At 41.5% G+C, this 121,896-nt stretch overlaps 11 protein-coding genes across 15 annotated transcripts in view; 4 read left to right on the plus strand and 7 right to left on the minus strand.

Moving 5' to 3' along the window:
- The window catches only part of LOC139452553 (F-box/LRR-repeat protein 2-like), a 21,905-nt gene extending 16,638 nt beyond the window's left edge, over window positions 1–5,267 (minus strand). Inside the window, exons 1-2 of one of the 3 annotated variants that reach the window (XM_071234070.1) lie at window positions 5,234–5,267; window positions 1,502–1,908 (exon numbers count right to left, since the gene is read on the minus strand). In XM_071234070.1, coding sequence (XP_071090171.1) covers window positions 1,502–1,802 — 301 coding nt within the window. In that variant the 5' untranslated portion in view covers window positions 1,803–1,908; window positions 5,234–5,267. The other 2 variants (XM_071234072.1, XM_071234071.1) reach the window with 2 other exon arrangements.
- Window positions 5,268–9,961: 4,694 nt separating this feature from the next.
- On the minus strand, window positions 9,962–14,755 carry LOC139452596 (galactosylceramide sulfotransferase-like). 2 transcript variants are annotated; one of them, XM_071234122.1, is made up of 2 exons: window positions 14,607–14,755; window positions 9,962–11,824 (listed from the first exon to the last, which is right to left on the minus strand). In XM_071234122.1, exons 1-2 carry the CDS (start codon window positions 14,666–14,668, stop codon window positions 10,705–10,707), a joined length of 1,182 nt encoding a protein of 393 aa, XP_071090223.1. In that variant the 5' UTR covers window positions 14,669–14,755; the 3' UTR covers window positions 9,962–10,704. The 2 variants fall into 2 exon arrangements, with proteins under 2 accessions (XP_071090223.1, XP_071090224.1); XM_071234123.1 differs by lacking the exon at window positions 14,607–14,755 and adding an exon at window positions 13,134–13,245.
- Window positions 14,756–16,786: 2,031 nt separating this feature from the next.
- Window positions 16,787–17,688, plus strand: LOC139452005 (DNA-directed RNA polymerase II subunit RPB1-like). Its single transcript, XM_071233284.1, has 2 exons — window positions 16,787–16,870; window positions 17,080–17,688. Exons 1-2 carry the CDS (start codon window positions 16,787–16,789, stop codon window positions 17,686–17,688), a joined length of 693 nt encoding a protein of 230 aa, XP_071089385.1.
- Window positions 17,689–25,698: 8,010 nt separating this feature from the next.
- Window positions 25,699–42,036, minus strand: LOC139452579 (uncharacterized). Its single transcript, XM_071234101.1, has 3 exons — window positions 41,895–42,036; window positions 37,514–37,870; window positions 25,699–29,552 (listed from the first exon to the last, which is right to left on the minus strand). Exons 2-3 carry the CDS (start codon window positions 37,716–37,718, stop codon window positions 28,990–28,992), a joined length of 768 nt encoding a protein of 255 aa, XP_071090202.1. The 5' UTR covers window positions 37,719–37,870; window positions 41,895–42,036; the 3' UTR covers window positions 25,699–28,989.
- Window positions 42,037–43,403: 1,367 nt separating this feature from the next.
- LOC139453180 (uncharacterized) lies at window positions 43,404–54,416 on the plus strand. Its single transcript, XM_071234810.1, has 4 exons — window positions 43,404–43,559; window positions 45,489–45,663; window positions 46,733–46,914; window positions 54,155–54,416. The coding sequence occupies exons 1-4, from the start codon at window positions 43,404–43,406 to the stop codon at window positions 54,338–54,340; spliced, it is 699 nt and encodes a 232-aa protein (XP_071090911.1). The 3' UTR covers window positions 54,341–54,416.
- A 5,207-nt stretch (window positions 54,417–59,623) lies between these two features.
- LOC139452954 (HIG1 domain family member 2A, mitochondrial-like) lies at window positions 59,624–64,303 on the minus strand. Its single transcript, XM_071234576.1, has 2 exons — window positions 64,101–64,303; window positions 59,624–61,965 (listed from the first exon to the last, which is right to left on the minus strand). The coding sequence occupies exons 1-2, from the start codon at window positions 64,252–64,254 to the stop codon at window positions 61,787–61,789; spliced, it is 333 nt and encodes a 110-aa protein (XP_071090677.1). The 5' UTR covers window positions 64,255–64,303; the 3' UTR covers window positions 59,624–61,786.
- Window positions 64,304–64,720: 417 nt separating this feature from the next.
- LOC139452405 (nucleolar protein 16-like) lies at window positions 64,721–99,663 on the plus strand. Of its 2 annotated transcripts, none has more exons than XM_071233874.1 (8): window positions 64,721–64,870; window positions 65,549–65,657; window positions 65,977–66,058; window positions 71,958–72,064; window positions 72,995–73,109; window positions 94,095–94,250; window positions 95,948–96,054; window positions 97,255–99,663. In XM_071233874.1, exons 1-8 carry the CDS (start codon window positions 64,770–64,772, stop codon window positions 97,531–97,533), a joined length of 1,056 nt encoding a protein of 351 aa, XP_071089975.1. In that variant the 5' UTR covers window positions 64,721–64,769; the 3' UTR covers window positions 97,534–99,663. The 2 variants fall into 2 exon arrangements, with proteins under 2 accessions (XP_071089975.1, XP_071089976.1); XM_071233875.1 differs by having other exon boundaries at window positions 96,721–97,321.
- On the minus strand, window positions 77,132–89,927 carry LOC139452936 (sperm microtubule associated protein 2-like). Its single transcript, XM_071234554.1, has 8 exons — window positions 89,885–89,927; window positions 89,712–89,756; window positions 84,681–84,711; window positions 84,109–84,171; window positions 83,372–83,509; window positions 80,629–80,766; window positions 78,754–79,009; window positions 77,132–77,425 (listed from the first exon to the last, which is right to left on the minus strand). Exons 1-8 carry the CDS (start codon window positions 89,925–89,927, stop codon window positions 77,132–77,134), a joined length of 1,008 nt encoding a protein of 335 aa, XP_071090655.1.
- A 6,699-nt stretch (window positions 99,664–106,362) lies between the features above and the next one.
- On the minus strand, window positions 106,363–108,435 carry LOC139452006 (fucolectin-like). Its single transcript, XM_071233285.1, has 4 exons — window positions 108,384–108,435; window positions 107,611–107,844; window positions 107,098–107,328; window positions 106,363–106,589 (listed from the first exon to the last, which is right to left on the minus strand). Exons 1-4 carry the CDS (start codon window positions 108,433–108,435, stop codon window positions 106,363–106,365), a joined length of 744 nt encoding a protein of 247 aa, XP_071089386.1.
- A 4,723-nt stretch (window positions 108,436–113,158) lies between these two features.
- On the plus strand, window positions 113,159–116,154 carry LOC139452636 (beta-1,4-galactosyltransferase galt-1-like). The gene has a single exon (XM_071234174.1). It carries the CDS (start codon window positions 114,406–114,408, stop codon window positions 115,816–115,818), a length of 1,413 nt encoding a protein of 470 aa, XP_071090275.1. The 5' UTR covers window positions 113,159–114,405; the 3' UTR covers window positions 115,819–116,154.
- Window positions 116,155–119,926: 3,772 nt separating this feature from the next.
- LOC139452291 (kielin/chordin-like protein) lies at window positions 119,927–121,140 on the minus strand. Its single transcript, XM_071233708.1, has 2 exons — window positions 120,877–121,140; window positions 119,927–120,106 (listed from the first exon to the last, which is right to left on the minus strand). The coding sequence occupies exons 1-2, from the start codon at window positions 121,138–121,140 to the stop codon at window positions 119,927–119,929; spliced, it is 444 nt and encodes a 147-aa protein (XP_071089809.1).
- Window positions 121,141–121,896: the final 756 nt, after the last annotated feature.

Genomic DNA, 121,896 nt, shown 5'->3' on the forward strand with positions numbered 1-121,896 from the left:
CGCTTATTAGAGTGGAGCACTTATTACGTCGAATACTGTATGTACATGGCAGCACAGCAAGAGAGGAATTGTCAGTTGAGTTACCAAAAAACATTGATCAAAGGATAAACCGCTAATACCTTGATTGATTAATCACTGTTGTCTTGCACACTGGCAGGTGTAGATGGTTAATCACTGTTATCTTGCACATTGGCAGACATAATACTCTCAAATCTGGGTGTGAAGTGTAAAAACAACATACTTTGTTCAAAGGATAAGCCGATAATACGTTGATTGATTGCTAATTTTTATACATATTGATATCATACATATGACTTGGTTGTAATTACAATATCTGCATTTTGATTACATTCATTTACTGAGTGAGTGAGTTGGGTTTAACGCCGCTTTTAACAGTATTCCAGTCATATCGCGGCGTGTCAGCTTAATGTGGGAGGAAAGCCCGAAGTGATGCAGGTCTCAGACGTTTACCACTTCGGTGAAACCAACGAGCACGGGTATGGTGCTGACAAACCTAGAAACATAATCAGGGCGAACCGGGATTCGAACCCACAATCATAGGTTTCTGGCGTGCCAAGGGACGCAACTCTGCACAGCGAATCGCGGCGCCTCAGACGACTGGGCCACCCGTGCCCCCACATTCATTTACTGTAGCATTGAACAGTCATTCTTGTTCCTCTGCATTTTCGTTGGGAACTTTTTTATGCGAGACAGACAACACTATCATTGTTTTCACAAGCTTGTCTTTTCATTTGTGTATGTGTTATGTTCAATGTTTAAAATAAAATTAACTTCAGTAATTTATAAAATGTCTACATATTTCAATCATTTTATAAAGAGACTGAAAAATCTGACCATTTACTTAACACATTGAATAAAAAAATATTAAGATGTTCAAAAGGGCATAAAACATCACATTAGACTAAGAAGCGTGGATTAGATACAAAAAAATGTAAAAATATGTTTTAACTTTCATTTTCTTTTTATCCTATCATTTCAGTCACTAGGTGATGAAATTAAACATAAAAAAGTTTGGAATTTGTAATCATAATAACATCAATGGACAAATATTTCAGTCAATTTGAAAAATAACTGAATATTCAGGCGTTTAATGAATTGCCTCAGGGAACATTTCAGTCATTTTACACTTTGACTATAACATATACATACGATAAAATGAGCTATGCTCTGGGTGAAATATTTAGTTCCGTTACAAGTCAAAATAGTGTAAACAAAAATCACACGATACCAAGCAAATGACTTCATCACCATTACCAATGCTACCCCAAAAGATACCTATATTTCCTTATTATTTCCACGACAAAACTGTGTTTCATTTTGTTGATCAATGTGACGCCTTTATACTATAAAAAAAAGTGACAAACATGCTACTATTGCCGCAGCTAAGGTAACTAACTAGTCGAGATTTCCATCCATTGTGTCATGAGCTCAACAATAAACATTTTTCTGCCCATTACCATGGTAACCAGGCAGGACTTACCTGACACATTCTCACATCTGTGGATGGTGAGGACCTCCAGCTGACACCGGGCGCGAGACAGTGATATAAGGCACTCGTTGTCTATCTGACTACACTTGTATAGCTTGATATAACGTAAGTTCTCACAAAACAAATTACTGGCAATGAATGGTCGGTAATGCTGATAAAACATGTCATGGTTGGCCAGTCGTTCAATGAGGATCTCTTTGTACAAAGTGGGTAAGTTGTGCTGTAAGTTTGGGATGTGTTCCAGGCTGTGCTGGACACAGTGGAGGCACATGTCCTTCAGCGCCTTAACCATTTTCACAGTCCATGTGCTACAGGCAGCTGCCTCCTTCCATTGCAATGCATGGATGTATCCTCATCGTGTCCAGCATGACTGCACTGAGTGGAATGTTTCGACGTTTCTAAAAACGGGAGAAACGAATGAAAATTAAATGTCTTCTAAAACAGCAGGAGCAAGTTGGTTGGTTGGTTTGTTGTTTAACGCCGCACTCAGCGATATCCCAGCTACATGACGGCGGTCTGTAAATAATCGAGTCTGGACCAGACAATCCAGTGATTGATATCATGAGCATCGATCAGCGCAATTGGGATGGATGACATGCATCAACCAAGTCAGCAAGCCTGACCACCCAATCCTGTTAGACGCCTTTTACGACAAGCATAGTCGCCTTTTACGGCAAGCATGGCTTGCTGACCTATTCTACCCCGGATCTTCACGGGTTGCAGGAGCAAGTTTGCAGGATATTACATGCCTTTCTAGCTAATGCTTTCTTTATTAACCTGAAAACATGAGACTATACATAAATGTTTGAAAATTATTTTTTGTGTTAACGAACAATAGAAAAGATAATAAAACCCAGATAAAAACCCAAATCTCTTTCCTGAAACTGGATAAATCTAGGCTTGCAGTTGCAAATATAACATACTGTCAGTGTCATAACAACTTAAAGTAGTCCCATGCAACAGATTTGACTGTGCATATATGGACTAGGCACAGCTTACCTTAAAGTTCCATATGACACTAACTTTTGGATTTTATGATTTTATTATATTTTGGTTAATAAAGTAAAATTTCCACAGAATGTTTGTAAAACTTTTGCGTAGCTACGCGGAGACTCCCAGCATGGCATGTATCAGTTGTCACATAGCATATCGAAGCAAACTGTTGCAGTGCTATGTTACTGTGAATCAATTCTACCGTGTTCAAATTGCAGATACCTCCCACTGTTGTGAATTGCTTATCAAAACCAATACAAACATGCAAAAAAGCATACCTTTAATATTAATAGCAAGACAAAGCTAAGTTTAATTTCCTTCATTAATGTTCCAAATTATTTTTCAAATTTCTCTTTTCATCCTAGCTGTGGCATCACATGAACACAAACCAGGAGTGGCAAAGCCGTTTCATGTTCATGACACAAACTGCACTTCACTCAACATGATAAACTACTAAATTAAATTAGTTAAAGAAATTATATAAATATCACTTTTGACTGGCCACCACATCTAAAAATACAAAGAAATAAATCAACTGCAGCATGTTATTTGCTGAGGAAACATTTTCCTTATTTAATTTATTTAACTGGTGTATATGTTCCTTATTTAGAAAATATCTGTTTCAGGTTTAACTGATCTACAAGTGGTGAAACATGGAAGTTGGGTGCGTTGTGATTTGATTTACAAAACCACCATCACCATGACATAGGGGTCTACTGTCTCCCAGACCTTAGAGAATATATTGAAAAAGGATCCCACTCAAGTCTAGAATGATTTGGCAAGTCTAGATTACCTCAGTTCAAGGAAATTAAGGATTGTTCCTGGATTTTTATTTTTATTATATTTTTAAATAAGTAAACTTTATTTCTTGGACTAAATGTCAGTCTAATAGGGGATGGATTCAAATCTCAGAAACCCCACGGGGTAAACATGGAGAGCAGCATATTCCTACATAGTTCTCCCCTGCTAGAATGTCTCTGCATATATTGAGAGCAAACAACAACACAAAACAATCTGGCTGGACTTCCTTGTAATTGTTTGTCTGTTGTTTAACACCATACTCAGCAATATTCCATGCAGCTATATGACGTCTGTTAGTCGACTCTTACAACAAAGATGGCTGTCTGAGTACCATTTCAAACCCATATCTTCATGAAAGAGATTCACATGGCCTGTCATCTGATGTAGTAGATCCAGTTTCACTTTCAATACCAAATTCGACGTAATAAGCGCCCAGGGCGCTCTCAAAATATTTTTAATATTATTTTGGTGAAAAAAACAGAGTTGAAAGATAAATTTCGGGGTCTGTGCTGACAGCCTGAAATGTTTATATACGACAGATACATTTTTCCAGAATTTAAATGCCAATAATTAAGGGTGCATATAACACACGAGTGCGTATTATACATGAATAAATAAGTCTTTTATACACTGACCGATCGGAAGGGGTGCTAATTGGTATTGTTCACTAGCCAATATATTAGAAAATATTGCCATGGGCGCTTATTAGAGCTGGGCGCATATTCTGTCGAATACAGTATCCCAATTTTAATATAAATTTACCTGTCACTTTCAGATTCCCATAGACAAAAGAAAACAGACACTTCATGATTCCATTCCATTTCAATATCGACATGAAGGCATTGCATGGTTATAACACAACACGGAAACGAAATTCTGTGAATTCCCCTCAGTAAGTGCAACAATATATACTAGGGCTGGGACGAGTCCAAATTTACTACCTGGGTACCAACCACCCTATTACCCGACCCTACCTGGGTACCCATTGTAGATATTTAGAGAGAGGTACAAACTGTCCGATTTGGAAACGTTTGATCATAGCCCTGGCAAAATGTATTTAGATACACATGTAAAACAATCTGGTCATGCATACACTGAAGTTTACTGCATGAAGTTTTATCTTTATTCAAACATACAAAAGTCAGAAGGAATGGATGCATTGTCAGAAAGAAATGGGAACATAGGCCTAGTGTCTTGTAGTGTACGTGACCATAGAGTTTGATATAAGTTTTGGTATTAAACAAAATATCACATGACTAACCATGGGTAACCTGTGGGTATCAGAGTTCTACTCAGGACCCACCCGACCCAAGTAGCCGAGTTACCTGTCCCAGCCCTAATATACATACATATTGCACAATATGTTCATTGGGCCCTTTACCTTGAAATAGACAAACATATACATCGCTGAAATAGAAGTAATTCTATAAAGGAACACTCAAGTGTCCTAATTTCAGTCGAGGGCTGAGAAAGTGATGAGAATGGCATGTTGGTCATTCATAAATAAAGGCTGTACTTGGCCTAGCTGGAGAATAACTTGGAAAATGCTACCAAGGGATACACATTTTGGAACGATGCCATATGTAAATGAGGTGAGGCCCACGAACTGTTATCCCATTCACACGATTTCATTCCTTGACAATGACGTAGGGTCTAACATGTCTAAATTGTCGTATGTCACTGTGACACCGACTACACATACATATCGCCTTCTGCAGGACCTATTCAGTTTCAACTCCTCAAGTTACAGCTGTAAACATGGCTAACTAAACCTGCCTACGTACCGATACAAGATGCTCAGGAATGGAACATCAGTACATAGAGACAACGGTGAGACGATTTTCCAAACGTTTTCCTGTACATATATTGTTCCAAAGTCAATCGAACGACAGCTATGTCCCTTTTGATTGAATGTGAAGGTACACTTACCGAACTTACTGTTAGCCGGAAGTTGACAGGTGCTTGTCTGCTTGAGGCATGCGCTGAACTGAGATTTATACATATAACCGACGCGAATATGTTACTAAAAATAGTAATCTAAAAATAGCAACATAGGCATTTCCCAAGGAATGTTGGTCACTTCTCGGGCGCTGGCATTGTTGCTCTACGGTAAATGAAAGCACTTGCCATGTGTAACCCCAGACTTCTATGGTTATATGTTTGTATATGTGCTGTCATTAGACCTCTGAGGTGTATGTATATGGTGCGTGCGCGCGTGCGTGTATAACTTCCATTACCACTGAGATACGATACGAGTGAGTGAGTGAGTGAGTGAGTATGGTTTTACGCCGCTTTTAGCAATATTCCAGCAATATCACGGCGGGGGACACCACAAATGGGCTTCACACATTGTACACATGTCGGGAATCGAACCCGGGTCTTCGGCGTGACGAGCGAATGATACGATACGAGCGCCTGCATGTGTGTGGGAGCGGTTTTGTGTGGTGGTGACTGATCACATCTTTCTTCCAGACGCCCACGGTGGGTAAAAACTGTGTCAGAAATTTGAAACACCCATGCTTTGTAAATGAACTGCATATGTCTGCATTCTGCAAGTTAGCTCAGCCTGAAAAAATATTTTATTCAATTTTAGTGTTTAACTACACAAACAGTTAGCTAGGCTACCACAAAGCTTATATTTAAGAACCGAGTTTAGTATTATTATACAACCGTGTTCTATATTTACCAGGTAATTAAGTCCGTTGAAGCAATTAAAACGTATTAAACCTTAATTCCTGGCTGTTTTTTCTTACCTTCGAATCAGTCAAATGAATAATTAAGATATTAAGTCGTACTTAAGACAATATGTTATTCATTTATTCATTCATCTATATTTATTCATGTATGTATGTATGTATGTATGTATGTATGTATGTATGTATGTATGTATGTATGTATGTATTCATACTATGGGCTGAGTGACTCAACACGGACCTAATATAATACTAATTAGAAATGTTTTAGTTGTTCTGTTGTTATTTCTTGTCAAATCACGGAATTGTATAACTTTTTTTACTAACATTCTCAAAGAGGCTGTACATTATGTTGATATCTTATATATGAAATAAACGACCCGTGGTCGTTGTTTATCGTACAATAAACCATTGCACCCCTCATGGTTTGTTCTCCCTGCAGTACTTTATTTTACTATTACAACGAGTGAGGCATATCACTCGCGTAGAAGAGGTGCAAGGTATACGACAACACAAGAGTTGAGTGAATAAAACAATCAGTGTATTAGACAGCCACAGAACGATTTGTGACTGTCTGTCGTCATTATTTATACATACTCTAGCTTTTACTGATTACGCTGACGATAAAGTTGTTATTGTGTACTTTAGTGGCGCTGTCACGACACAATTATATAAGTTATATAAGCGGATCAAGTTGTTTATGAGTTAGGTTTAGTAAGAATTATAGCTTACCAGTTGCAAGTATGCCGCGAATGTATAGATGATACATGTGATTTGATAAGGGTGGACGATAAACATCTGTAGATACAGATAAAGGTATTACTATAGACACCTCACGTTTGCTTGCCTAACTCTGTCTGACCTGCATAATAATTGATACTGGTCCTGCTCGATGTGCGTGATTGGTTTGAGCCTATTCAGGTTAGAGATACTGCAACCTGGTCTATAAGTTGTAATATTTCATTATTTGACAATTTTCAATTCTTAATATGTGGCATGTGACGTGATAAAATATTTGTGAAACTTTGTCCATTTTCCCCATGTTAATAGTATCCCCATGTTCATTTAAAATTTCGTCCCAAAAATCCATAAACAAAATCGAACCATAGATATTTACATTATAAGAGATGGGGAAAGTGAAATTGCTGGCAGTGTCTCTACAGGTTTCACAGAGACATCTGGCAACATATACCATGGTGGTTGATGAGAACATATGCACGAAATGGTCTCTTAAAAGAGAGTTAAAAAACCAAGCTGTACAGAGTGGTGAGGAAAACGACAAACGTAAAGTGCCTTACCTTGAGTTGGTTGGTTGGTGGGTTTGTTGTTTAACGCCGCACTCAGCAATATTCCAGCTATATGAGGGCGGTCTGTAAATAATCGAGTCTGGACATGACAATCAAGTGATTGATATCATGAGCATCGATCCACGCAATTGGGAGCGATGACATGCACCAACCAAGTCAGCGAGCCTGACCACCCGATCCCGTTAGTCGCCTTTTACGACAAGAATAGTCACCTCTTACGGCAAGCGTGGGTTGCTGAAGACCTATTCTACTCCGGATCTTCACGGGTCTTCCACGAGATACATGGGTGATGGCATACCAACATATATTACTGAGCAAGAATACAACCTACTATTTGGTGATTGATGATTTGCGAGGTTCCCTGGTGCTTGTATCTTGTACTGAGGGATACAATTAGTAAGTTGGGCGATTGAAATGAAAAAAAACCTAAACATCTTGGACTATTTGTTGTTTCCAATTATGTAGTACAGGGCTGTTGATATCTGTTAATACCTGTGACGACGAAATGTCCTGATGTCAAAACCCAAAAGGAAGGTAAAATTGAGAAGAGTCTGAAATGTAAGGACAGTTACCATGGTATGATCCAAGGTAAATTCTGTTGACTGTTTTGCTGCAAGAGGGTAAAATGGGGTGGTTGTAGGATCATCATACTGGAATCGTGGAAGCGGGACGTCAGCCTTTACCCTCGTGGGCTGAAGGAGCAATGAGGAGGGATGGTGTACGTGTAGATTGGTCTTTGTCGCTGAAAGGTGTACAGGTGTATATAAAAGAGAGTCAACACTTAGCAAAGATTACCATCGGGAGACTTGGGTCGCTACCGATGTCCACTGTACCCGTTACCTAAAATAAAAATACCTGAAATTATGCATTATCTAATGTGGAGACCAAATAGAACAGCCGATAGGATGGGGGTTGAAATTGAAATTTCTTGAAATTACCTTTCCTGGTGAAGCGTTCATGAATTCCTTGCTTGGAGTCGTCAGTGACTTTTTCAGTGGGCTCCCATGAGGGTTCTTAGTAACCAACCCACTTCACTCAGTAGTAACGTTTACCCTGTTGCCTTCGTTGACGCAGCAGCTTTTCAACTGGGTAGTACCGCATTCGATGTAATAAGCGCCCCGCTCTAATAAGCGCCCACGGCAATATTTGCTAATTATGATAAATTGGCTAATGAACAATCCCAATTAGCACCCCTTCCGATTGATCAATGTACACAAGACTTATTTTTGCGCGCATAATACGCACTTGTGTGTTATATGCACACTTAATTATGGGCAATTAAATTCTTGAAAAATATATCTGTCGTACATAAACATTTCAGGCTGTCAGCATAAACCACGAAATTTATCTTTCAACTCTGTTTTTTTTCCACCAAAATAATATTCTAATAAGAGCCCCCCATTTCCAATTTTGAGAGCGCCCTGGGCGCTTATTACGTCGAATACGGTACTTGTCAACTACTTTGGGTATCTGTTGCCCCGTGGTCCGAGGAAGTGTGGGATTGTTGACCGTTGTTTCAGAGCTGTTCCTCTGATTGTGACGTGGTCCTGTCATCTTTCAGGCCATCTTGCTGATTGTCACTTACCTTGGGTACCTGCATCCTCCTGTCCATCCCAGGCCAATACCACTTTAGTCTGAGAGCACCATATACTCTGTCAGCGCCATGGTGACTACCGCCTGCTTGAGAATCATGGTATAAGAGAAAAGCATCACTTCGGAGGCTCTTGGAAAGCGCTAACGGTTCATCAGTTGCCTCCATCTTGCGAGCAAGAGGCTGATAGAAATAGCAAAGTATTTACCATTACATTTGCATACTCATGAGCAGTATTTTGGATCCCCTTCCCCTGGTTGACATCTTGTGATAGGGAACCACCTTCAAGGAAATTGATAGTGCCTTTGAAATCAGGACACTGTCATGTAAGAATAATAGCTTACCAGTTGCTAGTATGCCACGAATGTATAGGTGCTACATGCGACTAGATAAGAGTGGATGATAAACAGCTGTAGATGCAGACAGATGTTTTGACATTTTTTTTTGCCTAACTCTATCTGACCAGCACAATGAGAGATACTGGTCCTGAACGATGTGCGTTATCGGTGTGACTCTTGGCAGGTTGAAGATACTGCAACCTCGTCTATTAGTTGTAATATTCCCTTATTTGATCATTTCTAATTCTCAATAGAAGGCATTTACGTGATGAAATATTTGTAAAACTTTGTCCATTTTCCCCGTGTTAATAATACGATAAAAACTCCGTCTATTTCTTGAATAATCTAGTCTCTTCCAGACATAGCAAAGGTTGCATATATAGGAACGATCCACGTATTCGGGGTATTAGTGACGTCATTATTTGTGTCTCCAAAGGTTTCTGCCCTTGAAACAAGCGTTTATTCTCACCCAGCTGTATAACTGTGGAATGTTTGGTGCAATAGTAACCTGCCCTTACCATTGAAAATGTGACATTTGTAAAATAAATTGTAACACAAATGCCCATGAAATGTATTTTGCTGGTACCTCAGTGTTACCACCTAAATCGCGTCATTGACGACGTTTAAGTGGAAGTATGAACCCCTCCAAATAGGTCATATGGAGCTTCAAGACGTCAAACAAGAAATATATGACAAAGAGAGACATTGTTATAATAGCATTTATTGTACAGGCCCTCATGATCAAACCATGCGAGTCTTGCTGGAAAGGTACATACCTCATTATGTAATATTAAAAGAGGAGATTCTCGCGTCACAATAGATTAAAAAGCAATCGCTACAGCTGAGCGCTTATTTGTCGGCAAAACGCACAAGTAAAGCACACACGGTGTGTGAACATTGATATACAGCGTCTGAGGAGTCATCATAGTCTGTGCGACGCTGTTACGTAACATTCAGGACAACAGGTGTTTCGAACCAGATGAGCTTGTTCAGTTCTCGTAGGACTCGTCGTATATATACATACACGTGATATAGGTGCCATACTAAAAAGAGGACGAAGAAGTCTCTGGTAGTCATTCAAGACCATTTACTGGCAGTTGTTATTTCGTCGTCAAAGGCAAATGCAAGGCATGGCACAGTGTCAACACACGGACAGCACGTGGTTACATAAAAGAGTAAGAATCGGTTGCTTAAAAATTCGAATCGTTGAAAGGACAACGAAATGGCAGATAAACGAAATTACATGCACGTAGATCTCAAATTAATTGTCCTCCTTTTCTTTTACATACCGAGGACAGGAGTTGACCAGTTCCCAGTGATTGGGTGCCCGAATCTCAGATTAGATCCGGTTATGAATCTTGATCTGTAAAATACCATTTTCGTGCTGAACCCTTGCGACCGGGCTTCTCACCACACCACGCCGAGACCGTGATATAGCAGGGATATCGGTCAAATGAGCGTTAAATGCAACTCACTCTGCAATATACCTCCCTCTCACTAAGTTAATGAGGGGTACTGCATTCATTTGCATGAGGTCACAATCTTTTCTGCTGACAGTAAAATTTTCGTTCCACGTTGTCTTAGGTAGAAACAGTTCTTCTTTCTTTGTCGCTGTACAAAAATGTTCCATTTTCACTCTTAAATCTTTAAAGGTGTCCAGTTCCTCGTAAAATAATTTGTTCTTTTGATCTAGCTTTTTTAGAAGAATGTTTAAAAACCGTTTATACAGAATATGGTCCAGCCTTGCCCACTGTTTGTGTCGCTCCCTGTCTTCTCTTGTAAATGTCAGTGTGTTCCGTCTTTCCCCGTACTTGCGCGGGATATACAACATATCTTTTAACGTCCACCCAAGTAGCTGTTTCAGCATCAACATAGATTCGTCAAAGTATTCTACGACTATTACAAAGTCCAGTTCTGACACTAATTGATCAACATAGTCATACATGTAGGAAGTGTTCTTATATTCTTTGAACGGGTAACCGAAATCGAAGGTCATCCGATTGTTTGTGTACGAAGAAAGGGCGTGGCCAGGCTCATATCTTAATGGATCTTGCAGGTATGTTGACACCGGGTTATCCCCTGAAATCTTTTTCAGATATGATAAATGTCTGTAATAATGAAACGCTGATAGGAATTGTTGGAACGGTTCCCTCACTATACCGATATACCGCGTGTCGGCCGGGAAATATGGCGCAATGGACGTCTTCCGGTATACAACATGGCAGCAGAGGATGTCATACAGTCCGCTGGGGGAGTAGTGAAGAAACTGACTTTGATGTAGGTACGTAGATTGGCTAAATACATTTAATGTCTTCGGAACCATGACGTTCAAGTTACGCGAGATTCCAAATCTCATAAATATGTTCATAACGGTAGAGCTTGCTGCTTTGTGAACTTTCAAGAACACCACGTGATGGACTTCCGGTACAGTGACGTCATTCATGACTTCGTTAGCGATTGGTGGTTCAATATGAGTTTTTGATTGGGCACCCTTTTCACTCCTCTTCATGCGCATGCGCATGAGCACGGCGACGATGAGGCTGATACTGACGACGTACAGCAGCAACGTCCGTAGTCGCCGCCTCCGTAATCTGAAAAGGGATGAAAACAAAAGTCTACTAAGTCCATCGATTGATCAATCGTTGAAATTGATAGTATGACCGGAATACAAATACCATGCGTGTGGGTGTATCAGCTGGTCACATATAAAAGCAACGTCCTTGTGTTCCTAATCTGAGCTGACACACGATGAGGACCATTGTAACATACTTTCTGGTATTAACATGCAAATTATATATTATCTACCTGAGCTGGTATATGATGTCGACTATACCACCATCCCTGAGTTAGTATAAGATGTCGACTATTCCGTCATCCTAGTATATATCATATGATATATACTCGAGTTAGTAAAAGATGTCGACTATATACCGTCATCCCTGTGTGTCTTATATGTTCTGTACCTAAGTTGTCAGATGATGTCGAACATAGTAATATCCTAGTATATCCCATTCACATATACACTCTGAATGATAGGCCCATATATACATTCCAATAAAACAATCCTTAATGACCCATACACGTAAATCAATAAAACACTGATCCTTAATGGCAGACCCATACACGCATACAAATACAACACTGATTCTAAATGGCATACCAACACACGTATACCAATACAACATTGATTCTAAATGGCAGACCCATAAACGCATACCATTAAAACCCTGACCCCAAATGAGAGACTCACAAAATTATACCAATAAAATACCGATCCTAAATGTTTGTTTATGTGTTTGTTGTTTAACGCCGCATAGCTATATGGCGTCGGTCTGTAAAATAATCGAGTCTGGACATGACAATCCAGTGATTGACATCATGAGCACCGATCCACGCAATTAGGATCGATGACAAGCATGAACCAAGTCAGCGAGCCTGACCATCCGATCCCGTTAGTCACCTTTTACGGCAAGCATGGGTTGCTGAAGACCTATTCAACCCCGAAATCTTCACGGGTCCCGATCCTAAATGACAGACTCACACACGTATGTATACCAATAAAACACTGATGCTTAATGGTAGACAGCATACCTATACCAATAACAAACTAGCCCTATATGAGAGACCCTCATAATAAAACACTTCGTTTAAACATCTGTAACAGGTTGCGTGTTACACCAGAACACTCTAAACAGTCGTATTTCCTACCAGAACACGTTACATAATATCGTTATATTACGCATGAAGACAAAAGCAAGGTGTACTTATTGTAATACCTGAGCACCATAGTAGGTGCCTATCACATAGCGCCAGGCGCCAAGAATCACAACAACACGAGACACACCCCACACCTACATAGCTGTATATTCCTTTAAACCTTTTAACAGAACGTGTTCTTACCTGAACAATATCATGATAGACCCACAGCCTGCAGCAGCACCTAGACACGGTGGCTGTACAAAACAGCCTTTGAAACTTCATCTCCTTCCATTACCTCATAGTTCAATTTCATGGCAAGTTTACCTGTTGGCGCAGTGCCGCGTTGCAGTTGTCGGTGTAAATAATATCGTTCACCTCAGTCAGAAACATTCATCTGAAGCAACTGAGAAGAGAACCCTGCAGTTGTCATTGATTCCCATTGGCAACAGCAGGTACGCTGAGTCGCAGTTGCGCGTTGCTCTAGGCAATGGTGTGTTGTAAAATCAACAGGCAGTTTGCACAAACATCTGTGCGTGGATCTGAAGGGTCTATGCTACATAATCAAAGATTGTTCCCAAAGATTGTTAATAACAAAGCAGTCCATCAATAGTGTCCATTCTCCTACACTGGCGATTTTGTCCTTTGTCCTGTACTAACGATTTTTTTTCCATTGGCCTGTACTGACGATTTTGTCCGTTTCATTAATGTAATTAACAATATATAACCTAAAGAGTAATATGTAATTTATCTAATGTTCCAAGTATCAGGTTTGTTAGGTAATAATCATTTGGCTAGGGGTGAAAAACAAGATTTTTGTTCCCACATTTTCCTGTATACCTTAAACTTTTTCTATTGCATAAAGGAGGAATCTGTACGCAATTTTCATTGGGTAGTAAGCTTGCATGTGTGTGCGTGAATTTTCATGGAGTCAAAATTGCATAAATTGAAGGAAAAATGCATAATTTGACAATATTGGCTGTAACATTTTTATTAAGTCATTAAACTATCCAAATTATGTCTTTGATTACAGGTAATATGTTTGGTTATCTGAATTTGGCACACATTTTGTTTCATTTAACTGTTATTCGAATTCTCAGTGGAAACATTGGTAAAAATCATATTTTTTTACTTCATTTTCAAATCTTGTGAGTAGATAAAACACTAATTTTATTGAATTGTGACAATAAAACCACTATAACTGGGTATTAAAATCTGCCTTAACCATTGTACTATCCTACACAGAAAACAAAATGAAAATATATTACCTAGGGGCTGAGATATTGTATACAATGTTACCCCGCCCCCCAAAAAACAATTTTGACAAAAATTGCTTATTGAGATATGGTAGTAGATTTTGTTGATGTAGCACACACTTGCAAGCTTACTACCCAATGTAAATTGTGTACAAATACCTCCTTTATGCAATAGAAAAGGTTTAAGGTATACAGGGAAATGTGGGAACGAAAATCTAAACTAAGCCTCTTTTCTGCTGGTGGCCAACTGACTATAATATATGGGTACAATGTTATATTATTCTTGACGTGCAGTATGCTAATTTGAACTGTTTGCAATTGCCAAGGTGCGGTGTCATATTGAACTGCTTTGACTGACAGTGTAAGTTCGTTCTATTATTTATCATTCTGAAAACTGATAATTATTGTAAAGTGCTCTTACCGATATTCCATGGAATGCAGATCTTGAATTAACGGTGAATTTGAGTGGAAGTTTGCCGCCATTGTGTCCAGTCCTCTTGATGCTTAGCGTTCCAGTGTCACGTACCTCGATATGTTCGCCCCATATAGATCGACAAACAGCCGGGGCAAAAAGGCTACATTCAGTTATCCTGTAGTGTATGATGACAAGGGCTCGATATACATCGCATGCAGTTTAATTCATTACTAACAATACTGCGAGATTGATTATACACATGAACACCTACACACAATGAAGCAGGTTGCCGTGTCTATGCTGGCGGCTGAAGAGGTGCTCTTAACTAGAGTGCTTTGTTATCTAACTGCAATTTATTCAAATATACAGTACTACTTTTATCACACGACATCAAAACATGAAAATATTTATCAAATATCTAGCACCAATAAATACTGGGCATTTAATGATAAAAAAAAAAGAACAGTATTCGTTGTTAAGGGCTCCAGTTTACCCAAGGTGCAGATTCTCAAAGATTTCACAATATCTGAATGCCTTCCTATATGTATAGCTAATTCCACAACCAAGTAACACCCAAGTAAATATTTTTACTATCTCTTTTAGAAGTGCAGTTACAGTGAAAACTGATTTCGTCCCCAAAGTCTGTGAAAATGATTGGCTAAGGTTATCACTGAACGCTCATTCCACGCACTTCTTTAATCCCCAAATCAATCTTACATTGTACGTGGTAACCTTAATACGGTGGCTCATAAAGGACATGGAGTCTGTTTTTCAATATTTTGATATTTCACTTACTTTTATCGTAACCTGATTGATCACATAGTTGTATGACAAATCGTGTTAATTTGCAAAAGGTTACGATAACAGTAAGTGATTTTTCAAAATATTGAAAAACAGACTCCATGTCCCTTATGGGCCACCGTACCTTAGGGTATTAAAACACCATCCTGCACTCTTCAATTTGTTTATTCAACGCCTGACTGTGGGTAGATCGACAATACTTGCTTCAAAATACTTTCTTCCACATGTGACGTATCAGTGACAAAAATGATGTCCAATGCAATTCCTTATTTTGCCTCGTCCTACATGTTTGGGTGAATAACTGACTTTGCATGTGTTTGTGGCGGGTGCCCCGATGGGGCAGGATGCGATCACCTTTTCGTGAACTCCTGGGCCCACTTGCACAAAGCGATCTTAGCGCTGAGATGATCGTAACTCCCATACTTTAATATAGACTTACGATAATCTTAGCGCTAAGATGGCTTTGTGCAAGTTGGCCTTGGCACCATAACTGTTTGATAGTGTTACAGAAATACATGCTTATGATGTTGTCAGAATCGTTCAACTAACATATTCATATGTTTACGGAAATGGAATTGCCGCCTTTATTGATGCAGGCCTATTGAAGATTGGTTTTGTTATAGTGCAAACCCCATCCTGGTGTGAACCCACCATGATCCCACCTCATCCTGGTGTGGACCCACCATGATCCCACCTCATCCTGGTGTGAACCCACCTCATCCTCGTGTAAACCCACCACGATCTCACCTCATGCCAGTGTGATTAAACCTCATCCTGGTGTGAACCAACCTTATCCGTATGTGAAACCTCGCAAACCTCATCCTGGTGTGATCCCACCTCATCCTGGTTTGAACCCACCTCATACTGGTGTGATCCCAGCTCATCCTGGTTTGAACCCACCTCATCCTGGTTTGAACCCACCATAATCTCACCTCATGCAAGTATTATTAAACCTCATCCAGGTGTGAACCTACCTCATCCTGGTTTGAACCCACCTCATCCTGGTGTGATCCCACCTCATCCTGGTTTGAACCCACCTCATACTGGTGTGATCCCAGCTCATCCTGGTTTGAACCCACCATAATCTCACCTCATGCAAGTATGATTAAACCTCATCCAGGTGTGAACCTACCTCATCCTGGTGTGATCCCACCTCATCCTGGTTTGAACCCACCTCATCCTGGTGTGATCCCACCTCATCCTGGTTTGAACCCACCTCATACTGGTGTGATCCCACCTCATCCTGGTTTGAACCCACCTCATACTGGTGTGATCCCACCTCATCCTGGTTTGAACCCACCTCATCCTGGTGTGATCCCACCTCATCCTGGTTTGAACCCACCTCATCCTGGTTTGAACCCACCATAATCTCACCTCATGCCAGTATGATTAAACCCCATCCCAGTGTGAACCCACCTCATCCCAGTGTGAACCCACCTCATCCCAATGTGAACCCACCTCATCCCAATGTGAACCCATCTCATCCCATTGTGAACTCAACTCATCCCAATGTGAACCCACCCCATCCCAGTGTGAACCCATCTCATCCAAGTGTGAACTCAACTCATCCTGGTGTGAACCCACCTCATCCTGGTTTGAACCCACCTCATCCTGGCGTGATCGGGCATGATCCTGATGTGAACCCACCTCAAACCAGTGTGATTCAACCTCATCCCAGTGTGATCCCAGATCATCCCAGTGTGATCCAACTTCATCCCTGTGTGATCCAACCTCATCTCAGTGTGATCCAACTTCATCTCAGTGTGATCCAACCTCATCTCAGTGTGATCCAACCTCATCCCAGTGTGATCCAACCTCATCCCAGTGTGATCCAACCTCATCTCAGTGTGATCCAACCTCAACCCAGTGTGATCCCACCTCATCCCAGTGTGATCCAACCTCATCCCAGTGTGATCCCACCTCATCCCAGTGTGATCCAACCTCATCTCAGTGGGATCCAACCTCATCTCTGTGTGATCCCACCACATCCCTGTGTGATCCAACCTCATCCCTGCGTGATCCCACCTCATCCCAGTGTGATAGCACCTCATACCAGTGTGATCCGACCTCATCCCTGTGTGATCCAACCTCATCTCTGTCTGATCCCACTTCATCCCAGTGTGATCAAACCTCATCTCAGTGTGATCCAACCTCATCCCAGTGTGATCCAACATCATCTCAGTGTGATCCAACCTCATCCCAGTGTGATCCAACATCATCTCTGTGTGATCCAACCTCATCCCAGTGTGATCCAACATCATCTCAGTGTGATCCAACATCATCCTAGTGTGATCCAATATCATCCCTGTGTGATCCAACCTCATCCCAGTGTGATCCAACCTCATCCCAGTGTGATCCAACCTCATCCCAGTGTGATCCCACCTCATCTCAGTGTGATCCAACCTCATCCCAGTGTGATCCAACCTCATCTCAGTGTGATCCAACCTCAACCCAGTGTGATCCCACCTCATCCCTGTGTGATCCCACCTCATCCCAGTGTGATCCAACATCATCTCAGTGTGATCCAGCCTCATCCCAGTGTGATCCAACATCATCTCTGTGTGATCCAACCTCATCCCAGTGTGATCCAACATCATCTCTGTGTGATCCAACCTCATCCCAGTGTGATCCAACCTCATCCCAGTGTGATCCAACATCATCTCAGTGTGATCCAACCTCATCACAGTGTGATCCAACCTCATCCCAGTGTGATCCAACCTCATCCCAGTGTGATGCCACCTCATCCCAGTGTGATCCAACCTCATCCCAGTGTGATCCAACCTCATCCCAGTGTGATGCCACCTCATCCCAGTGTGATGCCACCTCATCCCTGTGTGTTCCAACCTCATCCCAGTGTGATCCAACCTCATCCCAGTGTGATGCCACCTTATCCCTGTGTGTTCCAACCTCATCCCAGTGTGATCCAACCTCATCCCAGTGTGATCCCACCTCATCCCTGTGTGATCCCACCTCATCCCTGTGTGATCCAACCTCATCCCAGTGTGATCCAACATCATCTCAGTGTGATCCAACCTCATCCCTGTGTGATCCAACCTCATCCCAGTGTGATCCCACCTCATCCCAGTGTGATGCCACCTCATCCCTGTGTGATCCAACCTCATCCCAGTGTGATCCCACCTCATCCCAGTGTGATGCCACCTCATCCCAGTGTGATCCAACCTCATCCCAGTGTGATCCCACCTCATCCCTGTGTGATCCCACCTTATCCCTGTGTTCCGACCTCTTCTCAGTGTGATCCCACATCATCCCAATGTGATCCAACCTCATCCCTGTGTGATCCCACCTCATCCCTGTGTGATCCCACCTCATCCCTGTGTGATCCCACCTCATCCCAGTGTGATCCCACCTCTTCTCAGTGTGATCCAACCTCATCCCTGTGTGATCCAACCTCATCCCTGTGTGATCCAATATCATCCCAGTGTGATTCAACCTCATCTCAATGTGATCCAACCTCATCCCTGTGTGATCCCACCTCATCCAAGTGTGATATCCCACATAATCCCAGTGTGATCCAACCTCATCTCAGTGTGATCCAACCTCATCCCAGTGTGATGCCACCTCATCCCAGTGTGATGCCACCTTATCCCTGTGTGTTCCAACCTCATCCCAGTGTGATCCAACCTCATCCCAGTGTGATGCCACCTCATCCCAGTGTGATCCAACCTCATCCCAGTGTGATGCCACCTCATCCCAGTGTGTTCCAACCTCATCCCAGTGTGATCCAACCTGATCCCAGTGTGATGCCACCTCATCCCAGTGTGATGCCACCTCATCCCAGTGTGATCCAACCTCATCCCAGTGTGATCCAACCTCATCCCAGTGTGATGCCACCTCATCCCAGTGTGATGCCACCTCATCCCTGTGTGATGCCACCTCATCCCTGTGTGATCCAACCTCATCCCAGTGTGATCCCACCTCATCCCTGTGTGTTCCAACCTCATCCCAGTGTGATGCCACCTCATCCCAGTGTGATGCCACCTCATCCCTGTGTGATGCCACCTCATCCCTGTGTGATCCAACCTCATCCCAGTGTGATCCAACCTCATCCCAGTGTGATCCAACCTCATCCCAGTGTGATCCCACCTCATCCCTGTGTGATGCCACCTCATCCCTGTGTGTTCCAACCTCATCCCAGTGTGATCCCACCTCATCCCTGTGTGATGCCACCTCATCCCTGTGTGTTCCAACCTCATCCCAGTGTGATCCCACCTCATCCCAGTGTGATGCCACCTCATCCCTGTGTGTTCCAACCTCATCCCAGTGTGATCCAACCTCATCCCAGTGTGATGCCACCTCATCCCAGTGTGATGCCACCTTATCCCTGTGTGTTCCAACCTCATCCCAGTGTGATCCAACCTCATCCCAGTGTGATGCCACCTCATCCCAGTGTGATCCAACCTCATCCCAGTGTGATGCCACCTCATCCCTGTGTGTTCCAACCTCATCTCAGTGTGATCCAACCTCATCCCTGTGTGATCCAACCTCATCCCAGTGTGATCCCACCTCATCCCTGTGTGATGCCACCTCATCCCTGTGTGATCCAACCTCATCCCAGTGTGATCCCACCTCATCCCTGTGTGATGCCACCTCATCCCTGTGTGATGCCACCTCATCCCTGTGTGTTCCAACCTCATCCCAGTGTGATCCAACCTCATCCCAGTGTGATCCCACCTCATCCCTGTGTGATGCCACCTCATCCCTGTGTGATCCAACCTCATCCCAGTGTGATCCCACCTCATCCCAGTGTGATCCAACCTCATCCCAGTGTGATGCCACCTCATCCCTGTGTGATCCAACCTCATCCCAGTGTGATCCAACCTCATCCCAGTGTGATCCAACCTCATCCCAGTGTGATCCAACCTCATCTCAGTGTGATCCAACCTCAACCCAGTGTGATCCCACCTCATCCCAGTGTGATCCAACCTCATCCCAGTGTGATCCCACCTCATCCCAGTGTGATCCAACCTCATCTCAGTGGGATCCAACCTCATCTCTGTGTGATCCCACCACATCCCTGTGTGATCCAACCTCATCCCTGCGTGATCCCACCTCATCCCAGTGTGATAGCACCTCATACCAGTGTGATCCGACCTCATCCCTGTGTGATCCAACCTCATCTCTGTCTGATCCCACTTCATCCCAGTGTGATCAAACCTCATCTCAGTGTGATCCAACCTCATCCCAGTGTGATCCAACATCATCTCAGTGTGATCCAACCTCATCCCAGTGTGATCCAACATCATCTCTGTGTGATCCAACCTCATCCCAGTGTGATCCAACATCATCTCAGTGTGATCCAACATCATCCTAGTGTGATCCAATATCATCCCTGTGTGATCCAACCTCATCCCAGTGTGATCCAACCTCATCCCAGTGTGATCCAACCTCATCCCAGTGTGATCCCACCTCATCTCAGTGTGATCCAACCTCATCCCAGTGTGATCCAACCTCATCTCAGTGTGATCCAACCTCAACCCAGTGTGATCCCACCTCATCCCTGTGTGATCCCACCTCATCCCAGTGTGATCCAACATCATCTCAGTGTGATCCAACCTCATCCCAGTGTGATCCAACATCATCTCTGTGTGATCCAACCTCATCCCAGTGTGATCCAACATCATCTCTGTGTGATCCAACCTCATCCAAGTGTGATCCAACCTCATCCCAGTGTGATCCAACATCATCTCAGTGTGATCCAACCTCATCACAGTGTGATCCAACCTCATCCCAGTGTGATCCAACCTCATCCCAGTGTGATGCCACCTCATCCCAGTGTGATCCAACCTCATCTCAGTGTGATCCAACCTCATCCCAGTGTGATGCCACCTCATCCCAGTGTGATGCCACCTTATCCCTGTGTGTTCCAACCTCATCCCAGTGTGATCCAACCTCATCCCAGTGTGATGCCACCTTATCCCTGTGTGTTCCAACCTCATCCCAGTGTGATCCAACCTCATCCCAGTGTGATCCCACCTCATCCCTGTGTGATCCCACCTCATCCCTGTGTGATCCAACCTCATCCCAGTGTGATCCAACATCATCTCAGTGTGATCCAACCTCATCCCTGTGTGATCCAACCTCATCCCAGTGTGATCCCACCTCATCCCAGTGTGATGCCACCTCATCCCTGTGTGATCCAACCTCATCCCAGTGTGATCCCACCTCATCCCAGTGTGATGCCACCTCATCCCAGTGTGATCCAACCTCATCCCTGTGTGATCCCACCTTATCCCTGTGTTCCGACCTCTTCTCAGTGTGATCCCACATCATCCCAATGTGATCCAACCTCATCCCTGTGTGATCCCACCTCATCCCTGTGTGATCCCACCTCATCCCTGTGTGATCCCACCTCATCCCAGTGTGATCCCACCTCTTCTCAGTGTGATCCAACCTCATCCCTGTGTGATCCAACCTCATCCCTGTGTGATCCAATATCATCCCAGTGTGATTCAACCTCATCTCAATGTGATCCAACCTCATCCCTGTGTGATCCCACCTCATCCAAGTGTGATATCCCACATAATCCCAGTGTGATCCAACCTCATCTCAGTGTGATCCAACCTCATCCCAGTGTGATGCCACCTCATCCCAGTGTGATGCCACCTTATCCCTGTGTGTTCCAACCTCATCCCAGTGTGATCCAACCTCATCCCAGTGTGATGCCACCTCATCCCAGTGTGATCCAACCTCATCCCAGTGTGATGCCACCTCATCCCAGTGTGTTCCAACCTCATCCCAGTGTGATCCAACCTGATCCCAGTGTGATGCCACCTCATCCCAGTGTGATGCCACCTCATCCCAGTGTGATCCAACCTCATCCCAGTGTGATCCAACCTCATCCCAGTGTGATCCAACCTCATCCCAGTGTGATGCCACCTCATCCCTGTGTGATGCCACCTCATCCCTGTGTGATCCAACCTCATCCCAGTGTGATCCCACCTCATCCCTGTGTGTTCCAACCTCATCCCAGTGTGATGCCACCTCATCCCAGTGTGATGCCACCTCATCCCTGTGTGATGCCACCTCATCCCTGTGTGATCCAACCTCATCCCAGTGTGATCCAACCTCATCCCAGTGTGATCCAACCTCATCCCAGTGTGATCCCACCTCATCCCTGTGTGATGCCACCTCATCCCTGTGTGTTCCAACCTCATCCCAGTGTGATCCAACCTCATCCCTGTGTGATGCCACCTCATCCCTGTGTGTTCCAACCTCATCCCAGTGTGATCCCACCTCATCCCAGTGTGATGCCACCTCATCCCTGTGTGTTCCAACCTCATCCCAGTGTGATCCAACCTCATCCCAGTGTGATGCCACCTCATCCCAGTGTGATGCCACCTTATCCCTGTGTGTTCCAACCTCATCCCAGTGTGATCCAACCTCATCCCAGTGTGATGCCACCTCATCCCAGTGTGATCCAACCTCATCCCAGTGTGATGCCACCTCATCCCTGTGTGTTCCAACCTCATCTCAGTGTGATCCAACCTCATCCCTGTGTGATCCAACCTCATCCCAGTGTGATCCCACCTCATCCCTGTGTGATGCCACCTCATCCCTGTGTGATCCAACCTCATCCCAGTGTGATCCCACCTCATCCCTGTGTGATGCCACCTCATCCCTGTGTGATGCCACCTCATCCCTGTGTGTTCCAACCTCATCCCAGTGTGATCCAACCTCATCCCAGTGTGATCCCACCTCATCCCTGTGTGATGCCACCTCATCCCTGTGTGATCCAACCTCATCCCAGTGTGATCCCACCTCATCCCAGTGTGATCCAACCTCATCCCAGTGTGATGCCACCTCATCCCTGTGTGATCCAACCTCATCCCAGTGTGATGCCACCTCATCCCAGTGTGATCCAACCTCATCCCAGTGTGATGCCACCTCATCCCTGTGTGATCCAACCTCATCCCAGTGTGATCCCACCTCATCCCAGTGTGATCCAACCTCATCCCAGTGTGATCCCACCTCATCCCTGTGTGATGCCACCTCATCCCTGTGTGATCCAACCTCATCCCAGTGTGATCCCACCTCATCCCAGTGTGATCCAACCTCATCCCAGTGTGATCCAACATCATCTCAGTGTGATCCAACCTCATCCCAGTGTGATCCCACCTCATCCCTGTGTGTTCCAACCTCATCCCAGTGTGATCCAACCTCATCCCAGTGTGATGCCACCTCATCCCAGTGTGATCCAACCTCATCCCAGTGTGATCCAACCTCATCCCAGTGTGATGCCACCTCATCCCAGTGTGATGCCACCTTATCCCTGTGTGTTCCAACCTCATCCCAGTGTGATCCCACCTCATCCCTGTGTGTTCCAACCTCATCCCAGTGTGATCCAACCTCATCCCAGTGTGATGCCACCTCATCCCAGTGTGATCCAACCTCATCCCAGTGTGATCCAACCTCATCCCAGTGTGATGCCACCTCATCCCAGTGTGATCCCACCTCATCCCTGTGTGATCCAACCTCATCCCAGTGTGATCCAACCTCATCCCAGTGTGATCCAACCTCATCCCAGTGTGATCCCACCTCATCCCTGTGTGATCCAACCTCATCCCAGTGTGATCCCACCTCATCCCTGTGTGTTCCAACCTCATCCCAGTGTGATCCAACCTCATCCCAGTGTGATGCCACCTCATCCCAGTGTGATCCAACCTCATCCCAGTGTGATCCCACCTCATCCCTGTGTGTTCCAACCTCATCCCAGTGTGATCCCACCTCATCCCAGTGTGATCCCACCTCATCCCAGTGTGATGCCACCTTATCCCTGTGTGATCCAACCTCATCCCAGTGTGATCCCACCTCATCCCTGTGTGATCCCACCTCATCCCAGTGTGATCCCACCTCATCCCAGTGTGATGCCACCTTATCCCTGTGTGATCCAACCTCATCCCAGTGTGATCCAACCTCATCCCAGTGTGATCCAACCTCATCCCAGTGTGATGCCACCTCATCCCAGTGTGTTCCAACCTCATCCCAGTGTGATGCCACCTTATCCCTGTGTGTTCCAACCTCATCCCAGTGTGATCCAACCTCATCCCAGTGTGATGCCACCTCATCCCAGTGTGATCCAACCTCATCCCAGTGTGATGCCACCTCATCCCTGTGTGATCCAACCTCATCCCAGTGTGATCCCACCTCATCCCAGTGTGATGCCACCTCATCCCAGTGTGATCCAACCTCATCCCAGTGTGATCCCACCTCATCCCTGTGTGATCCCACCTTATCCCTGTGTTCCGACCTCTTCTCAGTGTGATCCCACATCATCCCAATGTGATCCAACCTCATCCCAGTGTGATGCCACCTCATCCCTGTGTGATCCAACCTCATCCCAGTGTGATCCCACCTCATCCCAGTGTGATGCCACCTCATCCCAGTGTGATCCAACCTCATCCCAGTGTGATCCCACCTCATCCCTGTGTGATCCCACCTTATCCCTGTGTTCCGACCTCTTCTCAGTGTGATCCCACCTCATCCCAGTGTGATGCCACCTCATCCCTGTGTGATCTTACCTCATCCCAGTGTGATCCCACCTCATCCCTGTGTGATCCCACCTTATCCCTGTGTTCCGACCTCTTCTCAGTGTGATCCCACATCATCCCAATGTGATCCAACCTCATCCCTGTGTGATCCCACCTCATCCCTGTGTGATCTTACCTCATCCCTGTGTGATCCCACCTCATCCCTGTGTGATCCCACCTCATCCCAGTGTGATCCCACCTCTTCTCAGTGTGATCCAACCTCATCCCTGTGTGATCCAACCTCATCCCTGTGTGATCCAATATCATCCCAGTGTGATTCAACCTCATCTCAATGTGATCCAACCTCATCCCTGTGTGATCCCACCTCATCCAAGTGTGATATCCCACATAATCCCAGTGTGATCCAACCTCATCTCAGTGTGATCCAACCTCATCCCAGTGTGATCCAACCTCATCCCAGCGTGATCCAACCCCATCCCAGTGTCATTCAACCTCATCCCAGTGTGATCGAACCTCATTTCAGTGTGATCCAACCTCATCTCAGTGTGATTCAACCTCATCCCAGTGTGATCCAACCTCATCTCTGTGTGATCCAACCTCATCCCAGTGTGATTCAACCTCATCCCAGTGTGATCCAACCTCATCCCAGTGTGATCCAACCTCATCCCAGTGTGATTCAACCTCATCCCAGTGTGATCCAACCTCATTTCAGTTTGATCCCACATCATACCATCTAAATACATTCCCCCAGCATGAAATGATGTTACAACTCGTTTACAACACTCGATTTATTAATAATTTTGTGCATCAGTTCTCTACATAACATCTTGATACTGACCAGACTAGATAAATTCACTGCTCACCAAAAATGAGATTACAATATATAGATGGGATATTCTCTCTTCGTGACCAACTCGTCCCATTTTGGGACAAGCCTTGTATGTTACTGAAACATGCGAATGATGACAATGATATTCTCTGTGTAGAAGTTTGGAACAAATAATTTCCACACTTAAAAATACACAAACAACAAAGTAATCGTATTAAACCAATTATTTCCACTGGTACGTTAATGCTGGTAATAATCGTGTCTTGCAAAGGAAACAATCAATTAAGAACAGCTGCACAGTGATAATTTCTTCCCAACAGAAAATCTGCCCATCCTGAGATGAGGTGTCATATGTGTTAGTGAGTGAGTGAGTGAGTGAGTGAGTTGGGTTTAACACCGCTTTCAACAGTATTCCAGTTATATTGCGGCGTGTCACCTTAATGTGGGAGGAAAGCCCGAAGTGATGCAGGTCTCAGATGTTTACCACTTCAGTGAAACCCATGAGCACGGGTATGGTGCTGACAAACCTAGAAACATAATCAGGGCAAACCAGGATTCGAACAAACAATCATAGGTTTCTGGCGTGCCCAAGGGACGCAACTCTGCACAGCGAATGGCGGCACCTTAGACGACTGGGTCACCCGTGCCGCCTACAGATGTTAACATGGGAGGATAACAATCCTTTCTCGAAACTCCCAGTACCTCAGCAAGCTGATTAGGGGTGGAGAGGTGTAAGGGTTCACAAAAAATTCAGTGCATTGCAACACCATGTCCGCAAAATGAATATCGTATCGTAGGTTGTGTATTGCTACAATATACAATATATACATAAAGAGGTGTGTAAAGTAGCACACCCATAAAGAAACTCACAAAATAATCTCACAACACAAACTGCTCTCTTACGTGTTTCAATTTTATCTTCAGGGAGAAGTGATAACCATTTTATCTTTGAGAAAAGTGATTACCGTTTTATCTTAGTAATGACTTCTCCCTAAAGACAAAGTGGTAATCACTTCTCCCTGAAGATAAAACTGAAACATATAGGAGACAATTTGTGATTACAAACATATATATACTGGGTGATATGTAACAATAAAAATAACATTAGGGATGTCACGATACAGCTGTCATATGTTTTTTCGATACGGCATATACAACATTTTGCGCCGAAAACACAGCCATTAGACTGAGAATTTTGTCTAGAGATTCACTCATAAAGATAAAGGTCAACAGACAACTGACTGATGACACTGAAAGAAAATAATAAGAAATATACAATCAAATTTATGTATATGAAAGGCATCATTGAAAAAGATGGTCAGTCTTGTTATCGGGTCGGTTTCATGTCTGAAAGACGACCAAGAAAGTTATGAGGAGTATAAAAATAAATTGTATTTGTTATTGATAGCGAAGCGATAACAACATGGACAATCGATTTGGGGTTAAATGTGAATCAATGCCAAATTATATGTGTTCCTGATGAAGCACTGGTGTACTGGTGAATCGCGACATCACTACTATTCATTTCCCTGATGCATATGTTCCCATAACATGTTAAATGTCAAATTTCCATGTGTCACATGAGATATCACCGTTATATCAGTAAATTGAAGTTCATTCATTCCAGAATACGTATCACAATATCACTTTTTCATGCTCGATATACTGGGTGATTTCAAATTGGGTTTTTCAACATGTGTTTAATGTTATAAACTTGCCAAATGCCTTCGATGCCCAGGAGCGAGCATCTATTGGAGCGAGCATTTATTGAATGAGTAAATATTATGTTGTACAATTATCTTATTTTGTTCAATTTATAAACTTCAGTTTGTGCCTTAATGTATCAGATTGCTTCTGAATTAAACATTTTGAATTATACAAAATATTGTGATACGTACCGCAATACAGCCTTGGGCATTGTAAAATATTGTGATACTCTTTAAACCTCCGATACCCATCCCTAAGAAGTGAGGTGAGGTGAGGTGAAATGGGGTTTAACGTCGCGTCCAAGATTATTGCACTTATATAGCGATGTGCATGCACGTGTATGTATGTGTGTGGCTGCTTGTACTAGACCGGACTGATGCCGATTTATAGTGCTAGCTCACTGAGATACCATGCCGCAGTTTAACATGAATACCCCACTCAGACACAGTATACTGACTCCGAGCCGACCAGTCCTTGTTTTAGCCGTTGGTATGACGCGGTCGGGGATCGAACCTTCCGCTCTCCTGTCGGACGCTCTACCATTAGACCACGGAGGCGGTCCCCCTAAGAAGTATTTCCTAGGAGACCAATTGCTATATCTCCCGTGGAAGCCTGTGGTAAACAGGTAAAGGGCATGGACCGCACAATGCTTCACAGTGGAATACAAGTATATGTACTTCATGTTTGTTCACAGTGAAGAATGAGTGATACATTGTACAAACACATCCCAGTTGAACTAAAAGCTTATTTAATCGACGCTGACAAACGAAATAGGTATAAGTACACCGGTCTCAAACTGATTGTTGAATACTTGAGGAACAAATACAGTAAACTATGGTTATAACAAACACGCTTAAAACGAACTGACGGATATAACGAACTGACTTTTTGGTCCCGACTATTTGCTGTAGTTGTGCTGTTTATATGCTTATAACGAATTACGGTTATAACGAACTAAAATTAGTAGTCCCTTTCAGTTCGTTATAACCGTAGTTTACTGTAACTCAATAAGACTTAAAAGAATTACAGTTGTTCTTTGGATTTTACAGATCTGCTGACCTTGGAAATTGAAAACTGGAGAACAAAATAATCTCAGTACTGGAGTGAGTGAGTGAGTGAGTTTGGTTTTACGCCGCTTTTAGCAATATTCCAGCAATATCACGGCGGGGGACACCAGAAATGGGCTTCACACATTGTACCCATGTCTGGAATCGAACCCGGGTCTTCAGCATGACGAGCGAACGCTTTAACCACTAGGCCACCCGCCCCCTCAGTCCTGGAAGGGGGGAATAATGTTGCCAAGAATAAAAATCATTATGGTGCAAAAATAATCTCAAAATATTTGGCATTGATTGAAATACAGAAATTAAAAGCTCTGGGGACAAATTCTAGTTTCCCAGAATTATGACAGGACCAAAACCACTGACACGAGACTAATATGTATTTTGTGCTGCTAATTCAATTAAATCTCAAATGGAGAGTTATTTATCCTTTCAAGTGGTAATGAGTATCATTGTTCTATGACAATTTAACAGTACAACTTTCAGAATGATGTTGGACTGAACACATTGACATCCTTATTTTGCACATCCATTTTCTTTTTGCCACCAAATAACCACTGATTGAATTCCGATGTCATTGAAACTCTGGACAAATTCGCTTCATTATACTCATGTTCAGTTGTTAATGTCACAGATTTTTTTCCCATCTGATCAGACATTTTCTCTGCAGATGTCCTGGTCATTGTACCACTGTTGTTGGGCTCGACAACGGAGTTATCTCCCTTCAGCTGCAGTGCACTTGCTACTGACTGGAACAGCGAGGATTCAGAGCCTCTGCGAAACATTCTTGCGTTTGGCAGAGACAGGTATCTGTTCACCTCAGCTTGATGAGCTTTTTGAAATAGCTGGACAGTTTCTACAGACGAGGGGTGTACTTCAATGCTCCCATGAGGGGAACTCCCATCAATACCAACTCTCTTGGAATCAGTCGATGTTGCAAGCTGTTGCTTCAGTCTCTCGCCGCTGATCTTGCAGGGATTTCTCAGGATTATTTTTGGTGCACCACATTCTGTCGACTGCAGCTGATACGATTGTTGGCCAACATCTTCAGAAACAAAAGAAAAACAATAAGATAGTTATCATATAACCATAGCAATAGTTAGCGCAATTTGACATAACTTGGATAAAAATGTCAAGTGTGTGTGTGTGTGTGTGTGTGTCTGTTGTGTGTGTCTGTCTGTGTGTGTCTGTCTATGTGTGTCTGTTGTGTGTGTCTGTCTGTACATGTGTGTGTGTGTGTGTGTGTGTGTGTGTGTGTGTGTGTGTGTGTGTGTGTGTGTGTGTGTGTATCTGTGTGTGCGTCTGTACATGTATGTGTCTGCATGTGCGTGTGTCTTGCTTTACGCTGCACTCAGCAATATTACAGTTATATGTCAACAGCCTGTAAGTAATTGAGTCTGGACCAGACAATCCAGTGATAGATATCAGGAGCAAAGATCTGGGAACGATGACATGCTATCAACCAAGTTACCCAATCTGACCATCCATTATGCCTTAAGATGACCATCAGATGTTATTCTAACCCAGAATCTAGCAGCAAATACTCATAAAACATCAAATACAGGAGTTCTATACTTAAGATTAAACATTTGATACACATTTTCAAATGGTAAATCCTGTTAGTGAGGCAGTTGTTGTTGTATTACCCTGGATGTAAATCACCTTGTCATGTGACAGATTAGAATGATGTCATGCGTATTGTTAGACAAACAGTTCCATGCAAAACAGTTACCATTCCAGTGGCAGAAACTAACATTATTAGCCCACTAGTCATTATAACGATAACACATAGCAAAACCCTTAAAATGACAATTTCTACAAGTTCTTATGATACCTTAACTATTGGGCAGTTTGGCGAGACTATAGGACTAGTGCTAATTTCTAATGCTGTATTCCTGGAATACGCTTTGGTTATCATGTCAGAGACAGCATTATTCCAGTAACGGGGAAACAGAAGAACGTCCGCTGGTGTACATTCAAAGATATCATTTTCAAGAATTGATAGATATTTCGTATAAAGTTCTACGGTTTGAACAATCAAACGATTGTATTGGAAGACAAATGTTTTACCTTCAAATACAAACAAAACTATGAAGACACATATTGAGCAACCAAGTGACCTGAGGCATTGCAAGTAGCTGGGTTGATCATGACCCCAGGCTTCAACTGTAGCAGATTTACCAGGCTCGTCCCTAATTAGCCAGGGAATTCAGGATTTATCCAGCATTCAAAGTAAGTGTCTTTGGCAAGTATTTTGAGATATAAGAATCGTGATTTTGTTCCAAATTGGATATTTCAAGTGTTCATATTTTCGAAAATTCTGGCGAAATAAATGTTTAGATTAAATTGGGAATATTTACTGTCATTTGCTTGGGGGATGAACATCAGCCTCTTAGCAAGTCTACATAAGTCTGGTATTATATTTCACTTCTTTTGGTGCAAATACCCTGTACCCACTTGCTCAAATAGCTTTGTCTGATTCCAATTCAAATGAAGCTAAAAACAGCTGTCCAATCACATAACATCCATGTGCAAGAGAAATCCTATGCAAAGTTCATGATTAAACACTGCCCCTACACTGTTGGTCCGAGACAAGTGAAAACCTAGCAGGACTAGTTGTTTTCCCCAAGAACTGAGGAATGTGACATTACCCAAAAGTGGGAATGGAAAAAAAATCACTGGACTGTCCAGGATTGACTAGACTAACGTATAGTCAATGAAATCTTAAATTACACAATACGCTTCTCTCTAAAAGAATTTTTTTTTTTAAATTCTTATTTCCTATAGCTATTACTATATTCATCAACAACCCGATCTGTGTTGAACCAATCAACTCAACTTGAAAGGGTGCACAGGAATCACGTACCCATGAATACGGTGTTAGCGTTGGGCGTCTCAACGTGAGTGATTCCCGTGCACCATTTCGAGCTGAGTTGATTAGTTCAACTGTGTCATATGGCCCTGTGACGCAGGGGTAGCAGATGGCTGTTACAATGAAGGCTCGTTCCACCCGTGATGAACAGGTCTGGTTGTTGATGAAATATAGTGATAGCTAAATAGACAGATTTTTTATTCATGCACTGATTGTCTTTAAATGTAATATCCAGTTATGCATGACTGTTTAATAATCTCATACCAACTTTGACTGGAGTAGGTCCGATAGTCTTTCAGATATTGTAGTAAACGTTGGTACCTTAAATTACCTTCCAGACTATAGGTTAGCAGAAAAATATTGATGTTAAGGGTGACTACTACTCTTCAAACCTTAGAGGCCAAACCTTGTTGACAATTTCAACTATAATATTTATCAATAAAGTCATGAACGTGATCTAAAAAACAGATTAATGTCCTTGCACATTAATGATAGTAAAACACAAAACAGTATCAAATAACAAATTTTGGAACCAGAATTTTCATGTTAAATATGTGAGGTGGATGTTGGAAAATCCAAGATGGCTGTTACTGATGGTATACGGTCTCATATTAGGTCAGTAACAACCATCCTGGATTTTTACTGACGGTATACAGGCTCATGTGGGGTCATTAGCTCTGCTCTCTGATTGGTCAGTCTCATTTTGAGGCTTGTGAACCATGGCATCCAAAGTAGTTTGCTCGACTGAGATGAAAACATGTTGAAACAAGACAAAAAGTGAGCAGGACTCACTAATTCCCCAGACTTCGACTCCAATATATTTCTAAGTTTAAAACATGAAAAAAGCAATATTTTCTCAGAAAATCAAATCATCAAAATCAAACTTTGCACTGCACCTCTCCTGTTATAGTAAAGAAACTGTACCCCCCATTCGAAAAAAATCCACACAGTAGTTTTGAAGTTATAGGTCACACAAATGTTGAAGTAAAAAAATATTCTACGTCCAAATCATGAAAAAAATCTTTCGTTTTTCAGAAAATTCCATTGTAATTAAACTTTGCACTGCTTTCTTCCGTTAGCATGGAAAAAGTTCCCTAAATTTGAAAAGAATCCATCAAGTAGTTGTCTAGTTATAGGTTGCACAAATGTGTCAGGAAAACAAAATTAAGTTAAAAGATAAAAATAGCTGTATTTTTTTCAGAAAAACAAACAAATATTGAAATCAAACATTGCACTGCACCTCTCCTATCGAAAAAAAATGTTCACCAATTTTGAAAAGAATCTACATAGTAGTTTTCAAGTTATAGGTCTCACACAAAAATGTCCTGGGAAGGACGGACGATGGACGGAATTCCTTGGTATAACTATATATCCCCGCCATATTAGGTCGAGGTATAATAGTAAATATCCAATTCCTCAACACAAACCTCAGTAAATGTGCATTAATACTGCACTCCTGTCTGTGCTCCAAGGAATCACGCTTCAGTTAGACAACTGAAGTCACTTGTTCTCATAAATCTGAATCTTGATCATCACTGACTGTCCAATGTAATTTCTCTCCATCCCAAATGAGCTTGTGTGGACTTCTTGATTTCCACTAGTTCTTTGTACAGATCAACCCTTGAGCAACTGATTTGACCTCTTCCCAGGCATGCATGGCCAATTCTTAGGCAACCATGTTGCATAAGGTAGGCCAACTTGCATCATGCGATGTCACATCTTGTCAAGTTGTGCTTGCTTCAGAGGTAATGAGAATCTGATTGGCAAGTCACAAGCGTAATCTATTTACATGGCTCCCCAACTCACTGAATGAAGTAATATTTGTGCCTGCGTGATTGTGCAGTGTAGATCTCGACCCTGGCTAACATTTAGCCCCATAAATAAAGTTATCTCTACCTAAAAATACATCAATAAAATCTGAATGGAGCCCAGAACAAAGCTTAGTTTCTGAGACAATGGGGCTGATGTAATCTAGACTTGCTGAATCAGTCTAGGCTTCAGTTGGATTCATATTTTAATGTATTCTCTGGGGTCTGGGAGATGGATTTATGACACCATGGCCAAGGCAAAATGATAGGAATTAGGAAATCTGCATCACTGATTAATTAGCAGTCAGCATGGATTCCCAGTTTAACTCCCACAACGTGTAACAAATTGTTATTTGACGCAGCACTCAGCAACATCCCATATGAAAGCAGCCTGTAAATACGAGTCTGGACCAGACAATCCAGTGATCATTATTGTGATCAATGATCCATGCTTTCAGGGTATGATGACATGCATTGAACAAGTCACTGAGCCTGACCAACCAATCCACTTAAATGGAAGCAAGCACAATCAGTGATAATGTAAGTCCTGGCTTCCAGTTGTCCGTAACTATCAGTGCTAATCCTGCTGATTACTGTAAAGTGTTGGCTTCCATTGTCTATTGCTAATCACCTATCAGCGCCAATTATCTGGTGGCTTCCCTTGTTAAGTTTCCGTCCTTTCTTATTGTATTACTTTTGTTGTTCTTACAGTACATATATAAGCTTCTTGCCTCATAGCATACATTCGTCCCAAGCACATTCAGTTCGCTTGCCTGATGGTCAGTCAGTATTCACGGCTGAATTGGAGGCAATTCATCATGCACTCAAACTCATACCGAAACTTCCAGAAGCAAAGGCAGCAGTCTTATCAGACTCGCTAAGTGCACTTCAGGCCATCAGCGGCAGAAACTCAACCTCCAGGCCAAACACAGTCAACAATATTCTATACATATATACAAAACTATCGGACCAAGGGCAACAGGTCGGGCTGTGTTGGATCCCCTCTCACATAGATATACATGGAAATGAAAAAGCAGACTCAGTGGCAAAGCTAGCTGTAGACAAAGCGGAGATACAGCCTATTCCCTTAAGTAAACTAGAGATAAAAATCAAAATCAAAGCCTCTATTGCCCAAAGATGGCAAGCCCAATGGGACGCAAGTAAGATCGGCAGATGGCTATACAAAATTCAACCCGAGATCCAACAAAAGCCAAACTCATACTCCAGAGCTACCGATAAGCTGCATATTTGCGTAAAATACTCCCCAAAAATATTTTAAACTCAATTACTTTCAATCATCTTGTGTACATAAACACGTGTATTAAATGAAAAACTCCAATGTATAAAAACAGCACGCGTAAAAACCCAATGAAGCTTTTTCAGCACGCGTACAACAGAGCTAATTTCCGAAACACAATTACGAGCTAATTTACCTCCCAAGTCAAGCCTATATTTAGAACCATCATATACATCTAAAACTTTATTTAATTTTTTTTTAAATCTCAAAATGTTAACTCATTTTGGGAAAAACCTAATACAGTGATGATTAGATGATTAAAATAATATAGGTTACCCAATGAAAAATGTAAAGACACAATTAAAATAGAAACCTGCGAGTAAAAACTCAATTGCTTGAAAAATTTATCTGGAGCTCTGCAGTATTAAGTAACAGTGCCAGCTCGTGGATCGGGAACAGAGGACAACTCCTGAAGTCGAAACAATATCTGTAATATGTTTGTACGTGAGTGTAATTGTAAAGCCAAACAAAAGATTTTTAACAATGTTTGACTTCTAATCGATTCAGAATGTATCCAGCATATCGATTCTACAAGACAGGTGGATCATTATCTCTCATGGACGATAGATTCAACCAACTTAGCATCTCTTTTAATGCTTCGTCGGAACCCTCAATCACTGTCTCGGTGATTGAATTGATAGGTTAAGATGAGAAGAGGAACAATCGATGATACCCACAACCCAACAACACATGCCCAAAGCAGAGGTGAATGAATCGGGGATCCAGATTAGGACCACATCTTGAATCTTGAAGGTTGTTTGATCGAACCTTTGAAGTATGGTCATCTGGGGAGGAGTCCTGATCCTTAGATGTATGTCGGGTCTGATCAGCGAACGCTAGAGTGTCGGTCCCAATCTCAGGAGCGTCGATCCTCAGACAATTGTGGATTAGAGTTAAGCGACCTACCTGTGGAAGCCACTTAATCCCCCGAATGCCAAGACTTCACAAGTCGATCCCTATCCGGGATAATAATAATAATAATCCACATGAGAATACTCTTGAGAGTGAGATCTTTGCGAATCTTTGTCGAGAGAACAGTCCAACAAATCTGTTCGGGAATCCTTTGACGACCAATCCCCAGGAATGCAACAAATCAGGGTTCTGGAAGGTCGCATTCTTGGGGATGCCTTCAGGTTGAAGCTTGACATTCTCAGTGGCCAAAGATGAAGGTCACGAACAAACAATACAATATCTGGTAGGCTATGTAACAGTAAGAGAGGTCGTGGTTGACTGTGAAGAAAAAACAGGTTCGGTCGGATCCACATTCGCTGAAAGCACCTTCCGTACATCTAAGCCCATAGGCTGGTTCTCCGAAGCTGAAGAAAGTAGATTCTTTGAACTAGGTTGAGTGGTCAAGATGGCAATGTCCTCTGTCAAAAACCCATCGTAAACAACATCATCGCCGACAGATCATATGGGAAGTGCGTGGTTCCACGAACCCTCAATTGTCGAGAATGTAGATAATTTTGCAGATCTTTTTTTTTCTTAGTTTTTGGCGTTTAGTCAGCTGCATATCCTGCTCTCGGCTCCGACATTTACGCAGGTTAATACTGAAGGATTCAGTAGGCAAATCAACACATTGTGCACAACGCACCGATGTACCACAACGCCTATGACAGTCAGAACACAACCGTCGGAACAAACATTGTGTGGGTCGAATGGAGAAAATATCTGTCTAAAACAGAGATACCCGGGACAACACGTGGACTATCCATCCATGATGAAAAACGACTAAGAAGAAATCGAAAACTGGCAAATTGAAGTGGGAAAATTGGAAAAAAGGGAAAAAAACATACAGATCCCCTTGGTGTATAAACACATCACCACAACATGGTCATTAGAGAATGAGTAGGCTGGGGAGACCATGTGTTCAGTGCGTGTAGGTCATCGAGAAAAGCATGCATGACCCAGATTGTGGGGAGAAGTCCATGGTGATGCTAGGTGTGTTTGGGTGAATTGTTTTTTAAGAAGCTGGAAACCTTTGTTTAAGCACGTTTTCACTTTGGATAGAAAGAAGAAACAGAAATGCACAGTGTACAGTGTGAGATAAGATAAGTTAAAAATTGTATTTATTTATTATTCACAGGTTTATATATGTGTTTAGTAATCAGATAGTGTATTTATCATTGTTTCCAAAATATATTGATATATCACTCTAGTGAAACAACACTTTATCATAAAGTCTGAGTCAGCACTACTGTCATGCTGCCTAAATGCAGAGCTCCAGATAACTTTTTGAGCAATTGAGTTTTTACTCTAGGGCTTCTATTTAAATTGGGTTATTACATTTTTCATTGGGTAACCAATATTTTTTCGCTCATCTATTCATCATTCTATTAGGTATTTCCCAGATTTAAAAAAAATTAAATAATGTTATAGAAGTACATAACCATGATAACTGTTCTAAATATATAGACATGACTTGGAAAATAAATTAGCTCATAATTGTGTTTCGGAAAATAGCTCCTTTGTACACATTGGGCATTTACTCGTACTGTTTTTATACATTTGAGTTTTTCATTTAATGCATGCGTTTCTGTACATAAGTTAAATGAAAGTTATTGGGTTTTGAATATTTGTTACGGGTATTTTACGCAAATATGCTGCTTATCTGTAGCTCTGTAAATGACACATTTATTTCCTTTTGTGACTTGACACAGTTCAGTTTCAGTCACTCGATGAGACAAGACTGTTATTTGACAAGAAAACATATACCGTATTCGACATAATAAACGCCCAGGGCGCTCTCAAAATAAAAAAAAAACATAGTTGAAAGATAAATTTCGTGGATTATGCTGACAGCCTGAACTGTTTATATACGACAGATATATTTTCCAGAATTTAATTGCCCATAATTAAGGGTGCATATAACGCGAATAAATAAGTCTTGTGTACATTGGTCAATCGGAAGGGGTGCTAATGGGGATTGTTCACTAGCCAATATATTAGCAAATATCGCCGTGGGCGCTTATTAGAGCGGGGCGCTTATTACGTCGAATACGGTAATGCCTTTTTCGTTTATCACATACCTTTTATTTTTTCGTTCTCCTGCAGACTATGAAATTTGCTTTTTCTTGGCTCAAACTTGATTGGTACTGGGAATTCGTGTGGCGGAGGAGAATGTGCAAGTATATCATCATCCTCAAACTGGCTGTACCGATCACCTCCCCGACAAATGTTGAAAACGCTGCCAGTTGATTGGTCACTAGACGGCAGGCACCTGTTGTTACTCATTGTGACAGACTATTTCTGCATGCGTCATAAGACCCTTGCGAGCAAGTACTCCCCGGAGCCCATCCCTCTACAGTCACCTGGATGTATTGCGGAGCATATTCTTGCTGTCATTTGCCTGATCTTGATTGTAGCTGTAGTTGGGGAGCTAAACTCTGCAAAAAGATCATCACATATCAGATTTATGAAGATGCAAACCTATGAATTGAATCTGACAGAATACATGTTTTACACGATGCAGCACACATGCAGAAAAAATTAATGCGTCCTGGTGGAACCACAATGATATTCATTGTACCAACAATGAATCACATCTTCTCGAGGCAAGGACGTTAACGTACTATAAAAGTCCACTTTCCACCCTTGCCAAACTACTCTGGCATTCCATGCATAGTCTATAGGAGTCTTTGCATAGTCCAATCAAAATCGTGTTATGAACTAGACATCCGGTTCATAAACATTGATTTCAACATGCAGATTTCAGTCGACTGCAGGATTTGCAAAGCATGTGTACCGTCAACTGGGCATTGACAGATATTTTCAAAATCTTTTCATGTTTTTAATTAAGTTGCTCAAGTGAACTGATGAATTTTGCAAAGATAAGGCCCATTTTATGACAATATAGATCTTTTTGACTGGGCGCCACCAATTTTGTTTGAAGCAAATGCAAGTGATATGAGAGATGGAATCTGATAGACCAAAAGGATGGACATACAAGGGACATAACTCATAATAACCACTACGATCAAGGCTGGAAATTCCAGCAAAGGTGGAAAGTGGACTCTTATTTAAAGCCCTTGTCTCGGGAAGATGAACGAATCTTTGACATTGTTAAGAGTGTTTGTTGTTGTTTCTTTGGAATAATCTTCACTAATTTACAACAGACTTGAATTAAATTTATAGATTCAGTCTGTAGTGCATGGCTGGAAATGTCTGTTGATTTGCAGCATATTTAGTTTTCCGGTAACTACAAATACCTACAAAGACTGAGCCCTGGACCCCAGCCTTTCTCAGTCAAGGGGAACCCTGAATGCGTATGTCCCTCTGAAGGAACTCAGGGTTACTGAACATTGTGACAATTGTTGCTTTACAAAGATAATAAAATATGGCGTTGAAAAACCTGGCAAGACGCTTCATAGAGAAATGCTAAAGATACAAGTGAGTGAGTGCATTCAGGTTATATCGCGGCATGTCAGCTTAATGTGGGAGGAAAGCCCGAAGTGATGTGTGTCTCAGATGTTTACCACTTCGGTGAAACACACGAGCATGAGTAGGTGCCGACAAACCTTGAAACATAATCGGAGGGAACCAGGATTCGAACCCACAATTATAGTTTTCTGGTCTGCCCAAGGGACACAACTCTGCACAGCAAAATGCAGCACCTTAGACAACTGGGCCACCTGTGCCCCTCTATAGATACAAGACTCATAACCCTAATTGAGGAAGAGGAAAAGAAGAATATTAGAAGAAAGTACACATGCATCAATGAGGATGAGGTGAACATGGTCATTGCTATCTGAAGCTGAGATTTATATAGACCAGTTCAGAGGCTGATTGTCAGCAGAGATCAGTAAAAATTCCATAATGTGAATAAGAAATTTTCCAGTACTTATGTTATATTTATAGCTTTACAGAAGTGACTTCTAGTTTATTGATAACAGGACCAACACAGAGAAAGTGTCTTTAATACTTAGTTTTACATAATTGTATTGAATACAATGTTAATATATTTCTGATTTTGAGAAAATAGAAACTTCAAAGAAATGCCAATTTTGAAAAAAATATCATTGTTTTTCCAATGTGCCTGCCAAAAGAACTTGTTTGGAATAACAGAAAAAAAACCCTGCTGAAAGCATGGTAATATTCTCTAAGTCTTCAAATAGATCTTGATGTGATGAGAAAGTTCCATATAGACCTTGCATGTTACCACAGTATGATGTTTGATAACATTGAGGGCATGGATGGCCTCGTCATCAAAGGTGTCGCAATTTGCTGTGACGAGTTAAATTGTGTCCCTTGAACAAGCTATAAACTTTTGATTGTGGGTTTCCAATTCCGGTTCACCCCAGTTATGTTTCTATGTTTGTCAGCACTAGGGTTGGGACAATACACCAACTGTATGATCCAATATGTACCATGATACCTTGCACACGATCCGATACGTATCGCGATACTTGCATGTGCACTTATCGGTGGTGCGTAAGCCATCCTTTTCATAGACAGGATTGCCAAATACCCGGCACACTAATGATTAACAGTTGGCAGTGTCGCATATGGTGCTATGGATGAAAATATTTACGTTTTCACTACTCATTTTCACTAGTAATTAGTGTTTGGTGAACACTCATTTAAGGTAAGAATCAATACTTTTTACTTAGTGTGTGACTGTGATTGATTCTTGCATCTAGAAGTAAATAATCGCAATCCACATATTTATCGGTTTATCATCCCACCACTAGTCAGCACCATACCAATGGCCGTGGAATTCAACAATACACCCCCCCCCAGCCCCACCCCCCCCAAAAAAGACACCGCCCGCCAGCATGCACTATATTTTCAAAAAAACATTACCTGAGAACCAATTCTTTTAATTTTTTTTAAGCCTTAGATGCAATTTCATATCAATTATCTATAAACTACAGACACACTATAATGCTTTTATTTGTGCACGAACATACCCAATCTCTGAAATGTAAATAACCCACTGGGCTAGTTGATCCTCTTCATCTTTTTTATATACCATCGGCACTGTTTGCTTTATTTTATCACGGAACTCCAGAGAACTTTTTGAGCAATTGAGTTTCAAGTGTTGTCCTAGGTTCATGCATCAGGGTCACAACACTGTGCGAATGTTTCTTCCCGATCCACGAGCTGGACACTTTTACTTAATATTGCAGAGCTCCAGATAAATTTTTCGAGCAATTGAGTTTTTATTTGACGGTTTCTGTTTTAATCGGTTCATTATATTTTTCATTGGGTAACCAATATTTTTTTACTCATCTATTCATCACTCTATTGTGTTTATTAGTCAGCAAACAGTCGGAGTCACAAGAGACCAATTACAATTTTATTTACAACTGATATAAGAACACCAAACAATATCTTAAGTATAGATGAGGGTGACACAGAGCGTCGGTACAACCCTCTGGCTATGGGTGAGAGGTCTGCTTGGTTTGAGCGTCAAAACCCTCTGGCCTAACATCTTGCTTCTGTATGTATTTAACTAAAATTTAGAAGAAAAAAAAGGAATATCATTAGTTGTTGATACACAATGGGGTGTGCCCTTGGGTTAATGAATGGCTAGACAGAGGGGAATACATATTCCTGTTAGACTGTCACTAATCTTGTTGACATATCTACTGGGTGCTTGGAAAGAGATAATGATATCACAATAGACAAGCTTGTGTGGGGCTAACCCTTAATGAGTCTAAATTGAAGTATTTGCTGAATGTTATTCTAATATATAGGTGATGACAGATTTACTTTAATAAAATAGTTCAAGGCAATCTATAAAACTATCTACGCATAACTTTTGTTTTATTGAAAAGTATGTCTCAGAGATGCATTCTTGTTACCTTAGGCTACTATCTACCTAAAAGCTATAACTGAAACTACTAATATTTTGTATCTGTATTTTTCCTGGATCCTAATATGTATTAGTCACAGGGCTGTAGGGTGGGTGATTTAACTGTACAGCCCAGACTTAGCCCCCAGTTACTATTTCCTGTTCCGGCAAAAGAAATCTGCCCTACGTGGAAGATGCTTCCAGGATGACAAGGACAGAAAAGCTGCCACAGAGGTGTGGTGAGAGGGCCAATATAAAAGTGGTATTAAAAGCTTGAAGGACAAATGGAATAAGTGTATTGAGGTGAATGGAGATTATATTGTAAAATAAAAGTGCCAAGATATTCTGCGACTTGGTCTTATATTGAAGTTGCAAAACTTATTGAACACCCCTCGTATATTAATTTCAATAAAATTTTATATGTTAAAATGAAAAGGAGATCTTTTATTGATTATTTTATAACAATTGTCCACACTGAAGAATTTTGTAGTGCCACTGACAATATCAGAAACAGCTGAGTTGTCATGTCTTATCGGGAACCTAATTCTTGTTATACCGTTACATAGATCTAGATACCTCCGTAGATTATACAAGGAAACTCTCATAACACTCACCACACAAAAATGTCAAGATGCGGGATAAAAGGTGTTGCTGACTGGACGGAACAAGGATCTTCTGTCGTAAGAAAGATGAGAACAGTCTTGGAATAAACTGCGACTTCCTATAAAAGCGTTTGCGTAGTGACTAAGCTGGGCTCCGTCTCTGGCGGTGACGGGGCCCAACTAACAGTAGTTTGACACAGGAACCAGTCTAAGCTAACAGTAATATAAGCTGAATCCCGGCTCTTGCCAAGCTCTATATTGTGATATGAGAGACGGGGCCCAGCTTACTGTCTTCCTAGCAAAGTTCCGGTCAGGAACGAAGGAAAACCAGTCAAGACGGGTGCCCAGCTGAAGAACAATGTTCTCTGACTGTGTGATATAAAGTGCGTTCGAGTAGTATAATTTGAGTGACCCGAGTCAACCCAGGTTACCACCAGTCTGGCACCAGACACCATAAAATGATTTATTTTATGGTGTATGTTACCCCATGTTTGGTCAGTATCCAAAACAAAAAGCATAAAATGCAACCTTAGCTATAATGACGGCTACCAGGAGACGGAGAAACACAACAAACATTTGCTGTAACATGAAAGGTTAACAAGTTGTTCATTGCTTGACAAAATTGCCATCGTACCATTTCTATTTAATGCATAAAAAATGACAAGTAACTTGAAAAAAATAACGCTTATAACATCAAACGACATGCAAAATCATCATCAAAATTGCATTAGTAATTAGTAATATCATCTTCCAGAGGCAAGTGAGTTAACTGACTGTAAAAGCCCAGTTTCCACTTTTTTAGATGAATTAATATTAAAAAAAGTATTTATGTCAACAATCGAAATACATTTATTCATGATTGAATCTGCCCGTGAAGATCCGGGTTAGAAAATGCTTGCCATAAAAGGCGGCTATGCTTGTGGTAAGAGGCGACTAACGGGATCGGGTGGTCAGGATCACTGACTTGGTTGATGCATGTCATCGATCCCAATGATGTGGTTCGATGCTCATGATTTCAATCACTGGATAGTCTGGTCCAGACTAGATTATTTACAGATCGCCGTCATATAGCTTGAATATTGCTGGATGCAGCGTTAAACAACAAACAAACATGATTGAATCAATAAATGAAGCTAAAGATCTGTACCGATGACGACACTTAAGCTGTTCACCAGTGCACAGCGCCCTCGGGGTTCAGTACGTATGGGCAACATATTTAGGTCAACCGAAGTATGACATAATAGATGCATTATGCTTAGCCCTGTTGGGAGCATTGACTGTTGGTATCGCTGTGGGGAGCTTACTGCACTTGCGGCGCGAGCAAACAGTTGAACCAGTTTATAATATTGCGTCATTATTTATTTTAAAACAAATATATTTTGCTTAAATGTTGATGTACATACTTAATGAAATAAACTCTCGAAAGAATCAAGGGGAATTAAGTATTAATGTTTATGAATATTGTGTTAGTGAAGTCACATGACCCGTTTGTGTTCTAATTATAACATTAGAGTTGTCAACATGGAGGTCGCTGGAGTACTGAAAAGCGCGCTGACTTCAAAACCGGCTGCATATGTTATTGGTGGAACAACTACGCTAGCTGCAGCATATGGTCTTTATAAGTTGTGGCTGTATATGAGCGAAGAAGATGAATATTTTGAGAAATTACACACGAGTGTGAGTACATTTGACACGAAATGATGTTGACGGTTGCAGAACTGTCAAATTGCATAGCAACCATTACAAGAAGCAATATCATAGGCTACATACTGAGATAAGCGAGATGTTGAACATCTAGGCCTATTTCACGCCAATAGAGTTCATGTATGTATGTGATGCCTGCATCCAGTCTAAATTAAATTTGTAAAGACATGTTTGTGATCTGGAAAGGCGACATTGCATAATTACGCACAGTGTTGTTATACTATTGAGTATCAGGTTCCTTCATGGGTATTTGTATGCAAGAAACACAAAATAAATTGAGTGATTGTGATATATTTTGCACGTTTTATGCAAATATGATGCTTACAAGGGGCTCGATTTGTGCATACATCATGTAGTTCATGTATTTCCTTTCTATCGTAGATTGTACTGATGCTTCTATAGGATGTTAGAAACATGATAAAGAAGTTGCATCTCCTATTGATTTGAGATTAATTCATAGCAGGAATGAGAACGAGCTTAACTGTCATCTTGCGTATGATGTCATTTGACAATTGGATTGCTCATCATCTCTTTCATGAGTCCGACATTTGGACACAAATTAGAGTCTGAGACAATCCATACATCTGACTATAGATTTCTAAAACGATCTTGGAGCTAAGATTATTGTAAAGCTATCATATTAAGGAAGTCATCCCTATCTTTGAAACTACTGTAGACTTAAGATATTGTAAAAATGTCATAAATCTTAGAAGGATCCATACCTGTCGTAAGTTTACATTTCTATGTAATCTTTTCCCAAGATTGTGTCATACTTTGCCACATATATATTTAATAAGGATGGATTCACAGCTGTAGAAACAAACATTTTTAGTCCACTTGTCCTCATTATAAAAACATATATAGCAAAACCCTTAAAAACGACAAATTTCTACTAGTCCTTATGATGCTGTAACTATTGGGCAGGTTAGAAAGGACTACAGGACAAGTGCCAATTTCTAACGCTGGGTCATAAGAAAACCAGTTCTTTGTCTTGATACACTGGATTGCTTCTCACTCTATCGAATGAACTGCCAAGCTTTAGTTCATTTTATTGAACTTTTAATCCTTCACTTCAGCGACAGGTTGAACGTTCATGTCCATTCACACCAGAAATCCAAGTACTTGTCACCCAAAGGGATGTTTTTAGTCAGAGCTGACCGGAATAAAGATCTTTGCAGCATTAGAAATTGGCCCATTTTAAGGGTTTTGCTATATGTTATCATTATAAGGACTAGTTGACAAAAACTGTTAGTTTCTAACCCTGTCTTTGTAAGCCATGATTAAAATTTACTGTTGGTCTGGATTCTGATCTATTTAGAATTGTGTGGAAAGTCAGTCAAATAGATGCGTATTAAACATTGACCTGCTGACAATCATAAGCCGATCACTAATTTCCATGTTAGATCTTGCATGTTGATTTCTTGTCCATGTTTTTGTCTGCGGCTAGGAAATCCCTGTGATGTCATTGGGAAACACCCAACGTTGTCTTCAACATAATTTCATAGTTATGATAAGTATCATAGCTTTGTAAAATTGCATGATATGTGACAAATTTAAGTTAGTTTAGAAGGTGTATCTTATCATATACTTAAAATAGCTTATCTTAAGGTGTACAGTGATTTTGACACAAAAAGTTGTATATATATGTCAATGTCTTAAACCCCCCAAATTTGATAAGTCAATCGCAAATGTCAATAAGTCAAATCAACAAAAATGGAGGATGAACCATAACAATAAATCAATGCAATATAGTTTGTGATTGGATGAGTATATGATCTGGCCAATGAACATCGTGATAACAAATGCACTTGACTAAGTCACCATAGCTCCTGACAGTGTGTCCCTACGATACAGAAAGTATGATGCAAAGACATGTTTTGACTGATCTGTTTCTATATCCAGGAAGACCAAAGTGAGCGCCGAGTGTTGATCATCGGCCTTGATGGAGCAGGCAAAACCCGCTTTGCTCGATGTTTTTGTAAGGGCCGGCGGCGCCTCAGCACAACAGAGGAGACCACGATTGGCTTCTATGTCAACTCTGTGATGCTGGGATCAATCTACCTCAACATGTGGGATGGTAAGACAACTGTTTCTTTAACTTGCAATGCTGACCTCACAAAAGGATTCCTATCACTATTAAAGGTTTAAAAAATAAAAGAATTGGATCTCAGGCAATTTTTTTTTTAAAATAAAGTCCGGGCGGGCGGTGTCTTTTTTTTGTTGTTGTTCGAACTAGTATGTAACCATTAAACAGTTGTGTGATCAATTAACAATTGTGTACAATCAGTCTGGGAGAGGGCCTCCATACATAAATGTATTCCTTGATGAGTAAAATACTGGAATACAGTATTTGACTACCGTTGGACTTGGAATATTTAATGATTTTTATTGTTGTATTTTTAAAAATGGAAATATAAACGAAACATGTGGCAAACTTAATGATCATGCGGGCGGTGCCTGCGAACCAAGACTATTATTTTTTTTTGCATAATCAGAAAGGTCAAATATGAAAGCACAGATTTGTTTTATCTCTGAATTGAATGAATGATAACAGTAATAAATACAGCTAGGGATAAGACTTGGTTTCATAACAACTGATATATATCCAGAATGGAGTGTACAGTTGTGCAATAGGCATGTCACAATAACTCGGAATATTGATATATTGCTATTGGTAAGCACTTAAAGTCAATAAATCGATTGTTTAATCAGTTTCTGATCAATAGTATCAATTTCAGTTAGGAATATCAATAGTTTCGATTGTATTTACCATATCATGCGATTGAGTCACCGAAACACGCTCGCGACTGAGCCGAGTGAGGATTAGAGTTAACTGCCCTTGATGTTTGGAAACCGGTCTTTCTTAAAGTAAAATGGCGGAGGGTGAAACTCAAGTGGAGTTTGTGGCAAACTTGGGTAGAAAATCAAGTGTTTGGAAATCTTTTGGCTATGTTAAAGAAAATAACAAGTTTGACAAGAAACGTGTTGGATGCCGAAAATCCACCTAAAATGATTCACTGAAAACTATCGATATCTATTGCAACAGTTGATTGCAATATCAATAGTTATCGCAGTAGTGATTTCCAGACCAATAGTCACCCCTATTGTGCAATCATCATGCCATGCTGAGGTTTCTCCTGTTGCAGTGGGAGGTTCCGAGATGTGCCGGACCTACTGGAAGGAGTTCCTGCTGGACTTGGATGGAATCTGTTACGTTGTGGACTCGTCCGATGCATCCCGGCTAGTTGAGTCGAGACGGGAGCTGCACAGCTTCCTCACCCAGAAGGGAACAGAGAACATCCCTCTCATCATTGTGGCCACCAAACAGGTAGTGTGTCCTCCTCCCACACCACTGGCTGGTGTCTGGTGCAGTCTGGTACCGATGGAAATGATTTACGGGAACACATGGAACTATTGTAGAGTTTTGTTCAGTGATGTGTCCACAATTGTCATAGTAACAATTGTGACTTAGTGTGATATATTATCATGATAGGGATCTAAGTATTTGATACATTGCTAAAATTTCATACCAAAGATTATATTGGCCATTTAGAATTCATTACATCAGTACACATGTTATAAGATTTAATTAAAATTAAACCTTTCAACTTGTCATATCTGTTTAGAAATACTTTAAATATTTTCATGAAATTATGTTTCAGTAACCGAAGATTACATTCAACATCTTTTAGTGTTTCTGTTCATTGACTGGTCTCTCTTACAGACCCCAGAGCATTTATTTAAAACATTCACCTCTATTTCACTCTCATCCCTATTTCATAGCAGCCTATATTAATCCGAATATCATTAAAATCAGATCTGAGTTCTCGCTGCCGCTAAACAAAGATCTGGGGACATCCCATTATGGGTCACGTCAGAACGACCATTTGCAAACTTTAACCGACCACTGAAGTGACTAACAAGAAATCGACATCAGCCAGTTAGAAAGCAGCTTTCTCAAGCTTTACGGCTCTTGTTTCAACCTACAGACTACGCTTGAAAAATATGTTGACACAGTTCTCGATTAAAATTTTGCAAACTGTACAAACAATCATTCTGGAATGTCTAATATATGGTTGAGATTGTATGGCAGTGCTTCCCACATACTGTTCAATGCCTCCTCCGTTCAAGTGTTTATCCCACTGAAGCGACAGATAGACGATAATTTTGACGGAATCAGTCATACGGGTTGTAACTGTCGTTCAGAAAACCCAGTGTTGACGTTTTCGAGGTTGCATGCTTAGAAAACACATTCCGACTGTCACTTTCATGATCTGGTAAGCGACGCTGTGATTGGTCGGATAAAAGGTCGTTCAGATCTTTGTTTAGCGATAGCAAGAACTAAGATCTGATGTTAATGAGAATGATATTAATCCCTTCACAGTTCCAGCAGTCTGTATTCATCCCCTTTTCAGCTCCAACTGCCTATACTCATCCCCTTTTCAGCTCTAGCAGTCTGTATTCATCCCCTTTTCAGGTCCAACTGCCTATACTCATCCCCTTTCAGCTCTAGCAGCCTATACTCATCCCCTTTCAACTCTAGCAGCCTATACTCATCCCCTTTTCAGCTCTAGCAGCCTATACTCATCCCCTTTCAGCTCTAGCAGCCTATACTCATCCCCTTTCAACTCTAGCAGCCTATACTCATCCCCTTTTCAGCTCTAGCAGCCTATACTCATCCCCTTTCAGCTCTAGCAGCCTATACTCATCCCCTTTCAGCTCTAGCAGCCTATACTCATCCCCATTCAGCTTTAGCAGCCTATACTCATCCCCTTTCAGCTCTAGCAACCTATACTCATCCCCTTTTCAGCTCTAGCAGCCTATACTCATCCCCTTTCAGCTCTAGCAGCCTATACTCATCCCCTTTCAACTCTAGCAGCCTATACTCATCCCCTTTTCAGCTCTAGCAGCCTATACTCATCCCCTTTCAGCTCTAGCAGCCTATACTCATCCCCTTTCAGCTCTAGCAGCCTATACTCATCCTCATTCAGCTCTAGCAGCCTATACTCATCCCCTTTCAGCTCTAGCAACCTATACTCATCCCCATTCAGCTTTAGCAGCCTATACTCATCCCCTTTCAACTCTAGCAGCCTATACTCATCCCCTTTTCAGCTCTAGCAGCCTATACTCATCCCCTTTCAGCTCTAGCAGCCTATACTCATCCCCTTTCAACTCTAGCAGCCTATACTCATCCCCTTTTCAGCTCTAGCAGCCTATACTCATCCCCTTTCAGCTCTAGCAGCCTATACTCATCCCCTTTCAGCTCTAGCAGCCTATACTCATCCCCATTCAGCTTTAGCAGCCTATACTCATCCCCTTTCAGCTCTAGCAACCTATACTCATCCCCTTTCAACTCTAGCAGCCTATACTCATCCCCCTTTCAGCTCTAGCAGTCTATACTCATCCCCCTTTCAGCTCTTGCAGCCTATACTCATCCCCTTTCAGCTCTAGCAGCCTAAACTCATCCCCTTTCAGCTCTAGCAGCCTAAACTCATCCCCTTTCAACTCTAGCAGCCTAAACTCATCCCCTTTCAACTCTAGCAGCCTATACTCATCCCCTTTCAACTCTAGCAGCCTATACTCATCCCCTTTCAACTCTAGCAGCCTATACTCATCCCCTTTCAACTCTAGCAGCCTATACTTATCCCCTTTCAGCTCTAGCAGCCTATACCCATCCCCTTTCAGCTCTAGCAACCTATACTCATCCCCTTTCAGCTCTAGCAACCTATACTCATCCCTTTTCAGCTCTAGCAGCCTATACTCATCCCCTTTCAACTCTAGCAGCCTAAACTCATCCCCTTTCAACTCTAGCAGCCTATACTCATCCCCTTTCAACTCTAGCAGCCTATACTCATCCCCTTTCAACTCTAGCAGCCTATACTCATCCCCTTTCAACTCTAGCAGCCTATACTTATCCCCTTTCAGCTCTAGCAGCCTAAACTCATCCCCTTTCAGCTCTAGCAGCCTAAACTCATCCCCTTTCAACTCTAGCAGCCTAAACTCATCCCCTTTCAACTCTAGCAGCCTATACTCATCCCCTTTCAACTCTAGCAGCCTATACTCATCCCCTTTCAACTCTAGCAGCCTATACTCATCCCCTTTCAACTCTAGCAGCCTATACTTATCCCCTTTCAGCTCTAGCAACCTATACTCATCCCCTTTCAGCTCTAGCAACCTATACTCATCCCCTTTCAACTCTAGCAGCCTATACTCATCCCCTTTCAACTCTAGCAGCCTATACTCATCCCCTTTCAACTCTAGCAGCCTATACCCATCCCCTTTCAGCTCTAGCAACCTATACCCATCCCCTTTCAGCTCTAGCAACCTATACTCATCCCCTTTTCAGCTCTAGCAGCCTATACTCATCCCCTTTCAACTCTAGCAGCCTATACCCATCCCCTTTCAGCTCTAGCAACCTATACCCATCCCCTTTCAGCTCTAGCAACCTATACTCATCCCCTTTTCAGCTCTAGCAGCCTATACTCATCCCCTTTCAACTCTAGCAGCCTATACCCATCCCCTTTCAGCTCTAGCAACCTATACCCATCCCCTTTCAGCTCTAGCAGCCTATACTCATCCCCCTTTCAGCTCTAGCAGTCTATACCCATCCCCTTTCAGCTCTAGCAACCTATACCCATCCCCTTTCAGCTCTAGCAACCTATACTCATCCCCTTTCAACTCTAGCAACCTATACTCATCCCCCTTTCAGCTCTAGCAGTCTATACTCATCCCCCTTTCAGCTCTAGCAGTCTATACTCATCCCCCTTTCAGCTCTAGCAACCTATACCCATCCCCTTTCAGCTCTAGCAGCCTATACCCATCCCCTTTCAGCTCTAGCAACCTATACCCATCCCCTTTCAGCTCTAGCAGCCTATACTCATCCCCTTTCAGCTCTAGCAGCCTATACTCATCCCCTTTCAACTCTAGCAGCCTATACTCATCCCCTTTCAACTCTAGCAGCCTATACTCATCCCCTTTCAACTCTAGCAGCCTATACTCATCCCCTTTCAACTCTAGCAGCCTATACCCATCCCCTTTCAGCTCTAGCAGCCTATACTCATCCCCTTTCAACTCTAGCAGCCTATACTCATCCCCTTTCAACTCTAGCAGCCTATACCCATCCCCTTTCAGCTCTAGCAGCCTATACTCATCCCCTTTCAACTCTAGCAGCCTATACCCATCCCCTTTCAGCTCTAGCAGCCTATACTCATCCCCTTTCAGCTCTAGCAGCCTATACCCATCCCCTTTCAGCTCTAGCAGCCTATACCCATCCCCTTTCAACTCTAGCAGCCTATACTCATCCCCTTTCAACTCTAGCAGCCTATACTCATCCCCTTTCAACTCTAGCAGCCTATACTCATCCCCTTTCAGCTCTAGCAGCCTATACTCATCCCCTTTCAACTCTAGCAGCCTATACTCATCCCCTTTCAGCTCTAGCAGCCTATACCCATCCCCTTTCAGCTCTAGCAACCTATACTCATCCCTTTTCAGCTCTAGCTGTGGAGTTCGTCCATGCTTCCGTTAGTCTGTACATCCATCTGTCTGTCCATCCTTCCAAGGGCACAAGTTTTCTCAAAAACTATTTTAAATTAGAGAATTGAAGTTTACACACTGATATTACTGGTCATGATCTTAAATGAGTTCAATTTTTTACAGAGTTATGGCCCTTGCTCCGAGCTTTTAAACTAATTACGTAGTGTCTGCAATTGGGACAAGTTTTCTCAGAAACTTCTGAAGTTATATGAATGATACTTTCCATGCTTATCTAAGAGATACTTAGACTGAGTTTGAAAATTGGTGCCAGTAATTATTTTTTACAGAGTTATGCTCCTTGCTTCATGCTTTTCAACTTTGTGCCTAGTGTCTGCAATTGGGATAAGTTTTGTCAGAAAGCACTGACGCTACATGAATGAAAGTTTGCATGCTTATCTATGAGATACTGTGTTCCAAAATTGGTCCTGTAAAATTATTTTTTGCAGAGTTACTTCCCTTGCTACATGTATTTTAGATTGTGAGGACAAGCCACTGTCAGTTAGGCGGGACATGAAAAGACACAGTAAAGCTGTGTTCATGTTGACTACAGTGTGAAGCCCCACTCACTCACTGTGTGTTCATGTTGACTACAGTGTCAAGCCCCACTCACTCACTGTGTTCATGTTGACTACAGTGTGAAGCCCCACTCACTCACTCTGTGTTCATGTTGACTACTGTGTGAAGCCCCACTCACTCACTCTGTGTTCATGTTGACTACTGTGTGAAGCCCCACTCACTCACTGTGTTCATGTTGACTACAGTGTCAAGCCCCACTCACTCACTCACTCTGTGTTCATGTTGACTACAGTGTCAAGCCCCACTCACTCACTCTGTGTTCATGTTGACTACTGTGTGAAGCCCCACTCACTCACTGTGTTCATGTTGACTACAGTGTCAAGCCCCACTCACTCACTCTGTGTTCATGTTGACTACTGTGTGAAGCCCCACTCACTCACTCTGTGTTCATGTTGACTACAGTGTGAAGCCCCACTCACTCACTGTGTTCATGTTGACTACTGTGTGAAGCCCCACTCACTCACTGTGTTCATGTTGACTACAGTGTGAAGCCCCACTCACTCACTCTGTGTTCATGTTGACTACTGTGTGAAGCCCCACTCACTCACTCTGTTAATGTTGACTACAGTGTCAAGCCCCACTCACTCACTCTGTGTTCATGTTGACTACAGTGTCAAGCCCCACTCACTCACTCTGTGTTCATGTTGACTACAGTGTCAAGCCCCACTCACTCACTGTGTTCATGTTGACTACAGTGTCAAGCCCCACTCACTCACTCTGTGTTCATGTTGACTACTGTGTCAAGCCCCACTCACTCACTGTGTTCATGTTGACTACAGTGTGAAGCCCCACTCACTCACTGTGTTCATGTTGACTACAGTGTGAAGCCCCACTCACTCACTGTGTGTTCATGTTGACTACAGTGTGAAGCCCCACTCACTCACTGTGTTCATGTTGACTACAGTGTGAAGCCCCACTCACTCACTGTGTTCATGTTGACTACAGTGTGAAGCCCCACTCACTCACTGTGTTCATGTTGACTACTGTGTGAAGCCCCACTCACTCACTGTGTTCATGTTGACTACTGTGTCAAGCCCCACTCACTCACTGTGTTCATGTTGACTACAGTGTGAAGCCCCACTCACTCACTGTGTTCATGTTGACTACAGTGTGAAGCCCCACTCACTCACTGTGTTCATGTTGACTACAGTGTGAAGCCCCACTCACTCACTGTGTGTTCATGTTGACTACAGTGTGAAGCCCCACTCACTCACTGTGTTCATGTTGACTACAGTGTGAAGCCCCACTCACTCACTGTGTTCATGTTGACTACAGTGTGAAGCCCCACTCACTCACTGTGTTCATGTTGACTACTGTGTGAAGCCCCACTCACTCACTGTGTTCATGTTGACTACAGTGTGAAGCCCCACTCACTCACTGTGTTCATGTTGACTACTGTGTGAAGCCCCACTCACTCACTCTGTGTTCATGTTGACTACTGTGTCAAGCCCCACTCACTCACTGTGTTCATGTTGACTACAGTGTGAAGCCCCACTCACTCACTGTGTTCATGTTGACTACAGTGTCAAGCCCCACTCACTCACTGTGTTCATGTTGACTACTGTGTGAAGCCCCACTCACTCACTGTGTTCATGTTGACTACAGCGTCAAGCCCCACTCACTCACTGTGTTCATGTTGACTACAGTGTCAAGCCCCACTCACTCACTCTGTGTTCATGTTGACTACAGTGTCAAGCCCCACTCACTCACTCTGTGTTCATGTTGACTACAGTGTCAAGCCCCACTCACTCACTCTGTGTTCATGTTGATTACAGTGTGAAGCCCCACTCACTCACTCACTGTGTTCATGTTGACTACAGTGTCAAGCCCCACTCACTCACTCACTCTGTTAATGTTGACTACAGTGTCAAGCCCCACTCACTCACTCTGTGTTCATGTTGACTACAGTGTCAAGCCCCACTCACTCACTCTGTGTTCATGTTGACTACAGTGTGAAGCCCCACTCACTCACTCACTGTGTTCATGTTGACTACAGTGTCAAGCCCCACTCACTCACTCACTGTGTTCATGTTGACTACAGTGTCAAGCCCCACTCACTCACTCTGTGTTCATGTTGACTACAGTGTCAAGCCCCACTCACTCACTCACTGTGTTCATGTTGACTACAGTGTCAAGCCCCACTCACTCACTCACTCACTCACAGTCTGTTCTCCTTTCAGGACAAGCCACTATCAATCAAGTCAGACTTGGTGCACACCTGTGTTCATGTTGACCACAGTGTGAAGCCCCACTCACTCACTCACTCACTCACTCACTCACTCACTCACAGTCTGTTCTCCTTTCAGGACAAGCCACTATCAATCAAGCCAGACTTGGTGCACACCTGTGTTCATGTTGACCAGAGTGTCATCCCACTCACTCACTCACTCACTCACTCACTCACTCACTCAGTGTCAAGCGCCTGTTCATTCACTCACAATAGTCTGTTCTCGTTGCAGGACAAGCCACTATCAATCACGCCAGACTTGGTGTACAGCTACATGCAAGTGGACAACTTTGCCAAGACCCGTCCAATCCACCTTGTCTCAGTCCAAGCACCAGACCGTGGCCAGCGCAAGGGATTCATGGAAACATATCGTATCTTTGAGAGTCTTCAGAAGAGGCGGAGACATAAGTCAGCTTGATCGTATCGCTTTGACAAAAACAAGCACATACAGTTTATCCCATAGCTCTTTGACTCCATGAACAGTTTATCTCCTGTTGTCTTGTAAGCATGGTGCTTTTATTTAGTATGTTTAGTATACATTTAAATTTATATCCTGTTTATCTTTATAAGATGCAGTCTTTATGATAGTATTAACATTTTACATTTTAGATAATATTTACAAAAATATTTCTGAATCCTTTTATGTGGATAATTTGCAATATTTATGGTTTTGCACCACTGCAAGTCACGTCAATGTATTTAGCAATTATTTATTTGAATACTTATCATATTTTCAAAGATGTTTTTAATCTACATATTGGTTGTGATATAACATGGAGCTTTTGACATGTTTACACATACATCTGAAACGTGTGTTTACACATACAGCCTGGTCAATATTTGCTATCCAGTCGTACAGAAACTCAGTGCTGTAGTCTACAAACAGTATTTGTTGTACAACATTGTTTACCTATATTTCAAGGTGATGTGCTGTGTTTTATTATTTTTATGTTTTGTTATGTTTCTTGCCTTTTATTGCCTTTTGTTGGAAAAAACCTCTTGCAGATCCAGAGAGAAAATTCAGGGGTGCTCACGCCAACTTGTGATGCATACTTAAACATTTGTACATTCAGGAATTTTATGAAAGATCGGTTGTACAAAATGTAAACATGTAACAATGCTATCACAAACTCATTCGTGAAATAATTTCAACAAAATTACATGATTATAAATGAACATGAATTGTTCAATCACAATTTGCACTTAAACCCGGGTACCTACTCATGTGTAGTGAAAGAGGGGATCTACATGGTCCAGATCCTTCCCTATATCTAGTGAAAGAGGGGATCTACATGGTCCAGATCCTTCCCTATATCTAATGAAAGAGGGGATCTACATGGTCCAGATCCTTCCCTATATCTAGTGAAAGCGGGGATCTACATGGTCTAGGTCCTTCCCTATATCTAGAGAAAGAGGGGATCTACATGGTCCAGGTCCCTCCCTATATGTAGTGAAAGAGGGGATCTACATGGTCTAGGTCCCTCCCTATATCTAGTGAAAGAGGGGATCTACATGGTCTAGGTCCCTCCCTATATCTAGTGAAAGAGGGGATCTACATGGTCCAGGTCCCTCCTTATATCTAGTGAAAGAGGGGATCTACATGGTCCAGATCCCTCCCTATATGTAGTGAAAGCGGGGATCTACATGGTCTAGGTCCTTCCCTATATCTAGAGAAAGAGGGGATCTACATGGTCCAGATCCTTCCCTATATCTAGTGAAAGAGGGGATCTACATGGTCCAGATCCATCCCTATATGTAGTGAAAGAGGGGATCTACATGGTCCAGATCCATCCCTATATGTAGTGAAAGAGGGGATCTACATGGTCCAGGTCCCTCCCTACATGTAGTGAAAGAGGGGATCTACATGGTCCAGGTCCTTCCCTATATCTAGTGAAAGAGGGGATCTACATGGTCCAGATCCATCCCTATATGTAGTGAAAGAGGGGATCTACATGGTCCAGATCCATCCCTATATGTAGTGAAAGAGGGGATCTACATGGTCCAGGTCCCTCCCTACATGTAGTGAAAGAGGGGATCTACATGGTCCAGGTCCTTCCCTATATCTAGTGAAAGAGGGGATCTACATGGTCCAGATCCTTCCCTATATCTAATGAAAGAGGGGATCTACATGGTCCAGATCCTTCCCTATATCTAGTGAAAGCGGGGATCTACATGGTCTAGGTCCTTCCCTATATCTAGAGAAAGAGGGGATCTACATGGTCCAGGTCCCTCCCTATATGTAGTGAAAGAGGGGATCTACATGGTCTAGGTCCCTCCCTATATCTAGTGAAAGAGGGGATCTACATGGTCTAGGTCCCTCCCTATATCTAGTGAAAGAGGGGATCTACATGGTCCAGGTCCCTCCTTATATCTAGTGAAAGAGGGGATCTACATGGTCCAGATCCCTCCCTATATGTAGTGAAAGCGGGGATCTACATGGTCTAGGTCCTTCCCTATATCTAGAGAAAGAGGGGATCTACATGGTCCAGATCCTTCCCTATATCTAGTGAAAGAGGGGATCTACATGGTCCAGATCCATCCCTATATGTAGTGAAAGAGGGGATCTACATGGTCCAGATCCATCCCTATATGTAGTGAAAGAGGGGATCTACATGGTCCAGGTCCCTCCCTACATGTAGTGAAAGAGGGGATCTACATGGTCCAGGTCCTTCCCTATATCTAGTGAAAGAGGGGATCTACATGGTCCAGATCCATCCCTATATGTAGTGAAAGAGGGGATCTACATGGTCCAGATCCATCCCTATATGTAGTGAAAGAGGGGATCTACATGGTCCAGGTCCCTCCCTACATGTAGTGAAAGAGGGGATCTACATGGTCCAGGTCCTTCCCTATATCTAGTGAAAGAGGGGATCTACATGGTCCAGATCCATCCCTATATGTAGTGAAAGAGGGGATCTACATGGTCCAGACACCCCCCATGTGTAATTGGACAAGGGATCTACATGGTCCAGATCCTGCTGTGTGTGGTGTTTGTGTAAGTGAAGCAGATGGATCTGGGTGTTTGTGAAGTGTATGCAAGAGAGTGGTTAATGATTAAACCTTATGCCACAATAACTATACCAAAATTGCTCCCCAAAGTACCGGGCAATACATTGTTGAGGTACATTTGTCAGTTTTATATGAACCATATCATAGTCAGCTTGTGTACTTAACAAACCGTATTACAGTGTTTCCTGACTTTATCAGGAGAAAAGAAAGAAGGGAACATCAGAACTGAAAAAGATTTACAGTTGTTAGTACAGTGAATATCAGTCACAGTGAAACATTAGTATCGAGAGATGGGTATTAGAGGTTTGAAGTGTATCACAATATAAGACCTATGTGAAATAACCCTATATACCGAGCATTTAAACATATTATTGTGATATGTATCCTGGAAAAATTGAACCTCAATATTCTGATATATCGGTAATACGTCTCACCCTTATTTGTATCAGGTTTGCACTCTGTCAAACACATGCTTGTCGTTCCCTTATGTCTTACATAATTATTCTGTATACACAACAGAAGCATTGTCCTGTGAAAATCAATGATCAGACAATCATCCTATGGTGTTGTTACAGCATCCATGGCCTTGTGGGCAAAGCTTGTACCTGGTAGGTTGGTGGTTCAATCACCGGCCTCGTCATTCCGCAAGACGTTAAAATATGTTACACACACACATAAGTGCATGGCTGTCGCTTTATACCGTAAATGGGATAATCTTGAACGTGTCATTAAACCCCATTTCCCACCTCATTGTTACTAGTTTATGCACAGTTTGTTACATGAGCAGCATTTATCCTGTTTTTACACTGTTATTGCATCAGCGTCCGTTGTGAATGTCACCAGTTTGTTACACTGTGATTCTGTCCAAAGGTGGACGTTGCTCCACTAGGACTTGTAGCATATAATGTAATAGTATTTCAACATGTAAGAATAGGCATTTGTTTGGGTATCATTGTTAAAGGTCAGTAAGTTCACCACTTTTTTTTATACTTATCAAAACCTTGATGATTTTGATTTACTGCAGTATTGTTCTGCTGTTCGTGAGTTGTGTCTAGCGCCGCTTTTAACAGTTTTCCAGTCATATCACGGCGTTGTTCTGCTGTTATAAGTGTATGTTTGTTTCCTTGTCTGTAAGTAAACCTTTTACCCATCTGGAACATTTGTTTTAAAAAAATGTATATGCCAAATGCCATTATGTAGAAACATTTGAAAAGCTCAAATGCATCAATTAATGCAGTCTACACGTCATCACTAGCATGTTGATAAGCTGAAAATAAAGATATTTGTTTAAAGTTTACTACCTTTATTTATTTTTCTAACAGGAATATTAGGACTGCAGGTCAAGTTGATCTTAGATTTGCCAACAGTCTGGGGTTTGCGAGTTTTGTTTAATGTGTCTTCGAGATGTTTGAACAGTATTCCAGTTACATCACGGTGTGTCAGTTTGATGTGGGAGCAAAGCCAGAAGTGATGCAGGACAGGGATGTGTACCACTTTGGGGAAACAAACAAGCACAGATATGTCTCTGACAAACCAGGGAACATAATCAGGGCAAATCTGGGATTCAAACCCAAGGTCATAGATTTGTGGCAGGCATAAATGATACAACACATGACACAGAGATTTGTAACACCTTATACAGCTTGTCTACCACTGATTGCCTCTCACAACCATCCACTTAGACTGTTGCATGATGTTCCAGCTATCATCCCCGGTAGGCTGTCCCAGATCACATCCCACAACCACCTGGGGCAAGGGTGGTCTGTTTTTATAAGGTCCCACAATTTGCTGTGCAGAGTTGTGTCCCTTGGGTTCACCAGAGACCAAAGATTGTGGGCTTGAATCATGGTTCACCCCATCTTCCCGAAGCAAGAGAGTTAACTGACTTTAACAGTCCAGTTTCCACCCTTGCCGAACTAGGCTGGAATTCCTGGGCTAGATCATAGCGCCACCGTTGGCTGTTACGAGTTAAGTTCCTTCTATACCTCTCCTGTGGACCAATCAAATTCCACTTCGTATTCCACCTCGTATCACTCGTATTTGCTTCAAACAAAATGGTGGCGCCCAGACAAGACGATCTAATCGACAATCAAGATCTATATTGTTATAAAACGGGTCTTACATCGCGAGGTGCATCAAATTATGTGAGTACCTTGATTAAAAACTTGAAAAGATTTGGAAAATATCTGTTGACAACGAGTTGGCGGTGCACATGTTTTGCAAATCCTGCAATCGACTGAACTCTGCATGACAGTAAATGAACCAGATATTGATTCGACTATGCATAGACTTGTTATCCAGCCAAAGTCTAACTCCATAATACCAGCCTAGTTCGGCAAGGGTGGCAACTGGACTTCTATAGTCAGTTAACTCTCTTGCCTTGGGAAGATGGGTTCACCCTGACTTCCAAGTTTGTCAGCACAAAACCTGAGATTCGCCAAAGTGGTAAAGGTAAAGCTGACACACCGTGATATAACTGGAATACTGTTCAAAGCAGCATAAAATCAAGCTCACAAAGCTACTCACCCACTCCCACTACCATCCAGTGGTAGCCTATCCCAGATAAGATGGCTTGCTGCTCCAGAATCAACCAAGGGCAGTTTGTCTCAGGTTATCTATGTTCTCCCTATCAATCACTAATAAATAATTCATTGGTATATGTCACAAGGAAACGCAAGATGATATTGAACAGTTTATTGACATTTTGTAAACGTAATACAGCAGGTTACGAAGTTATTTAACCTTTATCTGGGTTATAAATACCATCCAAAATACCATTACTTCACACTCAGAAACAATCACACTGTTATACTGGTTATAGATGATTTACTGAGGACAGTAATCCTTGACCTACCGTATTCGACGTAAAAAGCGCCCCGCTCTAATAAGCGCCCACTTTCGAGATTTGTTAATATATTGGCTAGTGAACAATCCCAATTAGGACCCCTTCCGCCCCCTATTCGCATATAATGCGCACCGCTTCCTTCCCCTATTCATGTGAATACGCACTTGTGTTTATATGCACCCTTTATTATTGGTAATTAAATTCTGGAAAAAAATATACCTGTCGTACAACATTTCAGGCTGTCAGCATAAACAACGAAATTTATCTTTCAACTTTTTTTTTCACCAAAATAAAATTCTAATAAGAGCCCCCTATTTCTAATTTTGTGAGCGCCCTGGGCTCTTATTACATGGAATACGATATTTCCTTTTCATATTGGTGTGATTGGTAAGTTTCTCATCTCGAGGCAACAGTGCCCTGACATTTCATTCAGGTCAACGAGGAGCAGTTGGTACAATGATTCTCATAATGATGTGTAACAAAACATCCCTTTTTAACAATGTACATACACGTTTGACTATCACAGCACACATTTGAAAAACACTACATGGTTGCAATGGTTTGACTTACGCAGTTAATTGTTCCCTCTTCTATTAGTCCTTAAAGTGCCTTGTAGAGACCATGTTGAACTTGCGTAAGACAATCAATACATGTATTACCCTTATCATTTTACTGATACAGACTAGAGGCAGAAACAGTTATCAGTGGAGGATGAAACAGCATGTGGTACCTCTTCTGAAGATATGTACTCAGTAATTTATTTACAAAGATTGGACTACCAAATTATATACATTATTTCAAAATGTGAACTTATATCAAGGGCACACAAAAATTTATCAATAAATCAATCTTTGAGATATTGACAGGCCACTGTAACCATGGTAATAGCATGTTACCACTACAAGGCTATATTAACAGTATTAAAAAAGGAACTGTGTTTGTTAAGGTTATCTGAACAAAGGTATCACAAACATGAGACATGAGCATGATGAGTTATCTTTAATAAATCAAAATCACAACATTTCTTGATTTACTACAGTCAAAAGTCTCAATATACTATTTCAATATTCAACACATTTCGATGTGAAGTATTTGTTCAGTACTGGTGTAAGCCCTAATAACTCCACTTCACAGCACTTCTTGATTGAAGACAGTTAAATGCATAAAAGTATTTTCATTTTATTTGATTAATGCTTCAATGTGAAGTATTTGATAGGTACCATTATTATTGAAAAAGATATTCTGTTGTACAGTTTAAAAATTAATGTTCTTATTTCTGAGCTGGACAACATGATAGAACTGCAAAACTAATCTGATCCAGCATAATGTTCAGAGCAGTCAGATCCCTTCACACAATGTTACATGCTTACACAGTTACACTTCTTTGATAGGCATTTAGAAGCCAGAGTACTAAGTAAGGATAATAATTTATTGATGAACAACTTCTTTATTACAATTAAGAGCGACGTTATGGTGTAGATTCTAACACCGTTATCAAGCAAGTGATCACGGTGTTGATAACGGTGTAGATTCTAACTCCGATATCAAGCAAGTGATCACGAAGTTGATAACGATGTAGATTCTAACACCGTTATCAAGCAAGTGATCACTTGCTTGATAACGGTGTTAGAATCTACGACGAAATGTCGCTCTTAATTGTAATAAAGTAGTTGTTCGTCACTTGCTTGATAACGGTGTTAGAATCTACACTGAAACGTCGCTCTTAATTGTAATAAGGAAGTTGTTCATCCATAATTTCTAATCCTTACTTACATGCTTACACACCACTCTCTGCATGAACACACACTTTCTTTTTGTAATATATATTCTCAAAGTTATGGCTTGTTATAATACCAAGTCTATAAATTACAATTACAAGCCCCTCTTCAATGCCAATATTCCATGTGTTTGTGTCAGGAATACTGTCTGTGTTTTAAAGCCCACATGAGAGGTGCAATGATTACGACCGCACATCTACACACTGTGAACACTCTTGAACATCCATGTACATCAGTTCGCAGGCTTCTTCTTGGCCTTCATGGCGCTGTAGAAGACCCCGCCCAACACAGCACACAAAGTGAACCCTTGGGCACCAATCCTCATTCGCATCATGGTCTGTGATCGACGTGTGTTCCCGGTCTTCATTTGCCACAGACCATATGTTAGGGCAAGGGTTGTCAAGGCAACACCTGAAAACATTTGCCTTCATTAAATATCTACAAGTGTTGTTAATGTCCAAGTATCACAAAAAATGGTAATACTTTTTTTACATCATTATGTAGCCAGTATGATTTACAATACGATGGTCGAGGATTTATTTTGTGAAAACATAAACTTTGCACTCAATTCAAAGTACATATTTTGAGGTCTTTATTTGTGACAACCCAAGCGAATTTTAAAAGCGCTAACGCCAACCGTGCTCCAATGGTAGCACTATCATTCCTAAGTGATAATTGGGACCTATATCAATCATGAATATTGATTCCATACATATAATGAATATAATTCTTTTGATATGAATATAACTTTAGACATGAGAGTGTCACACAGGCCTTTAAAACATGTGTCTCTTTGTGTCCTCGGCATTATCGTTGCTGGGATGTCTCCACATAGACACTGGCAAGATGTATGTAAGATGCTTTTCTCAGTATTGGTACCATGGAAAGATTTAGAAGAACATGAAGAATGTCTGTTAAAAAAATGACAAATTCATAAAAAATATCTAACATAATCAGCAATGATTATGGGGTATTTTGATAACTATTGAAAGATAGATCTCCCTAAAAAGACTTGTGAGAAATCAATTGTTTTCTGGGACATTGAATTGTATATTTATATACTTATCCTATCTCACACTATGCATTTCTTCCTTCATGTTTCATCCTATTTGGAAAACATGCTTGAACAAGGTTTCCAGCTTCTAAAAACAAATCACTATCTCCCACAGACAATAGGGTGAGCCAGCTTGGCATCTCTTTTAACGCTTCATCCAAGCTGTCAGTCATGCCTGTTGGATTGAATCAGGCTAAGACGAGAAGAGGAATGACTGACAATATCCACAAGAAGATCTTCAAGCTTATACCAGGCAGCACATGCCTAAAGCAGTGGTGTGCAGGTAAAAGGGTTTAGATACCATCAAAACAGCTGTGCCTTTATATGACTTTAATGTTGAAGACCGCAGTCTCTACAGATGAGTTACTTCACCTTTTACTGGCTACTGAGTCTGGGAACCCGAATAATGACAATAAACAAAGGAAGGACATTCAAATGACTATTCTATATGTACAGGATACAGAGTACTGGGCTGCAGGTATCGTCTATCTGTTGTCAACCGTTGTGCCAGGATCAAGGGATTTAACTCGTGTAGATCCTGAACATCGGTTTTTGAGACATCATGTAGAAAGTGGGAAGCAAAGACAGTATCAGACTTAAAAAAACCACACCCCATAATAGTGAACAGAATATAATTGCTGTGCAGGGCCATGGTAGAGGCAATGACCCTCGTTTCACATGGATTGGATGTCACAGGAGGTGACAATCCAACAAAGGCTCAGAGGATGAAATATCACCAGCACATATTGAAAAAAGACTTACTGAAGCAAAATACTGCAGGCATTTACATATTAATCTTTATCTTACATACTGAACTTTGTTAACTATCAGCATGTCTTCCTTCATCATTGGTGTCACAAAGTGAATGATGGTTTAATTGACAAGCGAATTTGTGTTTGTATAACAATTACTCAAACATATAACAGGGTACAACACTGAAGAAGGGATATGAGGCAAGAATGCAGTATACCGTACACCTTCTGTCATTTTGGTAAGGGATGTGCATAAGCTTATTCCTTAGTCACGTTTTCTATGTTTTTCAGATGCCATTTTTGTCGCCTCACTAAAATAACTGGGGATTTTGGGGGGACCTGCCCCCGACAAAATGGCTTTAATCAAACTGTTTTGGTGTAAATGTAATGTTGAATTTCCAAAGTAGATACAAAATATGTGTTCGCTGAAATGTGGCCTGACCGGATGGATGTCACTGATGAGATTGTCGCACGTAATTATGGCTCGATTACTTTTTCAATGTTGATGTCCAATTTTTAACGTTTAGACATTGCTGTGATATTCAAATATACCATACAAATGCAAGTGGGGTCATTTTATTATGCTTATTTTGAGCTTTTCGCTCTAAATATATCAAAAAGTGATGATGTCGCGTGCGGCTTTATTAGTAGCATCAAGAAACATAGCAGATAGGTGTCCTGTGAAGTGGACACACAGCAACTGTACGCTTTGAATGATAGTGCCCACTAATGCAATATACCTATAGGAACAAATGGATTGTCCTTCGTTTTCCTGATAAACTTCTCTTTCAAACCCTCTTGGTAATAGCCAAGTTCTTCTCTTGGTGGTGGTAAATATGCATATTCTTGAGGTGGAGGCTTCTGTACTATCTCTGACTCTGTAGAGGTCGCCATTTTAGAATACAAAGAAGTTGCACAGGAATAAGGATCCGGAAGTTATCCAGTTATGATTTCACAAAACCGGCATCTATCGGCTTATGATAAGCATTGTGACATTGCTTTATGGTATTTTATGGAAAAAAATTGATTCAAAGTGTAAAAACCATACACCAATGTTTATACCATCAAGTATTACATTTGTTTCCACCGCTGTACTGGTCTCACATTTTGATATTGTAAGATCATCGGAAACATCCGGTTGGAAAATAGTAAAAGGGATCATAGCGGTATTTGATTGTTATAAATATGGATATATTTCTTTTGAGAATAAAAGTATGTTACAGTTAGATAGCGCTATCTTTGTTAAAATTTAAGCAGTATGATGTAACAGTCGTAGTTTGTTTAACCTCAATTAAAACACTTAGTGTGTTTATTTGTTTCGGAAGTTATTCCATATTTTGTCATACCCATAGTCGCGTCCTTGAGCACGTGTTGATGTTTTGCTTGAAGAAATACTCTGTGACAGAACCATGACGAAAATACGAAAACAGAGCAGAAATAAGACTTACAACTATACCAAAGACCGGAAAAGAAGTTGGAAAAACAAAAACAAACTACAAAAAATAACATGGCAAGGCTGTTAGAAATGTTTATGCAGTATAATTTACTATAAGTCAGGGCCTCATCGCAGGAGAACTTTATTTAACGTGCTGAAGTAGGTACATATAGACGTCGTTCAGGCTAACTGAAAGACGAGTAGTGCACAATTTCAGTTAGAGCCACGTCCTTTAACTCTAGGAGTAGCACTTCCAAAGATGAATGGATGAGGGGATATACAGGAGTTTGAACAAATGCTAAAATATTACAAAAAAACCAACTAAACGATGAAAAGTTAAAGATTCTTTACCTCGATAGACGTGTCATCCCGTGAAGATCCGATTTGGATTAGGCCATCAGCAACCCATGCTTGCTGTGAAAGGCGACTATTGTTGTCATAAAAGGCGACTAACGGGATTCGGTGGTCAGGCTTGCTGACTTTGATTGATGTATGTCATCGTGTCCCAGTTGCGTAGATCAATGCTCATGATGTCAATCACTGGATTAAATTGTCTGGTCCACACTCGATTATTTTCAGACCGCCATCATATAGCTGGAATATTGCTGAGTGTGGCGTTAAACAACAAACAAACAATTAGTTTTTCTGGTCAAATACCTGAAATGGGTTGACGAGAAATCAGTGTGTTTTGGCTTTGACTTTTTGGGGGCTGGGATGTCAGTTTATTTTGTATAATGTTCAAACATTTTTCAGTGAGACTGTAAGTGAAGCTTGGGATGAGAAGAAGTCTGTAGCACAGAACATGCAGGACATGGGGCTGTCAGCGGACTCCAACCAAACCATAAGGATCCCCAAAACTAAGGTGTGCTATTTTGTTGCTATGTGAGTTTTGAACACATTCTTCCATATAACATGTGTTGTATACCATGTTTTGTCAAAGGATGACATCTGTGTCCCCAATACACATGTATTCCTAGATCTGCTGTATAAGGGTATTGGGTGGTCATGATGGCTAATACATACAAATATTATGTCATGGGGGTCGAATGGTTAAAGCTAAAACTGCACCTCAGCAAAACGCCATCGAGCTAAAACGGAACCCTGGCCAAAGCCAAATTTGTATTGTGATTGTACCACGTGTGTTCCACTGTCTGATGTTGTCATTGTGTTTGGTATTTCAGGAATTTCTGACAAAGTCTGCTGAAGTTGTCATGGCAATTAAATCCAAAAAGAAGAAAGCTGTCAAGCATCATGTTGTTGATGGTAAATTTACTCATTAGTGACTCTGTTATGGTGGAAATGAGAGTAAAGTATGCAGCTAGACATGTGAATGACCCCTTAGAAATGTAACTGTGTACATTATACATATAGTGTACATTTTTTTCTCCCCAAAATACATCTGTGTAGAGGGGTGATGCACATAATACACGCATTCAACAAATTTTAATGTTTTTCCCCAATGCATTAAATGCAAAGACATTACCATGAGCAAGTAACACAGGAAATACCATGTCAACAAATCCATACAGAAGTAGGCAATTTAATCCTGTTATCACTCTATCTGGTTATAAAATGTGTTCATTATACATGTATATTCACACATATGTTTGTGATCTATTTCATTTATTTTTTCTAAAACTCAACATTGTTTACATTAGTTTGGCAAAATCTGGTGTGTACTTATCAGCAGATCTCAGCAACTCACTGTTATTTACAGAACCATGATCAGATTACAGTAACTGACACCTTGAAACGAACCGTAGTCAACAGAAAATAGATACATATGTTGTAAATCTGGAAATTAATGAGTCTCCAATTTAATACGACTGCTGACCCCTAGCCAAAAATGCGACTCAATATCAATGCGACCCAAACCCCATCCCATCTTCAGTGGAATGATACATATTCTTACCTTTATCCAATCAAAGTGTGTAGTGCACTTGCAATAAACAATAAACAGTGTTTTCCTAAAAACATCACACAGTTTATATGTTTACCATGTTTACTCTGCTGACTGGCATGAAGGAAGATCAAAGTCAATGAAATAATTGAACCAAAACAGTTCACTGATTGGTACGTGGAGAAGGTGTCAACAAGGTTGACACGAGTGGGAAGAACTCTTGACACCAACAGGGCGGTCGGGTAGCCCAGTGGTTAAAGCGTTCAGTCGTCACGCCAAAGACCCGGGTTCGAATCACGACATGGGTACAATGTGTGAAGTCCATTTCTAGTGTCCCCCACCGTGATATTGCTGGAATATTGCTAAAAGCGGCGTAAAACCAAATTCACTCACTCACTCACTTGACACCAAAGGTGATCACTCAACTGATGCCCATTGTGTAATTTCTATTGTTTGAATGACATTGTTATATACTTGTTTCAACTGCTGCTCAATAAACTGTGTGTTTATATTCAAGTTGGTATTTCCACTATCCAAATTGTGCAGTTATAATTTCAAGATTTACAGTACCATAAATGCCCTACTTTGACTCGTCAAAAATTATGGTTATTATAGTTTCACTATTATATATCAACATTATGTTGATACTGGACTGGAATGGAAGCTGCTATTTGATGGGCTTATGTTGACTTCTTGTTAGTTATGTCATTGGTCGGTCAAAGTTCCTGAAAGGTTGTTCTGACGCGGCCTGTCAGGGAATGTCCTATGATCTTTGCGTAGCGGTAGTGAACACTAGGATTTGATGAGAGTGAGTAAAATCTGCACTTGAAATATCAAGATATTGAAATATACTTTTCCTGGTAAAATAATAGTTTCAGATACAATTTCTTCCAATCATTAGATTGAAATTCTTTTATGTTATATTATTGGGTATTTTTTGTCTGAATCACAGGTAGATCTGGAGGAAAATATGTGTACAGCTGATTGCTATTTCTGGCTATTTCTCACAGTAACTTCTATCTCTGCATATAAAACAATGCTAGCAGATCAAGTGATATTTCATGCCCCAAAGTATATTTTTTTTACCAAGAACCCGTTTTGTTGCTATATTTTTTTACAGGTAGCCACTAGTAAAATCAACAAGTCAGGCCAATATTGTAGGTAGCCAAAAATGTTTAAAATTATCTTTTAGACGTAATTTAATCAAATTCCTATTATGATATGTACCCAGCATTAATCTTGAATAGTATATTAGCCATGCATTCTTCGTTAGCCATTCTTTGTTTTTTTGTTTTTTTTTATTTATCTTTTTATTTACTTCCGAATGTCACCGACAATGACCGTTTTTCCATGTCTATATTTGCTTCCAACTCCTCGAAATCATGTCAACTATCACTATTAATAGTTCCTAAGTTACTTTCATCATCGTTTTCACTCACAGCTTTTTGTGTTGCGATATTTGTCTGCTGTGCGGAGATGAAAAGTACTTTGCCATGATGTTGTCAAGTAAAATGGAATGGTGTTCACATGTCAGAAATTTGTAAACTCGATGCATTGGTTTCAGTAAAATATGTATTTTGACTCATTGGGACTCATTGGGTGTTACAATAATCTTAGCGATAAGATCGCTTTGTGAAACGATGATTAGGTTATCTGTGTGTCAAACAGTGTGGATCATTGCTTCTGCTGTGAACCACTTGTCTGGCTAGCCCTGAGGTGGTTATTAATAGGCCACTGTGGAATAATTGGAAAGTTGCAGACTGTGGCATAATAACATACACTAGTTCAAGAATGGTGATGGGTTTAATAAATTTAAAATATTGAAAAGACTGTTGTGTTCTGATAGATGTATATTAATAAATAAATGATAGATTTGTGCATCTTATCCAGATACTCCCTGCTAAATTTTATATATTGAATGAAATGTTCTGTTTTGATTGATGTGTATTGATAAATAAATTATAGATGTATCACATCTTATCCAGATGCTCCCTGTTTTAAAGAACTCAGTGAGAATTGCTCTTTTGAAGAAGCTGATATCTACCCATCTCCTGACATCTTCCCTCTCCTGACATCTTCCCTCTCCTGACATCTTCCCATCTCTTGACATCTTCCCATCTCCTGACATCTTCCTTCTCCTGACATCTTCTCATCTCCTGACATCTACCCATCTCCTGACATCTTCTCATCTCCTGACATCTTCTCATATCCTGACATCTTCCCATCTCCTGACATCTTCTCATCTCCTGACATCTTTCCATCTCTAGACATCTTCCTTCTCCTGACATCTTCCCATCTCCTGACATCTACCCATCTCCTGACATCTTCTCATCTCCTGACATCTTCTCATATCCTGACATCTTCTCATATCCTGACATCTTCCCATCTCCTGACATCTTCTCATCTCCTGACATCTTCTCATCTCCTGACATCTTTCCATCTCTAGACATCTTCCTTCTCCTGACATCTTCCCATCTCCTGACATCTTCTCATCTCCTGACATCTACCCATCTCCTAACATCTTCCTTCTCTTGATATCTTTGCTCTCCTGACATCTTCCCATCTCCTTTCATCTTCCCATCTCCTGACATCTTCCCTCTCCTGACATCTTCCCTCTCCTGACATCTACCCATCTCATGACATCTTCCCATCTCATGACATCTTCCCATCTCCTGACATCTACCCATCTCCTGACATCTTCCCTTTCTTGACATCTTTGCTTTCCTGACCTCTTCCCATCTCCAGACATCTTCCCATCTCCTGACATCTTCCCATCTCCTGACATCTTCCCTCTCCTGACATCTTCCCATCTCTTGACATCTTCCCTCTCTTGACATCTTCCCATCTCCTGTCATCTTCCCATCTCATGACATCTGCCCATCTCCTGACATCTTCCCATCTCCTGACATCTACCCATCTCCTAACATCTTCCCTCTCTTGACATTTTCCCTCTCCTGACATCTTCCCTCTCCTGACATCTTCCCATCTCCTGACATCTACCCATCTCCTGACATCTTCCCTCTCTTGACATCTTCAGTCTCCTGACATCTTCCCATCTCCTGACATCTACCCATCTCCCGACATCTTCCCTCTCTTGACATCTTCCCATCTCCTGACATCTTGACATCTTCCCATCTTCTGACATCTTCCCTCTCCTGACATCTTCCCATCTCATGACATCTTCCCTCTCTTGACATCTTCCCATCTCCTGACATCTTCCCATCTACTGACATCTTCCCATCTCCTGGCATCTTCCCATCTCCTGACATCTTCCCTATCCTGACATCTTCCCATCTCCTGACATCTTCCATCTCCTGACATCTTCCCATCTCCTGACATCTACCCATCTCCTGACATCTACCCCACTCCTGACATCTTCCCTCTCCTGACATCTTCCCTCTCCTGACATCTTCCCATCTCTTGAATTCTTCCCTCTCTTGACATCTTCCCTCTCCTGACATCTTCCCATCTCCTGACATCTACCCATCTCCTGACATCTTCCCTCTCTTGACATCTTCCGTCTCCTGACATCTTCCCATCTCCTGACATCTACCCATCTCTTGACATCTTCCTTCTCCTGACATCTTCCTTCTCCTGACATCTTCCCATCTCCTGACATCTTCCCATCTACTGACATCTTCCCTCTCCTGACATCTTCCCTCTCCTGACATCTTCTCATCTCCTGACATCTTCCCGTCTCCTGACATCTTCCTTCTCCTGACATCTTCCCATCTCCTGACATCTTCCCATCTCCTGGCATCTTCCCTCTCTTAACATCTTCCCATCTCCTGACATCTTCCCATCTCCTGACATCTTGACATCTTCCCATCTTCTGACATCTTCCCTCTCCTGACATCTTCCCATCTCCTGACATCTTCCCTCTCTTCACTTCCCATCTCCTGACATCTTGACATCTTCCCTCTCCTGACATCTTCCCATCTCCTCACATCTTCCCTCTCCTGACATCTTCCCTCTCTTGACATCTTCCCTCTACTGACATCTTCCCATCTCCTGACATCTTCCCATCTCCTGACATCTTCCCATCTCCTGACATCTTCCCTCTCCTGACATCTTTCCATCTCTAGACATCTTCGCATCTCCTGACATCTTCCCATCTCCAGACATCTTCCCATCTCCAGACATCTTCCCATTTCTTGATATCTTCCCATCTCCTGACATCTTCCTTCTCCTGACATCTTCCCATCTCCTGACATCTTCCCTCTCCTGACATCTTCCCATCTCCTGACATCTTCCCATCTACTGACATCTTCCCATCTCCTGACATCTTGACATCTTCCCATCTCCTGACATCTTCCCATCTCTTGATATCTTCCCATCTCCTGACATCTTCCCTCTCCTGACATCTTCCCTCTCCTGACATCTTCCCATCTCCTGACATCTTCCCATCTCTTGACATCTTCCCATCTCCTGACATCTTTCCATCTACTGACATCTTCCCATCTCTTGACATCTTCCCATCTCTTGATATCTTCCCATCTCCTGACATCTTCCTTCTCCTGACATCTTCCAATCTACTGACATCTTCCCACTCCTGACATCTTCCCATCTCCTGACATCTTCCCATCTACTGACATCTTCCCTCTCCTGACATCTTCCCATCTACTGACATCCTCCCATCCCGACATCTTCCCATCTACTGACATCTTCCCATCTACTGACATCTTCCCATCTACTGACATCTTCCCTCTCCTGACATCTTCCAATCCACTGACATCTTCCCATCTCCTGACATCTTCCCATCTACTGACATCTTCCCATCTACTGACATCTTCCCATCTACTGACATCTTCCCATCTACTGACATCTTCCCATCTCCTGACATCTTCCCTCTCCTGACATCTTCCCATCTACTGACATCTTCCCTCTCCTGACATCTTCCCATCTACTGACATCTTCCCATCTACTGACATCTTCCCATCTACTGACATCTTCCCATCTCCTGACGTCTTCCCATCTCCTGACATCTTCCATCTACTGACATATTCCCATCTCCTGACATCTTCCCATCTTCTGACATCTTCCCATCTACTGACATCTTCCCATCTCTTGACATCTTCCTATCTCCTGACATCTTCCCATCTACTGACATCTTCCCTCTCCTGACATCTTCCCATCTACTGACATCTTCCCTCTCCTGACATCCTCTGGAAGCTCATTCTATAGAACAGTGCCAGCCTTGCTCAAGGTTCTGTTTCCATACATTATTCGGCTGGTCTTAGTACAGGTTGTTGTTTTTTTCAGCCCTTGAGAAGCAGGCCAAAATTCCCCAGGAGGCCAGACTAAGACTGTCAGACTTGGAGGTCAGATACTGTGCCCACATGATGGAGAAACATGGCGAGGACTATAAGGTATGTGGGGATGTACCACTGTAAAAAGAAATCGTGTCTTGCCTGGACTAATGAGTCTATGCATTGTCAAATGAAAATTTCATAACGAAATCCAACATCCGCTTCATCAACTGCCGTGAAGATTTCTGTCGATTGCAGAATTTGTAAAGTCATCTGGTCAACAGATATTTTCCAAACCCTTTCATGTTTCTAATCAAGGTGCTCGCATGATTTGATGCACTTCGAGAAGTAAGACCCAGCTTTTTGACAATATAGATCTTGATTATTGATCTGATCATCTTATTTAAAACAAATGCTGGTGATATGTGAGGTGGAATCTGATTGGTCAATAGTAGGAACATTGAGGGACACAACTTGTAGTAGCCAGTGGTCGATTTGTTTGTTTGTTTGTTTATTTGTTGTTTAACGCCACATTCAGCAATGTTCCAGCTATATGACGGCATTCCTTAAATGATCAAGTTCGGACCAGACAATCCAATGATTGACATCATGAGCATCGACTCACGCATTTGGGATATGATAACATGCATCAACCAAGTCAGCGAGCCTGACCCCCCGATCCCGTTATTCGCCTCTAAGGATAAGCATAGCACTATAATCGAGCCCAGAAATTCCAGCCTAGTTTGGCAAGGGTAGAAACTGGACTTTTATAGTCCGTTAGCTCCCTTGCCTCTGGAAGATGCACTGTAAGATACCCGTAGATGAAAATGTTTAAAAAAATAAGGGCGTAATTAATAATCAATAGGAATTACAATATGATGAAGATCAGATCAAATACCAAAATTAACCAATTGATAATAAATATAACCTACTTAATGACATCGTTTTCCAATCAAGGTGATAGTGGAACAAACATACAGTCTTATTAAGCAATGTTAATATGTATTCATGGTATGATAATGCTGAAACATTTTCTTCACTTTTGTGCAGGCAATGGCACGGGACCCAAAGAACTATTACCAAGAGACACCTAAACAGATAAAAAAGAAAATCAACCGATTTAAGAACATTCCTGAGCAGTATGAGACCTACCTTCGCTCAAAAGGTGAGAGTGGATCAGCCATGGAAACAACATGACACAGAACGTTCATTGGGAGACTTGTGTCTCCATCTCTAGAAACAGGTGCTTGTTGAATCTGGGAAACTGGCACTGTTCAGGGTTGAAGTGACACATGCAGGTGGTGCCACCTGGGCCAACTATACCTGAGTAGTATTCAGGGATGAGAATCTTCTTCAGATTCGCGAATTTTAGTGACCACAAATTTGTTGAAATCTTATGGCTTCCCCCATAAATACCCCCAAATTATGGACATTGCAAAGATGTTTCAGCTGAAAAGGAAAATATTCATTCTCATCCCTGAGTATTACATAGTAGCTCTTCTCTGCTGGAGCAAGGACTGTCTTCTAAGGTTGGTTCTCCTAACAACACATTGTCCATAGTTTGTATCTATCACCTCAAGCTTGATAAGGGGCGGTCGGGTAGCCTTGTGGTTAAAGCGTTTGCTCATTATGCCGAAGGCCCAGGTTCGATTCCCGACATGGGTACAATGTATGAAGCCTATTTCTGGTGTCCCTTGCCGTGATATTGCTGGAATATTGCTAAAAGCGGCATAAAACCATACTCACTCACTCAAGCTTGATAATGCAGGTCAGTTTGGTATTTAATGAAGATTTGTCATTCGTCACACAGTTAAGATAAACCTGAGACAGTTCACCAGACAGTGTGGTCTTGTACATGATGTATATATGCAGCCTGCTTTCATTACCATTCATTGTGTACACATTATATAGATATGCGGTACAGTTGATGGATACTCTATGTTTTTTGATAAATCAAACAGTATTGTGGGAAAGATGGAATTAACCTATCGTCTCCTTCACATAGTTACTTCCCTTAGCCGGGCAAGGATGCTTGTTTTCAATCCTGGATTGTCGCCGATTATGATTTTTCTATCAGTGTCATGTTGGTTATTTTGGCTTTCTTCCCAGTAGGGGAAACCTGCCGCCTGTTTTTTTAGGGTTTGATCCCAGTAGGGGACATCTGCAGCCTGTTTTTTTAGGGTTTGATCCCAGTAGGGGACATCTGCAGCCTGTGTTTTTAGGGTTTGATCCCAGTAGGACTGGACCACCATGATGTAAGGGTCAGTATCAAGCCAACTAAATAAAGGGGAATAACTCCACTGTGAGATTGCTAAATGTCCATTGTGAAAAGAAACTTTGGCTAATTGTCAGGATTTGTAAAATACTTTGATATTGGTCTTTGTTATGGTTTAATCATGACTTTTGTGTCTAGTAGATGAAATGTGCACATCCACTTGGAAGGGCCCCTCATTCCTTGTCATAGAAAAAATTATTCTGAAAAAATTGTTTTCTTGAAGGCAATAAATCCTGTTGAAGTACAAATGTGATGTTTGTTGTGATTGCACCTCATTGTGTGGTAATGTTATCTGCACATCGTTTTCAAACCTCACAGTTATACAAAGTTTATCATCAACTGTCACAGTGGACATTTAGACAGTCTTGATTTGTTCCAATTCACCAGAACCAATGGCTCCCGGAAGCTTGTATAGAAGGCTCATTGTGTGTTTTGCGATACATTCTCTGAAAGTATAAACATGATAGACTAGTTAACCAACTGGCCCCCGACATCCAGGCTGCCCCTCTTTATAAGGCAAGCCCTCTTTATAAGACATGCCCTCTTTGTCCCCACTGGGAAGGTTCCACCTTACACATTTCAGGTGGGATGAATAGTGAGTTGTCGTTGGAGGCCAGTTGTGTGCTTGTCTTGTGTGTGCGACACAAAGAGTGTTGACATTGAAGATGCTTATCTACAGCTCCAGCAGCCTCAGGATCAAGGCGTTGACTCGTGAGACCGAACACATGAGTCTGGTGTGTGAAAGCTGCTTGTTCATGTGGTATTTTGAGAAAAACTACATAAAAACATCCACTACTCAAGCATAAAGCTTAAAATTGTAAAACAATAGGTTCTTATGCAATGGCTTATAAAAATATTGTGCGGGTGGGTGGTGTATTGGAGGGGGGGGGGGGGGGGGGGTTCTTGTTCAAGCTAGTATGTAACCAAATTTTGTGAACAATAATTTTGTGGAAATCCTGTTGATCTCAATTATGTCACATTTCACTGCCAGGGTTTTGTGTATGAAATGCAAAAATTTAACGATTTTGAATTTTTTTAAATGGAGATAAGAACGAAACGAAACGGATGCAACGGATTTTATGATGATGAGGGCGGTACCTGAGAACAAAGACTATTATTTTTTTTAGCAGATATTAAACAGGGCAGTCAGCTAGTCTAGTGGTTAATGCATTGGGTACAATGTGTGAAGTCCATTTCTGGTGTCCCCTGCCATGATATTGCTGGAATATTTCTAAAAGCGGCGTAAAATCAAACTCACTCACTCATTCACTCACCAAATATTAAACAATGAATCACAGACCCATTCAAATGTTCAAAACAAAAACAATTTATTTACAAGCACATAGACTGAGATATGTTGTAGGTTATCAAGGTTATTGCAAATAAATAAATTTGTCATGGAAAAACATTGACTCCCCTCTGTAACCATTAAGCACAGAAACTATTAACACCCATATTCACGCTTGTTTCAGATTGATGAAATTCTGGTCAGTTATTTTATGTTGACACAATACAAGGGACTTCTGGGGATATCATAAGAACAACCAGATTTGAGACTAAAGTTGTTTTGAAAAGAAATTGTTCGTAGAAATTTGTAGGAATGAACCACAATGGTTCCAACTGAATGGCAGCTGTTCTTGTATTACATTTACCCAGCTATTACAATGTTACATATTACAGTCATTTCTTAAGTGATTCACATTGCCTGGAGACCGGTCTGTCAATGGCTAGCACTGTGCATGTTGTGCCACAGTGTTTATGATTATTTATAAAAATATAACGCATATACAATATTTCATGTACAAAAGTTTCAGGTTGGTATTATCATGGCTGTATCGAAAAGGCAGCAATAATGTTTACATCGTAATATACAAAATAAATACAATCAACTCCTGTACAATGAAAAAAAGCTGTAATACTGAATGGTTTACGTAATACTCTCTCTTAGGCTCAATGATAAACTTGTCCTGCAAAATAAGTGATGAGATTTCTGTGAACAAAAGAATCATATGATGCTATAACCAGCGATGCCAACCCTGATTGAAGCTTTGGAGTATTAAGTGCGGAAAAAGGAGTAACATTAACAATACCATTCGTTCCCTGTCTGCACCGCACAGATTGACTGATAAAGTGATTTGAGTGTGTTTTAACACAACACTCTGTCCAAGACCCCATACCACTGAGTAATTGATATTTTAACACTGTGAATTGAGAGCATGGCTCTCATTGGTCAGCATAGTCTTGCTGTAGAATGTTACGGGTGTATTAACAATTTGCTCTCCATAATTATGCACGTAAACAATTTGCGAATCATGATTTGCAGGGGGACAAAGTATCAACAAATGTTTAAACTCAAAACAGTAAATATGCCAAAAATTGTAATGGTTGGCATCTCTGTAGAATGACTACACAGTACTCAAATACGATTGGTAGTCTAGAAATGTTATTCGATGGTAACCAAGGAAACAGAAGTAAACATTAGATATTGCCACATTAACGATAAACACAGAACACGAACAGCTGAAATCTTGGAGTAGGAACTCAAAATCGTATCTTTTGTCCAGTCAAAGAAAGCACAAATAATGGACAAATGTATTTCACCAGGCGCTGACGCCTTATGAAATGAGTTGTTTGTCTTCAGGTGGTTATTCTGAAAACAGCAAGGAACCATTCTTATGGAAATCATAGGCTTCAATTGTCATTGTTCATCAAAAGAGATTAAGAGACTCTGATAAAACTACATGATCAAGTTTGAACACTCCAACACATGTATAATGTTGATGGCATTTCTAATTAAAGTTACGTTTTTTAAATTCACATTTTGCTTATTTAGAAAGTTATGTCCCATTTAGCCCTCCGTTCAATAATTCCTGTTAACCCTATATCCTGTAACCCCCTGTACCCCAGCCATTTTAACCCCTCTGGATGGGTTGTGCCAAGTCCTCGATTCGCCGAGGCACCACACCCTTCAGAGCCGATTCTCTCACTACAAATGCATCGGGATTGAATTGCACATGGTCCATTGATGCTCGCACAATAGGTTGTGAGAGTTCATCCAATCGGCTTGAAGCTACTGCACGTTTCGCTGCTCGTGTTACGGGCCATTCCACCTCCTTGGCGGGCAGGAAGCCCTCGGTGGTGCCCTTGGCTCGGGCTAACTCCATGCTCCTGGTGCTGGCTGAGGAGTTCTTGGCAGCAGCACTCACCTGTAATAAAGTCAAGGAGATGTTCAGAGTTTCAGATACCCATGAAGATCCGGGTTAGAATAGGTCTTCAGCAACCCATGCTTGCCGTAACCGTTGACTATGTCTGTCGTAAGAGGTGACTAATGGATCGGATGGTCAGTGCGAAAAAAATAATATGTAAATTGTTACAGAATTATTATTTTGATAATTTGTCCTGTTGTCCCCCAAAATAAATTGTTTGCTGAACATGATTGGATGTTCTGATAAAAAAGTGTTGTGAATAAAACCTTAGGGTAGGAGGTGAGGTGAGGTGAAATTGGGTTTAACATTGCGTCCAAGGTTATTGCACTTATATAGTGACGTCCATGCACGTGTGTGTGTGTGTATGGCTGTTTGTAATAGTGCGGACTGATGCCTATTTATAGTGCTAGCTCACTGAGATACCATGCCGCAGTTAAACATGAATACCCCACTCGGACACAGTATATGGACCCCTTAATGCCGAGCGCCAGACAGGGTAACAACAAGTACAACCTTTTAACGACTTTTGGTATGACTTGGCAGGGGATTGAACCCCGGACCTGCTCTCTTGGCGGACCCTCTACCACTAGACCACGGAGGCGGTAGATGAAGAGTAGGAGTACAGAGTTGACGTACAGACATCAGCTTCTTTAATCGTTCAGTGCAAGTTTTCAGCACATGTCCTAATACATTTGTCAAGTAAATCATAATGGTACCAGGACCCGTTTGGGAGTGAGTTGGGTTTAACGCCCTTTTTATTCAAGTTATATGTGGGAGGAAAGCCCAAAGTGATGCGGGTCTCACATATTTACCACATGGATGAAACCCATGAGCATGGGTATGGTGCTGACAAATCTAGAAACATAATCTGGGCGAGCCAGGATTTGAACCCACAGTCATAGGTTTCTAGCGTGTCTAAGGGATGAAACTGCACAGCAAATTGTTTGCCAACTTCTAGAATGCCAATCAAACACTGTCATAATGCTGGAATACTTCTGAGCGCGGCATTAAACAATAAGAATAATCTCTCCTGGGAAAGGGTGGAAATATCAGTTTTCCTATCCTCTCAATGACTCAACATGATATTGTTTGCTTCTTTGGACTACCTCAATGAGGTGTCGCCCCATGAAGATCTGGGTTGCAATTGACCTTAAGTAACCCAGCTCGTCATTGTATCCCAATTGCTTTGATAGATGATCATGATATCAATCACCGAATTGTCTGGTCCAGACTTGGTTATTGATAGTCTGCTTTCAAATAGATGGAATATTGCTGGGGGCAGTGTTAAACAACAAACAAAGATGGGTCAGACATATAGTTATACATACAGTCCATTGTGGTTCTCTGAAGGGCCCTGAGTTCCTTTCCTTGGGTGTGGCGAGAGATTCGATTCTCTCGGATGGCCGAGCTTTGAGTGCAGGAGAAGGGATGACAGTCTGCACCTGTCTGCTGGACTGGAAGTCTTTGTGGTAGGGTTTGTGTTGTGCCAGTTGAGCTGTGCGGGCTCGGTCGCCACACCCAGCAGCTCCTTCATCCACGTCCCAGATTGGACTCGACCTGCCGCAGCTGTAGAAGAACTGTGGCCTGGCAAATAGAAATAGGTGTGAGATAACTGAGATAAATGGGTGTGAGATAATCGAGATAAATGGGTTTGAGATAAATGAGTGTGAGATAAATGTCTGTGAGATAACTGACGTAAATGGGTGTGAGATAACTGACGTAAATGGGTGTGAGATAAAGGGGTGTGAGATAATCGAGATAAATGGGTGTGAGATAACCAAGATAAATGGGTGAGAGATAAAGGGGTGTGAGATAATCGAGATAAATGGGTGTGAGATAACCAAGATAAATGGGCGTGAGATAAAGGGGTGTGAGATAATCAAGATAAATGGGTGTGAGACAACAAAGATAAATGGGTGTGAGATAACCGAGATCAGTGGGAGTGTGATAACCCAGATAAGTGGGTGTGAGATAAAGGGGTGTGAGATAAATGGGTTTGAGATAACCAAGATAAATGGGTGTGAGATAACCGAGATCAGTGGGTGTGTGATAACCAAGATAAGTGGGTGTGAGATAAAGGGGTGTGAGATAAATGGGTGTGAGATAACCAAGATAAATGGGTGTGAGATAATCGAGATCAATGGGTGTGAGATAAGCAGATTTTAGGTTTCTTTTCATGTCACAAGGAACTTCTAACTTATGTTGGGATAAGTTGTATTACTAGAGGCATGATTACAGGGTTTGAGGCTACTCTTTGTTTGTAGTTTAACACCTCTCAGCAATATTTCAGCTATATGAGCATCGATCCACACAGTTGGGATACAATGAGCTGCATCAACCAAGACAGGGAGCTTGATCACCCAATCCCATGAGTCGCCTCTTACAACAAGCATACATTACCAAAGATCTATTCCAACCTGGATGTTAAAGGGTCTTCAGGCTACTGCAATTACAACATGCCTGATAACTGGATATCTTATATTTTTGGGTATTTATTTTTTACTAAAAGCCTAGGCAAGTCTAGGTCAAACTAACCAAATCTAGTTTGCTGGTTCTTTCGAATAATTTGTTTTTTAAAGACATGTTTTCATTGACTATTTGTTGGTCTAAGTATGAGGCTACTGTGATTACTAGATGTATGGTAACTTTTTGAGACTACTTGGATTGCTAGATGTATGATAGCTGGGTTTGAGGCTACTGGGATTGCTAGATGTATGATTGCTGATTTTGAGGCTACTGTGATAACTAGATGCATGATTGCTGATTTTGAGGTAACAGACATTACTAGATACATAATGATTGGGTTTGAGATTAAGTACACATTAATGGTTTTGAAATTACTAGGATAAATATATACTAAGGGACCAACTATTTGATATTCTGGGGGATTTTGTATCAAGATTAGATATTTTTTCAACCACAGCTACAAAACCATATATTTTTTTTAATTTAAACCTATGAGACTTATTTCTTTTAAAAAGAAAAGCACAATGCAACAATATAATTTTTTTGGCAGGTAAATTTCTATTCAACACTATGAAACATAATTATTCTTTTCAAGCATTTTCGAGGACAATATATTGTTTTAGATACAATCCCTATTGAAAATGATCCATTATTATATCAATAGTTCACAATTATTAAGAAAGACATTGGTCTGAGTCAAAGACATAGAAAAAAACAGTGCAGGTTGCCATGACTACCTGTGTTCCATATATTCCTGATGTGTCCTTTTGGGTTTGGCCAGTTCCATGACTCTCTGCGATGCCGCTGACGCCATGGCTTTAGGGCTTACGTTCCATAGCACCGACGATCGCCCACAGCTATAGTAAAACAGGGGGCTGAAAGAGAAAGAGGTTACTGTGCATTTTCAACTGTTTATATGCTCAAGTACAGGTATTATTCTTAGTTTTGAAAAGGACGCTTCCGTGGTCTAGTTGATATAGCGTCTGCAAAATTTCATCTCGCCTTCACCCAACTTAAAACATGCTAAAGCACAAGTGATGACTGGTATTAATGAAATGAAAACGAAGACAACATCACTTACTGGGAAGCCAAACGAGTGTCTTTGCAAATACGTCTTTGCAAAAGGGTTGTCATTTGAAAACATAATTCTTTTAACACTAGAGGCACCAGGGTGCGTTTCCCCTTACACCCAAAGCGTTACATTCCACCTTAACAAAATATCATGAAAAGTTGTTAATTCAGTGAATTGTAAATGCCTGTGTTCGCCAGCCTCTCAAATAGTTAAAGATGACATCAATCCAACTACCGTCAAAAATATATCTTTCTGTTTCTGAATAATCAAAGACGTCCTCTTGATACGTTATCAGTAACATCTTCAACACTTACTGCCCGTAGCTATCCGCTGTGTTCTCCTCCCAGCCCACAGAATCAGACTAACCTGGCCGCTACCTTGTTGCCAAGTGAAACAAACGCTACACTGACTCCCTAAACGTCCCGCCACCGGTGTGATAAAACGAGACCTTGCTAAGTCCGCAAACTGAAGCCTGATTTTGTCGGGGTGGGAGACCATAATTCTAGGCTCACATCAACCCGATCAACTATGGCATCGACCCCACCACGACACCCCGATCTCCCGTCGGTGTTGTTACAGATGCATACACGTAACACTGATTACCTATTGAAGACGCTTGGCTCAGATCCATGATAACCCGTAAGTCCGTGAAGGACTTTTGTTGCAGGTGGGTAGACTGGGTAGATTGATACACGGCTATCATCGAGGTGTATTAGTAACAGTTGTTGTAACACGAGTCGTGTATTAAGAAGCTTACCTTGCACAGACCATTGCTTCCTTTCACACATTACACGAGTGTTCTTAAGGGGACTGTCGATGACACGGTGTCTGTTTCTGATAAGGACTTACGGGCATTTGGTTCACAGACTACTGAAGCGTGGAAGACACGATCTATGATCACGTATCCGATGCCTGTTGCACTTAAGGACATTTCATACGGTAGCCCGGAGTACGTAGGATTTATTATAGGCACGGAATCAATTTGTGAGTGGAGATTAGGAGAAAACCGAATGCACTAGAGCGTTCATGTACCCAATCCAAACGCTTGCTGAACTATCCTGATTTAGTTCTACAGATTTAATTTGAGTTAGATTCGATATCTATAGACTAGATGACACCAGATCGTATTATTGAACAGGATGTTTCCTTGCATGTCGCTGTAAGCTGCGTGGTATGTTAAGAAACATCGTCAATTCTTCATGGGTTTGTAAATTCACTACGTTCCTATATTAAAGCAAGTAGAGTATTGAAACCCTTGAAGTATTGACGACGAATCAGCAGCAGACCAGGGCCCCGTTCCACAAAGCGATGGCAGCGCTCCAACTGTCGCAAGTCTATGTTGGAGTATGGGAGTTACGACTGACATAGTGCTACGATAGCTTTGTGGAACGGGGCCAAGGTCTAAAGCTGCTGTTGACCAATAGTTTGGTGAGTAGTGAAAACCCAATCCTGACCTCTACCTTCATGCACATTGTCGTAAGAGCCGACGAACGGGATCATATGGTCAGGCTAGCTGACTTGGTTGATGCATGTCATCGTATCCCAATTGCATGGATCGATGCTCATGTTGTCAATCATGTTGTCTGGGCCAGATTATTTACAGACCGCCGTCATACAGCTGGATTATTGCTGAATGCGGCGTTAAACAACAAACCTGACTGCACACACGTGTGTTATTACTTGGTTCCATGACGCCGAAAGGAAGGACAATTCGTGCAAGAAACACGTTAAGAGAAATTGGTGATGGGACTTGTTCAAGACCAAGATGGTCCGTTAGTTCTGTGTAGCGGTACCTATAGGTGGTTAGTCACGCTGAACATGCCCATTGATGAGACCCGTAAAGATTCCGGGGTAGAATAGGTCTTCAGCAACTCATGCTTGCCGTAAAAGGCGACTATGCTTGTCGTTAAAGGCGACTAACGGTATCGGGTGGTCAGGCTCGCTGACTTGGTTGATACATGTCATCGATCCCAATTGCGTGGATCGATGCTCATGATATTAATCACAGGATTGTCTGGTCCAGACTCGATTTTTTACAGACCGCCGTCATATAGATGGAATATTGCTGAGTGCGGCGTAAGACAACAAATCAACCAACCAACCCATTTATGATGTTCCCTGCCGTGATAGTGCTTGACTATTGCTAAAAGCGGCGTGAAAGGATACTCACTCCACAGTAAGCCGTTAGGGGGCCATGGTATGAGAGATTAGTGATCATGATCAGGGCGAATTTAGGATTCCAATCTACACCCAGCGGATCCGGTCAATTACAGGGAGGCAACTCCCACGCCTGAGACGACTGGCCACAGGTGCACTCCCAACACTAGTTGGCTACTTGGATGAATGATTTACATTAAAGCGACAAGATAAAAATATGAAGATGCATTAGAGACATAAAGGGAACTAACTGATTGTCTATGTTGGTTTCTTTCTGGAAGTTTCTTTTTGGTGTCGCTAGCTCGGACACCCTGTTTGAAGCCAGCGTGGTCATGGCAGACTTGGGGATTGGCCAAAGCATGTCCTGGGTGCCCCACTTCACATTCGGCCTGAAAGTAAACACGCCCTCCTTGCGTTAAACTGCAAATCGACATCAGCTGTACATGGCAACACGGTTGGACGTAGCTAGGCATGAAGTGGACTGACACAGGGAAGTACAGAGTGATCTACTGATGGACATACGTGACAAACGAGTTCACAGACCTTCATTATGTACATATTCGTCTTGTATCTACTCAATAAATATTTGGAAACGTACTGTTCTCTCATTTACACGTAGGTACAGGAATTGTGTAATTTTAAGCTTTTAAGTGGGAATACATGGGTTGTTTTTACTTAAAATGATCAGATTACTTGCCGACCACATATCTCTAACGTGCCTTCCAGACAGGAAGAAAAGGGAAGGTGTACGCTGTCTTTATGAGGCCACACTTTTTTAATCTTAAATTTTTATGTTTAATTTATTTCTTAGATCGACTACTTTTCAGTATGGGCGGCGGCGCCATGAAACGAAACATGTGGCCTGAGCAACTAAAGACCACTTCTTGTAAACACATTGTACGATTTCTCTGCCCGGAATATATTTGTGCTTTTGCCAATATGGCCATATGGATCATGTGTTCATTGATTGTTCTGTGACACAACTTACCCAACGCTGGTCCACCATTCTACCTTAGGTTCCTTCGGTTTGGACAGCTGTAGGAGGCGGTCCCTGAAAGACAATGACGTCGTTAGCGCTGACATGGCGATGTATATGTACATAGTATCCTACTTAAGAAATTATACCCGACGGCAGTTTTTTACGAATATCATGATTTGGCCAGGGTGTATATCGTGTTAATAGAGTTCGAGATAACTCGTTTTTGTGTCACTTACTTTGGGGCGGCTAAGATCGATCTCAATTAGTTTGGCAGTTCCCCTCTTCTGGAATTGTTCAGAACAGTCCCAGGCAGAGGCTTCAGATAGTCCTGCACCATGACCGTGGAATTTATATCTCTTAGGTATTGTTTTTACTAAAAGCACAGGCAAGTCTAGATCAAACTAACCAAGTCTAGTTTGCTTGATTTCACATCAGCAGAAAAGGTTCTTTCAAAAATTGAAGACATTTTTTCAATGACTAAGTGTTTGTCTACCTTTCAGATAATGTTGCATAAACACATGAGGGGTTCAGTGGGAGTTTGTGATTGGTTTATCAGATGGAACATAATGTAAATGTCTTACCTTCCCCGTTCCCGAATTCGTTCGAATTCCGCTGGAAAGAAAAGCACAGTTCAGGTTTAAAGTGGGAACAATGCGTACTTTATCAATATGTTTCCGCTGGTGGGCCAGTCTACAAAATTGAGGCTTTACGTAGTTATTGATGTTAAAGATGCAGAAACATGAACGAATCCATTGATACCTTGAACAATCTAAATCTTTGAATACACGTTTATCTTTCACACCTGTAGGTAGAAAATACAACGTGGTTAGTGTGGTATTTGGGGTTTTTTGTTTGTTTGTTGTTTAACGCCGCGCTCGGCAATATTCCAGCTATATGACGGCGGTCTGTAAATAATCGAGTCTGGACCAGACATACAAGTGATTAATATCACGAGCATCGATCCACGCAATTGGGATCGATGACATGCATCAACCAAGTCAGCGAGCCTGACCACCCGATGCCGTTAGTCGTCAGTTGCTGAATGTGTTATATTCTTCCTATTGTCTCGCAGTCGGACAGCCTGGTGGTTAAAGCGTTCGCTCGTCACGCTGAAAACCCGGGTTCGATTCCCGACATGGGTACAATGTGTGAAGCCCATTTCTGGTGTCCCCCGCCGTGATATTGCTGGAATATTGCTGAAAGCGGTGTGAAACAGTGCAGTGACAGCAGTCGTGGTGAATACATAACACTCCTCATTACGTTCAGGTGATTGCAATAACAAGTGCATCAACACTTGGAACCTGTAAATCTCCGTTGTCGACCTGACCTATCTCATCTGAATAGGCCTTACATGGAATTTCCTGCTTTTGATGTCATTAAAGTTAGATCACATGTCAAGCAGTTTTAGTTAGGTTTGTTTTGATATTATTCAATTGAACTGCTATCACCCAATACTAAGTCATGGAAATCTAAGCCTATTGTCTTCGGGTTATCATTTGCTGATAAGTTTTTTCAAGATTAAAGGTAATGAATGCTACCCGCATTAATTTCATGACACATAGGCCTTAATTAGGAGATGCATTAATTTCATGATTTACGGTATACATAAATGGACTTTCAAACAAGTGATTAATATCATGAGCATCGATCCACACGATTGGGATCGATGACATGCATCAACCACGTCAGCGAGCCTGACTACCCGATCCCGTTAATCGGTGCTTACGTCAAGCATAGTCGCCTTTTACGGCAAGCATGGGTTGCTGAAGACCTATTCCAACCCGGGTCTTCACGGGTCTTTTGAGGAGGTGGCCATCGTCACCCGTATATGGTAGGGCTACGTGCCGTATAAGATCGGGTTACATGTCGTATAGGGTAGGGTTCCGAATCAACGAGTTTATGCAGGTTACAGAAATATTGTGGACAATACTGAGCTGTACTCTCGTACAGCGCCATACATACGTCTCAGTATGTATCTACTCCACAGTGTCCTGGCTACACACACGCGGGGCTGTGTGACTGAGTGGGATGGGAGGAGATTAGGTGTACAATATTTCACAGGTATGGCCTGGGGGGGTTGTCGGCGTTAATATCCTATATTGATGTCGTTCATGTTGTAGCGTACGGGAAATTGGATAGAGTGGCTTAATTCGTTCAGGCCGTCATATGCCTGGAATAGTGCCGAGTGCGGCGTTAAACAACTAAGAATCAAACAATTCGTTCAGGGAGTGAGGTGGGTAAGTTAGCATCCGTATTAACCCAGCAGTGCACGCGATGGCGTTATTTAAATCAATGAAATGGGGATATGATCCAGTGGGGTTGGGGGGAAATGATCCAGTAAACTCTTGAATTTTTTTTTAGTTCACACTGTTGAAAATATGCCGCATGAACTACATTGTTGTAAGGTGGTTTTCTTTAAAGATAATCAGGCGCATAGTTTTATTTAAAACTTTAAGATCTTATCTCCAGACAAAATCACAGCCCCCCAACCCCCCCCCCCCATGAATATCAAATGGTCAGTCTCTTACGTGTTATTGCAGTGCATGAAACCTGTATCACACCGTGACTTCCAGTTACAAGAGTTTGTAATTTGGCCCTAGTGACATGCGTGTCTGACGTAACTCAGTGGTGGAGTAATTGTCCGGGCCTACTTCCACGACCCTTTGAGTAAATGTGTTGAAGCATTGAATTTTGACTTTAGCAATTCGTAACAGTTGTGGCGATACGTTGTCTCAGGAAGGAGGACTCAATGAGGGAGTCACAAAACGCTTCAAGCGTAGGACAAGCCTAAGTGTTTACGTGACCCACGACTATCGTAACTGTAAGATTGGCCATGACGTATCTCACCGAAAGTCCCCGAGCTTCACGACACTTGTGTTGCTGTTGTCTGGTTGATCCGTCGTCAGTGTTTGTGGTTTAAGCTTGTTATTATTAGCATGAATTAAGGAGAATAATGATGACGTTTCACGATACTGAATCAGGGTGTTTAAGGATAACGTTGTTATATATTTCTACTTTGTTGTGTCTGCGGTTTGCTGATTTATACTTGAAATTAGCAACTATAAACATCGATTGTTTTGCGCCCCAATCCTTGAAATAAGAAGGCATATAACCACGATCTCAAGTATCAGGTCCCGAAGTTGCGTGTCTATGTGTGCAACTTGTAGAAGTGTGAACTGCGGTCACGTATGTTACTGTACGTATTATTGACAGTGTGTATTGATTATCTCTCACGGCGTGATCAAGGCTGGGATCAGGCAAGAAAGGCAACCGCTCGATTGCTATAGGTTGACGTATAGCTAAACACCGGTAACCGTAACGTTTATTGACGTTTATTAATAATGACAGTGATAAATGTGTAAGATTATCTTAGCAAAACTGGAGGTTAGAAATTGTCACAACATATGTCAACAGTCACGTTATTACGCTGTAACAAAAACTCGTTAATCCAGACATTTGTTAATTCGGACAATTTCACTGACACGGTGCCTTCCGTATTAACGGGGTTTCATTTTAATTTGATCTCACTTTTAGGGGCTGTTATTCTGATATCCTATAGGAAAGTGAGGATATGTGATATTACACATGTGTGGCGTTTAATATCTTCTGGACACCCTCAAGTTGTTATATAACATTTACATTGTTGAACTAGCTACCAGACCATATGACGATAATGTTAATGTAACGTCGGATTGGTGCATTGGCTAAACCTCGTCTCTGGCCAGATATGGTAAATCTGTCAATAAGCTGCTGAAATCAGCATGTCGAAACGTTTTCTCTAGAACCTACGTTCCACGTTAACTCAGAAAGGGACGACGTTAACAGTACTGCTAACATTCAGTCATGCAGAGAGCGATCGGGTTGCCAAGTGGTTAAAGCGTTCGCTCGTCACGCCGAAGACCCGGGTTCAATTCCGGACATGGGTACAATGTGTGAAGCCCATTTCTGGTGTCCCCCGCCGTGATATTGCTGGAATATTGCAAAAAGCAGCGTAAAACCATACTCACCCAGTCAGTCATGCAGGCTCTGTATATACTTTGGTAATGGACCGTCACTCGTGGGGTACGTCATGCAGACTTTGTACATGCCAGGGTGATGGGAATTACACTCACGGGGTACGTCATGCAGGCTCTGTATATACTTTGGTAATGGATCGTCACTCGTGGGGTACGTCATGCAGGCTCTGTATATACTTTGGTAATGGACCGTCACTCGTGTGGTACGTCATGCAGACTCTGTATATATTGGGGAAATGGGACTGACGCTCGTGGGGTACGTCATACAGACTGTATATACTTTTATAATGGAGCTGACGCCCTTTGGGGTACGTCATGCACACTTGGTACATGCCAGGGTGATGGGAATTACACTCACGGGGTACGTCATGTAGGCTCTGTACATATTGGGGGCAGTGGGACTTACGCTCGTGGGGTACGTCATGTAGACTTATATATACCGGAGTGATGAGACTGACGATTGAGGGATACGTCATGCAGACTGTATATACCGGGGTGAAGGGACTGATATTCGTGGGGTACGTCCGAGAGACGGGGCTGAGGAATTCTATAATTGCCACTCTGCTTCATTGATACAAGATCTCCCAGGAATTGACAAGGACACTTTAGGTCTGGACATCCGTTAAGGGCGGATTCAGAAATTTCCAAACTCTTTTAAGAGGGAGACCTCCACTGTTACAACGCCAATGACACACTGTCATTTTGGCACGGCTGGGATCAACCGAAATGATACGTGATGCGACCATTTTACAAAATAGCCCTGAGCATTCACAAAAATTCTTGTTGGCATCTGTTTTCTCATTACTGAATCCATGAGATTATAAAGGCAATGGAGTTAACTGACTGGAATAGTTCATTTTCCACCCTTGCCGAACTAGGCTGCAATTTCTGGGCTCGATCGTAGCGCCACAAGTGGCTATTACGAGTTATGTTCCTTCTATGGCCATCGTATTGGCCAATGAGATTCCACTTCTCATATCACTTGCATTTACTTCCAACAAAATGGCGGCCACCAGTCAAGACGATCTGATCGATAATCAAAATGTATATTGTAAAACAACGGGTCTTACTTCAAATCACGTGAGCACCTTGGTTAAAAACCTGGAAATATTTGGAAAATAACTGTTGACGCAGATTTGGCAGTACACATGCTTAAACAAATCCTGCAATCGAACGAAATCTGAACAGATGTCGATTTCGTTACGCGATTTTGATTTGACTGTGCATAGGCTCGTTAGGTACAACTCCATAATTCCAGCCTAGTTCGGCAAGGGTGGGAAATGGACGTTTACAGTCAGTTAACTCCCTTGCCTTGGGAAGATGTGTTCTGGAGATGGAACCAGGGAAAACAAGTGCGAAAAGGAAGGTTGAGGTTAAAGAAATTCATATATACTTAAATGCTGTTTTAACACTCCCGACATATCCTTTAAGAGTCATGCATCAGAAAAATTAGTAGTCTCTGAAATGTCTGGGTGAGGTTTTAGGATTGGTCTACGTCAAACAACAAAAACGGATTATTCAACAACGAAACACGTGTAAATGCACGACATTGTGGGTTAAAGGTTACAGGAAAGTCTGCACGTGCATCGTGACTACCTTTGTCTGGGAAGCCCTCTCCACGCGAGTCCGTTTCGTCTACTTCTATGGAGGAAGAATGGCGTTAATGTTATGAAATATGCATAATGAACTTGTAATGTACACATGACGGAGAGTGCTGGAAGGAAAATACCCAAGTAATGTTGATAAACAAGAATAGGAGTACAATCTACCTCGATCAGCAATGGCTTCGTTCTTCCTGTAAAGCAAAGACATAGCAGCGAGCTTCAGTAACTGTAAGTGTGGGTATGACAGGACTGACAATGGAAATCAGTGTTGGAAAACATGGATTAGCTGCACCCCTCGACAGAAACCCCTCCGCCCGCCAGCAACGTGCACCCATGTTTCTGTTATCTTTGGTAAGGCAGTGCCAACGGGGTGTCATGTGACCATGCAGTTGACGGCCAGGGGCGGGCCGTGCTGGGGTCATGGATGAGTCTACGTTTGAAGGATTGTTTCATTGTCTGTTTAGCCAGTAAACGTTGTGGGATCAGATGACAGCCGAGGAAAAGGATGCAAAGATGTCAAAATATATTGTTGAATGTAGCATGGGTGGTTGGGGGAACTACGTTCAATGTATGTTCGTTGACGAGTAGTTACAGTTTTGATAGAATTACCCAGGCATACCCAACATGATGAGCCTGTCGTGTTTGCCAAAACAGAAGTTCTCAGTCGCCCCTATCTCCCACCCACTATCTCTCTATACAATGCGAGTGTCTTGCAAAAAGTTGAGCCATACAGCTTCACACAGATCACAGATCATAGTAGGAGGTTTAGCGGGGGGAGGGGGGTCCTTCCTGACACCACCTCCCTTTTTGAAATTCAAATGTAGTATGCTGTAGGCAGTAAGATTATCTGAAAGGAATTTCTTATTCTGGACCCCTCTATTATAAAATTGCTTGATCCGCCCTTGCAGATAACACATGTAACTTGAAATGCCTGGAAGTATACTGTACTGTGTACTGTTGATATATATATATATATATATATATATATATATATATATATATATGTAGAGAGAGAGAGAGAGAGAGAGAGAGAGTTCAAATCTATAACGTTAAGTTATGTATAATCTGGTTTTTTTAAAATATACACTGATATTTAGGATGCTGTATGTGTGTGGGAGGGCAATATTTAAGCCATTAGCTGTTGCGATACCAGCCAATGTTACAACATTAGTGTATGTTTGGCTTCCTTCAGTGGTGATATTATCCTACAGGAACAGCCTTGTGACCTCATAACGACTAACATAAGCTGAGATAAGGTGGACTTATAAAACATTAATGTAGATGGTAGGATTGCTTTTCAATCAGTCGATATTAGCTGACAGTTTTGTCAGTGCGTCTGTTCAATTAATCATTACTATTGATCGACTGAGTCGTACATTGCATGGGAGGGTCATCTGAACATAGCAAAAACAATATTTGATCAGAGTATATGTCTGTATATTAAATACTATTTGGAATATGAATCAATAATTTAAACATCAAGAGTTTATCTTAATACTTTCACACATTCAATTAATAGAAACTTCAGATTGAAAATGACCATGACGTTTATTATCAGTTTTGCGTTTGTTTAACATGCAACTTACATAGAATTATTCAATACAGTGTATCAAATATTGCCAAAAATGAACGGGTCATCTAAATTTCATTAATTTGCTTACTTTAAAATAAATATTGATGGCTACAACAGAATATTTTAAATGGTCCAGTGACTTATTTTTATCGACTCATATCAGTTTAGTTTTATTGACTCGTATCTGATAAGGACTTTTGCAGAGCATTCGTCGACTTGGTCCGTCAATTAATCACTCTATCAAAACCACCCTTCAGTGGTATCGGGTTTCATATAAAAACCTAATACCCATGAAGCTGAAATTCTAGCAAGCCATTACACGGATCATATACAACCGAATTTGTCTTCGTAATAAAATACTGTAATATGATCATACCTGACATAGCTGTGTTTGTTTCGGGGGCTCTCAGTGCTTGTTCCGCCTGTTCTATCTCGTCCCTCCAATTTGACTACTCCATTGTAGCAGCTCTGCTCCTACACCGGCGTCACATAGCAACACACGCGCTTGTTACGTCACGTGACTCTGATCCTCTTAACACGCGATCATTAGTTGGATTATCGAGATTATCCCAGCGCGAACGCTCGCTAGTTTAGAAGGGGGAGTAAGGGGTGGTGGTCTTAGCGACCGATAAGGGCGGGATATTGGCAGCCGGTTACTAACGCCATGCTAGGCGTGAGACTGTCACTTAGACATGGGAGTGTGGTAGCATTGTGTCGAGGACTTTATCAAGCAAAAGGGACACTGTATTTGTTTCGTGAAATATAAACTTGTTGTTTTTAAGATGTGTGAGAGCCAATTCATTAACGAAGACTTTTTAAAACGATACATAAGTATAGAGTTTATTTAACAAGAAATTCCATTCTTATACTAGAAATCATGAAAATAATGCAATTCCTAATTTCTTAACTGGAAAGGCCATTTTTAAATACCGTAAATCATGAAATTAATGCATCTCCTAATTAATGCCAGTGTCGACCCTTGGTCTGTGTGTCATGAAATTAATGCAGGTAGCATTACCCTTGAACTTGAAAAAACTTATCAGCAAATGATTACCCGAAGACAATAGGCTTAGAATTCCATGACTTAGTATTGGGTGATAGCGGTTCAATTGAATAATATCAACACAAACCTAACTACAACTGCTTGACATGTGATCTAACTTTAATGACATCAAAAGCAGGAAATTCCATGTAAGGCCTATTCAGATGAGATAGGTCAGGTCGACAACGGAGATTTACAGGTTCCAAGTGTTGATGCACTTGTTATTGCAATCATCTGAACGTAATGAGCAGTGTTATGTTGATTGGTTGGTTGATTTGTTGTTTAACGCCGCACTTAGCAATATTCCAGCTATATGACGGCGGTCTGTAAATAATCGAGTCTGGACCAGACAATCCAGTGATTAATATCATGAGCATCGATCCACGCAATTAAGATCGATGACATGCATCAACCAAGTCAGCGGGCCTGACCACCCGATCCCGTTAGTCGCCTTTTACGACAAGCATGGGTTGCTGAAGACCTATTCTAACCCGGACCTTCACGGGTCAGCAGTGTTATGTATTCACCACGACTGCTGTCACTGCACTGTTTCACACCGCTTTCAGCAATATTCCAGCAATATCACGGCGGGGGACACCAGAAATGGGCTTCACACATTGTACCCATGTCGGGAATCGGACGTGGGTCTTCAGCGTGACGAGCGAACGCTTTAACCACCAGGGTACCCGACTGCGAGACAATAGGAAGAATATAACACATTCAGCAGCTGACGACTAACGGCATCGGGTGGTCAGGCTCGCTGACTTGGTTGATGCATGTCATCGATCCCAATTGTGTGGATCGATGCTCATGATGTCAATCACTGTATTGTCTGGTCCAGACTTGATTATATTCAAACCGCTGTCATATAGCAGGAATATTGTTGAGTGCGGCGTTAAAAACCAAACAAACAAAAACCTCCCCAATATCACACTAACCACGTTGTATTTTCTACCTACAGGTGTGAAAGGTAAACGTGTATTCAGAGATTTAGATTGTTCAAGGTTTCAATGGATTCGTTCATGTTTCTGCATCTTGAAACAACAAACCAACAAACGTGGTGATATTGTTAGATATGGACAGTAGGGCAAATGATGAAACATGGTAGTTTTGCTTTATAATTCCCAACAAGCCCTCGCTTTTTCATAGCTCACTTAATGAAATGGAGACATATGTAATCTTTGAGTCTTAGGAAATATATGGAGACATTTTCAGGCGAAAAAGGCTCAAGGTATTCGCTTTTCGGCCATATGAAAAACGAACTGTTATTATCATTTTAACAGTGATAAATATTTGCATCCAATCTTACTTTTCGTGCCTTGTGAAACCCCGGTTGACATCTCTACATGATACCATTACACGCGCGTGCAGCCCGGGCATGGAGGTTCTTCTGATTATGATGACGTCATAGAAATGACGTCACTCTTTGTTGTGTGCTCTGTTAACATACTCGCGGTATTCGCATTTACAAATGAAATCTTTATTATGAAATATTGGGATGAGCAGTACTGATGTTATTCGTAAACATAATAAGACTCATTTCTTATGGCTAAGTACATTTAGATATATGTGATACATTCCTGACGCCATAGATATATGACGTCACAATCGCTCCTCCAGCACAAGCCGGCGTCATTTTATCTTGGACAGTTCGGCGACGTTATCAACTGTTACAGACACATTGCTTGCTGCTGTTGTTGTTCAAGGTAAATGTTGATCAAACAGTAGGTCCTGATCGTGTTCTCTGTCTTCTTCCACAGTGTATCTGTCCCCGCTCCCTGGCACCGGCGTCGTGGCTGAAGTGAGGATGGTCGCCGGGCGCCGCATCACACGGGGCTATGAGGCTGGGAGGAGGAACGGACACTACAACACCACCCCTCCCCACACCGACAGCAACAACAGCACTGGGTCGATGGGTGTGTGGTTTGTAGATGATGTTTGTGGTTCCTGGTCCAATAACGGTTATCTCTTTCCGTGACCTGATATTTTCATGAGCTGAGCAGACACGAGAGAAATTGATTACTTCACAAGAAAAGACAATTTGTTTGTTAATTGTGTACTTTATTGTTGATTTGTCTCCTGTGTCTAGTGTTATTAAGGAAGACTAAAAATAGTTCAACTTTTTCTCTCAGATTAAGACAGTATTTCATCACTCAATACATTATAATGTCTCATGTAGCATATTCCCGTATCAATCATATCACCGTGCTATTGTGTCATTTCAAGCCGTGGAGTAGAGTGGATTGAAACGGATCGGGTGGACAGGTTCGAGCTACAGATTAGCAGCGTATTTGCGTAACCCCCCCCCCCCCCCCCCCCAATATATTAAAAACTCAATAAGTTCAATTAACTTGCCAGAAACGCATGCATTAAATGAAAAACTAAAATGTATAAATAAAAGCACGCGTAAATACCCAATGAACCTTCTTTAGCTTGCTTCGCTCGTCACGCCAGAGACCCGGGTTCGATTCCCGACATGGGTACAATGTGTGAAGCCCATTTCTGGTGTCCCCCGCCGTGATATTGCTGGAATATTGCTAAAAGCGGCGTAAAACCATACTCACTCACTTACTCTTCAGCTTGCGTACACATTTAGGAGGTAATTTTCGAAACCAATTACGAGTTATTTAAATCAGGCCTTTATATTAAGAACAGTTATAATGTACATCTAAAACATTATTTCATTATTTTTTAAATCTTAAAATTACCCAATTAAAATAGAAACACTAGAGTGAAAACTCAATTGCTCAAAAAGTTATCTGGGGCTCTGGACCCTCTGCTGATGGCGTGTAATGGCGATGTAATGGTGCGTTGCTCACGACTTCGCTCATTGGTTTGCATAGGTACAGGATGTCGTGATATTGCTGAAATATTGCAGACTGCGACTTAAAATTAAATTCTCTCACTCATTCATTATCCTGTCATCTCGATGTCTTTTAACTGATTTTCGCTAAGACCTGCCTGGGAAATACCTCTCGTGGCAAATGAGTGAGTATGGTTTTACGCCGCTTTTAGAAATATTTCACGGCAGGGGGACGAGCGGACGCTTTAACCGCAAGGCTACCCCACCGCCCCATATGGCAAATGAAAATCCACTTCCAATGTACACTGACCAATGTGTTGGCTCTGGTAGTAAGATACAATATATGTTAAGCACGGTGTAAAAACAATCATTACTTATTGTTACTTTTCAATCATCTTTTGTGTCAATGTGTGAAAATTGTACCTGTATTGTACAGGTAAACAAAAGCAGATACCATACACCGGTAAAATTGTTGCAACACGATACATCGAGAAACGTATAGGTCTCCATAGACAAACATTTAGTCTCTGAAATCTTATATTACACAAGATCCTTCTTGACTCTAAAAAAAAAAAAAATCCCTATGCTAATTTGAGCTGGCTAGACTTGCTTTTGTATGCATTTCTAGATTATGTTTTTTTCATAAAATAACTATATTCCACGGTCATGGTGCAGGACTAAGGTCTCCATTGTATGGTATGAAAATGGATATTTATGTTATGTATGCAGTCTACAGTCTGCAGTTTTTCATACAACATATAATTACTGACACCGACTGATGTACAATGACAAAACCATTTTTTTCAACAGAGAGGGTCATGTCACGTGTAAAACGGAAACTGAACTTCGGCAGGAAGCCGCCCAAGGAAAGGGACGTAACTCCTACCACCTCAAATACAAGCAGGGCCAGTAAAAAGGTGGGCAATTCGTTTGAATTAGTTCAGTTAAACAAGCACAATCCAGGTATAAAGAAATATCCCTGTTTCAACATTCTAAGCTGAAGACCTCGATCATTTGTATGTGTGATTAAAGTGTACATCCATACATTTCCGATTATTACTCAGAGAGATTCATGAGAAATGGCCTTTCGAGTTGGTCAAGAATGGACCACTCGCCCCTTTCCGTAACCTGCAAGAAATCTCCATTCGGCTTGTCCCGGAGTGACACGAGTTTGTCACGAGTGGATATAGCACATTCGTCACCACTCGCCCCTTTCCGTAACCTGCAGGAAATGGCCATTAGGCTTGTCCATTCGTTACCACTCGCCCCTTTCCGTAACCCGCAAGAAGATCGCTATTCGGGTTGTCCCGGAATAACATGAATTGGTCTCTAATGTAGGCTTGTCGTGGAATAACACGAATGGTCATGGTTGAATAGAGCATGGTCAACTGATATGAATAAAAATATGTTCTCTGATAAGCAACATGTCAGACAGGTTTGTTTTATTCGTGAGAATCAATCCGGATTGTTGAAGACGGAATTACCAGTCGTAATGAATTACCTGTACAGCTGTAAACTTTATGGTAATTATTTATTTATTGTGTCAGCACTGAGTATATTGTTTGATTGTGTTTATATTTCAGATCGCTGGTTACTGACAGTTTCCACTATACACCTGTTAAGTTTTAGTAACATTTGCGCTTACCTGCTATGGGCATTGGGTCCACCACCACAAAAGCAGTTGTTAGCGTGTTCTTAAAATATATAAAAATACCTTCGAAACATAAATGGAAATTTTAATTTGTAATATATTATATACGAGTGCTCTGATTTTTTTCAAATATATTTAGCTTCAGGTCTGCCGAAATTGGATAGGGTAGTGGTTTAAATATTTGCTCATCACTCCAAAGGCCCGTAATGGAGTACTCCCTTTGTACAATGGATGAAGCCCATTGCTGGCGTCGGATGCCTGGATATTGCTGTTTAAAAGTGCAATAAAACTAATCTTACGCAGGCTGTCAGTCGCTGTGCCTGAAAGTCAATATTAACTGCCCATCATTCGAATGCCATTGCCCAAAGTTCAGTATAGCCTAATGAATTTAGAATTTTTCGAAAGGATAGTCTTTCGTTATAAATTTACGAGGCGTTATCAATGATTGATTTATCGTTACCAATAGAAATCAAAGACCGGCTCAAGGGTTCGGAATGTGAAAAAGTCAGTTCGAAGAAACCGAAACACAGTCTCTCGTGAACTGCGCAATCTCCTGAACTCTGCTGCGACTGTTATACTTCCTGTGCGCCTCCGTTCTGATATGCGCCGCTTGGACAGAACCGGAAGTACTAGTGGGGGAAGAATGGGGTCAGGTAGAGCAGGGTACCCCCTCAAGTCATCACCGGAAGTGACACACTTACCCAAGAGACGCAGCACACACAAGACGTTTCGCCGATCCAAGTAGGTTGTAACCGGTAACACTATTGTGAGATAAGGCGACTCTTTTATGTCTAATACCACTGTTTTCATCTGTTTTTTCTCTTCGTCATGTGTGTCACATGTGTGTCGAAGAATTGTTACAAAAGCTGTACTCAAATACTTTAGTTAGACACTTGTGTAAATAACCTGCAGATTTGTAATGTACGTTGCATAACTGTATTTACCTCCCTTGTTTTCCAGCTGTCACAGCTGTGGTTGTTTCTTGCAATGGCCGCCCTTGGTCACGTCGTTAGTTGTTTGAGATGTTGTATATATCGTGCATCCATTCTGTTTGCTTGTTACTTGTTATCTTCGTTTTCTTAGCAGTTGAAAATATAGTGCTTCTATTTTGTTGATCTTGTCCATACTGTCATGATTATGATACACAAGCGTATTTGTGACCAGTCCTTGATAACATAATTACTGACATATAATATACTGGGGGATATTTTTGTGACATTGTGGGCTCAGTCTTCACTACAAACAATTAAAAGATGGTACTTGTTGTTCCCCTGTCTGGCGCTCGGCATTAAGGGGCTAAAACAAGGGCTGGTCGGCTCGGAGACCATGTACTGTGTCTGAGTGGGGTATTGATGTTAAACTGCAGCATGGTATCTCAGTGGGCTAGCACTATAAATCGGCATCAGTCCGGACTAGGACAAGTGCAAGCGCGCGCGCAACACACACACACACACACACACACACACATAAGCCCAATTTCACCTCATCTCACAACAAACATATATCCCCCAAAATAGTCCTGATCCCTGACTGGTCTTGTTCAGGCTACATATACCAGTGTGCCCTTCTCAATGGGAAGTACCCAATGCTCGTCGTAAAAAACCGACTCAACGAGGAATCGGACTATCAAGCTCAGTCACGTGTAGACAGAGTTATTTATTGCCCACGGACATGTTGCTGGAATATTGACGACTGTCGCATAAAGTACTCATCACTCACCGAACTGATTGTTTTCAGAATCGTCCGCCACGTTGTATGAGCTTTGTACAGCGCCACGTGGTTTCCAGTGAAATTATGTAAAATCTCTGGGTTAGAATTTGTCTTCATCATCTCATACTTGTCTGAAAAGGCGGACCCGTGAAGATACGGGGTAGAATAGGTCTTCAGCAACCTATGCTTGTCGTAAAAGGCGTCTATGCTTGTCGTAAAAGGCGACTAACGGGATCGGGTGGTCAGGCTCGCTGACTTGGTTGATGCATATCGTCGATGCCAATTGCGTGGATCGATGCTCATGATGTCAATCACTGGATTGTCTGGTCCAGACTCGATTATTTACAGACCGCCGTCATTATGCTGGAATAATGCTGAGTGTGTTGTTAAACAAAGAACCAACTTCGCAAGTGCTGGCCGATATATTAGATACCGCTTATTGCTGGCCCAGTAGTCCCGGAAGTGCGCACATGGTGCAGAGGACATCACCATCAGATACAGTTTAGGATATGATATGAATTTCTAGTCATATTTGTGTTTGTACGTCTTTGTCTTGAAGCTTACATGTAAATAAGGTGTACATAGACGAAGTGCCGTGCCAGGCTCGTCTTATGGGTGAATGAGTGAGTGAGGATGATCAGATTTGATTATTTGCTGAGGCTATATCTCACTGTATTTGACCATATACTGCATAGATATAATGAACCTAAAAAAATTAGGAATCATAAATATTTGGGGGAATAATTAGGTTTGAGCACACAATTTCGTAAAACATATCCCCCCAAATATTCACGATTCCTAACTCTTTTTGTTCGGTATATTAGCCCGAATAGTGCTGACATGATTCATTTATAGATCATTTCTGTTCATTTTCAATTCAAATGAATCTAAGGACCATTCGATTCAAATCTTATTAACATCAGATCTAAGTTCTCGCTGCCCCTAAACAAAGATCTGAGGACATCGCATTACGGGTCATGTCAGAACGACCTTTCGCGAACTTTGACCGACCACTGAAATGACAAACAAGAAGTCGACAAATGCCAATTAGAAAGCAGCTTTCTCAAGCTTTACGGCACTCGTTTCAACCTGGCGACTTCCATTTCAGACTAGCTTGAAAAATATGTTGACACAGTTCTCGATTAAAATTTTTGAAAACTGAACAAACGAATGTCTAATATATGGTTGCGATTGTATGGCAGTGCTTCCTACGTACTGTGCAACGCCGCCTTCGTTCAAATGTTTATCCCTCGGAAGCATAGATAGACGATAATTTTGACGGAGTCAGTCGTACGGGCTGTAACTGTCGTTCGGAATACACAGTGTTCACGCTTTCGAGGTTGCATGATTAGGAAACACATTCCGACTCACTTTCATGATCTGGTAAGCCACGCTTTGATTGGTCGGATGAAAAGTCGTTCTGAATGGGATGTACTCAGATCTTTGTTTAGCGATAGCGAGATCGGATTTTAATGAGATTGATTGGATTCTTCATATTACTATAGTTAATCTGTCGTACTATGTCAGATTAACTTTAGTAATATGAAGGAATGGGGTGACCCTTAACCTATTTTGAGTGGCATAGATTAAACATGTTATTAATGTATGGTTTAATGGCCACAACTTGTTTGGAAGTTATATGTATACGTCTGTCATGGTGCTCTCGTCATGTGTTTATGTTGGGCAAAGATGTGTGCACACTTAACTGTGACGCCACGATGAGCGTAGTTAGCCTAATCAATTACAGTTAACAAAACTGTGTTTAGACGTGTCACTTTGTTCACCAGAATACACACCGAAGAAAACGGCATACCTGTTTTTGCACCTTCTAATCCATGATCATTCATTATGCAAGTCTATCATCAAACCATGCAAGTCTTTGATTCACTTTGGTTACCAGTACTGTGTACATAGTATGATTTTTCTGAAAAGATAAATTTATGGAAACAAACTTTTTTTTGTGATGTTACAGTGTGTTCTTTGAATATGCCTGCTCTTTCTTAGAGAACCGTATTAAATTGGAATCAATTCATTCAACTATTAAAAAGTAAACAAATTGTTTACTGCCACACTCAGCAATTTTCCAGACCAGACAATCCAGTGATCGACGTCATGAGCCTCGATCTACGCAATTGGGATACGATGACATGCATCATCAATCAAGTCAGCAAGCCTGACCACCCAATCCCGTAAGTCGCCTTTTACGGCGAGCATGGGTTGCTGAAGACCTATTCTACCCCGGATCTGCACGGGTCATTCAACGAGTATTGTGAATGTGATGACGGTAGCAATAAATGATTAATTAATGACGTTGGTGGATCATTGGTTAATATAAGGGTAACGCTATTTTTCAGGGCATTATCATTTGCAAAAGTCCGAGGTCTTCCATTAACTGCCCGACTGTTAAAATGGATAGAATTTATAATCAAATAAAAATAAATAGAGGATATCACGCGAGTGTGTTTGTGGATGGTAAATATCCTGCATTAGGAATAAACATTGTATTTAGCGAGCCTTAGGTAAGTGATGTGTCAGTCGGACAGTGACAGTAGCCAATATAGTTCCAACTGAAATCTGTTTCTGTAGTGTTTGCTTCCTAATAGACGAACAGGCTCGGGATGGGGCAGATAAAGTTTATTTTGATAAACACTGATGGTCAACCGCCATATCACAATCCCAAGATGCCCCGCGCTGGGGTGCGGTTCTTTGCTTCCGCTCCAGGGAGCATTTGTTATCGTGAAATGAATACTACATTCCTCCTCACTAAACATTGCAAACACTAACAAAGAACAAACTAACCTAACTTATATGTCTAACAGTTGACATCAAAATAACTGGGAAATCCGTTATCACAAATATAGTAATAACATTATTTCAATGTTAATCATGATAATAGAAATTTTAAAGTCCACCATTATCATATCATGATATCAGTTTTAAAAACTGGAGTCATGATTCCCTTGAACTATTAAAAGAACTTTGAACAAATGATTAAAATTTGTGTTGTCTTTTCTCACAAGATTGAAAATGTTCTTATTCTAAACTCAAATATTTAGAGTCTCTGGTGCAATAACACTTGAAGCATTAATCAGAACAAATTAAAGTAAATAAATTTGTACATTTTTCACGTTTGACACTTTTCAAAGTTTATAGGTCTAGACGGTCTGGTGTTTTCGGTACTCTTGCAGATCTGGAGTGGCTGAACTATGAGCCATAGTAGCTGGAGTGGCTGAACTTGATGTTACTGTCACAGGTTGGTTTGATGTAGTGGAATCATCACACATGCTGGATCAATACTGATGGGTGGAATATCAACATCTCTTTGTTGATTGCTATCATTCACTTGATCATTGGGATCCTCTGCATATCTTCTTCGGATGTGATCGAAGTGTCGTCGAAGTACACGACCATCGTTCAATCTCACTTCACCAATTGAACCTGTTTTGTTGATCAAGATACCTGATAACAAACGCTGCCCTGGACCAAAGTTGTTTACATACACTGCATCGTCCACAGCTGATGATTTCTCCCTGGAGTGTGTGTCATGATGTGCCTTCTGCTTTTGTTATATGTCTCTCACCCATGTAACAAATCAAGATGTGTTCTGAGCTTTCCTGACATGAGTTCAGCAGGTGATTTTCCTGTTGTGGTCTGCAGAGTAGATCTATATCTGAACAAGAAATGATTCACTCTTGACCAATGGATCTTCCATCTATCTTTTTGATGGATTCCTTGAAGGTCTAAACACAACGCCCGGATGATATGTTCTAGTCGTACGTGATCTATACCATTCACATCCATGAATCTTCTAAATTCACAGCTCGTGAAACATGTGCCGTTGTCCGACACACACACACACACACAAAAGAAAATAGTAGCTGGGATGCCAGTGATGCAAACGACGCTTCAAGCTTCTCGATTGTTGATTGTGTTGATGTCGAAGAAGTGATGTGTCCATCCATCCACTTAGAATAGGCATCAACAACAATGAGAAATATTTTGTTGAGGAATGGACCAGCATAGTCACTATGCACTCTTGTCCAGGGATGAAGTGGATACTCCCATCGATGCATTTGCACACTTGGTGTAGCCTTAGAATTCAATTGACAAACTGGACACTCTCTCGCTTTAGATTCTATATCTGAATCTAACTTAGGCCACCACACATAACTTCTGGATAGCATTTTCATTTTAACCACGCCAGGGTGCCCATCATGTAGAATGTTAAGCACACTTTGTTGGCCCTTAAGAGGGACAACTACTCTCGCACCACGAAGTATGATGTCTCCCTATACACTGAACTCAGACTGTTTAGACTGGTAAGGTTGTAGCTATGGTTCTTGAGTGTCTGGTCATCCGTTTGTGATGAACCTTCTAACTCGTGACAATGTTGGATCAGCTTTGGTCCAGCGAACGATGTCACTAGTCTCGACTGGTGTAGAGTCAAGGAAGTCAATCAGAATTTTAGATTCTGGTAAGGCAGGCACAGAGTTTGGCTTGTCTGGAAGTGGTAATCTACTCATATAATCAGCATGGTGAAGGAGTAGTCATACGCAGATAAAACGATGGCCCATCTTTGGATAAGACCTGAAGCTGTAACGGGTATGCCCTTTCTCTCGCTGAAGACGCGTTTCCAAGGGCTTGTGGTCGTTGTTTATGGTAAAGTGCCTTCCAAACAAATACGCATGAAACTTCTTCACGCCGTTTATTACTGAGAGTCCCTCTTTCTCGATCTGAGAATAATTTCTCTCGGCAACATTTAACGTTCTGGAGCGTCAGTGCTTGTGAAATGTTTTCTTGGTTATAACGGAGTAAGTTGCACCGGTGTCTAACTGTAGTTGTAGAGATTTGTTGTTGACTTCGAGATCAACTGTGTATGCTGGAACTGGAGTACCGGTATCACTGACAAAATATAGTCCGTCTTCGTCAACACTTGCATTTGCACTGTGGTTATGCTTTTTTGAATGTTTGCGACGTCTACACATCTTCACAATATGTCCCTTTAAATGACAATATTTGCAGAATTATTCTTTGAACTTACACTCGTTGCTGTAATGATCTTTGCACTGATCTTTACCCCCACAGCGATAACATTCATATTGTCTCTCACTGTTGCCATGCTTACCCGGCTTAAAATGTTTTTCTTGTTTCTGTACTTTCAGTTATTCTTTTTCTTTCCAGATAATTGATTCACAACGCTTTCCCCCTTCAAATGTTTTGGTTGAGTTAATGCTTTCTGACTATCAGTAATGTTCTTTGCAGCCGTCTCCATTCCTTGACTTATTTCTATGCTTTCTTGTAGCTCAACTCCGGCTCCGACAATAACCTTCTCTGAATTCTGTCATCAGATATGCCAAACACTAATCTGTCACGTAGCATATTTTCAATTTCACCACCACTGCAATCGTCTGTCCCGATTTTCTCGTGCACGTGTTAAACTTGAAACACTGCACGATGGTTAACGGCTTCGGTTCAAAATGGTTTTCCAAAGTTTTGATAAAAGCTGCAAAGTCCGTTACATTGGGCTTAGCTGGAGAAACCAAACTTCTGAGTAAGGAATACGTCCTCGATCCAACTGTACTGATAAAAAGTGACCGTTGCTGGGTTTTATCAGTAATGTCATTAGCTTGAAAGTAAGCTGCAAGCCGTTCAGAATATGCGATCCACGATTCCTTGTCGTTGTTGAATTCGCCGATATTTCCATAGGAAGTCATAGCTGAGTTATTATCCTCGTCGCTAATGTAGCGTTTGCTACCTACTAAGTCGAACAGACTCGGGATGGTCCAGATAAAGTTTATTGTGATAAACACTGATGGTCAACCGTCATATTACAAACCCAAGATGCCACGCGCTGGGGAGCGGTTCTTTGCTTCCGCTCTAGGGAGCATTTGTTATCGTGAAATGAATACTACAGTTTCTTTTTCAGTGGCGAAGCAAAATATACGCAAAACAACAAATGTTTTTACTTGCCTTTCGCGACAATCCATCGGTCTGTCCGCTAGAGTAACTGCCCTTTATCAAAGGGAAGCTATTCGAACCCTAGTCCATGAGACGTCACGGCCACGTTCAGACGTTGTTGACAGTCGGCCTGTCCTGTCATAACGTTAAGTCCAGTCAGATTTACACACAGCGACAAAACGAAACAAGGTAACAATTCAAACATATTTCGGCCAAATCCAACTATTTTAGTTTGTGGAAAAGGTTTCAAGCCGCAGAGGTCGACAAGCACAGATATGTCAACTGATCCCGCTTGTCTGGACCTAGTGCCCTCGCAAAATTGTTTCGAAATTATATCACCAAAGTTGCCCAAACTTATAAAATGCCTTAGCTACGTCACAGTTAGACACTGATTTTCAGTATATTAGAATGTTCTTTTGATAATGATAGCTATTATCCCTGTAGTTTATCCAGTTTCCCGATGGTCAATTCTGACCCGATCGCCGAATGACGAGGGCGACGCCATGTTTGTGTGTAAACAGTGAAAGTAGTCCCTACTTGACCTTTGACATTTGCATCTCTATCCGCATATGACTCCAGCGGATATCGCTTTTATCTGTTGGCTTTATCCTGCCGAGAAACCTACCCATTATAAGATAAGTAGAGGATTCATCACGAGTGTTTTTTAATATGGGAAATATCAATCGAGTCTTAGTTAATCGGTATTTGCCGAGCCTTTGTTGGCCCTTTACACCAGATTATCCGTTAATGTAAAGACAGTTATAAGGTATTTCCCTTATTTCATAGACACTTTGTCGAAAGAAGCGTCATCGAAATGTGTTAAAAAACAACAAACAATCTGATGCAGTGTCACGTACATAGAGTTTATCACGCTTGTGTTTTTGGGGTCAACTTCCTGTATTTGGAATAAACATTGTATTTAGCGAGCTGAGATGTTTGTTTTTCCTGATACAGGGTATTTACCATCCCCATACACACAAGCGTGATAACCTTTTTATCATGTAATATCATTCTTCAATTCTGTGCTCGAAAAATCTCTTCCCATTTTCTACAAACATTACCTAAACATTGAAAGTTTTCCTGGAATGTGTGGATATATATATTTTACGTCAGGCGGTAAGTGATGTGTCAGTCGGACAGTGACAAGAGTCAATATAATTCCAACTGAAACCTGTTTCTTTTACAGTAGCGTAACTACATAGACGCAAACAACAGTTGCCTACTCAAATTGTTTCTGCTTGCCTTTCGCGGCAATCCATCGGTCTGGCCAATAGAGTAAGGGCCCTTTATCAAAGGGAAGCTACTCCAACCCTAGTCTATGAGACGTCACGTCTGCCTGATCTGTCATAACATCACGAAGTGCAGTCAGATGTACACACAACGACAAAACGAAACAAGGTAACAATTAGGACATATAGAAACAAGGTAACAATACGGACATATAGAAACAAGGTAACAATTCGTACATGTAGAAACAAGGTAACAATTCGGACATATAGAAACAAGGTAACAATTCGTACATGTAGAAACAAGGTAACAATTCGGACATATAGAAACAAGGTAACAATACGGACATATAGAAACAAGGTAACAATTAGGACATATAGAAACAAGGTAACAATACGGACATATAAAATCTAACGGTTTTAATTTGGGGGAAAGGTTCCTAGCCGCAAGGTCTACAAGCACAAATATGGAAAATGAGTCCTGGCTAAATTGTTTTTCAATTTATATCTCCAAATTTGATAAAACTTGTAAAATACCTGAGCTACACCACAGTAAGACACTGATTTTCAGTATATTAGACTATTATCTTGACAATGATAACAATATCCCAGTAGTTTCTCCAGATTCGCGATGGTTAATGCTGACTCGATCGCCGATTGACACGGACGACGCCATGTTTTTAAACACTGAAAGTAGTCCCTATTTTCCTTTGATATTTGTCATTGGGTTGAGTTCGGGGGAGGAGTCCACACTCTCGAGTTACTCTGTTGTAGTTGACACCGACACAGGCTCCAGACAGCATACACTGAAGGACACAGGACAATGGCGACATGTCAGGTGAAGATACAATGACAGGGGAGACAAGTCGTATGGCTGATCCTCGGAAATAGTTGAACTGCTGACAAGCTGAAATGAGTAAACATAATAGGGAGTGAGTGAGAATGGTTTTACGCCGCTTTTAGCAATATTCCAGCAATATCACGGCCCAGAAATGGGCTTCACAGATTGTACCCATGTCGGGATTAGAACTCGGGTCTTCGGCGCGACGAGCGAACGCTTTAACCATTAGGTTACCCCACCACCCCAGTAAAAATTATATAAACATAGTATCTTAATAATATATTTACTGTCATGAGGGTACTATTTAACCTCTTTTGTGTTTCATGAAACTATAGAGACGGAGTTTTTGAATACGTAACTGTGCAATATAACTAACTTCATATGTGAAAATGTGAAAAATGTGAAACATTGATAATAAATCTCAAGCAGGAATTCATGCATATAGATATATTATATCGTTTTAAGGCAGGAATCATTGAACAGGATTTTATGTCTTTATCTTTTCCAATTACCATATTTTTTCGGAACTTCAATGGCTATTTATTATGTGACTTATTTATATAGGCCGTCCTACCTGACTGTACTCCATACACTTCAAGTTCACAGAAGTTGAGAACATCATGTCCGTGTCTGATTTTCGGTTTCCACAGTCTGATGAACCTTCCCAAGACCGGAGCATCACATGCTATGTTCCCCACGGAACCAAACATGCCAGTGTAGTTCTTACAGATGGAGAAAGCTGCTGATGGACGTCGCGATGGATTTTGTACATACAGCTGGATTACAAAGTCATGGAGTCTATCCCCTGAAAGAATAACATTAAAATAATAAACACAGTACTATGATTGTATTTGGCATAAAAACATTCAGCTTCAAGTATAATTATACAAAAACAGTGCTTAAGATGAATACTTATATGCTTCTGTGATGTGGCGTGTCTTACAGTAACTTTGTATATCAAGCATCTTCAGAAACCATTTGTATGGTCGACTGATACTAATTTGACGATGATAATAATTTGAATGAAGGGTGAATTCTGGGTGAAGGTTGACGCAGAGTAGAAGTAGTTTGAGATACCGTAACGTACCACAGCAGTCTCCCCTGTTGTAGATGGTGACGTTGTGGACACTGTACTGCCCAAGGAGATCCACAACAAACCAGGGCGACATGTCACCAGGGTAAGTGTGACTGCAGACACCGTCGCGTAAATTGGTTCTATGGCTGCCGTCCACAGCATTAGCAGCGATATCGCGTAAACCCCTCAAGCTGCTCATCCATGCTGGTTTCTTCAGAGCCAGATTCAAACTTTGTAATTTGCAGACTGAAAATTGAGATTCTTAGTCATATGTGTGTATCGACAATGAATTTATCTGAAAGAACCAAATGTTTTATGTTTTGTAAAATGTGTATTTCCAGTTGCCAGGGGCACACACCTGCACATTCGCCTTCGTGATATTGACAAAATACAGTATTACCCTCTTTACATTACTTTTCTTTGTGACTACTTTTCTTTACAGGGGAAAGTGAGTGACATTATGAGAGGAATAACCATTTCCATGCATTTCAATGCATCGTTTCTTTTTCATAATATTTAGAAATAACATCCATGAACAGAGTGGGTTTGTTTTGAATCAGGACATGTGCTCGCCTGAGACTGGTTCTGCTCCAGTATGAGTACCATCTGTGCAGCCTGTTATCTTCTCTACTGCCCTGACATGGCTTAAGTCTCACTGATTCGAAGAGAAAGCGTTAGATATCTAAATAGCTTCTGTCTCTTATTATATGGCTACAAACCTTCATTTGCTGTACAAAATATATCCGAAGTATAGCCCATAAACCTATTACTACATTAAATATTACCATCCAAATATATGACGAGCAGGAAAGAGATCCGGGAGTAGAGGTCTGCCATACTGTCGCTGAACAATTCTATTACCAACACGGCTGATGTGTTTAAGAAACTGAAGACTTGAAAATGACAATGCTGAATATTGATTGAAAATTCCTGACATTTCGCAGGCTCAACAGAACGCCTCTTCGTACCTGTTGGTGGGTTGCTGCAGAAACACCAGTCACCATGACTTTAGTATCCTGCAGTGTCGTATCGCTGTGCCCTGGATGTCCCGGAAGGTTATCACTTAATCATGCTGGTGTTTGTTGTCTGGGGACTGATGCTTCCACAATGATGGAATGTTGTGTTCCATAACTTCGATCGTTAAATGTCTTAGTCAGATGTAATCGATTTCGGTTGAGGGATTTATCCCAAGGGTATACCTACACTTGTACTCAGGGTTTCTGAACCCCTGGCCGTCTTGTACTTGTCCTTCAAAACCCCGCATGAAACAGTTATTGATCTGTTATATACTGACCCACAAAGCAAGGGATCATGAAGGGGATATGTTTTGGAGTGAAGAACACACATGCAATTTCATAAAGATATCTAAAAAAATATTCACGATCCCTAACATGTTTGGTCAGTATATATCCGTGTCCGGCTAAAGACGTTTCATTTCACAATGAAACACCACAGACAGTACAGATACCGATATATTCAGAAGTGCTCAGTCGTTGATGCACCGTTTTCATGTTTATTGCAGAACTGCTGTTCTGGATCGGGCAATAAAGACTGCGAGTGCTACCGAGAGTGCAGGTCATACTTACCCTGAACACCTGGTGTTATAACTGATTTCATTCACAAAAATTTCCCCGCTATTTTGCCTTTTACGCCCAAAGGGACCTTTTTCGGCTGATCATTGAGACTTGTTATTCTCTGGCGTTGACGTTGTAAGGTTCTACATGCATTACTACGACAATCAGTAATTGTATTTTCACTGGACATAATGCTGAAAGTACTTATCATATTGCTAGATGTTTAATGCTAGGCATTATTCGTGTTAGCAATACAAATAATAATATACCCTTAACTAAATTGTTATCACTCGATTCATGCAGATGTGATGGTGTAGAAGGAATGCTGGCCCATAGCCTAAATGATTTGTTTGCTTTTTAACGCCGCAATCAGCAATATTACAACTATATGACGGCGGTCAGTGAATAGCCGAGCTTGGACCAGACAATCCAGTGATTGATGTCATGAGCATCGATCTATGCAATTGGAATACCATGGAATGCATCAACCAAGTCAGTGAGACTGACCACCTGATCCCGTTAGTCGCCTCTTTCGACAAGTCACCTTTTACAGCAAGCATGGGTTGCTGAAGACCCATTCTACCCTGGATCTTTACGGGTGTAGTCCATATGACATAAGTGCAGACTGAAAAGTGTACTTGTGATATGTAACTTCTCCATATCCTACATAGGCGAAGTATAACGTGTGTGTTCTCGTGATCTATATACGTGAGTAAATGCATTAGGCAATACTATGTTGGGCTTCACATTATTTATGTCACCAGTGTCTACAACATATTTGATGGCTACAAAGATTGTGATTAAAACACCCGACACTAATATTTTTGATAAGTAACAATTAGGTGTGGAAGTTGACTTTAATCACTATTTATTTGGGTGATTACCTCCCTTGAGCAGACGGGTGTGTTTCAAATTCACCGAGGATAATATATAAAATCAACTTTGTGGAACAGATGTACATAAAAAAGAACTTATTATGGGAATATCTTTAGAAGCATGGAGATTTCGGATCGATAGGTTTGTGCACGCTAGAGGCCACGGACGTGTGTAGAAATAGTTTCCCTACCCCCCTGCGTCGGACTGGGCGGAGGGTACAGCTATGGCATGTAGGATTCTGTTGTGTACAACTGCTTTCATCACAATGTGGACTATGGGATCGGTCACTGCATCCTATTTGGAACATGCGATATCTGCTTTGGAGTTTGCGTCACTAACAGGTTTTAAAGGTGCGTTATGTGTGATTGTACATGACAAAGGCATCTTGCTTACATATCCAAAACTGAAGAGTACCCACGAAGTCAGACAACCGTTCGTTCCTTTGCTATTGGTTGCCGGTGACATAGAATCGAACCCAGGACCGACTGATGGAGACTTCAGAATTAGAATTAACCCTCACTTAAATCAGACTAAGGAATCATACGACAGGTTATCAAGAGATATAGATCTTTGAGAGAAGAAGTGCTTTCAATCAAGGCAGAGGTATGTGTATTGAGAACAGGAGTCAGTATAAACAGAGAAGAACAGGCCGATCTCAGACTAGATGGGATGAAGTGTCTAACAAAGTGGATGAACTGTATTACTGGACTGACAGTATTAGTGACCCAGGAAAGACAGAGCAGAAGAAATATTTATATTTTTTTAAATGGGTACCATAGAGTGGGCAAGTAATTATAAGGTACAAGACGTTTTTAAAAGAGCCAGAGATACGAATCTTAAGAGTAGTTTGCTGATGGGGGCATACAGTGCGTGTCGAGGGTGTCTAGCACCATTGTTAATACCCTCAGAAGGACGTAGACGGGAAGGCTCCCACACAGGACCACGACTTCGGAGTTCTAGTTGCAAGGCTTGGGACAGGGGAGCAACCCGCTAAGAGTAAGACGAGTCCGAGTGTGATTTCCAACCGTTTTATCTCGTTTTGGCATAATTTTACCTATCCTGATGATACTACAATGTAATCGCATATGCTATTTAATAACATACAAAATGACTCTATTAGAAAAAAAAACATTTGCTTATTCTTGTTTAAAAATGATCTCAAGTAATGGACAACTACATTATATAAATTCAAAATTTGATGGTGTACAACTCAGGATGAATTATCAAAACGTCTGCAATATTATGTATATTATGCATACAAAAAAAGACATGAAGTAGTAAAATCCATGTTATGTGCTTCACATTGTATTATTGGCATTGCATTTCATGTATATGGGCGAAACCACTACCAGAAGTTGAAAATCATTTGTTTCTTCCTAGTATGACATCGTTGCCACTACCTAGATTATAGTACTATGAAGCATAACTTCCCTGTTGAGACTGGCATTTGGAAAAATGTACCCTTGGGAAACATAGTGTGATATTAATGTAACTCCCCAGCAGTCGGTGACGAAGTGCACAACTTGTTTAAACTGAAAGTACTGATACAACCCAGAAAAACACTCATACATGTACAATACAAAAGAGGCCCAACTTATTATATTTGACAAAAATGCTGACAAACAATAATATCATGAAACAAACTGTCGGAATGCATTTGTCCATCTGTCCACATGTGAAATTGAGCAATTTTCCAACTATATGACGGCGGTCTGTAAATAATCGAGTCTGGACAAGACTATCCAGTGATTGACATCATGAGCATCGATCCACGCATCGACATGCATCAACCAAGTCAGCGAGCCTGACCACGCCTCTTACCATTATGAGTGAGTGAGTGGGTTTGGTTTTACGCCGCTTTTAACAATATTACAGTTATATCGCGGCGTGTCAGCTTAATGTGGGAGGAAAGCCCGAAGTGATGCAGATCTCAGACGTTTGCCACTTCGGTGAAACCCACGAGCACGGGTATGGTGCTGACAAACCTAGAAACACAATCGAGGCGAACCGGGATTCGAACCCACAATCATAGGTTTCTGGCGTGCCCAAGGGATGCAACTCTGCACAGCGAATCTGGGCCACCGTACCCCCTTACCGTTATGTACTAAGTCATTTTATCTACAATCCCGCGTCAGATGGACACATGATATATTCCAGTCTCACCTCATTACATAAACATACATAAACACAGCAATAAAATCATGTTGTGAGTCACTCTTTTCTGAGTTATGAGAGACTATAAAAGTTGCACATACAATTATTAACATACTTATACATATATAAAATAACGTTAAGTTAGTACTATAAAATACGTATTTTCTACCTTTTAAAATGACATGACAAGCTTTAACAGCCACAGACGATGGTCTTGACCAAAATAAAACTGTTTCTGCATCCTGGGGCGAAATTTGAATCATTGCAATAAAGTGGAAAATTAATTCATCTTTAAGATGTTCATACAGAGGGCAATCTAATGTAACCATGTAAAAGTTATATTCGTTTTAACAGATGTACGTTATCACTCTTCGAATTATGCGTAGTTCTGTACATCGTGTATTGATTATTATGATTAATGAGGGTCGCGATGTCACACGAACTGTCCAAATCAGTCAGAAAATTCATGTATGCTGCTTATATATATATTTGTTATTGGTGACCATATGGCACAGATAAACAGGGCATTGAAATTGCCAATGTCCTTTATAAACGGTTGACATATGCGAGCGAGGATAAATTATATGTGCACTCAATAAACGTATTGCTATGTACATAATAAGTCCTCGTCTGATATTCTTCTTTCCATTTTGCAATACACGTGTTGCCTCATAAACATATTCATTTCAGGCCGCTGTCAATTTCTGTTCGATCTGAGCTACGATGTGGGCGTGGTGTCCCACCTAGCGGGCACCTGTGACGCCGTTGTATCAGGTTGTTCAATACCTGCCTCCTCAACCTAGGTCGATATGCGTTTCAGTGTCTAACCTTACAGAAAATCAATAGTTGTGTTTATAATTACATTTAATAAAACCAACAGTCGATGAAGCTTTCGATGTACTGAGTGTAAGGTATAGGTCGTGTTTCACTGTCGTGTTCGACGTTTCAGTGTCACGTGAGACATTTATGTTGAACAATTGAGGATTACTGCAGCATCATATGATGTTTGTCTGACTTTGGTCTCCATGTTTTGTCTGCCATGTGGTGTCTTCATGTGGTGCTTTCCCGAATCTAGTCTTCGCGTGGTGTCTGCCAGAAGCAAGTCTTCGTGTGATACCTGTCAGAAGCAAGTCTTCATGTGATGTCTGTCAGAAGATAGTCTTCATGTGATGTCTGTCAGAAGCAAGTCTTCATGTGATGTCTGTCAGAAGCAAGTCTTCATGTGATGTCTGTCAGAGACAAGTCTTCATGTAGCGGCTGCCAGAAGCAAGTCTTCATGTGATATCTGTCAGAAGCAAGTCTTCAAGTGATGTCTGTCAGAAGCAAGTCTTCAAGTGATATCTGTCAGAAGCAAGTCTTCATGTGATGTCTGTCAGAAGCAAGTCTTCATGTGATGTCTGTCAGAAGCAAGTCTTCATGTGATATCTGTCAGAAGCAAGTCTTCATGTAATGTCTGTCAGAAACAAGTCTTCATGTTGTGTGTTTCGGACTCCAGCCTTCGTGTGAAGTCTGTCAGACGCTAGCCTTCGTGTGATATCATCACAACCTGGTGTATGTAAAACCCTGGTGTATGTAAATGGTATGAGTGTGTCAGAGTGGACGTGATGTTAGACAGATATTGACATAAGAGTAAAGCTTTGGATCTACTTCTAAGAAGCAACTGGATTGTCACATTTTTAGTGACTGTGGTGGTGAAACGTCCTTGCATGTAGCTTAACATTACAATCCCCCAGTGCATCTACACCCATACCCATCATCGTTATCTTCATAGACAGGTGAAGCACCCAGGGAGCCACCGGACTGACGACAAGCAAAAGAGTAAGACAAAGAACTCACGGAGAAGGAATATAACGCTTATCTAGAATAAAGCTTCAACATGTGTTGTTAAGGTGGGTACTTCAAGAATTTCAATAACTGTATATGTGGAATTAATTTCTGGAATGATAGTAACAGCTGGCGCCAATATGCATGACCCGATAGTCTGGGACAAGGCAATCATTTTATGCTACTTGGTGTGATTGCTTGCTTCTTGAAAGAGCCAGAGAACCCAGAGGACGACCTAACTCAGCGGTGTAATGCTGCAACGTTTGTTAAACAGTAAGCAGATGGAAGTATAAATACTTGACACAAGGTCAGGTCTGTGAGAAAATGAGGAATATTGACTGAGGCGAAATCAAACTGTCATTGAACATAACCCTTCATCATGAGGGTGGCGAAGTTGCAGCGATACATCGCTATCGGTGTGGTGACATATTTTGTATGTTCAATCATGTTCTACAGTTTTTTGAAGAATTCCCAAGATGATAAAACTACATCAGAAGAAAGTCAACGAGAGAATACCATTTTCAAAAAGCAGGAACCTTTGAGACATCTGAAGGCACCGCGTATACCAAAGAGGACGGTGTCTAACCCTCTGACTGAACACTGCGTGCAGGATCCAAGGTACGCCGTTAATCTCCAATATGTTCACGCTAAACTTACATCTCTGATCTTCCTGTTCTCAGCCTATGCAGACTATAGACCTGAGAAGCCACGTGTTCGTATCATAGGAATTATCAACAAAAATATGGCCTATACGAGTCTATATTGCCACTACAAGGTGCCCGTGATGACGGAGGATGGTAGCAAGATTCACGAGCTGATTTCCGTTGAGGCTGAGCGCTATGAGCTGTGTGAGAACCATCTTCGTGCGTTTGGGGGGTGGATTTTGTCCTGCCCCTTGCCGGAGATTCAAGGGAGACAACCATGTTTTGTCTACGTCGGCTTGTCTCGGAAGGACACTGTCAATAGTGTTGAGATGTCCATTCTCACAACAAAAAAGTCGCAACCGGAAGAGCAGACTGATTTTGCTGTCTGTGTCCCGCCTTTATATGGAAAGTTAACCAGATTTTCTATTGTTCAATTTGTTGAGCTGAGTCGTCTTCTTGGCGCGCGCCATTTTGTTTTTTATGATTTTGGTATTACGCCGGATGTGCAATTAGCACTGAAGTATTACCAGTCTGTTGGGCTGGCGTCTGTCATTCCGTGGGATCTCCCAGTTTCATGGAAAACAATATGGTATCTAGGACAGAGCGTGGCTCTTACGGATTGCCTATACCGACATATGTCAGCGGTTAAATATCTTATGTTTAACGATCTAGACGAGTTTCTCGTACCACGTGACATTTCCGCGAGATCTTGGCGTGATTTGACCACCATGTTTAAACCAAATATATGTGGGCTCTCATTTAGAAACGCTTATTTCCAAATTAATAATTTACCAGCTTGTAACCAGGACAACCGTTGCTTGACAGTGTTACGTGCTACGGAGAGACATGAACGATTTCCAAATATGGGAAGGAATAAAATGATGGTTGATCCATATAAGGTATTTGAGATGGGGATACACCACGTGAGTCGACCCTGGCCCGACGTTGCCAACTACAGCGTGATAGAGGTTCCTCCTGACGTCGCTTATGTTCACCATTACAGAGAGCTGCAGGATGACGCAATGGCGGAAAGGTTTACCAACGATAAGTTCCTAGTGGACACATACAGTGACCCGCTGATCAGAATGTATAGCAAAGCTCTTGTTGCCATTCGGGCGTTTAGTCGCAATAAACAGAATTTAGTTTAGGAACACTGTATTAGGTAACAATTCTTCCCCCATTAGAATCGGTCTTCAGTCAGCCATCTTGTTAGAGGCGATTGCTTGTCGTGAGAAGCGACTAACGAGATCAGGTGTTCAGACTCACTGGCTTGTTGATGCATATCATCGTATCCCAGTTAGGTAGATCGATGCTCATGATATCAATCACAGGATAGCCTTGTCCGGATTGGATTCCTTACAGACCGCTGTCGTATCCCTCGAATATTGCTGAGTGCGGTGTAAAACAACAAACAGTCAGACAAACAAACAAAACAATCAAGGTAACAATAACTGATTGACTTGAAGCCAATGTGTGTGTGTGTGTGTGTGTGTGTGTGTGTGTGTGTGTGTGTGCGCGCGTGCGTGTGTGTGTGTGTTGTGTGCATTCTTCTTCTTGTGAAGAATTTGAATGGTCATATTCCTTTATCTGCCTCTACCATTGATCATTATATATTATTCATTATAGCCAAACAGCTATGCCGTGTATTCAATGCGGTGAGTGCCTAAGTATGCTTTTACGCCGCTTTTAGAAATATTCTAGCAAAATCAAGGCGGGCGACATAACAACTGGCCTCACACATTGCACCCATGTGGAATCGAACACGGGTCTTCAATATGATGCGCGAACGCGTAAACCACTAGGCTATCCCACCGCCCCATATCACGTGGAGAATATCATCATCAATTGTGCCAGGTACGAGGAGACATAAGTCTGGCTACCCGAGGGTATCACTTCCTTGTCCAGAGTTGCGGGCCTTAGGCATAACAGGATCCTGGGATAAACTTGTCTCCAACATTAGGCTTTCAAGCATTGAAAATAACTGATAATCTCTTCTAACCTGCACACCCATATTCTCAAAGTTGTACTCTGAAAACGGACATTGATACTCTCGGGGCAATTAGATCTCCAGCACATCGTGTAAGTGCTCACTGTCGTCTTGTCAAGGAAAAGACAATGATATATTGTTCATTCAATAAGCAGTCACATTTCTTGACAAAATGAAAACATGTACCCAATTTAAAAAGATAATAAACAAGCCATTGTGTGATTATCTGTTGAAGTGCCTTAACCAGTGTTTGTTTGTGTTTAATACTGAGTTCTCTGTTCGTGAACTATAGATGTCTGTTTCTTTGTTTTTTTGTTTTCAAACATTGCATTGTGAACAAGATATTGTCACATATGTTTTCACTTCATGAAGCCTATCAGCATGCAGTGGTTCAGACAACACAATACGGTGTGCTCTGCTCTCTCACAACTATACAGTTTGCTAAAGTACATTTTGACATATAATTTATTTTTACACGTTAATGACGTAACATTGGAAAGGTTAAACCTGCTTTTCAATTATTTATTTCTTAAATTTGTACACACAAAATGACCGTAATTAGCGTTTTTATTAGTTTCAGCAAAATCAGTAAATTCACTGCCGAGTCGCTGTATTTTCGAATCAAAGATCATTTGATTTTCTGGGTTGTTTACAGGCCGCCGTTGCATGTCAGTAAAAATACTGTTTTTATATATTTAAAAAATCTTTATGGCTGGTGCTGCCGGTAGAGTAGGACATGCTTACCCTTTTCGCGAACACCTGGTGTCATCACTGATTTTCAGTGGTCCATTCATATAATTTTCACACATATTTTGCCCTTAATTCCCTTGCATTGACGTTCATATTGATTATCGCAGTGTGTATATTTTAGAAAAATCGATGCGATTGCGTAATTAAATGGAAAATGTCATTAATTATAACTATACTTGAAGTGTACTTTTGACGGCCCGCCCTTAGCGTGTATTAAAGTCAGGGAAGAAAAGCTCTCACTCGGATGCAGACAAGAGAAGAAAAGCAGAAGTGTTTTGGCCTTGGATTGCTTTAAGTTTAACACTGTGTTGAACTATTACAGTGTTTGTAACAAGAGTACAGTTCACCCTTGCCTCCTGAACCAGTGTCACTGTGACCTCTCCGACTTGTGCAACAGCATGACGTGGAATAACACACCTGTGTATTGAGTCTTGGTGTCGTGATGAAACAAATCACAACTGAGAGAAGCGGCGGTAAAATACGCCGTTCCGATATCGACACCACCCAGTGGTCATGTTGAAACCACTGTGGGTGTCTGAAATGTTTCGATAGCCCTAGTTCTACATAAGATGGGGTGAAATTGGGTTTAACGCCGCGTCCAAGATTATTACTTAGCGACGTCCATGCACGTGTGTGTGGCTGCTTGTACTAGTCCGGACTGATGCCGATTTATAGTGCTAGCATACTGAGATACCATGCCGCAGTTTAACATGAATACCCCACTCAGACACAGCATACTGACTCCGAGCCGACCAGTCCTTGTTTTAGCCCCTTAATGCCGAACGACAGACTGGGTAACAACAAGTACCATCTTTTAAAGTCTTTTGGTATGACGCGCCCGGGGAGTGAACCCCGGACCTACCGCTCTCAGGGCGGACGCTCTACCTCTAGACCACGGGGGCGGTTGGTTCTACATAAGACACGTGAACAAATGAACCAATGTTACAAAACATTTAAAATGAACTTTTTCTTAAAGATACCTTTTACTTTTCTTGTGGGTATGAAATATTTACTGTTATTTTATCCACATATTGGGGTATTTCATATCAATTCCATACATATTAGAGGGAATCAGGTTGTGGTATCATGGTATGATAGAAATATCTCAATCAAAGGTTGACACCTGATGTTTTAGCATATACTCTTGAAACGGATGTTTTGCATGCAGTAGTCACAATAGTGTTTTGTGACGGCAGATCGTGCAAGTATATATCGTCTATATTTGGTTAAAAATGAAGAAATGCTCATTACGAACGATCGTTATCTGTTAACATGCGGCGATAAACAACATTCTGCAGTTTGTGTGTGCGAGTTGGGTTAAACGCCGCTTTTAACAGTATCCTATTTATATCACAGCGTGTCAGCTTATTGTGGGAGGAAGTAATGCACTTCGGTGAAACACACGAGCACGGGTATGGTGCTGACAAACCTAGAAACATAATCGGGACGAACCGGTATTCGAACTTACAATCATAGGTTACTGGCGTATCCAAGGGAAGCAACTCTGCACAGCAAATTGCGGCGCCCCGTGTCCCCTTCTGCATTAACAGGGCAGGAGACAAAAAGTGAGCGTTTTACTTAAATGCATCGGAGGTCATGTTTGGTGATTTGGTTGACAGTGTGGCGTCGTACCCACACGACGTGGATCATTGCTCATGATACTGATCACTGGATTGTCTTGTCCAGACTCGATTGTCTACAGTCCCGTCGTATGGTAGTACTGCGGGGGGCGGCGTTAGACAACAACACTAATATTTTTTTGCAAATTGTGTGAGTAGCGGGTACTACCGGTAGAGCAGGTCATTCTTACCATTTTCACCAACAGCTTGTGTCATAACTGATTTTCAGTGCACCACTCGTTTGCCTTTTACGTCCTATGAAATCTCCATAAATAATTGTGACTGACTATTCTCTGGCGAGAGATAATGTTGGGTGCGGCGTAAAACAACAAACATACACAACATGAATGATTGTGTGGTATCGAATTCGTGCGGCATGGATCACCGACCGTAAATGAAAATTGAATAATAATTTTGACAGACTTCTTCCAAGCGAGTCAGCTGTTTGTTGGTTTGTTTGTTGTTTAACGCGGCACTTAGCAATATTCCATCTATATGACGGCGGTCTGTAAATAATCGTGTCTGGACCAGACGATCCAGTGATTGACATCATCGATCCATACAATTGGAATACAATGACATGCACCAACCAAGTCAGCGAGCCTGACCACCCGATCCCGTTAGTCGCCTCTTACAACAAGAATATAGTCGCCTTTTACTTCAAGCATGGGTTACTGGAGACCTTTAGTCAGTTGACAAACCTAAGTAAAATACAAAATTCTAAAATAGAACGATATGGGAATACAGCTATTTGCATGTACATTACAAGAAACACCACAACTAACTCTTGCATTATGTTTATATATTTTATTCTCCCGAAAAAAACTTCAGAGATCGTATTGTTTCGGTTACTAACCAAACAAATCAATAAGCCGGCTTGTTATTAACATGACATTTCCGTCAGTATGTGTTCATAGCACCCGAGACACAGTTTTCTGTCGACCTACACTGCTGAAATCCGACTCCGCATCTACACTGGGTACAGGAGTCGTCGGGACGGGTGTACCACGCTTCAAGGTCAATGACCACCCCATCCACCACGCACCCCACGTGCTCACAACAACACCGGTCCTCAGTCCACTGTAAGGAGGAACGATGATTAAGTACAGTGACATGAACGTGTTCTCGCAACAAAACGTATTTTGAGACAAGCAAAGTTTCGTAACGATTACAATGCAAATCAGTTCAACAATATTCCTGTCCTGTCACTTCAGACTTGTTTCAATAACACTTTCCGTAGAAAATGGTGCAGGCAAACATTTAACCAGTTTGATTCAATTTTTACATTTTTGGCGTGGATTGGATGCTCATGATTTCAATCATTGGATTGTGGGTCCAAGGCGTTAGACCACAAACAAACAAACAAAACAGCCTACTGTCAGTCCGAAGAGTATCAATATGTATGGAGTGAGTGAGTTAGTGATTTTACGCCGCTTTACAGTGACATAAGCGTGTCACCCTAATGTAGGAGAAAAGCCCATAGACGTCTATCATTTTTATCAAACCCATTTTCTAAGTGAGTGAGTGAGTTGGGTTTAACGCCGCTTTTAACAATATTACAGTCAAATCGCGGCGTGTCAGCTTAATGTGGGAGGAAAGCCCGAAGTGATGCAGGTCTCAGATATTTACCACTTCGGTGAAACCCACGAGCACAGGTATGGTGCTGACAAACCTAGAAACATAATTGGGGCGAACCGGCATTCGAACCCACAATCATAGGTTTCTGGCGTGCCCAAGGGACGCAACTCTGCACAGCCAATCGCGGCGCCTTAGACGACTGGGCCACCCGTGCCCCCCATTTTCTAAGGAAAACTTACATCGAAAATCATAAACACATAAATATTTCTTACCTTGGTGCACATGTACTCGAACTCAGGCCTATACTCTAAAGCACAGGAGGGGCCGTTACAGAGAATCTCACCGTCGACGCAGGTGCAGGTATGACAACGTCTTTCCCATGTCGTTCCGTTCGTAATGATTTGGATTGCGTCGTAGTCTATTTCATAACAAGAACGCCTCCATGTAGTAACTTTGGGCATCCCGCGTATTGCTACGACGGATGTGAGGACAACTACTACAGACACGACGGGGGTGAGGGTGGACGTGGACGACATATTACAGAATACTGCCACGCGTCACAACCACCTACTTATAGGAGGGACATTTAGCGTCACACAATTATTGGCCAAAATGTCACACCATAATTATCCTTGATAGCAACTTGATAGAGCCACTGATATAACCTTCATCTGACCTCTAGATCGATCTGGTAAGTTATGCAAGCGTTCGTGGTTGATGTCAATTAACTGATGAGTGTTAAGTGACACAGTTGGTAAAGATAGGTGGCAGAACAGACATGTCCATCGATCACGTGAAGATAGGAGAAGATGATGCTGATGCAGATGTTGTTGACAACGTGGTAACAGATGCACGATGGATCACCATTTGTGGAGAGAAGTTACATTTAACTTTGATCACTGAACTCTCACTGCAAAACAAAGTTCAGATATACAAGCTTATGATATTATGTGCTTTGGATAAATAATATATCCGAAGCGTAGACAATTTTGTATAGATGATACATCCGAAGCGTAAACAATTTGGTATATATTAGATATCCAAATTTGTTTTTCTTTTCATATGTTGGTAAAGGGAGATAATTGCTATGTATTCGGATAGAATTGTTCTGTATGAGCAAAATGCAGTGTATTGAGTCGATCAATATTATAAGCGAGATTCAAATAAAGTAAGATAATTCTCTCTTATATAAGTTATCAAATAGGTTGGATAGCGTCAGTTGTAGGTCATGGGCCTGATCGTGTTACTACCAGAAGCTGACAGCTGACAGCTCATTGTATCAAGCTAAGAAT

This window comes from Haliotis cracherodii, unplaced genomic scaffold (assembly GCF_022045235.1).
Source record: "Haliotis cracherodii isolate W230 unplaced genomic scaffold, xgHalCrac1.p SCAF_9, whole genome shotgun sequence".
Taxonomy (NCBI): domain Eukaryota; kingdom Metazoa; phylum Mollusca; class Gastropoda; order Lepetellida; family Haliotidae; genus Haliotis; species Haliotis cracherodii.

Bases quoted from the DNA above. Each gene is read 5' to 3' on its own strand.
- LOC139452596 (XM_071234122.1), bottom strand. From the start codon at position 14,668: ATGGCGGCAAACTTCCACTCAAATTCACCGTTAATTCAAGATCTGCAT. The intron at 11,825-14,606 runs GTAAGAGCACTT...ATCCCTTTTCAG, and splicing joins CTGCATTCCATGGAATATCG to ATTACGGAGGCGGCGACTAC.
- LOC139452005 (XM_071233284.1), top strand. From the start codon at position 16,787: ATGATTAAACCCCATCCCAGTGTGAACCCACCTCATCCCAGTGTGAAC. The intron at 16,871-17,079 runs GTGAACCCATCT...ACCTCATCCCAG, and splicing joins TGAACCCACCTCATCCCAAT to TGTGATCCCAGATCATCCCA.
- LOC139452579 (XM_071234101.1), bottom strand. From the start codon at position 37,718: ATGAGTAACAACAGGTGCCTGCCGTCTAGTGACCAATCAACTGGCAGC. The intron at 29,553-37,513 runs GTATGTGATAAA...TTGTTTCTGAAG, and splicing joins GGAGAACGAAAAAATAAAAG to ATGTTGGCCAACAATCGTAT.
- LOC139453180 (XM_071234810.1), top strand. From the start codon at position 43,404: ATGGAGGTCGCTGGAGTACTGAAAAGCGCGCTGACTTCAAAACCGGCT. The intron at 43,560-45,488 runs GTGAGTACATTT...TTCTATATCCAG, and splicing joins TTGAGAAATTACACACGAGT to GAAGACCAAAGTGAGCGCCG. The intron at 46,915-54,154 runs GTAGTGTGTCCT...TTCTCGTTGCAG, and splicing joins TCATTGTGGCCACCAAACAG to GACAAGCCACTATCAATCAC.
- LOC139452954 (XM_071234576.1), bottom strand. From the start codon at position 64,254: ATGGCGACCTCTACAGAGTCAGAGATAGTACAGAAGCCTCCACCTCAA. The intron at 61,966-64,100 runs GTATATTGCATT...AAATGTTTTCAG, and splicing joins CAATCCATTTGTTCCTATAG to GTGTTGCCTTGACAACCCTT.
- LOC139452405 (XM_071233874.1), top strand. From the start codon at position 64,770: ATGACGAAAATACGAAAACAGAGCAGAAATAAGACTTACAACTATACC. The intron at 72,065-72,994 runs GTATGTGGGGAT...ACTTTTGTGCAG, and splicing joins AACATGGCGAGGACTATAAG to GCAATGGCACGGGACCCAAA. The intron at 94,251-95,947 runs GTGTGTGGTTTG...TTTTTTCAACAG, and splicing joins CAACAGCACTGGGTCGATGG to AGAGGGTCATGTCACGTGTA.
- LOC139452936 (XM_071234554.1), bottom strand. From the start codon at position 89,927: ATGTCTTTGCTTTACAGGAAGAACGAAGCCATTGCTGATCGAG. The intron at 89,757-89,884 runs GTAGATTGTACT...CTTCCTCCATAG, and splicing joins CGAAGCCATTGCTGATCGAG to AAGTAGACGAAACGGACTCG. The intron at 79,010-80,628 runs GTAGTCATGGCA...TCTATTTGCCAG, and splicing joins CAGGAATATATGGAACACAG to GCCACAGTTCTTCTACAGCT.
- LOC139452006 (XM_071233285.1), bottom strand. From the start codon at position 108,435: ATGGCAGACCTCTACTCCCGGATCTCTTTCCTGCTCGTCATATATTTG. The intron at 107,329-107,610 runs GTACGTTACGGT...TTATTCTTTCAG, and splicing joins CAACAGGGGAGACTGCTGTG to GGGATAGACTCCATGACTTT. The intron at 106,590-107,097 runs GTAGGACGGCCT...TACTCATTTCAG, and splicing joins AGTGTATGGAGTACAGTCAG to CTTGTCAGCAGTTCAACTAT.
- LOC139452636 (XM_071234174.1), top strand. From the start codon at position 114,406: ATGAGGGTGGCGAAGTTGCAGCGATACATCGCTATCGGTGTGGTGACA.
- LOC139452291 (XM_071233708.1), bottom strand. From the start codon at position 121,140: ATGTCGTCCACGTCCACCCTCACCCCCGTCGTGTCTGTAGTAGTTGTC. The intron at 120,107-120,876 runs GTAAGAAATATT...TCCTCCTTACAG, and splicing joins TCGAGTACATGTGCACCAAG to TGGACTGAGGACCGGTGTTG.